The 144,179-nt window shown below is 33.7% G+C and overlaps 3 protein-coding genes and 2 long non-coding RNA genes across 5 annotated transcripts; 2 read left to right on the top strand and 3 right to left on the bottom strand.

Moving 5' to 3' along the window:
* Positions 1–52,335: 52,335 nt before the first annotated feature.
* On the bottom strand, positions 52,336–53,079 carry LOC123654447 (ubiquitin carboxyl-terminal hydrolase-like). The gene has a single exon (XM_045590350.1). It carries the CDS (start codon positions 53,077–53,079, stop codon positions 52,399–52,401), a length of 681 nt encoding a protein of 226 aa, XP_045446306.1. The 3' UTR covers positions 52,336–52,398.
* Positions 53,080–62,247: 9,168 nt separating this feature from the next.
* LOC123654230 (dedicator of cytokinesis protein 3) lies at positions 62,248–133,096 on the bottom strand. The gene is made up of 36 exons (XM_045590146.1): positions 132,915–133,096; positions 131,098–131,181; positions 129,808–130,001; positions 121,624–121,772; positions 97,446–97,560; positions 94,208–94,492; positions 92,510–92,716; positions 92,256–92,355; positions 91,229–91,464; positions 90,540–90,699; positions 89,888–90,011; positions 89,016–89,170; positions 88,215–88,383; positions 87,994–88,128; positions 86,118–86,364; positions 84,509–84,695; positions 80,349–80,596; positions 79,503–79,664; positions 78,704–78,832; positions 77,528–77,669; positions 75,956–76,184; positions 74,807–74,963; positions 74,090–74,203; positions 73,867–73,995; positions 73,122–73,316; positions 72,717–72,858; positions 71,018–71,178; positions 70,114–70,221; positions 69,456–69,769; positions 68,130–68,219; positions 67,528–67,627; positions 65,477–65,667; positions 64,694–64,788; positions 63,621–63,738; positions 62,717–62,734; positions 62,248–62,573 (listed from the first exon to the last, which is right to left on the bottom strand). The coding sequence occupies exons 1-36, from the start codon at positions 132,949–132,951 to the stop codon at positions 62,405–62,407; spliced, it is 5,595 nt and encodes a 1,864-aa protein (XP_045446102.1). The 5' UTR covers positions 132,952–133,096; the 3' UTR covers positions 62,248–62,404.
* LOC123654231 (innexin inx3) lies at positions 109,785–120,439 on the top strand. The gene is made up of 8 exons (XM_045590147.1): positions 109,785–109,947; positions 116,686–116,882; positions 117,123–117,245; positions 117,712–117,807; positions 117,893–118,003; positions 118,079–118,215; positions 118,473–118,620; positions 118,724–120,439. The coding sequence occupies exons 1-8, from the start codon at positions 109,785–109,787 to the stop codon at positions 118,907–118,909; spliced, it is 1,161 nt and encodes a 386-aa protein (XP_045446103.1). The 3' UTR covers positions 118,910–120,439.
* Positions 125,985–127,149, top strand: LOC123654233. Its single transcript, XR_006743214.1, has 3 exons — positions 125,985–126,065; positions 126,748–126,877; positions 126,994–127,149. It is a non-coding gene; the product is annotated as an uncharacterized LOC123654233 (long non-coding RNA).
* Positions 133,097–135,085: 1,989 nt separating the features above from the next.
* Positions 135,086–136,455, bottom strand: LOC123654596. Its single transcript, XR_006743254.1, has 2 exons — positions 136,092–136,455; positions 135,086–135,325 (listed from the first exon to the last, which is right to left on the bottom strand). It is a non-coding gene; the product is annotated as an uncharacterized LOC123654596 (long non-coding RNA).
* Positions 136,456–144,179: the final 7,724 nt, after the last annotated feature.

Here is a 144,179-nt window from a genome sequence, read left to right as displayed (position 1 = left end):
TCGCGTAGCAAGCAACATTGCTACCACAAAAGCCAGCCGTCAAAACGTCAAGATGGCGAAAAATATAGGCCCCTAAATGGGGTAAAACCACACTAAAGTTAGAAAATGCAAATGGATCACTAAATTTTGTCACTGTGAAACTAAATTTAAGTGCCCCATTTCGTTTTTTTTTTTTTTTTTAAATACATTCTTATTTATGTTGTCCGTGTTTGAATTCGATCGACATTACCTAGACGGGTTACAGCAGTAATGTGCAGCTTTTACGTGTTTACGAGCGTCGCATGGCGTTTAATACGAATAAAAAAAAAATTCACATTCCATAGGGAAATCTTTATCGTTTTACATTAATTATTAACAATTTTACAAGTCGTAATTAAAATTTTAATTGATCTATGCGTCAAGTGCGTTTTTCAAGTCTCATTGATAAAATACCTAAACAGGAATAAAGATCGATCTAATATTGTATTAATTACGCAGTCTTTAATATACCCACAACATATTATGTGTTTTCAAAGTTTCTTTTAGTGGGTACTGAATCATATTTAAATATATTTAGAATAGAATTGATATCATAAAAATGTTGATTAATATTGTCTGTTTTATTACAAACATATACTTTAGTTTTTAAATTATTTATATATATTACCTAAACTTCTTATTTGAAATACATATATACATATATATGTATGTGAGTGTATTTGTGTATTATATATTACATACTAAAGTATTTATTTATTTATATATAAGTATTTTATGTTTATGTAAGTCTATCATTTCGTAGTTAATATCTATGTATGTTTGATACGTATTTTTATTATTAAATATGTACTCAATTTGTTTGATGTTATTTATTACTGATTTTTTTCTTGCTTTCTTAATATGTACACACTTCTAACCGCTGCTTCTGTATCGTGATATATGCCCGAAGGTTATCTGGAAGAAGTCGCTTTTTAGTTATAAGGTCGTCTTTGTACACCATGTACTGTATTAGTTTTTTATATGTATCTGTATTTCGGAGTATATTTAGAAAGAAAAAAAACAAATAAATCAAATATTATCAAAAATTATAGCGATATGTCGAATAACTGTGAAAAGAGCTATTTCAATTGTTTACGGTCATTGTAGTGTAAACAAGTGATAGCGCGACAAGTAAAAATTTTAATGAAAACCGATAGCGTTTTCGAAATACAAAGAAATAAAAAAAATTACCTTCCGTTACGTTACTAACTTTTTTCTGTAGATTTTACGTTATCGCGCTTCAGCGTAATGTCACTATATAATTAATTTTATATGTATCTTTTATAAGGTAGCAAAATATGATAGCTAAAAATGTTTAAGTTAAATTATAACGCATTCATTTATTACTGCAGTAAAGCAATTTTTAAAATTGAGCAACTTTTATTTATTTTATGATATTACATAATAAAATAAAGACTCAAACCAAATTTATTCTAGGGCCTATATATAAAAGCTTACAAAAAATTATATCCGAACCTTTTTACTGGCATTCGACAGTATAAAGAGCTTTATTAATTTCCCACTTTTCCGCGTCTATAATAATTTCACGAGCAATGGTTTGCCGAGAACGCGGAGTCCGCATCGCTGGTTACCGTTATCAGGACAACAATGACTTTCTGACTGGCTGACCATCTTCAAACGTAATTCGCATTTTTCACGGCGGCGACGGGGAGGCACCCCCACAGCTCCGCCGGCTTTATTTTTCTATGTAAATTGAAATTGAAAATATTTTATTCGCTAAAAAATGTTTTATTTTGTTGAACGTTTGAAATAATAAATTATATTGTTTTAAAATGTGTTTGTAAATTTGTGTTTGTATGTATACGTGATGTTATTCTGTTATTTTACTATTTGCAGCTGTAGCTTCCACTTAAAAATTAAATTGTAATTGGTTCGCTTTCACAGACTTCAAAACAGGAGGAGAATCTCAATTCGACTGTATTTTTTTATGTGTTACCTCATAAGTTTCTGTTGGGTGGACCGATTTTGATAATTCTTTTTTAATCGAAAGGTGGTCTCGAGTCTATAAAAGGGGACAAATTACAAGCGTGTCATGTGTTTAAAGACTCGAGACTTCGAAATCTGACGAGTACTGACAGAGAGCCTTGTACTTTGTTATAAATAAATAAATAAATATCTTATAACATTCACACAGTCGTCTGTTCCTATGGTAAGCAACTTAATGCTTGTGTTATAGGTGCGGCTGATATAGCTAAATATTTTTTTATAAATATACATGGAAATAATATAAATATTACACTCAGACTCAGGCGGGAATCGAACCCACAGCCCGCGGAGCAGAAAGCAGAAAAGCAGGGACACTACAAACTGCGCCAACGGGCAAACACAGTTATTATGGTTTTTTATTGAGGTTGATAATTTATCAACACTTGATTTCTATCTTGTATAAGATAGAAATTAAGTGTTACGGTGAACAAAGAGGTAGCGTTGGTATTTCCCGCCTTTGGTCCAGTCTGACGTAGTAAGAGAAGTATCCCTTACTAGGTCAGAGTGTCTTTTTTTTCATTTAAAAATTAACATCCAAGGGCTCAAAATACCCATGTCTTTTGTTAAACATGCGTTATAATACCACGGTCGATTTTTCATTAGAACTACAAATCGATAGTCCTGTGACTGCCTAGTAAAACTAGGACGTGGTCCGACGCTGACGGTTTTTTTTTTCGTCAGACTGTGTCACATTCAGTAACCGCACGTGTACTAAAATATACTTACAAAACGTATATATATCATTACCACATTTTAAGTAACATATCTCCAATACCTAAACACTGTTTCATGAATATATCTTTCGGTTCTAATTTATCATGCAATTTAACCTACTTATAATGATTAGTTTTCAGCTTTAGCGCTCACTGTTATTACTTTGATTTAGATGGGAGTGCGACTACAGTCGTCCCGTGTTGGCGTCTGTAACGTCTCTGAAATATCAGGAATCTTAAATTAAATAATCACGGTAAGTTCCGTCTAAATTATAATAGTAATGCTACCATTGACTTGCGTGCGTTACTAAATTGCAAAGTTTAGGATGCACATCATCGTAAAGCGGACACGAGTCCACCAACTGAGACCTCACAACAATAAAATGCACAGTATACAAGAAATATCACATAAAACTTTGTTCTACATAAATTGTTCTTCCTGAGTTGCTTCAAAATTAAATAGTATATGTTTTTGTGAGTCGAAAATGATACAAAATGAACGTTTTTACGAGTCTGTAAATTAATATTTGAGATATTTACAAAAAAATATAGTAAAAAGGGAATATATAATATAATGCATTTCGAAACAATTTTTTTGAAATAAAGTCAACTAAATTAATAGGATAACTAAAATATTTTATAATACTATTCATAGGTTTAATGTAAGCGTTTGTCGTGTACTGGTCGTTGGTAGGCTGTTCCACGTGCCCTGTCGGTCGTTAATTGACTTTTGGCTCCAAGTGTTTCGGCCAGTCATCGTTCTAGTTTTATATTTTGGCGCTTATAGCCAACCTAACAGCCCTCTATATTTTTTACATGGCAGATCAATTTATGATTTCGAATTGGTTTGATGAATCTGAATAAAATTCCATTGCTGTTGTTTAATTGCCTTGTTGGCTCTTTGAAAAATAGTTTAATCGATACAATAGGCGAGGGTTTTGTTGTTAACTCTGTTAATCGAGAGCTGTTACGTTTCATGTCGAATTAGTTGTCTGTGGATGTTTATGTTACGTCATTTATAACTTTCGTTATTTGATTTTAATGACGAACTTAGTATTATTGTTTGTAGTGTTTGTTATACTCGTAAGTAGATATCTAAAGCTATCTAATTTTTAGTTACTTTTTAATGGAACTGCTTATTACGATTGAATGAGACGCGACTCTTAAGTTTTCACATTTTTTGTTAACTTTATCGTAGGTTTCTTTGTAGGACTCTCTTTCGATCTACGTAGAACTGATAATGGTAGACAGCTTGAAATCGTTAATTGTGCTACAAACGGATAACATTTACCTACTTATTTTCTTCGTCAGTAGTCGTTACACTAAAAACAAATCTTTATAAGTTTTGTATAAAATCGAGCTAAGTGTATTTTTTCTGTAAATCCTTTAAACTTATAATTAAAGATATTTCAGATCTTAAGGGCGACGCTCAGACATCGTAAAAATTGGTATAACGCTAGACGCATGGAATTTTGGTACAAGGTAATTTATTCTTATAAAACATAATTGTGTATATATCTAATTGTACATACACTATAGTTGTATACCCCATCTTGTACCAATTTTGTTGTATAATTAGTACAAATATAATGTTAAGCAATAATTTTCATACGGTCGTAAAGAAGTAATTAGACATGCGTTACGGGCATGCGTGCACGCATTCTACCGCGCCGTGAAAAAAATTATAATTTCTATGCAAATAACGAAAATTACGAATTTTCGCTTTCGATTTTGCGATGGGATCTGTTGATTGTCGTATATTTGTAATTAAAAATATGAATTTATGTTAATATGTTCGTTAAAAAGCTAGCGTTGCATCCCGGTGCGTAGGCCAGCTATCGGAGTGGGGCGATTGAAGATGCGATTTCGATAAGTTCGCTACAGTTTGCGGCGAGAAACTTACAAGGTTCAGCGTGAATGCGGGCCGGTCACGCGATCACGTCGCTGGCACCGTGATGAACGGAGCCTTACTTCACAAACTAAAGCAGTTAAAATTAATTTACCTTTAAAGCAGTGCAACGTATAACTTTAGCTCTTTTAATGTTCATAATTTATTATTTGTGGTCAATTCTGTTATCAGATCAATGCACACGATAATACATACAAATGTCTTTATTATAGATGTAATAAATAGTTGTGTTTAATATTTTAGCTTGAATAGTAATGTAGAGCATTTCTTACCTAAAATATCTAAAAAAAATTTCGTAACGTCCTAATTTTTATCAATTGTTATTGGGACATTGATACTAAGCAGATTTTTGAATACCTTACATCAATAAATTTACATTTTTAGACTGTAACTTTTGTTTAAAAACTGCGAAAATAAAAAGTTAGAAAGAAACAATTGTTATTCATGTTCCGTTTAAATAATATCTACTTATTTTTTTTTTCATACGAAAGTGTTTCAAATAGTATCGCGTCCTTAATTTGTAAATCTATGTCAATGTGCAAATGATTACAAATAGATATCGGCTGATAAATAACATAATTATCTATAAAACCTAAACTAGTCAGCCGACTGTTGACCATTTAAACTTTTACAATAAAAATTTACAACGGTAAGGCACTATTTAATAGTAATATATAAGCACCTGTCAATTCCTGTTGACTGTATAATTACAGGATACCGCCTAGAAAACACACTTAATTCCAATTAAAAATAACACTTTTATTGCAAAAAACTTGAAGATTATAAAAATTTATGTAATACGCTGCACTTGAAGTATAAAAGAGAAAAAAAAAAATATTTATTAAAATTTATGGAATAATCTAAAATGCGGCGTAGTTAAATTCAATAAGCTATTAACTTATTAAGGAATCGGTAGTATACGGCTTCTGCAATGAATTTTTTGCTAGACACGGGCATTGAGTAAGCTGTCAAAGGGTTCCTTATCTATTAACTTTACGTTTATTTTACACTGATACTTATAATTTTCTATTTGTATTTTACATAATTAGAACGCCGGTGTTGTGTAAATGGAAAGTAATTAGTGCAGTAAAGTGGTGTGGAATGTGAAGGAATGCGAAATTTCATCATGCTTAAGATATTTTACTTGAATTAAAATTTCATTTCTAAAATTGTTTTAAATTTAAAAGTGTTGAAATTTAGTACTTATCTAGTATATTTATCTTATATATTTGATCTTGTCTGTATTTTTTTAGATTTGGTAGTTTCATAACAGGTACTAATTTGGTAACTTTTTTTATTATGTAATAGGCTTACTCTTGACCCCAGTCTAGCTCTAGAGCAGAGACAAAGTCGAAGATGGAGCGTCACTTTCTCGCAACGAAGACACTGCTGCCCGTCTTCGGCCTGTGTATTTCAATACCAGCAGTTGGACGGTTATCCCTCCACCGGTCGGCTTTTTAATTTCCAAGGTGGTAGCGGAACTGTGTTATCCCTTAGTCGCCTCTTACGACACCCACGGGAAGAGAGGGGGTGGCTATATTCTTTAGTACCGTAGCCACACAGTAAATAAACATGTTCGGGTTGTATGAACTCGGAAATACAGACGCCGGCAGGAATAATAAATGGTACAATTAATTTGGTAATACGAACCTAGGTAACTCATAGATAGTTTCTATTTTATTTTTTGAGAAAATTGCTTAACACACAAGTTGTGACTCACTTAAGCTTTTCGTAGTTAGCCAGACAGAGCTATTCCAGAGTTCGGGCCAAAACTTGGGCCAAGGTTTCCAGCAACCCTCATTGAGCCTCCGTCGGCTCTCTAAAGTAGATCATTTGTACAAATTTGGAATAAGAGTGGCTAATACAATATAATTTGAAAGACTCCAAACAATTAGATACTTATCTACTTTAGATTTTGTTTTTCGTTGTAAACAATAAAGAAATATCATTAATAATTTTCAGCTAATTTTTTTTACTAAAGTAAAATAATACCTTGTAATGTCAAATATTTTGACAATTTAATACCTACAGCTTGAATCATTACCCCATAATAATTATCCATTTAACGGTTAAAATATTTAAGTAGTGAGAAATAGGTCAGACACGTTTGCAGCTTGTGTATTTTTTTATACAACTAGGTTGGAAAACAAATGTTCAACCATCCTGATGGAAAGCGGTTACCGTAGCTCTGTAACGCCTGCAAAACCAGAAGCATCGCAAGTGCACTGCATATCCTATCCCTATCCTACAATGCCCCCAGGAGCTCTGGTCACCTTACTCACCACAAGAACACAACACTGCTTGAAATGAGTATTATTAGCTGTGATTTTCTGTACAGGCGAGGTACTTCCCCAGTCGGGCTTATCCAGATTTTGAGCATGTATTTCCTCCTGTGCCCTACCTCAGTTAAATTCTATAAGCCGTTAAAATGTAATAAAATTTATTAAAATTTGATGCGAAGTAATCTTTTTTGTTATTAATCATTTCTTGTGACGTGTCAATATCTAGTTAAGGATTTAAAGAGTTACTTAAAGATATTAAACCCACATTTTGTAACCTTAAAAATACATGAAACTTTATTCGAATTTAATTAAGGTACAATATTAAATGACCACATATAATGTAACAGTAACTGAACGTCGTCTGTTATTATTAAGTTTGCAGTGCTAGAGCAAGCAGGTGTCGTGAGCCCTTTGTCGAAAGGACGCCATCAAATTAATTGCTACAAAATTATTCACATCGCTTACTTTTTTGAGTAACTGATAATTCTCAAAACTTAATCAACTATCACATGAATAAACACGTAAGTCTGACCTATTTCTCTACAAAATTATTAATCCAATTACAATTTATAAAAAAGGGACAGCTGGAATGTAATCCGTTGTATAATATCGTGATAAATTACATGTACTAAGACACTTACATTGTACTTAAATGAATTGTAAATTTAACGACTGCCAAAGCTTTTATTGTAGGTAATACTTTGAGTCTAAAAAAACTTGAGATTGTCGATAACACTCACTTCTGTACGTATTAAGTAATTAATTGTAACGAGTAGGTACATACCATTCTTCAGTGCTATCTGATCTATTTAACAAATGCTATGTAATGTATATGATATAATGTAAGTTATCCGAGCTAAATACTTAAGGATAGTTTGAAAAAAATAATGATAGCTTTACTAAAACGAGCTTCATAAGTCTTTATCATTTTTTAACAGTGTTGTAAAGAATCACATATCAGACTCTCGATATTTATATTATATTTACGTGTATTACATATTATATTATTGTATAATATTATCAGCAAGATCGTTGATATAATAAATTTATAAATGAGCTATTCTCAAGTGTTAATAAGCTGATACAGAATTTTATTCACTACATTTATTACTTAATAACTCTACTTTTAGTCAAAACAGAACTCTCTCTCTTTTCCTCTCTCTCTCTCCTAACTTTAAAATTCCTTATTCTTATTTATAATAGTTAATTTGAATGCGTAAGACAATCGGTTTCCGACCACATGGTAAGTTAACCAGCAGGTTGTCGACAGCTCGCATTCGAATCGTCTCCGACCGCAAGAGTGCTTGTTTGCGTGATCAACACTTCTGCGGTTTTGCGTTTTAACTAAAATAACGATAATTCGATTAGAGTTTAAATTATTTTTTATTAAAGTACACTTTGTAAATTGCTTCGTTATCCTGTCATAGGTACTTATTTTGTTAATGCAAAACTTTATAAGAATTAACAGATGTTTGAAACTCCTTCAAGCAAAAACTCCTGAATTGATTTAAATGTAATTTGGTACGTACATAAACAATAAATAAATATCTTATAACATACACAAACGGTCGTCTGTTCCTATGGTAAGCAACTTAATGCTTGTGTTATAGGTAACAGCCGGCAGATAAAGCTGAATACCTACTTTTGTTTTTGATAAATATACATAGAAATATTACATATATAAATATATAAATAAAAATATTATACCAAGACTCAGGCAGGAACTGAATCTGCAACCGAAAGGCCACTACAAACTGCACCAACGAGCTAGTCAAGATAGATAGCTGGAGATCCAGAACAACATACAGGCTAGTTTTTATTCCGAAGCTTTAACGGAATCGAATTAACGTGGGTAAAACCATATGATAATATTGAAATATATCAAGGTAGTAAGTAAGATCAAAAGTCCGCACTGATCTCTCCTGTAAAAACTCTTCTATTTTTTCCTTCGTGATTATTATCATTATTGGATTGTTATGCAAAAGTAATAGTACAATTTTTGACAAGGACCATACTTTCCCTCTAATCACCTTTTTAAGGAATGTTGTATTAAATATTGAAGAGACGAAATGAGAAATGTAATATACTATACCTCCTAGGGTGCAGAAGTCTTGGATCAAAATTTGCCATTCTACTACTTTTTTCTTGATAAGCAAAAATTAGAATTTCTTCCAAGGTGGCTTAGAATATTTTTTTTACTATCGAGTACGAGAAGTAATTAGTACCAGGTGCATTCAGTTTTACACCCGTATTTATCTTGTTCCACTTATTCTCTCTAATTCTTATTGTTATTAAAAAATTATACTAACTCATAACAGCTTATATAACTATATAAAAGCATTGTTGCAAATCGGTATATAACAATATTTTAGCCATGACATGACTAAGTTAGTTCTCAAGCGTATAATATTGTAGCTAAGCTACGAATACTATAAATTATAAGACAGGAGTACCATTGCAACTGCTATGTAACTTGACATATCTTGAAGTTAAGATTTATCGATTTGATAACTATTTGTAGACATGTTTAATAAAATTTGTTTTAATATTTAGTTTTTTGATTACAACGGAATCAAATATACGAAGAAAAAAGTAGGTAGGGTCAATTAAAAGTTTCTTTTTGTTTATTTACACTATTATTAAGCCAGCCCTGCGGTCACTAACCCGCCTGTCCCGCGTGGTGACTATGGGCAAAACACATGAGTTCACGCCATTTTTGGCGCGAACTTTTGGAGGCCTATGTCCAGCAGTGGACTGCGATAGGCTGAACTGATGATGATGACGATGATGATGAACTGATGAAGATATTATCATATCATTTCTATCGTTATAATGTTCACATAACTTGTGTAGAACGTATATAGCTAATAATATTTTTAATATTGCAGAAATAGAACCGTAGTTTTTATACCGTATGTGGTCTAACTACACTAAATTCATTCGCTAACATTCCTCGTCGTTCATAAATAAAATTCTGCAAGAGTAACTATTTTGATAAAGCCGCAAATTTAAATTTATGCCCACGGTATGCATTTTAAGCGTGTAAGGTTGGTTCGAAACAAAAAGCGTGGTAGACGCGCTAATCTCACGTGATCTCGATTTCATGTTTAATTTTCAAACATCTGGTGATGAAATGTGTTTGTGTATTTTTATATCCTGTTTTGGTCCGAGTTTTATTAATACAAAAAAATAATAATAATAATAAACGAAAAAACATAAGAAATCCCTCTGTGTAGTCTTGTAGGCTTTTGTGGTTTGTCATTTAAATTACAATTTAATCTGTTCGTGTTATTTCTGGATTGACAATTTTTTGTTAATGCAATACTCACATTTACTTTTAGTTTCCTATGTTCAGAACTGTTTAGCTCCTACCATCATTGACGTCATCTCTATGTCATTCGAAAGTTAATACATTTTTGTCATAAAATAATACGAGTAAAATAGAAAAAAATAGAAACAAAATGTTAAGGGGTTTTATTTTCTGTTTTAAGATAGGTGCGTCGACAAGTCTGTCATAGACTTGAAACTTTATGAGAAATAAATACGAGGTAATACCTCTACAAAAACTTTGAACATTATTTACTCGTGTATATTCCAAAATGTATATTTATTTATACAAGTAATTTAGTATACAAAAATGCATCGTACCCTATCAATTACAGGAGACAAAATTATGATTTATTGCTAGTACTCCGCCTTTAATATTCTCATTAAACATTCAGCTCCTACTGGGGACAGGTGAGCCAGTAGTAGTTTTAATGCATACCATTCATTATCACAGCGATCCCGATCTCTGTTCTGATGACGAAACGTGCGACAAATATGATGCATGGGACGATGGGCGATAGTCTGGCCTCTGTACAGAAAAGTAAATGAAATACTATCAAGAACACACCGTCACACGATTATAAGTCTTGTTAACTATGGAATAAAGAAAAATATTTGGAAAACTTGTTGAGTCAAAAGCAAAACCTAAATTTGCCGTTGTTTATCGCAATTATTAGTGCAGGAAAATCAATGAGACCTCATTTGGTGGATTAACTCCCTACTCACTTGAAATGAGTGATCGGAACTCGCTCATTGAGATATATCTGGTGAATATTTTACTTAAATAATGGGAATGGACGTATTGTGTACGAAACGGTGTGAAATCAATCGGTAAATGGGTGTATTTTCGTTAGATTGCTGTTTTATCTCGCAGATCATCGCAATGGCTTCTAAAACTATTTCGCGTTTCAGTACAGATTACATTTGATTGGATTAGAATTTTCATTTATATAGTTTTGACGTCAATAGGTTAGTTTTTAATAGATAGATATTTTTTATTAAATTTCAATATACATATGTATAGTAAAATTTTATAACATTTTTTTATATACTAAGTGTAGTGTGTAGTGTAGTGTGATAATGTATAAATCGCATTAATCAGTCAAATACTTGCTATTTTAATTAAGTATTTTCTAGTTTAGAGCTGTTCAATATAATTTACTCGTTTTCTCTTCATTCATCATTGCCTTTAGCCCGTCTATTGCAAACGATTTAGACAGTGTCAAACAGACACTGTGTCGCCTAGGACACTCTTCAGGAAAACGCAGAGTTGCCTAAGCTGTGCGCCATCGACTAGTCCCACAGGAACGACGAGTCGATACGTGTGGAGCCGGTTCGGCTGCAGGAATATTTCGCATTTTAAAGCTATGCCACGAATGCTTGACGGAGACCCCATTCCGAGTTTCAAATGAAGTTTTCCTTCTCCAGGACCCTGATGATTTTGAGCCAGGTTTATCTCTCGGTCGCCTTTTACGACCCCCATGGGAAGAAAGGGGGTGGTGCTATTCTACCCGGTTTTCTCTATCTCAATACATATAATGAAATAAATTGTTACTGGCTGTTGTTTGTGAAAACATTTAGGAAAATTTTATATTTATATATTTTATATTTCAATAATATATTTGTTTCAAATTAATTCTTCTTATCTATGTAAATTCACTCTGCAATCATATTAATATATAATTACATCTGGAAATTATACCTGGTATAAAACCATCTGCGACTTGATTTATAAATTTTTAAAAAAACGTAATGCAATTGTTTTATTACAAATATTTTTAAATATGTACTATCACTCCAGCCTATCGCAGTCTACTGCTAGACATAGGCCTTCACAAGTTCGTGCCAAACATAGCGTGAACTTATGTGTGTTGCCCATATTCACCATGATGGGTTGGCGGGTTGGTGATCGCAGGGCTGGCTTTGTCGCACCAAAGACGCCGCTGCCCGTCTTCGGCCTATGTATTTCAAAGTCAGTAGTTGGGTGTTTATCCCGCCATCGGTCGGATTTTTAAGTTCCATGGTAGTAGTGGAACTGTGTTTTATCCCTTAGTCGCCTCTTACGACACCCACGGCAAGAGAAGGGGTGGTTATATTCTTTACTGCCGTAACCACACAGCTAACGCACCGTCTGCGACACGGTTTAAAAATAAATAAATAAAAAAACGTATCTACCCAATGAAATTTTTTCATTACAAATATTTTTAAATACGTGCTATTATAATGTTTAATATGAATACAGTTATTAAATTCTCTATTTCACAAACAATTGAGTTTATAAAAAATATAAAAAACCTAACAGGCAAAGTCTCCGTCTCGAAGGACTGAAAGGTGTCTATCTGTATGCGGATAGTGAGGATTGATGATTTTATTCAGTTATCTCAACCTTATAAAATACTCCATCCATAAGCATTGCTTTTAAGAAGTGTTCTTGTGTAGTGAAATGTAATCAGTCAGCATTTTTTATGCTAGTGTTGCAAGCGAACATGGTCTATGGTAGGTATACGCTTACCAGGTGGACCGTGTGATTATTAAATACCTTATTTGTATCAAAATTAAGATTTAAGATGTAATCTAAAATCTGATTAAAGTTTTATCTCTACAGCGGATATGTCTTATTTCTTAATTCCATAAATTTTAATCGAAATTCAAAGCATACGAACTAGTTGTTAAAATCTAATATAGGTATATAAAATAAATAAGTTAGGCACCTCGTACAGGTTTTTCAACATTAATATATATGTTTTTCAAATCAAGTTCCAATACTGACGATCACAACGAGTTTATCTCGTTTTTTACTATATACGCCGTACGTCGTACGCTACAAACAAGTATATAGGAAACGAGATCACACATTCGTTACGTATTTAAAATGGTAGGCAAACAGTGATGAGTTATTCTAATGGGTCATTGGCATTGTGGAGATGCTCTGATAAGGCGTGTCACACGCGCGGCATAAACGAGCGATTGTGGCCCGCACACGGCGCTTGCGCGCTTTGCATAACAAAGGGCGCAATTTGGAGGAAAAATGGGCGCAATCTGAACATCTTGGTGGCTCTCGGTCGCGCTCGGGTGTTATCGGATGTTCTTGTGTTTACTTATCAGCTGCTTCCAGTCGAGCCTTACTGACTTCTGATTGTTTCCGTGAACGTGAACTAATGCTAATAATAGTTTGACTGATTTCGTGTACATACACAATACATTATCTTTTACTACTTGACTCGTTGAACTCGTACCGCCAAATTTTTTATGTAAATAAATCGATGTTCCTTTTAATTTTCTTCGATAAAAGTCTTGTCCTGACAATAACGAACACCACAAAAGGATTATTCAACTTGGTGCTGACGTTCGAAAATTATGCACGTGTATATATTGCAACGATTCGTTTTTACATTTAAAGATATAGATTCAACGATAAGATACTTTATATAGCGTTGTTTGCAATTATTTCATTTTCATAATACCAATACCTTTAACTATATAAACCAACTTTAACAACTAAATATTAGATTTGAACTTTAGTTTTAAAATAAATAAAACTGGTTAAACAATTTAATTCGATACGACTTCTGAGTAATTCAAAAATTTATATTTTACGTCAACATAAATAGTAAACTAGATGGTATGATATCAGTAACTGATATTATTTGAAATAAATCATTTGGTCATAATTACGTTGTTATTTTAACAGCTATTATGCTATCCATAAAAGAGTAATAATAATATTCTAAGGAACTACATTTAATTGCTTAAAATGTTTCTTTTTATAGGTAGAGTAATTGTAAAAATACTAGCAAACCTGACGGACGCTGCCCTATCTATCTTACGAACTATCGAACTCGTGAAGTCTAAATTTCTGCGAAATATTCAGAGTTTTAATTCCGTAAGAACTTTGTACAAAGTATTAATAAATAAAAACGAAATAAATGACAATGGCAGGTATACATGATCAAGGAACATATGCCTGGATGTACATCTTTATGTACCTTTATAGATAAATAGAAGAATCTGTGACTCATGTAGTGAGTAGCGTAAGTCATCGGTATGTTATCAAAAGATACATTACCCATATCTATTATGAATTTAGTATAAAGTTTGACAATCTAGTAATCTAATTCAGCGCATGCCCAAGTGTACAGATAGACAAGCGGATAGAATCTTAATATTTATTATTCTCGACCGCCGCACGACTTGCATTTCACCTAATGAATATTTTAAGAGATTTATGTCGAAATGTAAAATGGCGGATAAATTGCATTCATTGTATTAAACAACGAAACATGCATTCAACATTTGTTTTATAGTAACGGTTAAACGCCTACTATCCTCACTAAGATATACGATATTTTAGTCTGGAATGTTCAATTCACAGGTAGGTAGGTACTAGATAGCTATGTATTTCTCGTAAAAAAGTTACTGTTTATGTACCTAGGTGAAGGGTTATAGTCAGGTTTACTATGGTTACATTTTCTTGCAAAGGCTATAAAGAACGACGAGTTACATTGAACGAGAAGTTACGTTGTTACTCATAAGAATGGTATCACAAGCATAACCAACCAGTATCTAACGAAAAATGTCTAAACTTACACAGAAATAGACCACAACTCTTTATAAAACCTAAAATAGTATTTTATATTTTTTCATTGAATTTAGACCAGGCTTTAGTAGATACTATTTATAAGATACAGTTCTAAAGTATTTCAAAAACTGACTCGGTATTGTGAAACAAAGATTCTTCATTGATCAAAAATCTTTTTCTTGTGTAACCTAAAATGTTATATATTTCTTTTTTAAGATGATGGCTTTATACTTAATCGATGTTATGATTTTTTTCACTGTTATATATTACCTACATGTAAGTATATTGCTTTTATTTGTATAGCTTATAATTATTTGAAACAAATCATTTGGTACAATATCATGACATTATTTAAAACAAATTATTTATACATATATTTTAAACATTAATCAGTCAGTCCGTCTGTCAGTTCAGCTGGTCGTAGTTCACTGTATCGTAGACCCTCTCCCAAGACTCTTCGCAGCAGACATCCCTGTTTTCCGCAAACCTCATACAGCCGGTAAACCTACGTAAGCCTACGTAAGATTGCTGGTGGACCGGTCCAGATTGTTGGTCCAACAGGTCGGAGGACGTCCCACACTGCGTTTGCCAAGACGCGGTTTCCGCTCCAGGACACGTCTGCTCCAACGGCCATCGGTCCTACGACACAGGTGACCAGCCCACTGCCACTTTAACTTGCTAGTTCTGGGGGCTATATCGATTACTTTCGTTCTCTCGCGGATAATCTCATTTCTAATCTTATGTTTGAGAGAGACCCTAACCATAGCCCATTACATTGCACTTTGAGTGACTTTAAATTTGTGGACTAGTCCCTTCGTCAGTGGCCACGTCTCGGCACCGTATGTTAAAAAGTAAAAACATTTATCATTCTTATTAAAATATAAATTTGCGTCATTTGTAATAAATTATTCATATATTTCCAAAGTAAGTTTATAATTATTTATATTTAATTGATTTTAAACGTAACTTTTTTTCTGTTTTTAAACCTAATCATGTATACGTAGGTATACTTAATATTTATCACAATAGGTGTAATAAAAATGTAATCTTTCATAAATTTCTATTACTTAATTGTTATTTCATTTAGTTGTGAATTGATTATTAGGATGAATGCTTAAGAGATAAGTACCTACATTAAGAACGATAGAAAAACGTGTTAATTACTTATTTCTTAACATAATAGATACCTTTTGCCAATTAAAACGCCAGAAGAAATGTATGAATTATCTATTGTTGTGTCGGAAATATAGGTAAGTATTGAAAGCGACAACGTGTTTAAATAAGTATGTAATGTTAATTAACAATGGCTAGGCTTCCTGCGAGCGCTGCGAGTTGCGACACGGTGCGTACTCGCTCGCAACAATCGCGAGTTTTTAGTGAACTCATGCGACACTCATGCGACCTGCAACAATGCACGGAGGAGTTGCTAATATCGCTGGGAATTAACCGGGAGTGGATTGTCGCGTACACAATAAACAATACAAAACGGAGCCGAGCAAAAACGAACTATAGAAACGTCGTCCAACAAGAATAATAGGAAAATTGCTTTTGTTTAAAAAAAATCTATTTGTTCGCGTCTCGAGATGAACGCGCCTATAGTGCGTCTGCGTCGAGCCAATGGCGCGCGAGCCGCTTCCCGCCCCCGGCGCGGCGGCCAATGGCGGCGCGCCCGCAGACGCGAGAGCAGTTTCCTTTTTTAAAAGTTTCGCCCTCGACTTCCATCCGATTTCCCGCCTCGACTTCTTAAGTTATGGACGATGAAAAAATCCATTGATTTATTTATTAAGACACCAGTTTTTACGAGGCTTAAATTATGATGTCGGCTGAAGCGGCCCGGCGCCGAACGCTCACGGTTTTTACAGGCCGGCGTCGGGCGTCCGAACGGTGGCTATATTAAAATTTCAATTGAATTTATATTGGGAGAGACGTGTCCGCAATGAGCAAGCGACGCGGTCAGATGTATCTAAGCGATTTGCCACTGTCTTCGGCACGTTCCCACGTTAACGAGCATTCATCGGCAGTCGGCGCACACGCCGCTGCCAGCCGGTGCGGTCAATGATTTGCGTTCTTCGACTGCGCGAGCCATACCATTGACGCCTTCATTCTGTCGACCAAATGCCAAATAATTTGATATAAAAAGAGTAATATGAGAATAGGTACCCATAGGTACATCTTTGTTCTATTCAAACGTTTAATTCATATCTAAATACAATTATAAAAAAAGCTTTAAAGTTTACAAAAAATATTTACCCAGCTATAATACCTTCTAGGTACATTAACCACAATACAACCTGTCTACTTGTCCAAAAGAACTATAACAATTTACAAGAAAAATGTATTTATTATTATAACTGTATAATGCATATAAAACACATTAGGTATCCCAAAATCTTCTACTACCAATTTACCTACCAATATATTATACCTTAGTATGATAATAAAAAAAAGCTTAAAATTATCTCCTAAGTACTAACTAGTATGTACTTTATTTTATTCCTTCGACAGCAATACATTTTTTGTATTTCTGGTCTTGCATTGGCACCTATATAAAATCAGGTAACTCCTATCAATTGCTAGTATTTCCATGAAAAACTGGTAAAAAAAAATCAACGCGTATTACTTTATAGGTACTATCATTTTAAGGAACAATTTGAGAGGCTATCTAAGAAAGATTGATATAAAACCTATCCGATATTAAATAGTGTAAAGCACACATTAGTAATGCTACTTCAAAGTAAGTTCAATTATTTATTAAGGCAGTCATTACTCATTAACTTGTCAAATTATTTTTATAACACACTGAAATATAGGAAATTTTCATAACACAAGCTGTATAACCATTTAATAATAAAATATTAAGTAATCTAAGGTAGGTCTGAGAATCGAACAACATCTATTTTTCATCCCCCTAAATATTAAGGGTAGTCCACCCCTATTTTTTTTTATTTATAGATAAATTATTTATTTTTTATTTTATTATGATTTGGCGTTGAAAAGTACACACAACCCTAAATTTTCACCCTTCTACCACTAACCCCTATTTTTAAATAGCGTTTAGCGGCAAGACAACGTTTGCCGAGTCAGCTACTTATTAATAACAATATGTATTCGCCATTTTTCTCGCCACGGTTCGCTTAAACCGAAAGTAAAAATCATCATATCAAAAGTTTCGCTCTAGTGGTATATCGTTCCATAGCTTAATTGGCTAGAGCGTCGACACGGTATGTCGAAGACGCGGGTTCGAATCCCGCTGGAGCGGTCAATTTTTGATATGATATTCAAAAATGTTTAGAATTCCTAATTGTGGGTAACACAAAAATAAAAATCGTACATATTAAAAATAGCATGGTGTCGTCTCCTGTCAAAGATTTTCATTGTAATATGAAACTTTGAATAGTTACGAGTCTCTGTAAAGAACTCACTATAGACGGCGCCACGGTTCGCTTAAACCGAAAGTAAAAATCATCATATCAAAAGTTTCGCTCTAGTGGTATATCGTTCCATAGCTTAATTGGCTAGAGCGTCGACACGGTATGTCGAAGACGCGGGTTCGAATCCCGCTGGAGCGGTCAATTTTTGATATGATATTCAAAAATGTTTAGAATTCCTAATTGTGGGTAACACAAAAATAAAAATCGTACATATTAACAATATGTATGCTATTATTATTTCAATTTAATTTCTAAATATTAAGGCTGAACTTATGCTACGACCAAAATAGACAAAATGAATGTATGTAGTTTAATTGAAAGATATAACATTGTTTCTGTTCGATAAGAAGATCTAACACTGTTTCTGTTCTATGCGCAAGCTATGAAGCCAAAGTTTGTAATTTATTTTCTACGTAAGCTTACGCACAAAATAAATATCAGGCTACAGGGAGTAAGGACCTTTAACAGATGTTGTAAAAATATGTAGGGTCTATTTACGTTGTGTAGCATTTCATAATACGCTCAGACCTAGTATACCATATGCTTAAAATTAAATGTTTTATGTATATACCTAGGTAGTGCAATACATATGAGCGTAGTATTGAAGGCTATTTATTAAGATGAACGTAACATATTTATTGATAGAGATTTAATATTTAATTACTAGATAGACTTACGTTGAAATAAGTTTCTATAAATTTATGTAGCTAGTACTTTTACCGATGAAGTTTACCAGAATTGCTTATTGAAATATAATTAAAAAAAATTGAGCATTAAAAAAAACTAAGATACCATCCATTCTTCTATACAAATATGTTTGTTTAATCAGAAGACATTGAATAAAAAATCTAAATTATGGTTAAATCATCATAAGAAACACGGCAGTAAAATAAAATATAGTAACGAAGAATAAATGAATTATACTTTTAATAGCACAAACAAATCTGATTTTTTATTTCAAAGGTAAATAGAAAAAAAAATTAGTGATACAATTTTTTTAAAGATTACTACAATATATGTACAATATTGTGCAATATTCAAAAGTAGTGTAAACGTTATTTTGTGATCGAGCGAATTTTATATACCTACATAATCTGGATTATTTTTACTGACCCGAAAAATTCTGCGTTAGTAAATTGTATTTTATGCATAAAATGTAAACTAATGAGTAAATCTAAACTGTATCTCAATGGCAAATCATAAATATTTTTTTGTTTTAATTAATTAAAGTTATATCATGCGAATGTTCTTACATAAGTTAATTATGTACCAGGCTGTGAACAAACTTTCAATTAATAAATTTACATATTTTTTTTGAAGAATAGAAATAAAGATAAGATTTATCTAAGTATATTCCCAATGCGATAAAAATCATACAAATAAAAAATTGTATAGATTTGATTATTTATTATCTACCTTTTTATCATCCGTGATTCATATACCTAAAGTTTAGAAAAAAATTAACTAAGTGTGACTCAAAATCATATGCTAAGAACTTCGTGGCTTAATTTTAACATTGTAGCATGCTCTGACGATTTCACGTAGTACGTACGTACGTACGTAGTAGATATTTTAATAATGTTAAAAAAAAACATTTAAAAAGGAGGTTTTTATTTGGTTATTTTTTAAACTTTACCTTAAGATAATAAGAAGCAAATTAATAACATATATCGATAAATGTAATATAATCGCGATAATCGCTAAATCTCGATAGAATGAAATTTGTCTTTTTTTAATTTCTTCATTTTCAGTTATAGTTATTTAAGAAGAACTGTTAAAATGATGGAATCAAAATTTGATTACACAAATTCTATAATTTTATCCTTTAACTTTTAGCGTTACTACCATTAAGCCTATATTCATTAAATCGAAAGTACAAAAAGTAAAGTAATTACAAGAGCACGGCCCTTGTTATACAGGTTACGAGGTCCAGTAGAGGATTAGGAGTTGAATTAATTGAAACAGAGGATTTATACACTCGGTACAATTACGATGTGTAATCATCGTAAGGAAAGTTTTTCACAAAATTTAACTAAGTACAATAAATTATTGAGTTGTACAATGAGACAAAAAATTTAACTTTAAACAAACGTTACCATAAATGTATATTTTATGTTATGAAGTTTGGGACACTGGTTAACATAAAATCTAATATAACTACAACTACTTCGAACAGAATAGTAAAAAGTTACGTATTAAGAAATAACGTAAGTTAGTTGCCACTTTATACGCCTTTGCTACGTGGTATCTGCCAAAGCAACTACGACTTTAATTTCATATTTGGCCATTGCTTCAAACTGTGTTGGGAGCATGCGCTGAAAAACTTTCAGCTTTTATAAAATGATGGTCTGCCCCTCACCATAACAAAATTTTGTAATTTTGTTCTATTTTGAAAATAAAACTAATTGTCGAACAGACGTATCAATATAAAGAATATTAGTTTTCTTATATTTAATGAAATATTAACGGAATGAGAGTTAAAATATTTTTTCAGTGTTTTAATTTTTCGGCATATTTTAGTGCTAAAAAATATAATCTCATAAGAAAAGAATATTAAGCTGACTTATCAATCTACTTAGAAGAAAACATAAACGGCGAAAAGCCTCACTTCTTTTTGCTCTTTAAAACCAAGGTTGAATTAGATAGATAGATAGATACTCTTTATTGTACACAACAACGATCAACACAATAACATATTACAAAAAAAAAAAAAAAACAGTGTACAAAGGCGGTCTTATCGCTAGAGTAGCGATATCTTCCAGACAACCTTTGGGCATATAGGACACAGCGTAGTGAAAAAGCAGTAGGGAAGTGCACACAGAGAAGTGAATTATTGCGGTTAATAGATGACATTTATTAAAATTTATCTACACCAAAATAGTATCGTATCTTTCTTTAATAAATAGAGTATTATTTTATGTCAGGTGTTCGACTCCTAGCTGCGTTCCTTCAAATGGAAGGTTCTGCAGGTGTAACAGACCACGTTCCGCATTCAGAAGAAAAATTTGCCCATTTTTTAATTTGACTTTGTTTAAATAAATGAGCTACTTTGATAGACTCGTTCCGCATGATACCTTTCGCGCCTTTCCTGAGCGCGTAAGCACAGTTAAACATTCTACGAGAAAAATAATTTGTTTCCATGCGCAGTTCCTTGGTTGTCTACGACAGTTAATATATTATTAATATTTCAGTTTATTGACATTTTAGAACTAAAGTAACTGTCGGACGGTTATGCAGAAGTACGTTGCCAGAGTAATTCATATATTAAGAGAAAGTAAAATTTAAAAAAGGCCTAGGATTTTTTTCACGTGGAAATCTATAGGTACCTCACCATAGGTAGGTCACCTAGAGAACAGCCCATTTGAATAAACGCAGTTAAACCCCGTCTGACACCCTATAAATGCATATTGATAGAAACTTTAGGTGCATCTTACTAAGTGTACATTAAAAAAACAAAGATAGTAGTAGACTATAACATTTTTATCGTAATAATCTTACAAATTGAACTAAATGGTTTGTATTACATAGTATTTTAATACATAAAAAAATAATTAAAAACAAAATTGAAAAGGATTTTAACGCAACCCAATTTTGAATCAATCAATGAAAATGTATCTATCATAAATTAATCTTAGTCTAAAACACATATCATTTGCCTAATTAGATTGGGCGTTAAATCGCCAAACAACCATTTATAATCTGTGCCTTTAAAAATAATGCCGTATAAAAAACTCGTCAAAGATATTGTCAGGAGATACGGGCGAGTCTGTTCGCGGGCTTCGTTTAAAAAAAAAAACTTGAAAATAAAAAACACTCGAGGCGATCCGTGACTCCTATTTTTTTGTTTTATTATTTTTAATTCATATTATCGTACGGCTATCCCCTTTAATTTTGTTTTTAAGTATGGCCCTCGGTATGCTGGCAGCTACGTTTATGGATATTCGGAATTCCGTGGCGTATCGTCCAAGGCAATTTGGTTTTATGTAAATGTGGAGTCCGGTGCAGGTGTGTTATAACGATTGTGACAGATGTAAGTATTCTCTAACAATAAAACTTTACAAATACACATGAAATAATCCACTACAACTGCACTCCAATAACCTGTAAGCTTAAAACTGGTGGGCGTACGGCTGTTTTCCAATAAAGAATGAGAGTAGACGCTTAATGACGTTGCTCCACTGAGGTATGGATCTGAAATTGTTGTTAAAGTACAGTACACTGCTGAAACACGTATAAAGTAAAATATTATTTCATCTATACTTATATAAGTAGGCGTGACTGGCTAACAGCTATTTTAAAATTATTTTAAGATTCATATACCTACCAAAAAATTAGAAATCAGATAAAATTGACTCTGATAATATCGAATAGGTACCATTTGATATAGGCTTATATAATCCATCCATCCATAGATAGGTGCAACAAACTTTTTCTGACAAATATCGAGGAAAACCAGACAAAGTTAGAAATGAAGTAAAATTTCAGGTTCCACTCCATCAATATTTCATCCTTAGTTTTAAAAGGTTTTTACTGTAGCAGGGTTATTTTTACTTCAACATGTTTTAGTGATTATAGTACAAAAAAAAAACAAATTAGAAATTATTACACAGACAAATCAACCTGTAAATAGTCACAAAAATCCTTGACCATCTATTATACTAAGAAATAAATCATGTTCTTTGCTTCTTGCATATTCTATGCTATTATTAGATTTGACAGCTATTTGTGTAGTTATGAACTGGTGTAGGTTAATACGTAATGGAATGCCAACAGTTTTCTTGACTACTTTTACTGCTCCGATGTTATAGCTTATGTTTCGCAATGTCATGTCCTTTCTTCACGTCCATTATCTTGATCCTTATCCATAATTATAACACCTCTGTCTTTTCTCCTATAGCTAATTTATTGTTAATTATGAAAATAAACGACGGCTTGATGAGCGTGATGGATAAGCTCTGACCCTTCTCCTGGGTCTGACATGGAGAAAGAGGCCTATGACCAGCAGTGGGATATTATAGGCTGAAGCGTTGGTTGACTTAACTTACTGGAGCAAATAATTTGGTATTAAATGGGTGCTTAATAAAATTTAGAAATCCCTCTGATTGATAGCTGTAATCTGTAAATTAGTATCCATAGTGGCAGTTCGATAATATAAGCTTTAAATTGATCACTTTACCAAAGTATCTTGGTTTACGTATTGACTAATAAACTTGTATATCCTCAAAAAAGGAAACAATAAAAATTTAAAACATTATTACCACACATACGAGTACGCCACAAACGTTGAAAAAATCTAAAAAAGTATCTTTAAAATAAACCAGTCGAGGAAACCAGGAGATTTTTTTTCAACGTACTGTCTTTTAATGCAATAAACCTTAAAGTGTAATTAAGAAACGATCGTTAATGTTCACGTTTTAATTTACACAAGTAATAACGACGTGTTTCTTACAAATAAATCTCTAAGCTTAATTAGGGAATACGACGGCTAAAACGCTCCCGTAAAAATAGACTTGAGATGTTCAGACATAGTATTTGAGGAAGATTTATTAATTTACTTATTATGGGCTCATCTCAAAGAACTGGTCTGTCTCGTTTTTCCTACTAAATAATTATTTAAGATTTCAATTCGTGATCTATTAATTAACGTTAAAGATGGACCGGTGAGTAAAAATTTGTTTTAAAATATTGCACGTAACGGAAAACTAATCGAATCGTGTTGTCTAATTATGACGTAAATTTTGAAGAATTTTTCAAAACTATTGATGTCGCTTAATCATGTATGCTACAACATAAGTTAATACTTCAGATTAATAAAAAATCAATTTTTGTTATTTAACAAAAAGTATAGTTATAGATACCTATAGACAGAGTGCTCAAATATATTAAACATGTTATTTTAAGTTATATAATGTATATAAATTTAAATATCAGTACAAAGGTATAAATTTAGGAGACTTTTAATTATGAATATGACCTTTAAGCCAATCTATTAATGTTACTACTAATTTTAAACGATATGTATCTATATATTTGATTGCTGAATAAAAAGAAGGATCTCTTTAGCCTATCGCAGTCCACTGCTGGACATAGGCTTCCCCAAATTCGCGCCAAAAATGGTGTGAACTCATGTGTCTTGCCCATAGTCACCACTCTGGACGTCGGAAGACATTGCTGCACGTCTTCTGCCTGTGTATTTGAAAGCCAGCAGTTAGACGCCTATCCTGCCATCGGTCGGCTTTTTAAGTTCCAAGGTCGTAGTGGAACTGCGACTTAGTCGCCTCTTACGACACCCACGGGAGGAGACGGGGTGGTTATATTATTTACTGCTGTATTACTGATTGTTATTGATATTGTTATCGTCAGACTGCAAATGAATTTAAAAAATATGCAAATTTAATTAATTGGTATCGTCAATGAATGACCTTATTGACATACTATACTGGCTTAGTCTTTACAGCCGTAATCACACATTGCACTTTGAATCTAAAATATCTGCTTGTTTTAATGTTCTAACCTTATTCACCATCGTCGTAATACTTAAAATAATATATAATTTTGTGAAAAGGCCCGTAAGAAACAAAATATTATTTAGGAAGACACAAATATCCACATAAGTGTCTAAGTGTAAATGTAGTAAAACGGGAAAACTGTTCGGGAAGACTCTATATTAAATCGATTTTCAGGTAAGACAAATAGATATTTTGAAATACGAGTGAGATTCGATGCATCGTGAAGGCACTATCCTGGATCTCGAATTATCGACTCCGCCTACGTCGATGCAAGGGCGGCGCGGAGACTTTTTGTAATGCCTTATTGCACTTTGAGTTATGAAGTGGGAACATTTACTGGCAAGTTTGCACATTCATGTACTTTATATTCTCTATTATGTAAAGTTTATTATAATATGGAAATGACTTTTCTTACAAACTTTTTTTTTATTCGATAGTAAAATGTAACTAATATACGAAAAAAAAAAAAAAAAAATTAATGAACACATTTTCAAAATTATTTTGTTTAATTAGTTATTTTTTTTAATTGGGGATAAATATATTTGACGTAGCTGAGGGATATTATTGCGTTTAACTGATTCAGTTTCCTTAATTGATTTCCTAAGATGACACGGTGTTAGTGTATATACGCTAGTACAATAATTAAATGTTTTCGATTTTAAAGTGTTGACTATAAATTTTAATTTATATTGATTGCGATATCAGTTTACTGTAGAGCGAAACTTTAAAGTCAGAGAAGAAAAAACTATATAAGAAACAATGCCATATAAAGATACCATTAGTGCAATGTTAACAAGATCTCTTATGTAAAGTAACAATATTTTGCATTTAATAAGGCTACGTAGAGCGCGTGGCCGTCGGCGAGATGGACGAAACGATACAGACTTTTCGATCGGGACTCGTTGAGTATGAAATTATTGGGAAACTCACTTCGTGCACGATGCATCTGCCGGCTAATGTTGCTTGCAAACGATCCGAGAAAGCTGGGTAGGTTTTAAGAGATTAATCTCCGAGATAGCGACTAACTTAGCGAGCTCGACGCATATTACGTTCGCGAGTAACTTTTGCCATCTCGAATAGTTCCACATTGAAATTCTAAAATTAAAATTTAACTGGCTCATCCTATTTTAAAATGCTCATCAAGCGTCCGAGTGTATGTAAATATACATCGATAGAATAGTGTGTAGTGTACATGTATTATTGTTGAAATAAACTGTCAAAAAACTATAACTTAAATTAGCTTCATTACCATTCTAAATAACTTGATACACATGTGACTCAGCATTTTTTAAATTATATTGTACTCTTAGGACCGATGAATGTATTTATTTTAGTAATAAATCTCTAACTATTATAACACAGTAAAAGGTAAACTAGCTTAAAAAGCTGCTTACATTTAAGTACAGGCCTCCGTTTGCGTCCCTGGATGCTCACAAATATTTGACGATAGAGGTCACCGACCTGTCCGAAATCAAATAACACAAGTACATAAATTAATAAGATTAAAGCACTGCGTTTCTACCACGCACTAAGTGTCGGGGCCCGCGGCCGGGGCGGGTCCAGCCACCTGTACGATTTGAATATTCCAAATCGATATTTTATGTGATCGCCTCTGTAATTAAGTCGGAATTAATCATCAATTCTTTAGCATCGAATATTCACGCCTAGGCGTTACCATCGACACTGCTATCACAGCTTTCGTTTTATTGACATACGCGTTTGTGTATCCAAGAATTTATTGCTATATAACAATGATATACAAAATGCTTAGCTTCTCTAAAGAAATATTTCTAGGTCTTATAGGTTCTCACAAAGATGAATACTCTTACTTTGAAAAGTTATATAATATCGCGAATAAATACGAAAAGTTATAATAAATAGGTAGCGATAACTTATAATGGTAGAAACCACTCCATATTCGGTGATTCCTTAAACATAAAAGACGTTTACGATACACTCGTATCGCTCATAAATAAATAAATAAGGCCGAATTTAATAACAAGCCCGCACCTAAGTAATGGCTGCCAGAAGGCAGTGTTACATATATTACGAGCTCCATCCATTTTTACGTATATTTTTAGCGTTATATTAAAACTCTTAAACACTATAATTTCGCCGCTGAGGTTGTCGACTTTGTTTTAGAGGCAAGTCGAATGTCTTGATAAAAAAGAAGCGATCGCGTACGGCGTATTTCTGACGTTCATATTGTATTAAGTACCTGTATAATACGACAAAAATGAAATTTCGTAAACAACAGTTATTTTATAATTATATACAAAAATATCTGTTACAATTTATCTCTGTATGACCAAAGGAATTGGAAAGATTAATGTTGAACGCAATTTTATGGCTATCGAATGTTTTTGTATCGCTCATTAACTTTAATCTTAATATTGAATACTTAATAGTATGTTTACAAGATAGTATTTAAAACTTCTTAATCGGTCGACGTATTAAAATTACGTTTTATTGAAACTTTGATGTCTGAAAATTGCAAACAATTTAAAAACGATAAAATTTAACTTGAAAAGTTATTAATTCTTTTTAGAAGTTATTAAAAAAATAAAATACAATGAATATGACAACAATGAAGCTATACCCATAAATTGAGGATAAATATCGTCGAACAGGTAATTATAATCGACTGCTTCACAAGATTTTTAACTGCCAAATTAATTTCATATTTATTAAGATTCGTCGTCTGAAAAACTTGAGAATTCGTTTAATCGGCTACATTTGGTAAGAGTGCAGTTTAAAGTGGCAAAATCAGCACCGACGGTGACAGAACTTACACCTTTAAAAAATGTTTAATAGCATTCCAATAAACCAAACTGTGTTTATTTATTTTCTTGTCCGGCCCTTTGTTACAGATATTTGACAGCACGTCGAACATCCGTTCGCCACCCGAGGTGGTGGTTTTTACCGACGATTGAGCTGAAGAATGCCAATGAGAAAATATAAGTAATGTGAGTCACTCGGCGACGAGATGGAATAAATCAATCGCGTAAAAAGATCGAACGGGCCCTGAATATGTTATTCGCGGTATGGAAAAAAAGGTAATGCGAAGGTTCTCTAGGATGCCATCACGATCCGGCGGTGGTGAGGAGCTCAAAGGGATTGCGCGGGTGCTTGACTCGCGTTGAAGACTTTATCCGCGGAGGGCATGTCTTTGGTGTCCCGCGATCTAGATGAGCGGCGCCGGCGACCGGCGGCACGATGTTATCGTTAAACGTTGTCCGCGCGACAATTGCTAACAACGGCGCCGGGCAGCACCGCGAATTATTCAAACACATCCGAGCTATACCTTTACGTTTCTGCAATCGTTGACATACCAACTTCCCGTATTTATTTGCAAGTGCGAACAATAAATACGTGATTGTCATTATAAAGTGCCTATAGATAACGCGTATGGGACTCAACGTTTCAGTTTAAAAGTACCTATAAAAACCTTTTATCTTTATGGGAATGCCAGAGTAGTGCCATCATGTCGTTTTAATAAATAATTATTTTATCTTGTTCAGAGTTTAATTTAAAACATAGACTTATCTGTTCGGTGTAAATTTTACTGTATTATGTTTTATATATAAAGTAACAGAAATCTCGGTACAGATAACTAACCAAATAACTTTTAGCGGTGTCTCAAGCGGTGCTGTGGCGTCGGAGCGGTCACGTATTTCAAGTAACGTAGCTGAAGAAAGCGCGACGCGAGGAAGCCAGCACGAAACGAAACGAGCTAACGGCTAGATAAGGTTTAACCTGATCTTCAATGCACGTCTGCCGCGATGTCACTGACGTGACGTTCGTTATGAAGCTGTTCTGCGAATGTGGAGGAATTGTGAGAGCTTACACACTTAAGTTGAAAACTTTCGTCTAAGACAGTGTGTACGTCCACAGACCATATCTTAGAAGAATATACATGTGTGATTCAACAAAATTTATTTCTGTTAAAATTATAGTCGTATCTTATAGGACACTAGCTATGCCCGCGACTTCGTCCGCGTGGAATTTAACAATAATATTATTATTTCAGTTCGCAGAATTATAAAATAAATAAATTTCTAAATTCAAAGTAGCTTAAGTTACTCCTTATTACATCGGCTATCTGCCAGTGAAAGTCCCGGCAAAATCAGTCCAGCAGTTTCAGAGATCAGCCGGAACAAACAGACAGATAGACAGACGGACAAAAATTGTAAAAAATGTTATTTCGGTATATGTGTACCGTGTATACATCCATAATCATTTAGTAAAAAGTGGTTCTTTTAATATTACAAACAGACATTTTAATTTTATTTATTTGTATAGACTAAGATTTGTAGAACGTACGTGAATACGGTAACTATTGTTGGTCAGGACAGCATCAGTAACATTAGCATGCGTGAAGTATCTATTATGGTAATTACAAGAATTTACCTAATGTAGATACGAAATATATAAAAAATTTAAAAAATATATTTGTAAAATCCAAAAGTGTACGCCTCCACGCCCTCTAGTAGCTTCTTCGGGAACAAATGATCGAACGTACTCAGATTATAAGTTCAATTGCTTGATTTGCTTCTCGCAGATAATCACAGATGGTTCTGATTCATTAACAAAATAATAAAAGTGTATTTTAAAGTGTAATTGGTATTTTATAGCATATTAAAGTTTAAATGTAAGCGCCTTCCGTATTTTTCATTTTGTGACAGTAAAGCACAGCCTTCTCTCGGAGGAGTGCAATATCACAAAAAAGTAACTAAAGGAGAAAAAACTATAAAAGTAGAAAAATAACTAAAGAGTCTATAGTATTCATGCTATTTATGTTACGATCAAATTAGATATAAACTGACCTAAAAGAGCCAGATAGAGATAACTAAATAAAGCGAAAATACTTCAGTCCGTATATAAATTGAGAATCTGAAATGTCAGTAGGAAGCTAGAAGGTATCTTAGATAAGGTCGACATGATCCCTGAGTCCCGTTCGCGGAAGGCGGGGAGCGGGGCGGGATGCCGTCACGTGCGCGCGCATCTGATACCGAGCCTCGAATACTGCGCGGACGCAACCGTACCGACACGCAAACAAGCCAAGGGCTACTATGTATCTAGAAATGTACATATATATAACAAACAATAGCGTAATACTAGCGATCTAACTCATTTATAATAACAGTCATCGAATTTTGTAGCGGAAAAAATTTGTTTAAGTTAACAAAAATATCTGTTATCTTTTACCAGATTTCCCGCTATATGACACGGTCTCATGACCATTGGTTGACTGGAAGAGATCTATCTCTTCTAGAGATAAATCCACCTTTGCAAGTTGAAATTTTCTGTACATTATTTTTTTAGTGCAATAAAGTATATAATCATTATCAATGCGATTTTATATTTAAGAGTGATTATTATTTTTAATTCCTTTTTTTATACTGTATAGGAGCAGTCGGCAAATATATCAATGCTAAGTAACATTCATACATTCATTAAAGTAATATTCATACATTCATACACAATTAAGGATGCGACTATGATAAAAATATTATTAAGTGTTGGAAATTGCCTAAAACATGGAAACATAGCAATATTTTCCTTTAAAAATCGAGCGTTAGACAGATTCAAACAGAGGCGTTGAAAATTCAGTGGTGATATTATATAGGTATGTTTAAACTCTGAAAAAACGTTAGGATAAGGTCAATTTATTTTATCTTAACAACTCATCGTCATTTTTTTATCTCAGAAAATTTATGTTTAAAAATATCGAACATTATGTTTGAATATCTATCGAGTGTTTGGCTTGAAATGGAAAAACCTGGCGTCTGTGTCATCTAGCTAAACTCTTGACTTGTCTAGCTGTGGAGGTAACTTCAATAAGTAGATTTAGATATGAGTTCTTAATAAATAAAAATATTACTTATACCACAAGGGTTGCAAAGAAACGTACGGTCAACCTGATGGTAAGCGGTTACCGTAACCTATGGACGCCTCTTTACCGACATCTCATCTGCTTAAACTTCCTTACTCAACGTATGATCATGGGTAAACAATTCTTGAGAGCAGTATTATTTGGCTGTGATTTTTGAATTTGACTTCCTACCGTGCCTCAGGGAGTACGTTAACCTGTCGTTGCCGGTTGTTATTATAGACACTGCTGACAGCAGTCGTTACTCATAGCATGGTGGATTAAGTTTCGATCCCTCTCCTACACGGAGAAAGAGGCCTATTCCTAGTAGTGGAATGTTACAGACTAAAAACACAGAGAAACCTTAAAAAACCGGCCAATTGCAAGTCGGACTCGCGCACCGAGGGTTCCGAGGGTACAAACATTATTAAAAATTTATGCTTTTCGCAATTTTTCCTTTATCTGATATAAAACGTTGCTTCGTACCAAATTTCAAAATTTTGAGTTCACGGGAAGTACCCTGTAGGTTTTGATTCCCTCGTGAGTGTCAAAAATTTGCATCATAGATGGCTGCATCTTTTAATTGCGTTGGTTTAGAAGTTTGTTTTTTTCACAGCTCCAAGTGACAGGAGATTTGAGTATTTGATATGAATTTCAGCTTGACACCTCCATGCGTTTCTGAGCAAGAGATTTTTGACAGACAGACAACGAAGTAATCCTATAAGGGTTCCATTTTTTCCATTTGAGGTACGGAACCCTCAAAATTAAAAATACACCCAGAAACATCAAGTGGAATTCATTTCCTCTTAAAGTTACGCCAGTTATAGTATTAAAATTTCATACATTTTTGTCTATACGAATCTTTGTATATTGTGCTTAGTAATACAAAAACTATAGTCAGCATTGTAAAAGAAATTTTAAACGAATACGTTTTTACTGGGCATCAAAATAAGAAATAAATGGCACATTACAAAAACGTTAGGTCCTTTAGGTCGTAACATTTGTAAAAATAAAGATAGAAATATTTTAGTAGTGCATACTCTATATTCTTCACAACGATATTTTTGTAAAGTTACAACAGATAAAACTTTTAAACAGTACCGCCAAACCGCAGTGGGGTGGCGTGGTGGATTAAGCTCCAATCCTTCTCCTACATGGAGAAAGAGGCGTGTGCCCAGCTGAACCCGAGTAGAAATTTTTTCGTCTTCCTTAGAAAGACGGACCAGGCATGCCTGATCAGGACTAGATAAGGCATGTAACGCAGTTGGTTGGTCTGAACCTGATCAGGATGAGATGAGATTTCCTGATCGGGTCCAGATCAGAAAATCTCATCTCATCCTGATCAGCCGGTTCGGTCCGGTCCTATTGAAAAACACGAACGTATATTCTTCAAAAAAATTGTTTAACAAAAAAAAGCGAATTGATATTATAAATATGTTACTTAACATAATTATTATGATATTTATTTTCGTTTATTTTTTCCAATGTATTATTTATTTATGTTTTTACTTTAAATATTTTTTTTATTTTTATTTTTATGTTATTAATTAATTATTAATATTAATTAAATTTTATTTATTAACTTCTAATTAACTATTTCCTATTACTTACGACTGCGACTGTGTAGAAATGGACTCCCTGCTAGACTGTCCTGATAACTGTATATATTCTAGTGCGCTTAAAAAATTAATAGCGCGATTCTGGCTCAGTTCGCGTAATTTATTTCAGGCTATCCTGATCTGGACCGGACCGGGTCCTGATCCAGTATGACTTGCCATACTTGATTATATTTTATATCAGGCTATACTGATCTGGACCGGACCGGGTCCTGATCCAGTATGCCTTACCATACTTGATTATATTTTATATCAGGCTATCCTGATCTGGACCGGACCGGGTCCTGATCCAGTATGCCTTACCATACTTGATTATATTTTATATCAGGCTATCCTGATTTGGACCGGACCGGGTCCTGATCCAGTATGACTTACCATACTTAATTATATTTCACATCAGGCTATCCTGATCTGGACCGGACCTGGTCTTGATAGAGCTTGCCGGATCAGGCGTGCCTCATTCTATCCTGATCCGGTCCGGACCTATTTTCTAGTTGGGAATGGGAATGCGAATGCGATACATGTAGGTACATATTTTATATTGATTCATTCATATATTCGTCTAATTAATCGCATTTAATAGTTCCACTATAAACATTTTTGAATATCATATCAAAAATTGACCGCTCCAGCGGGATTCGAACCCGCGTCTCCGACTGACCGTGTCGGCGCTCTAGCCAATTAAGCTATGGAACGATGTACCCGCTAGAGCGAAATTTTTGATATGATGATTTTTATTTTCGGTTTAAGCGAACCGTGGCGCCGTCTATAGTGAGTTCTTTACAGAGACCCGTAACTATTCAAAGTTTCATATTACAATGAAAATCTTTGACAGGAGACGACACCATGCTATTTTTAATATGTACGATTTTATTTTTGTGTTACCCACACATTAGGAATTCTAAACATTTTTGAATATCATATCAAAAATTGACCGCTAGTTCCACTATAGTTAAGAATTTTGATTTACTTGACTTTTGAATAGACGAAAGATATATATTTGCTTTTATTTTTAGTATTTTCTTTTTAAATTTTGATCCGTATTTATTTCAAGAACGTTTACTATGTTCATACCGAATAAGACGTACAAAATTTTTTATCAGCCAATGTTAACGAACCTTAAAAGAATATAGAAATGAAACGGCATCTAGAAATGAACCCAATTATAGATGCTGAAATATAAAAAGTTAGCCCATAACAAATTTCTATCAAAATATCATTATGAAAATTTAGTGGCATCAAAAAGCGCCGGGGCGACGCTCGGGACGACCGCCGGCGCGCTGCGTAGCGAACATTCCCGCCTTTTTGCCAGCCGATGTATTTATTGCCAACACTTATGCAGGGAAGGTCCGAGATACCCTTAAGATACCAGATTTGACAACGATGCACCGCACTTTGATACCCAAAAGCTATTGTATCTCGTCGTATCGTCGTTTTTGCTTAATGTCATAAATTCGTTAATATTCGTGTTCCAGAATTTCACATCGGAACTTGGCTTATAAATTTTGTATTACTTTTAGTTTATTAGTGTTATTTGAAATAAATAAGCATGTAAAAGTTTCATAGGATTCTTTTTAGTTTTTATATTAAGATTTAATAAGAATTCCGTTGTCTAGATTAAATTTAACTTATATCCAGATAATTGTCAAATATTTATTGCAATTTTAACTAAAATAGTTGTTTAATATTTTAATATTTAAATGGCGATAATATTAGAAACTATTATTATTATTATATAAGAAACTCCTACAGTTTTATATATACAATGTGAGGCACATCTATCCATATCAATAATTACCTACACTGAATTCAATAATTTATTCCGCAGTTTACAAAGGAGTACTCAAGGGAGACATTAGTATAGAAAACATCAAATCTTAGGTCTTATGATCCGCCGGCGGCTTCAGAAGGAATATGAATAAATTTTATAAATATTTATCGGCACGCATTATGCCACCGCTTCTCCAACCGGCGTCTAGAGGCAAAACGAACAAGACACAAATACAAGATTCTGGACCGACATAATTGTTTTTGCAGATGCCCGGGAATCTTATCGACCGAGGCGCACACCGCTAGTGCCAGTTTTGAGAGGGAACGGTTTATGCATCCACGACTCCTGTGTTCTATTTTTTAGACGGAATTCTCTCAATAAAGGATGTTTTATGCACAGATGACGAGGTTAGCGTGGTAGGTGAGAGATCTCTTTACCGACGGTGCAGTCGCTGCTCTTCTAGAGAGTGAAACGATCACTAATAAAATGCGTCAGCTGGTTTTTGTTCGTATTCGTATATAACGAATGAATGTGCCGAAATGGTGTCTGCACGTCTCATCCCTCGGTCACACGGCAACTTCACGTAGTACCGTCACAATCTGAGCACGCCATTTGTAAACTCGACGTAATTAATCTATATTTGAACATTTTCAAAAAAGCAGTTAAACTTAACTAAATCCAGTTTGTAGTCATGAAATATACAAACGTCTCTACTTGTGTAATGTAAGAGTACGTTTTTATACAACGCCTACATGATCTTATACACATTACTGTGATACATTATTGTAATTTTACATTCTTTGACTCCATTGAATTCATAATAAGTAGTGTGTAGTGGAATAGTGACAGGTATTCTTTTTAGAACAATTAATTGTAATTTTATGAAAACTGTTTAAATTAACCAAAGTTTTTAGCCTTATGCAGTTTTAAACATGCGAGTTATGTAGAAGGTAAATATTTGCGCAAAGACCTTCATATTTCCATAAACGCAATAATTCCAATACCTGCTGGATACTCCGAACATGATCCTTGCGGTAACAATTTCTGCGATCCCGCGAATCGTAACCGAATGCAAACATAAGGCATTGTCAGTCGCATCGCAATAAATCAAGCATTTGCTCTATCCGTCGCTTCAGTCGTACCGGCGTCCTGCTGTTTTACCGCACAAATTTACGAGCGCCTCCGTACATTTCCCTGGCCCGTACCCCGCGAGATGCTGATCAATCCCTCCGCATTATTTCAACAAAATATTGTTATTTATTTTAGTTTATGAACTGGTGATGTACTAACCTATACCTTATCCATTACAACTCAAATCATACCATTATTATGTATGAAAAAATGCGATCATTATACCCTATTAAATAAAAATGGTTGATTTAATGTATGTGTAATGCGGTTACAAATATGGAGTGGCTTGTAGGAGATATATTAAATCAAAAGCCTGACAATTAAAATACCAGATCTAATGAATTCGAAGACAAGGGTTATTCAAAAAATAGTCGAAGGCCTTTAAGGTATTTCTGGAGTCCACACTTTTTTATGATTTTGTTTTTATAACAATGTGTTTTGGGGCTATAAGGTAGTTCTATAACTACATATTCTATAAATGGTATTTTTTTTATTGAAGTAACATTTTCCGTCTTGTGAGACGCATGAAAAAAATCTTTATTTTAACCACAAATTACCACGCAATAAAACATTGACGATAGAGGTGGTAACCTTAGACATTCGATTTGATAATATTCCACATCTCCGATTTCATTTTATGTTCTGACGAAAGCCTGATATATATCCGATGTAAGAATATGTGAGAATGTTCACAATACGTATCCAAAACCGAAGGATTCACGACGCGAACACGAATAAATATTTCTTTTATTCCAATTTGTCAGCTAAGCCACTCACAGCGGCGACTTATCTTCGTATTCAACGGTAAGCTCCCGCCAAAACAATACAGCAGTATCGTTAAAAAACGTGCTCGAATACAGCATTTATCATCGTTGATTAAATACCATTGTTTTGTATCGGACGGAGTCGGGAACTCCAGGCTCTTCGTCCTTTTTCGTCTCCCAACGTCTCGCATTATGGCTGCCCGGAGACAATAAGTCTGTTAAATTGGCCTCCTCTATATAATGCCTGTTTGTGTATTTATATCTCTGGCAGACGCGTGTACGCTTGCTCGCCCTCGTCTTGTAAATTCTTTTGTCGAAGGAAATTTGTTTTCGATCGAATAGGGATTATGATCTCTTTTATAAATTCTTGAATTTAAAATTAGAGTATTCAATTATATTTAACGATTGACAATAAGTTTGTAAAACGATAATCAACCTATACCGAGACATTTAAGAGTATGGTAAAAAAACTCGTGTAAATAACTTTGGGTTTCTTATTAAATAAAAAATAAAAACAATGTTTAACAGAAATACTTTGACAAACATACTAAGAAGTTTATTTTTTTTTTATTTTTTAAAATTATTATTTTGCTATGGGAAATTTAAAAAACCGAAAAACAGCAACTTTTTTTGCTTTTTTGCGATTTTTTTAATGTTGCGTCACGAAATTTTGTCCGCAAACCTAACATTCGGATTTAGCACCCCAAAATACGTATAGAATGAAAGAAATCAGGACTACCCCAAAACTTTCCCACTAGCGGCCCTTTAGAGTACAAATTGACTGTATTAATTATTTATTCACAAAAATATTTTTAGTTTATATAGCCTGACTTCTAAGCGTTGTTTTTTAAGTTTTTGTAGTATTTTAATTTTAGTACCTACCTACCCTTAGGTACTTTAATTTATTATTATTTGTTTATTTATTTTATAATATCCGAAGCATTTCGAATTATGATTATATTTATACTTATATAGTTAATTTCTTATTTTAAGTGTTATTTTTTTTGTATACTTTATTTTTTTATTTAATTTAATGACTTTAAATACGCCAAACTAAAAAAGCGTGAACCGAGCGAGACAAGCAAGCGTACCTACTTTTGCAGCAGTACAGAGCCATCTGAACATTAGTATAAGATGAACAACTTAAAACATATTTTTAGTTATTGATAAACGCTATCTGTTTATCCTATATTTAAATAAAACTTATGTACGTAAAGCTAAGCACTGGCAAATTTAACCGCAGTTTTAAGCCCAACAATGTTAAACATTTTATAATTCATAATTGAATACTAAAAAGTATGTAGTAGAGAGTTATTAATCAATAAAAGAGCTAGTTAAGAGACGTACTTAATTAACTGAATTGATGGCTGTTTTTAACCACACACATTTACACACATACATACAAAGCTACAGTGTACCTACCTACCTATCGAAATAAGCCGTAGTACCACGTACCGGAATAATATATCTAGATTCAAAAATGAACGGGCAGCCTTCTTAAAACTGTGCTTTATTTCAAGAATACACTTGAAGGTAAATACGTGACAACTTCGTGTCTGTCGGCGAACATCAATCGACGCGAGTGCCATACCTCGCGGCGATGGCATCTCTCAAAATACTTTATAACTACATAAACATAATATGTATACACTTATATTGTATGAAAGAAAAAATTAGGTAAGTCAAATTAAATTGAAGACTATTTTTAGCACTGGTTTTATTTTTAACTGAGGTAGGGCACACATAGAAATTTCCTACTAAAAATATGGAGCAGCCCGACAGGGGTAGTACCTCGACCTTACAGAAGATCATAGCTAAGTAATACTGTTTTCAAGTAGTGTTGTGACCAGAGCTCCTGGGAAGTATTGGGGGCAGGGTCGACAATGCTTCTGGTGATGCATACGTCTGTCTATAAGCTACGAGAATCACTTACCATCAGATGAGCCGTATGCTTGTTTGTCGACCTAATTGTATATACCTATTTAAAACAAAAATAACAGTGTCATGAAACTGTTAAAATAAAAATTAAAATGTAATAATCTCCATTAATTCAAATTAATATTATACAACGATAAAATTATTGATTTCTTTTTATTTTTGGCTAGTGATTGCTTGGGAATCGTAAGCGATTTTAAAATTAGACTACTATAATCACTATACTCGTATAATATATCAAATAAAAAAAAAATAATGATTGATTCATTAATTCAGCTTGTAACATTCCACTGTTGAACATAGTCTGACGCTTGTACTATACGAAAAACCGTGAAGTAGATAGAAGATAATTATATTTCCCTACTATGAGTAGCGATCGTTAAAATGTGTCTATGATAACCACCGAAATCGCTAAAGGTGCTAAACGTGTTCTACAAGGCACAGTAAAGGGAAAACCAGAACGATAGACATACAGATTGAAAACAAATACTTGTACAAATACAAATATCTACGCTGAGCGGGAATCAAACCCGTAATCGCTGGTATTTGAGACAAATACACACAGGTGCGTTCACATGACAACCGTTGTGGTGTAGAGGTACACCAGAAACGCCCATTCAATAAAACAAAGAGCCATGTAAATACGACGAATTTCGTTAATGTTAAAATATTTACATACTAGCTGTGCACCGCAGTTTCACACGCGTTAATTCGAGGAAAAAAGCCTTCCTTGGGTGACACAAAAATAATTTTTCAATTCGAAACAGCAGTTCCTGAGATTAGCAGGTTTAAGCAAACAAACTTGTCAGCTTGATAATATTTGTATAAATTTGACAAAATTATAATTAGTATAGGGTCATTGCGCCTGTTCGCGTCCACTTAGTGCAGTTGGCAAGTTTGAAGAAGAAAATAAAAATGTTCCCGCACTAATTTCTATGAAAAATTTATTTACTGTGTTCATTATATAGTCTATTTAAAGATTAATTTTCAGTTTTGTTCGAAACGTCTTGTTATTATTTTATTTAAATACAAACTTCAGAATTAGGCGATTTACCCAGTTTGCGTCCATAAAATCCAATTTGCGTCCACCCGCTGGACCACTTCGCGTCCACCAGCTTAGAAAAGGAATAAAGAGGTGATATTTTTATGATAATGTAAAGAGAGGTTGGATTTTAATAATTTATTTATTAAAGAATTATAGTTATTTAAAAATCAACATATTAACATTAATAAATTTTCTAAAAATTGATAGAACTTAAAATTAAAAAACAAATTAGGTACCCATGTATTTAGTAAGTAAATAGTAATTCCACCTATAAAATTCAACAATTATCTGTTCTGTGAATTTTAAAGGAATGTAATCAATCTAACGGATCAGCCTGCAATTACAATCACAGCAGCCTTTCGCAGTCGACTACTGGACATAGGCCTCGACGAGTTCACTCCTGTGTTTTGCCCATAGTCACAACGCTGGGCAGACGGGTTGGTGACCGCAGGGCTGGCATTGTCGTACTGAAGATGCTGCTGCCCGTCTTCGGCCTGTGTATTTCAAAGCCAGCAGTTGGATGGTTATCCCACCATCGGTCGGCTTTATGAGTTCCAAGGTGGTAGTGGAACTATGTTATCCCTTAGTCGCCTCTTACGACACCCACGGGAAGTGAGGGGGTGGCTATAATTCTTTGATGCCGTAACCCTGGGTTATTGACAACACCGCGGAATAATTTTAAAATATAAGTTGCCAGAGCCAGCTCTCTCCTAGTCTCCAACTTGTTGTATCCAACCATGCCCAATACAAACAATGTTGGATACATCAAGGGATACAAGGGATACACGCCATTAAGCTTAAGGTAAAGAAACCTGGTAAATTTATTTTGAATACGTTCCAGCATGAGACTGTATTTGACTTCATGTGGAGACCATACTACCGCATTATACTCAAGTTGACTTCTTATTAGGGCATCATACAGTAAAGAGATTGCTTATTTTGCTATATGTACCGTGTATAAATCAATATGCATTTAGTAAAAAGCTGTTACTTTAATATTACAAACAGACACTCCAATTTTATTTATTTGTCTAGATAAGTTTTGCACCCTCTTGGTCTGCACCCACTGATTTTGTCCAATATCGGAATAGCATATTTTTTGCATAGGTGCTTGTCTTACCGATTTCCTCTTCTCTTGAATGTCATGCAAAACTTCCCTTATATCTTCCTCTGTGTATGTTCTTTTTTTCTTCTTCTTATCTGCAAAGAACTCATCTTAAACAGAAAAAAAAAATAAGAAAGAAATTACTTATTTCATTCAAAGTAGAATAGGTATTAAACTTGTAGTTATTAGTTTTATGTATTAAACTTATAGAATTAATTTAAGAAATGGACGCGATTTAGTTTTATTATTAATCCCTTTAGGTATAGTTTGCGTCCATTGCGGACGCAAAGTGGAAGTTTTATAAATTCGGTGTAGTAGTTCGCGTCCACCTTATTTTAACTGTTAACTATAAAAAAATAAGCAAAATCATAATTATTATAATTCCTTTTATCATAACCAACGCCTAGAAACAGCTATGTATTCAAAACAGACATAAAATAATAAAAGACTTACCTTCAAACGAACCGCTGCCCACTATTTTCTTCTCATTATTCCGTGCCTTCGCGCTGTCTTGTTGAACAGCCCTCACTAACTATTTTTTTTACCCAGGATTGCTTGGACGCACAGAACTTTTGTCTATGCGTGCGTGCCTCTTATACATTGAGGTATTGCCGGTAATTACTTTTCGACTTATTGGTGTCTTAGTATACTTAATTTCGAGACTTTTGAAAGTGAGATCCGTAAAATGGACGCGAATTGGGCGGTGGACGCGAACAGGCGCAATGACCCTAGTCTATGTACGTAATTAGTTTTGTGGATACATTGTCTGTTTTGTCAAAAGTTTATATTCTATATTACTCATAATGGTACTACTCCAAAATCAATTACGGGATAATAAAGCTTCATTCAGTTATTATACTGATAATGTTTCGACAGAGAGAACAAAACCTTCATAAACAAAAGATTCTGATTAATAAAGCATCGAAATCGTACAAGAAAATATGACATTATTTACGACTAAATGCGTCATCGGTGAACGTCATAACGTGTTCCCAATTAGGAGTTCATCGCGGTGCTCGTCACAATTATAATAAATTAATTACAAAATATGAAACCAGCGCCCGTCGCCGACATGATGCTATTTGCAGTTCACCTGCAAAAAGGAATGCCTCGAACGGCAATAAAAATGTAGTTCAAATAAAAACACATAAGCCTTAGAAAAACTGGAACCGTTCATGCGTTGTATGAACATGGTTAATTAATTTATTAATTAGCATCAATTAATCGTAATACGGCGGCGCAAAGGACCCTTCTATGCACTTCAATAACTTTTCCAATGAAACGTTTTTTGACGATGATAAAAGTCGGACGCTTAGAAATTATTAAACGCTAATACTTTGCATTCGCGGGCATATTCGTTTGAGAGAAATTTATTACACACGACCGATTCTCGATAAAAAACTGAGGATCAATACTGTAAATAACTAGCGCGCATTTGTTTAAATTTTCTTATGAATGTTTCTGGAAACGATCATTGAGGAATGCGTGGATGTTATGGAGACGAGCTTACGGCTTTCTTATGTAAATTCGAATATTTGCTGATGATGCCGGGATGCGAGCGCAATGGACATTGATAAATAAACAGCTGTCAGTAGGTTGTCCGAGAGGCGGCGAAATTCGAAAATGGTTCGTATTCATTAATAACCGGAATGGATAGTGTGTCGCGAGCGAGATTATTGCGATATGCTACCTGTGTTCGTGATTAGCCCGCGAGCGCTCGACCGGGCTCAGACCGGTCGCCCGCTTACGAAAAAATAATAGAATACCTATTCTATTTTTGTATTACAAAATACATGTACTATAAGAAGTTTTTAACTTTTTCTGTACATATAGCACTAAATGTGTTACTATTACTGAGCTTCATTGTTGGCTTCTAACACGTAATATATATATATATATATATATATATATATACATATATTTATATGAACTTATTGAAGGATTATTATAAATTGTAATATTGTATATATCTATAGAAAATAATTGTATAGGTTTTTCTTAATGATAATTTCTATTCTAAAGTTCTCGTCCTGCGGTAATAGGGCAAGTAGCGGGACGCTTCGCAAGGTCATATTTTTATTATTTATATATTTTTGCCGACGGTTGCACGATTATCATAAACTTTTGCTGAACGTACTATTTAGTTTTACTGTGGTATTTTATGTTAAGCGTTGTAAATATTGGCGGTTTCTTGCCTGTGAATATTTGCGCGGCGATTAGGACTTCAGCGGCGTTTTGTCGACTCATTTATGGGTCGTATACTTGCTTTACTGGGGTCGTTCTAGATAACGGTATTGACGGCTTTTAGATTAGGCTGGCAACGATCAACATAACGCGTCCGAACTTTCATAAAATTAGCACAACACTGCTTTATTGTTAGCGTTTCCTTTTGTTTATTCAATAGGTACGTTTTTTTCTAACGATGACACTCCTAGGAAAGAATAATCGTTTTAATTTGGATAAAAAATATCCTTCTTACTTACATAAGATAAACGTTAAATTTCTGTGTTACAAAAACTACCGCATGGAAAAAAGATACCATTTCTATTATTCGTAATGTTTTTTACATAGCCACCCAAATTTAATGTCTAATCTTACAAATAAAATCCTACAACGTAGAAAGCAAAAAGTAATTCACTTAGCTAAAAAAACAAAAATAAAAAGTGTTACTAGTTAAAGACTAACATCACAATGACATAAATATTTTAATCAAAATTAATTAGTTCACGGATAGAACAAAAATTTGAAATGCGATTCATTATTAAGCTTCACCTTAATGATAATCAGCTCGATTTACAATGAATAACGAGTACTTACTCAACGTGGGCTACCGTACCGTACGATATTCGGTAGCTTATCACTATCTCACCCATTATTTATCTCCTATCTTCGAACCGAAACTCTCATGTATCCTGTCGATGCTTAAACATACAGGCTAGTTTTATTTTTTTTTTAATCGAAAAAAGGTTATCTATATCTTTAAGTTTTATCTGTGGTCGTAACTAGAGTTTAGAATTTGGAGATTCTATAAAAACACCGATCGTTTTAGATGCCAAGAATGTTTCAACGGAATTATGAGTGTTCTGATAGAATATGATTAATTTTCAAGATAAGTAAGTTCATTTAGTGTATAACGATGTATTTTATAAGCGATTATTATTTTATTGAGTATTTCCTGAGCGTCGTCTTTGAAGATGTTAATGCTACCGTGAGCAAGGTTGGTTTTAATTAGTTAAATTGATTTTTAACTCAAACGCATGTAATTATTTAATATACGATAAAAAAATTTGAACATGTTTGTTTGTATATACGACAAATTTGAAAAATAATGATTTGGTTTTGATTTCGTTTTAACAGTTAGCAGTGCCTCAAGAAATGTTTTTATACCTATATAATTCTGTATTTTATTATTATACATACTCTAGAATAAATACACATTAATTAAATAAAATCAAATAACAGTTGAAAACAAATTATAACCTTATAGATATGAGTTCATTGGTTCTATGCTAGAAACGGAGAGAACTACTATCAGTACCTCACTTCATTAACTAAGGATACATATTATAAACGAAACTCATTATGATTATATTTTCAAACTGGCTTGTGTTAGTAATTATAAATATTTATAATAGAAATTAATGGGCAAGCGACAGCAGAGCAGCGGGGGGTATAGCTGGCTACCGACGCTGGTTTCCGACCCCCTGACATGATCGTAAACATCGTAAACTCGCCGGTCTTACTGCATACGATATAATGGTTATATTGCTATAAATACACGGGAATGTTTTATCCGTTTTTGTCATATTCATCGATAAAAAATGTAAGTATTTCTATCTTAATCTCTTCGAACGATAAACAGTAAATTATAATTCACTCGTTTCTAGGAAAGCGACGATTGTTTTCATTTGAATATAATGTTTCATTTAGTGCAAGTATGCTATAAGCTACTATTGCTATTTAAGTGGTCGTTTTATGTGTGACTATTTTTTTGATAAATTACCATTTTATTTTCCACATTAATAATTATTTTTTAAAAGACGTTACAACGTACGAGTCCCACTTAGTATTCCGGGCCGAGCATCCATTATAAATATTGCACTATTATAAAAAGACTAGCCCGTGTAAGCACATAGCCACCTACGTGAACGGTTTTCTTGGAAGTAACCATAAGCCTTCCGAAGTAACGAGCTTCACGGGACACCATCAGTCACTGCTTTTCACTTATAATGATGTTAAAAATGTTACCTAACAGCCATTCTTGTCCACCCATTGTACTTCTCAATATCCAAACAATATAAAAAAGTGGTTCTTAAAAAATGACTTCCAATTTATTTGAAGTATAAAGAGTCTCATTTCCCATGACATCGGTCTGGGCGTTCGTTCGTCCGAGCGCCATCCTTCTTTATATCTTTTGTGTTTTTTTCTTTGAACGGCTTTGACATTTGGAAGTCGGGTCACTTATTAAATTATAGCCTTTGTATTTAAATGAACAATTGTAATTATGTTGGACTACTTGGGTTGGCGATCTCGATGCCGGGAGGTGTTCTTGTATCAACCCACTTGCATAAAAAATGGGAGTGAAATATCATTTATTACTTAAGATGAATCGTCTTTGAAACTTTCAAATGAATGATAATTTATTAAACATGATTCGTATAATTTAAAATAATCTTAAGCTTTATAACGATGTAAAAAATCTTTAAAAGTGTCATAATAATAATAACATTCTTTATATAAGTAACCAGTGACTCATTTTGGTTAGTAAACAATATATCTTTCATACTATGTTAGTTGTATTATTACAATATTTATATTTATTAGTATAGACTTAAAAAAACAGTTATAGAAAAAAACGATAATGTTTTAAATTTATTTTTAATAATTAAATAATATCTCTTCTCTTCTATAAGAAAATAATTTCATAAAATAATATTTACGAAATTCGTAACCACTTTTAAAAATACTTTATTCTAAATTAATGATTCTTTAACAACGGCCTATAATCCAAACGAATTTAATACCAATAGAATTCGTACTCATTATAATATTATTGATAAATCACATATCGGTAGCATCGACGTAAAGAACGGGAACGGTAAGCCACGCTTACACGGGATTATGATCTTTAACTTGAGCACCGGAGACGCTAAGAGCGTATGTAGAGTACGCTGTGCTCAATCAGCATCGTACATCAAGCTTCGATACGAATCAATCGATCTTCGCCGCCGAATCGGATCGTGTCGGCGGCCGATAATGTACCGTAATGAGCGGTATGATGGACGACACGACTATCGCAACTCTTGCTTTTATTTATTAGATAGTTATTCATTGTACTTTTGTGCTTTAATATCAATTAAACACTGATGACGATACACTTAAGGTGGGTTTGATTACAGCTTTAATACCTCAAGACGTAAAATTTTGACGACGATGAGACTCCATCTTTATTTCTTTTTCTTTTTTCATAATGAAAAAAAAATATGTTAAAGTCGGAAAAAGTAACCCCAATAATCGCTATTTAGACATTTATAACAAAGATCAGCTTTGATTTCATGCAAAATCATTGGCTACCTACAAAAAGGTTGAATAATTAATCAGTAGCTGCGAGATTGTATCGGCATCATCCAAGCCATTCAATATTTTGAGTGTACCATTAAATATTCAATTCCCATGACAGTTCGCCGTCAGTATCGAACAATGTAAGGGGACACGCGGGTAACTGATGTCCGACATTAATCCTAATGTACCGATCTACTGGCTAAACGTCGTTTAATCTAAACAAAAATATTTCAATGCATCCAATAAAACTATGAAACGGAGAAAAAAAGGTGGAATGGTACACGGCGCTCGTAAGGTATTCGATGAGTATGACTTCTGGGAAGCAATGCCGGCCAATGTCATATCACGACAGGTAGTGTTGGGCGACAGGTGAGATATATCGATGGACTTTAATATTATAAATCATTTATTACGTCGGATATCGACATATAAAAAAGAAACGTTTTATGTACAAGTCATTTGATACTTTTTTAAATCTGCGTTTTTTATAATTTATACGAATATGAACTGTCAAGTTTCTTTTTAGCAAAAACTGTTCATGTTAATAGTGTTATATATACCTAAATGTTTCATATTTAAATGTAAGAAATACGAGTCGTTCAACCATCGATACAATTATATGTAAACAAAAAATCGTAATGAACATCCGAATGCACGTCACTAGTCTTGCAGGCGCAGGCGCACGACAGATGATCAGTCATGGCCCAGATGTTGCGATAAGCCAGCGGTAGCCGCTCATTAATCTACCCACTCCCCACCAAACACCACTTCAATAATTAACTGAACATACATACATACTCGGTTTCTACGAATCTGGACCGGTGGGTACTGTCCACCCGAATTTCTATGAAGTAACAGATACTAGTTGTCATACAATCCGATCGGACGAAAGTTTTATCCGAGCGAGTACAAAGCCAGCATTTTATAATGCCTTATGTTAACAAATTACTATATTATATAATAAAACGTTCCGCTATTGATACTAACCAAATATTTTATTACAAATTATCGCACAAACTTGGCATTCGAAAACAGGTTTCAGCGTTGCTGCGACACAATATTCGCATCAAAGATATTCCGCTAAAATAAGCGGCCTACATTACTGTGTTTTACTGCCAAAAACTGAATTTAAGAAGCAATCGTATCACATGCTTATTGTGAATTTATCTTAATTGATGAGATATGAATCGATAGGAATGTTTATGATCGTCTCGGAGCTAATGTGAGTAATAAACTTGATTCTTAAGAAATCGAGTGAGGTTTACCTAATTGAGGGAGTTAGCTCACCGCGGGCGGCCGCTGCCGTATTCAACCCTTAATAGCTGTTTGATTTTTATTTCAATATCGCAGTTTGTGGTCGTTTATTTTTATCTTATTATTGTTTGTTTGTATGAGAACTGTAACGACTATTACGGTGACAACAGCGACTCAACATATGGGATACTAAGCTTGAAAGAGTTTTCATAACACTTCCATTCATGCGTTTCTGGAATGTTATTAAACCAAAAGTTAAAAAATTGTTACATTGATTAAAATGTTTATGTAGCTAAAATTTAAAAACATTTTAAATCCATGATTATGAATTATTTTCATAATTATTTTCAGATAAATGTTAGTTCTAGTCTTAGTCTATATATATATTAAAATTCACAAATTTCGTCAATAAAATAATAAATATATTTTATAGATTTTATTCAGTTAGATATTAGAATGTATTGTTAAATTGCTTTTTCTATCGAAACTAACATTAAGCATTGCAAAATAAGTATTAAATTAGTACATACGAACTGTTTAAAAACATTTGAAAATTAAGCAAAGAACATGAAAAAAATTCAAAATTAGATCAAAAATGTCAAAGAAAAAACAGATATCTCACGTTTTTGTGATTAAGTAGCTTGGTATGTCCATCTGGCTGGTTTTACGACTTCCTACGACAAGAATTATTTCCTTCAGACAACATCAATTCCTGAGTCAGGTCACGAGTGGACCAGCCTCCGTGGCCCACCTAATTTAATTTAGACAATTTACCGTTTCAGAGCTGCTCGTGTCTTATGTTAGATGTTCTTGGAACTCGTAAAAGCTTCGCGGTGGACGGGTCGCTGTTTATATCATTCTACTTTCTACATAAAGACGCCTACTCATTAAAACTTAAATAAATATGTATTAGATCTTATGTGTTATTTTGTTTTCTCAGTCTTCGTCTCTTAGAAGTCTCGTTAGTATTTTGATTTGTAATTCTTATACCTATTAATATTACCAATTGGTACTGCTGTAGAACTCATTTATTTATCAACCAATGATTGTCTATTCTACCTCCGCTTATGAATATGCATAAAATGTATTAAAGTGCTTGTATTATTAGCTGCGAACACAAGACGCAAATTAACAGATCGTAAAAATTAACTTATATTTAATTATCTGATTATAATATAGTTATCTTATTTCATGATTTCTTATTATAGGTTAATAACATATAATAATTAATGCTAATTATTCACAATCTTTTTTTTCTGTTTGCACAAATGTTGAGATACCCACATCTACACATTAAATGGAAATTAAGTCTAAAAGTATATTTAAGTTATCTTATGTGTTTGAATATAAGAACCAAACATTGAACTTTGAGACGATTAGTGACTAACTTGAACTAGCAGGAAATAAAATTATTGATAAAAAGTCTAGGTTCTAGGTACCTACCTATAAGAAATTCGTAAAATTTAAAGACTGATATTTAAAATTGATCAATTTAAAGTAAGAAAAATAAGTGACAACATTTAAGACTTAATTCAAATATCAACTTACTGCAATAATTACATATCTTCAAAATATTACTTTGTTGTTTGTAGATGTTTATAATAGCTCGTATCCAAAGTGGACAGACCGCCTAACAACAGTACAGGCGGCAACCAAAACATGGATTATGTATTATTCATAACGTAATGTACGTCAACTGTTTGCAAATGTTAGCTTCGTCTTACAATTACAATAAATCTTAAATATGACGAATTTATTGCTATCGACTCTTTATCGAGGGACATTAATCAATGCATTTAGCAAAATACGTGAGAGGTTATTGATATTGGACACTGAACGCGTTTTGGTTTAGTTTGTACCTACCACATTTCAAGCGACTGTCACATTATTTTTTAATGGCTAAATATGTAAAATTTCTTTACCTACTGATAAAGATTGCAAACCATAACGTTTATCCAGGTGTTGGGTAATAGACACTTCATTAACTACTGCTTTGTTGGTTGGCTGCGTATCGATCCTCGCACACAACAATTTTTTTTTTAAGAACGATACAGATCTTTTCAGACTTTTGATGTAATTTGCACATCCTAGCGAAGGATATTTTATAGACATTTATTTATTAGTGACATAAAATTAGGAATCCAAATTGCACTGTGACTAGTCAATAATGTACATAAAACCTAAGTTTTAAAAATTTGCATATATTAATGTTTCTACCATAGTCCGACATTTGATGAATCAATTTATGATCTGCAAGTCGAACTGTACGGACTTCAACTAAAAATCGATTGGGTTTGTGTCCCTATAATGATATAAACAGATCTTTAAAAGAATCAAAAATCGTTTGAGTCGTATGCTCGCATCAGGTCTGCGAAACTCTCAACTTAGATAGAGTTAGATTGATCGTGAATTTAATTGGATCAACGATCTCTTGAGATCGAAACAATTTGACATGTTCCTTAACTACATAATCTTTTGTATTATTAAGCATTCGTTCATTTTTTATCAAAAGGTGTCCTTAAAATAGAGCCGTAAAAAATCTTATAAAAAATATACACCAATTCTGTACATCCCTCACAAAATTAATTGTTAAAACAAACAGGCTGATTAAAAGTAAGCATTAAGTAACAAAGCACTTTACTTGAAGTCTCAAGAAAACTACGTAGTTCCCTCGCAAAGATATCAATCAACGGAGTCTATTCTACGTCTGTGGTTAAACGCATTTCCATCTCATTAAATAAGTACATTCTAATTGGATCCGCTCTCTTTTTAATTAGTTACACGGAGTAAATACTGTTTCCCACACGTTTACATTCGTTTTAAGATACAGAGTCGCCCTAATAAAATTTTATATATAAAATCACCATTCAAATGATTCGATTTACTGATATCACTCTGAAATGTCTCAATCGATTCAACAAGTTTTATGTATTTTTTATTCGTTTGATCAAGTAAAATAATATTGAATACTTGTTATATGTAAGAAGCATGTTTGTGAGTGTATGGGAAATATTAAAAATAAATAAAAACGTCATAAATCTCGATAATTAATTACTATTTCTTAGACACAAGTGGAAAATGTTAAACGTGAGTGCAAGCAATACAGTGTTGAATAGACAGCTTATTAATATCGTCCGGCGGTCAAAAGTTAATCGGGTTTAAGTCGCTCGCATCGCCCACGAAGATCCATCACAATCGTCATTATTCACACACAAATTATGTAATTTCAATAAATGGAACTTATTGAATAGTGATGAGCGTCGGTAGGCTGCGGTGGGACCCCCGTCGCGATCCTCACAACCGACCGACCACACGATTTCAAATCCCTAAGCTTATTCGATCTACATCAACCATTACTGAATCTCTTCTATAATTGTATATTCTAGCAAACGCAACGTGCATTGTATAATAAATTTCGTTCAGCAAATAGTTTGTTGTCGATGGTAAGGGGCAATCTTCCAATAAGCACTTAGATTCTCATTGTCTAAAATAAATGTATTTTATTTGAATATATCGAGCGCTCGGCTAGAGGTCGCATTGGGTGTTAATGAATCTCATCGTAATGGAACGCTATACCTACATAATTATATAACTTGAACATAATGCATATAACATTCAATAATTTCATGATCAGGTATATACCAATGATTATATGCCAATAGACTTGGTTATCATCAATTTTCACCGTTAAAGATTTCTCTATTAAATACAATAGGTAGGTAAATATTATAATATAAATACATAATAGCAATAAAGTAAGCACTTAGTAGATGTTATTATAATGATTTGATTTTAATACAATTTTCATACGTATTGCTTATCGCACATAATGTTAATTTTGTAGGTTTTGTTAATTTCATAGCTTATTGAAGTAAAACATTTTTACGCACGCCCGACTTGGGGAGCAAACTGGTGAATTCGTGACGAGAGCGTTTCGAAAAGTGTGATCGGATGAGGCAAACGGATGTTGAGAGGGAGATATAAGTTAATGAAGATAGAAAGAGAGAGTTACGTTTCGCAAGTTTTATTTCAGTAGTGTGGTCTAGTACACTCGTTTTTGTACGTAAAAGAACATTTATTTAATAGTTTTGTACTTGACTGATTTTATAAATTAAACAAGCTACAGACATATTAGAAGATTAATGCTAATCAAGCGTTTGATGACGATGATTATGCATAAGAAAGTAAAACCTTGAAAAGGAATAGGCGTCTATGAACTGCAACTATGAAGTGAATGTAAGCATGTATTGAATGGACACAGTGTGAACCTTTGTAGATAATTTATCATTACCTTAAAGAAAGGCATAATAATAGAGCGTTAAGCGGACTCGCCACACGTTCGTAATTGATTTATAGGCAAATATTAAATCTGTTCTCACCAGGCCCCGCTGTGAGTAATGACCGTGGCCAATGCTGTTTGAGTGTTCGAGGTTTTGTTACCACTCGTTGACTGTGATTGACAGAGCATTACATACGTGCAATATAATGAATCGAAAAAGTACCCAAGTTTAAAAGCAATTTAATTTAAAAGGAATTTACTAACATGCAACCCCCGTATCGATCATCTGTGTAAAGTGAATATAAAACGTCAACAAAACGTCCAAATGAAACAGCATCACACTTATCAAAACAATACAAAATGCGGGATGTTATCGATAATGATCACGGCCACGACAAGTCTCTAAGTTCATTTTTTGTGGGTTGACATCGCGCTAATAATACTCATGAGAAAAATGCGCGCTGGAGCCCCGTCATCCTTTTGTTTTTAATTTCTACCTCAGTGGCACCGATTTAATTGGGCTCAACTCGAGCGAGCGCACCTTCGTATTTTACCTCGGCTCGCTTCATTTGAATATTTAAAGCATTTCGGGTTCCCGTAGCATTATTTTGTTTATTTACACAAATACAATATTATATATTTACTTCAGGGCCGGTGTCATTTATTAGATGACGTGACTTACCGATGTCGCGTCCTTCCCAGTATTGCCATAGTTAACGCGGTGAATCCACTCGCGTTCCATTTAAAACTCTGAGGCTGTTTGTCTGAATTTACTTTTTGTCCAGTCGCGTCGCAGACGCGTGTGGCAAGTTGCGCTCTTCGTTGTTTTCTCGCCAGCCCTTATCTTGGACAAGATTGCTCGTTTATAAATGAAGTTATATCGTTGAATTGAACACAGGGCTACGGAGGCGAGGCGAATTTTTAATTAGTTTCCGAAGATAGAGAATTTTAAGGAGGAATGCGGGAGCCGTGTAACAAGTGTGCAGATTTTTTTAATTGAGACGTCGACGCAATCATTCGTCGGTGAATTCGATTTGCAAATTGTGAAAAGATTAAAGGGAAAGCAATTGCTATATTCTAATTTAAGAATCTTTAATATCATATTAAATATTTTTAACGAAATAATATTTTAGAAAGTTCTTTTATAACGCTGTAATATATTAAAGACAAACCCATGAAACCAAGACAAAGCCACGAGATAACATCAAAAATAAAATATGCATACGTTTTTTTAATATTTTTATTTTATTATAAAAGCTAATTATTTAAATTATGGTATTAAAAAATCATTATTGAGAAGGAACAAGAGCGACGACGTTAAAACCGATGTGGTCTGGTTCACGTTCAATAAATTGACGGCAGACTTTAGCAGCATCTTCTAGAAAGTTAACCTCAGTCGTTGGCCCGTGGTTTATTGGTAAAGCCTTACGACCATCCAGCTCATACAGATAACCATCTTTGTGAATAAATGTTATAAAATGGTTATTTACTGTTTCATTGTCCTCAATGTCTACTCCTTTTTCAATAACTTCTTTGTAAGCTTCTAAAATATTAGTAGAGTTTTCCAGCAGTGCGCCTTTAGCTGCTGCATCTAATCCTTTAGAGTCTTTCAAATAATTCTTAAGAAGTCCATCTTTTAGATCTATTTGATGCGTATTATTTGCAACACTATGTACCAAAGCAACAGTGCCGCAAATGTTACTTAGTACTTGTTTTAAGTGAAATACGTCTTTTGGAGCTTGTTCTCCCTTGCTTAAAAGTTCGTTCTCTTGTTGTGTACGGTGGTGTTCATATCTTTCAGATAAAGGAAAAAGAAGAATCACAGCAAGAACTGGTCGGGGCACCCAGTTCAACGCATCTCCTTCGAGACCAATAACATCAACCATTTGCCATTTCTCAGGTACTCCCAATTTATGCAGGTACTTGTTCATTATCTCTGGGTTAGATTCCATTGGTAAAGCAACAGCCATTATTATCTTTACTCAATATTAAAACGATAAGGTAAATAGCACTAAATATGAAATCTGAGAATGTTGCGTTAGAATTTTTTTAATTTGTCAAAAGAAAATGTCATTATTCTTTTTCATAATAAAAAGTCACGAAAAAAGAATTTCTTCAAAATAACGACGTTTCTATTATTTCTGTTATATTTTAGCTTGTAAGTATTGTAAATTAATAGTAGGTAATTTTACTATTACCTGAATAATATTTAAATTTCTCTTTTTATATATAAAAAATGATTGTTTAAATAATATTGACAAATTTTTGATATAAAATTATTGTTACATTAACCAAATTAAAATTTTAGTAAAAATATTGTTAATATTTGTATAATTATGAGGATTTTATTTAATCGATTTCAAATAATTGTGTTTGCTGGCAAACGAAAAAAAACCGACTTCAATTACATCGACAAGTAATACAACGTAGGTAGACGAAAAAATAGTCAAGCAAATACGCATTATCACAGATTACTCCAAAAGTTGTAATCAGATCAAATGAAATTTAAATGTGACCACACGATAAACATCGGCTTTTGATTAACTTAAAAATCATCACCCAGTAAAAAGTTATACGGATTTTGATCCTGATTTCCTTGTCATGGTACCACACCAGTGATATCTCCTTCTCAACAAAAAAAGAATCATCAAAATCGGTCGAAGTGATCCCCGAACATACATAAAAACATACACGGTCAAATTGAGTAACCGCCTCCTTTTTTGAAGTCGGTTAAAAAGGAAGAGGTTTTTCAATTCGATTATACATATATTTTTGTGTGTTCGCGGATAACTTCGTCGTTAATGAACCGAATTTAATTCTTTTTTTAACCGACTTCCAAAAAAGGAGGAGGTTCTCAATTCGACTGTATTTTTTTTTTTTTTTTTTTTTTTTTATGTATGTTACATCAGAACTTTTGACCGGCTAGACCGATTTCGACAAATTTTGTTTTAATCGAAAGGTGGTGTGTGCCAATTGGTCCCATTTAAATTTATTTGAGATCTAACAACTACTTTTCGAGTTATATCTAATAATGCGTTTTTACTTGACGCTTTTTTCGTCGACCTACGTTGTATTATACCGCATAACTTTCTACTGGATGTACCGATTTTGATAATTCTTTTTTTGTTGGAAAGGGGATATCCCTAGTTTGGTACCGTGATAAGGAAACCAGGATCTGATGATGGGATCCTAGAGAAATCGAGGGAAACTCTTGAAAATCCGTAATAACTTTTTACTGGGTGTACCGATTTTGATAATTTTTAATTTAATCGAAAGCTGATGTTTATCATGTGGTCACATATAAATTTTATCGAGATATGATAACTACTTTTTGAGTAATCTTTGATAACGCGTAGTTGCTTGACTAAGTTTTCGTCGATCTACGTTGTATTACTTGTCGATGTAATTGAAGTCGGTTTTTTTTTCGTTTGCGAGCAAACACAATTATTGTTAGAAAGGAGATATCCTAAGTGGGGTACCATGATAAGGAAACCAGGATCTGATGTTGGCATCTCAGAGGAATCGAGAGGGACCTTCTAAAATAGTAGTGAAGACTAGTGCGTTTGTTAATTTTTTTCATCTACTTACGTTCTATTACTTGTCGATGTAATTGAAGTCGGTTTTTTTTCGTTTGCTAGCAAACACAATTATGATTTTTACAAACTTTAACAAAGGTATATGTAGTACAATTATGTTCATAAAAAGTTGCGAAGAGCTTCTGGTGGCACAACAACACTTGTGGAAATCAACTACTTATAGGTAAGACATCATCAGTGAAGGCTATAACAACAATAAATTATCGATTCATTAATTCACTCGTTTGGATTAATGGCTTCCAAGAGTGCCAAAATAGCTCATATAATTTTGACAATATCATGTATAGTTGAGAAGACACTAAGGACTAAGGAGAAATATTTGGTACGGTCAAGATTGAAAGCTGAAGGTCGAAGAAATAGTATGTAGTTTGTAGTGAAATAAATTATTTATCTTTGAGCTTAACTAAAGTTTCTACAAATTACATGTAGGTGGCGCACTTAGCTACACCAACATGTGTATGTCTAAAATTTACTTAATAATTAATTAACCTTAATGGCTCAACAAGCTAGGTAATTGTTATCATATTGCAAATCATGTTGTAACGTATTATAAATCGGCCGAGACGCTCCCTCTCATTAAAGTGTCAAATTTTGTCAAACATTCTTCTCGTCCATTAAGAGAAGCGGGTAGGCGGAGCTTTTGTTGTAGAAACTTCTTATAAGTTTAGGATACACATGATATCACGACCGAAGACCGTGGTCGTAAGATATTACTAATGTTAGCTATCAATACATATAATAAAAATGTAATGGGTCGATGTCTGTACATGGAAGATATATATGAAAAAATATTATTGGAAAAAATATTATAATTAATTAATTGTTAGAATATCTGTCTGTTTGTCTGTGCATTTGTGCACGCTAATCTCAGAAACGGCATATCCGATTTAGATTTGGTTTTCACTAATATATTGTTGTAAGCTTCACTTAACATTTAGTGTTTGTTTCATGTCAATCGGTTCATAAATAAAAAAGTTATTTTTTTTTGTTAAAGAATCACGTTGAACATGTAAGTCCACGCTTTAGTTCCACGCGGACGAAGTCGCGAGCACAGTTAGTAATATAATAAATTACATTGTTTATTTTTTTAATATTTTTTCTCCATGCTACAAATATTCACTGAATAAAAAGTATTTATTTTAATTTATACTTTCACTTCTTATTTAGTCTTCTGCCCAAAGTTTGCTTGGAAGAGATCGCTGTATTAGCGATAAGGCCGCCTGTTGCAACTGATGCAAATTCTATTTTTATACATATATCATTTATAATGCTGTTAAAACCTTGTATTGGCGTACGAAAGTGTAAATAAATAAAAAAAAATTTTTCTCGTAAATAGTTGACTGTAATTTTTATAGCATTGGAAATATTTGTCTTCGCACCGATCTCGAGATAAGTATGGTTTTAGATTTAAAAGGTGGGTTCAATCAGCTGACTACGTTCAATTACAGTGTAAGAGCGGTTATTATTTCGAAATGCACTCGATAAATACAATAATCGGCTCGCCATGACAACGCGCCGTCGGCAATGCGCGTGCGCAGGTAGGTGAAGTTTAGAAACACTTTTCATTTCTAACACCAACTCGCTATTAATATTAATTCATTGTAGTACTTTTTGAAATAAAGTAACACAATTCAAGATTTCTTGATTTTTTTTTGTGTCAAATAAATAGGAATTGAAAATAATCTGGTTATACTTTTACTTATATATTTTTTCTTTACAGGTATAAGTTTAATTTTAATTTAGTTTTTATTAGTTTAATTTATAATAATAAGGAAGAATGTTCTTGCGTTTCTATTTTCTTAGATTATAGGAAAATTTAATATGACAATAATTTTAGCTTTTATTCATCACTTCAAAGTGGTGACTAACAATAAATTTAACTAGTTTTTGAATAATATAATTTGTTTAATTAAATCCGTGACGTTTCTCCAAATGTGATAAAAATAAGGATATTATACTTTACAAGTTTAAAATATCTATTGTTGTTTATAAAAATAAAAGTATTTCGTTGAAATTGTGATCTAAATGACGGTTGAGTTGTGATCTTAACACTAGAGAGTAAAATAATAAAACAAATAATTTTCATCTAAATATTTATTTCGTCCATTTGCATAAACATTTCGATTTAAACATACGATTACATTTTATAATCAGCAAATACTTTCAGAACATTTAGCATTATTTGTACTTCATGACTTTATTAGCGATCTCAATACGTTCAATAATTGTCAGTGCACATATAAAATAACAGTTTAAAAAACTATTTATTAATTATTATAAAAATACGAGACAGCTTATAAGTTGCAATATACATTGCAATAACGGTACGGTAATGAAAAAAAACCTTACTGTTCTAGTAAGGTTTTTTTGATAGATGAGATGAGGAGGTGATGTTCAAATGGGTCATTGCTTTAAATTTTCAAACTAAATTCTTCAGAATTCATCTACTAATGATTGGAACCAATTAAACTCTTTTCAAACCAAGTTTCTTACGATGTAAATAAATTTATAATAAATATTTTAGGTTTATCCCTGTTTAAAGAAATAGCTTAATACTTACCAAGTTACTCTTAAATATGGGTGGAATAGTTGAAAAAATGACACGAATTATATTAAAGATTGCCCCCTGATTTATATGAATAGAATATAACACATTTACAAGAAGACATACAGAATAACAAAAACCATTAGAAGATTATTAACATTGACTTATTGTGTAAAACAATTTTATGTATCGACTGACAATTATTCACAATCTCAGTAATAGCGAAGTACAAGTTTTGCAATAAAACGACGAAATAAACAATTTTACAAATACATTCGAGATAGAATACGTTACAAAAATAGCCGATGATTTTTGGTAAGATTACAAATTACGGGAATTTTAATTAAATCTTTATCGACTAAAACTACTAAGAAATATTCATGTAACAATTACTGATGATATAATGATAATAAATTCACTAATTAACTATAACTATAATGAATAATATCAGTCAAAATCATAGATGCTTAGGTAACTCAATACTGTCGATATTTAAGACACTATTTAGAACTTAAGAGGCTACTGCTATTGTATTTTATGTGGTAACTAATATTTATTGTATTTTAAGTATTAATTTCCAGTGCGTGCCATGACTATCTTATTGTTATTATTGTAATAGTAAAAACAACTTGTACACACAAGTCCTGTTTTATTTGAGCTGCCCAAAAGATACACTTTTATTTCACCGAATATTCAAATAGATCAACAATTCTACTACTATCTATCTATATTTCAAATATGACGCAATGTTTAGGACTTTAAGTTGTATTAAATTGATGAATCATGTTTAAGGTCACATAATAAATAATAGTTTCAATATAGGAAACAGTTTAGATTGTCCAAACAAACTGAATTCTTCACACGTACATACATACATACAATGTGATATAGTGAAACCCAAGATCTCCCAATAGATAGAATACGTAAATCAATATTAAATTTTCACTGGTTCTAGGCTCTAAGAGCGATTTTCACGTACTATCTTTTTCTTGAAAAATTGTCACCACAGTGCATATAAACATTCTATGGGAACAGCACTACTTTATGGTACTATACGCGGTATTATGCGGTACATTACGGTGCGGCACAGTATAAAACGTATTAAGAATTATTCATCTTTCTAGTTCATAAATAGTGTCTTAAAACAACAAAGTGAATATGTAACTACACGATTAAAATACAAATATAAACAAGTCCTAATGACAACTATAGAAGATTAATACGATTAAACACATTAGTATAATAGTTAATAACGTTAAAAATATTGTTCGTTGGAAACGTGACTTTGTAGTCAAAGACTTAGGAGCTATTATTAAAAAGGTCATGTATAATTTTAAAATATCACTTGTTTATTGGAAAGACTTGTATGAAAGACAGATTCCGGAGTAATTATGTGTTATACGAAGTCGTTATAGTTTAAGATACGAACTAGACGTAATCTTCATCCATCTGCTTAATGGATAAAAATTAAATAATAATATTCTTTAGTATGTTAAAGATAAATTGCGAAAACTTTGGCTGGAAAATTCCTGGCCAGGCTCTATTATATTCGGCTATCGCAATTTAAACCAGACTTTTAGCAAGCAACCCTGTTTTCGTATTCGCAATGAAACTGCGATCATTTCAATGTAAGATTTATTTATTAAACATGTGGTCGAAATTAACTAGAACAATATGTATATATATCAATATACCTGTTTTTACCTACCAACCCAGAAGTTATGCCAGGAAAATAATAGACAACACAACGTTTGCATTTTACTACAGCTAATTCATAATGTCGGTAGGTATTACATTTATTCTTTAAACTCGGTGCATTTTCAAATATATTTTTTTTTTCAATTTTTAAATGTAATAGGTACAGCCTGGCCAGGATTTTTTATGCAACTCTTTCGCAATTATTTTTCCAATGTACTAAAATAAATATAAAATATTAATCATCCATTAAGCAGATGGGTGAAGTTCATCTCATCATCTACTTCGGATCCTACTATTTTATAGTACGAATTTTTATAAATCGTTAAATTGTCAGCGTAATTGTCAGAATTTGTTGAGAAAAACATAGTTAAATTTGGTTTTTTAATGCCATATATTATAATATATAGCATATTCTTGTAAAATATTTTATTTAAATATAAATAACCTTTTATTTAAATTTATCAGATTTATCAGATCATTTAATTTAGTCAGCTTATTGTGATAAAAAAATATTATTATCTGCTTGGTCACTAAGAAATTGCAAATTCTGATATAATTAGGCTGACAAAATATATTTAGGAAGTTTTAGTGAAATTTTCAAATGAAAGTAGATTGTCAAATCAGAAACAACACTGATTAGCGAAAAATACTCCAACGGATTTCCAAGAAGCCAAGTTGCATAAAAATAAAATTATATTATCAAATTTAAAAAAAAAAAGATAACTTAGCACCAAAAAAGAAAGTATTTAAATTGAATTTTGTTAAACATATTGTTTCTTAATGTTTACAAGAATTTCACTCATTATAATGAAACAACTAAAGTATCAAAAAAAACCGCGACAAAATCGGAAAAGTTGTTTAATTATAATTTGTTAAACATTTTCCTTTTTTCTTTATTAATTATTAATTGGCGACACTGACGTGTCTTGTGATATTCGTTATTTGGATCTATAATATAGACGTGTATTTATTTGAAGTCGACAGTTTTGATTTCTAGTTTAAAATAGTGATCAATCTTAAGTTCTTTGACTAATTCTGTGATCAAATTATGACTCCATAAAGAAATGTTGATAATATAAATTACCGTTTTACAATTTATAAAAAGTCGTACAAAATGTATGTATTTAAAAATTATATTTAAAGTCAATTCAAAATCACGTTACAAATAGATTTTTCAAAATTTTAGTTACAATCCGAGAGATCATAGAATTAAAGCCGAATAAAATATAGAATGTACGTAATACTATCATTTAGGAATACAATCTTTAAAAATTTTAAAGATAATAAAAAATCTCATATAAAAATGCACTGTCGATAGTAGAATAACTTCGTAATATCCCATACAGTTTTAAATGTTTGAAAAGCATGGACTTATGATCCGTAAGAGAATTTTAATTTCTAAACTTCTAGTAATAACTTTACAGTATCAAATATTGTTGTAAAGTATTTTTATAGATCAAAAATATTAAATGTTATTTTTATAAAAAAATTAAATAAAAAAGTATTTTTTTTTTAACAATAATGAAAAGCGCTAAGTAGCAGGCGCTATAATTCCATTTTAAAAAAGCAAACATATGTTTGCGAAGTAATAAATAGAAAAAAATATTCAAAAATACAAAATATTTTGCGTAAAAATTAAATAATTTCTGCCCTCTGACTTAATATACAATAATATAAAATATATATAATTTATATTTACTGAGAACAGTTAATAAATTGTATTGAGCAATGAAATAGGAAAGTTATCGAAAAGAATCACTTGCCAAAAAAGCTTGTGTCGTCAAAATATATATAAAAAAATAGTTAATACTTTAAGATTTGAATTGATTAAAATTTAATAGAGAAAAATTAATTAATAATGTATACATCATGATACTTTAAAATACAAAAAGATCTTATCAATAAGGACGTATTACACATTTCATGTCAATTTATTCATAGAAAATTTAAATAGCGGCAATTAAGTATGACAATTTTATGAAATGAAGCGAAGAAAACATTGATAGGTAATTTTAAAAAGCAAAGAAATGAATATTTCATTATTAATTTGACACATAATTATCACCTTCAATGTGTACTTATTGAATTACTACAAAACTAAAATATTAATATATTTGGTTAAAAAATAAAAATACTACGACGCCTAACAAATATCTTCTACAACAATGAAAATGATCTTTAACTATTACGAGTTCACGCGAGCTTGAGGTTCATTATTTGTTAAAAAAACGTCGCTCTTGTAAAAAAAAATCTACAGGCATCTTTAATCGTCATTTCGTCATTTGTGAAATATCTATTACAATTCCACTGTAAGGAATATCCTTTACCATTTATGTTATATTCATTCTTTGTATGTAAAACGTACAAATATTATTTATTTATATTAAATCGTCTAGGAAGAAAGTAATTTAAGTTATTGCATTATATGCGCATTAAAAAAACTTATGATCAGTATATGATTTTTTCTACAAGGCGACAGTTTTCAACGAGTTTCACGCTTACTATGAGAATTATATATTATTTATCACCTGTCATATGGCCCCGATGAAAAACAAAACGATCTAAACTATACTGACGTCCATTTAATAACATTAAGCTTAAGTTAAACTACATTCTAAAAATGATATGCACATCTATGAAAAAAGCTTTGACTTTCGACATCTATAAGAAATCAAATCGAATCAAAACGCCTTGAATAACGTTAGCAGCAATTTATCATATTTGGAACATTGATCTAAGCACGCTGCAGACGCTTTATATTCCATCAATATTTTTGTAACTTTATACAATTCCTTGTACTTATTCTTTCAATTAAACGCACAATACAACATCCTATATTTAACTGACGTCTAGCACGATTGCGAATTACATTTATGTAGTTTTAAAATAAAAAATAAAATATTTAAATGACTACACAGTACACATGCACGTTGTTACTAGATAAAATATCTACCGCTATAAAAATATAAGATACGATTCTCGTACTCCAGATAAGTGACATTATTATAAAATAAATTATATATTTGTCGAATTGAACTAATAATAAAATACACCGATTTTATAAATGAAAAATATCTTCGATTCATGGCACACTGAGATACTTTAAAATCAGTAGAAAAAAAATAGGACAGGAATAAATACGTAGTACTCAAGTAGTTGCGGTGTTAGTTACACGGAAGAAAACGCCCGTTGTGACAATGGATTTAATCGTCATAATGGGCTTGTATGCCTAAACACACATAATTCACATCAACTGCCTAAGATTTTATTAATAAAATGATTATAACCCAAAAAGCTTATTTATCAACTGCTTTTTCTGCTATTTTTTAATTCATTTACTGGTAAAAAATATATTATTTCATAAAAATAAAAGTTCACGTGGTAGTACTAAAAGTCCAATACAAAGTATTGTGTCAGTGTGCCCTTGACCCAATCGTCTCTGAAATACCGTGATTGTTAGCAATGTGACTCGCCATTCTCATGGTGACCGGAATCGAAGCTACTGAGGTGTCCGAGCCCTTTGGGAGGGATGGGGGGAGGCGTCTCACCCTCGTCGACTCGTAAGGGCTCAGACATCATGGAGATTATTTCTTCGTAACGAAGGGATTCCACTATGTCCATATCTGTGGAAAACAATATTTGTTATATCTGGTATAATTCAATTTATACTCGTTTATTTTTCCTTGGGTTTAATTCATAAATTTACTCACTTCTGTCACCAGAGACCTAAAATTTGTATCTGGGCAGACTAAAAGTCAGTGCTATTATACGTGATAATATCCATGTCTATGGCGATAATTATACGTGAGAATAGTACGATGTTGTCACACGTCACATAAACCTAGTCATAGATCACTTCCCCCCAACTCATGATAGACTGGTACATGTGTATTGAAAGTACAGTGCATCGTACATTTTATTCAGGTAAGACACAGAAGGATATACCCTGCTTAAAATCTAGAGCAGCCATGTGGGGAAGGAACTTAACCTTACAGAAGATCACAGCTAAATGAGCTCTCGAATAGTCTCTTTTTTTAAATATAATTAGGTCGGCAAACGAGCGTACGGCTCACCTGAGTGCTTAGTGCGAGTTTTGTTTAATCCGTTTCGCAATAACGAGCGTAAATTTTAACTTCATTTTGTATGGGAAATTCGGGATTTCAACCTAGTTCTCGCGTTTACCGCTAGATGACTCTGTATCGATTGTATTCTATTCTTTATTGTCTAGGCTGCACTGTTTAAATTCCCATACAAAATAATCTTTACGTATAAACACGTTTCTGTCATGTTTCTGTGAATAAAACTCGCACTAGGCACTCAGATAGTAGGCGATTACCGTAGCTTATAGACGTCAGCAACACCAGTAGTATCGCAAGTGCGATGCCGACGCTATCCCTAATTCTCCCCGAGAGCTCTGGCCACCTCACTCTCCACAGGAACACAACAGTATATTCGGTTGTGACGGCACTAGCGGGAGCACAGCGCACGAGCGAGGTACCGGCGAGCTGGTCGAGTAATTCTCCCCAGGATCTCTGGCCACCTCACTCCCCACAGGAACACAACAGTATATTCGGCTGTGACGGCCGGCCGGGTCGCGGCACTGGCCGGGCGCACGGGCGAGGTACCGGCGAGCTGGTCGAGCTGGTCGGGCTGGTCGGGGCGCTCGGGGCGCTCGGGCCGGCCGGGCGCGTTGTCGTAGAGCTGGTCGACGCTGACGCCGGAGTCGCGCTCCTCCGCGCCGCGCGCGCGCCGCGGCACCGCCGGCGCCTCGCCGCCCGCCCGCTTGTCGCCTGCACACATTCACTTCATATACATACACGTACTCCCGCTTGTCGCCTGCGCACGCCTCTTCATACATACACACTCTACCGCTGCCACAGGGACGCGCCACCGTACCTCAAAATCTTACACGTTTATTGACGAGCATTTGAAAACTAGATCATTTACAATTTTATTTCTTTTTATTGGTAAATGATCTAAGATAATGAAATTACATCAAACATTTTTGTATTAATTATTTAAATATACAAAGCCATTCTTTATTTTCTTAACATTTCAATACTAAAATTATACGAAATGTTTAAATGCTTGTCTTGTTTTCTCAAGTGAGTAGCTAGACGAGAGTCTGGTCACGAGACTTTACTTGTCCTCAATAAAAAAGACTTTCCTGTTTATACCTAAATAGTATATTAAATTTAACAAAAATCTCCTATTTTTCTGTTGTCTTTTATTATATTATTATGGAAGATATAGATTATAATAATCATGAACATGCTAAACACAAGTTTCTGTTACTCGATCCCTGCCTTCTTTTGTAAACAAACAAACTATAACCTTTATATCATTGTAAGTAATTTCTCTAGAGTATTGTATTGCGTTTTATAATGTATGTAATTTAAATCAAGAACTGTACTGTGTAAAGGTTGTTGACTGTACACAAATAAATAAAAAACGAGTGTGGATTAGACCACACGGCTGAAATAAAATTTCTTTAGTTCCTACAGTGATATACTAAGCGTAACTCTCTCTCTTTATATCTTCACTAACTTTATTAGTTAACTTTATTAATTTTAATTTTATTTGGGAAACATACAATTTTATATTACATTATTATATTATGACTAATTACAATAACTGAAATCAATAAAGTTTCCACTATTAGCTTAGACAAGCGTGCGTAAATAAGTTTAACTTCAATAACAAAATAAATAAGTTTAACTTCAATAACAAAATAAATGTCCTCACTGGAGACGCGTGGAGGCAGCGGTGGTGCATCGCCGGGTTCGCTCCACGATGCACGGCTGTGACGGCGGGTCTCAACTTCTTCGTCCGCCACATCTCTGCCATACAAGGTTTAAAGGTATTTTGTTCTTTGTCTTTTTTTTGGGCATGCTTGATTTAACATAAGATTTAGTTTCACATATTGTATTCTAATGTTTACGCGAATTTAACTTATTATTATGAAACAACTTTTTCGGATCTTATGGCGGTTTTTACAGCAACTATGTTCACGGGAGGACTCTGTGATAAAATCCGAAAAAGTTGTTTCATTATAATAAGATTTAGGCATTGTGTTTGATAACCGAAGCACTTAAGGTGAGGTGAACTTGATGCAATGCGACAGCTTATAAGATTATGAATATTATGGATATTTTATCTATATTTTATCGTTAATCATTCACGTGGGACATATTATATTATATATTTTTTTTTTTTTAATTTTTATACTAACATCTACGGGCTCAAAATGCCTTTTGTTAAATATGCATGCATTATTATAATATCACAGGCGATAAAAATCAGAGTAATAAAAATAATAATGACAAACATATATCATATACATATTCATTTTATATGATTGTTTATTCCTTTTCAAGTTTTTCACAGATATCATGTTCCCTAAACGGTTACAGTAAATCATTTTATTTAAATTTTATACGTTACTTCTATTTATCTACGTAAGCCAAAAATGCAACAGATTATGAAAATATGTTTTGCAATATTATTTTTAGACATTTATTAGCATACCTATACTTCTCCAAACACGGTCTGGTCGGGCTTCTTGGATCTCCCGACTTGGGCCTAGAAGGTAGCGGCGGTGCAGACTTAATCATGGAATCATCGGTAACGTCCCTGTTGTCTCTATTATCTCTGTTGTCCAACGGGACACTGTTGGACATTATGGCGTTCTGTTGATCCATTGAATCCTCGAGGGAGTACTGAAAAAAATATATCAGCCTTATTAACTATAGGCTAAACTAAAATGGTTGATGTATGAAAATTTTATAAATTACATTTGTTATAACTTTTAGACACAATGAAATTCATAGACACCATAACAATACAGACATTAAAACTATTTATTAAAATAGCACATTTTTAAACAAGTTTTATTACTACAGCAAAAGGTAAAATTAAATTACTTTTCATGATTCATTCATCATTCATTTTAGGTTTAAAGAATACTTATTTTCTCATTGAAAACACACAGTCACTTACATGAGAAAGTATCAACATATTATGTGGGTAAAAATACAAAAATTGTCCAGCAGTTCACAGATACATTATGATTTGTTTTACACTGTACTTACAACGAATTTCTATCAGCAAACATTTTACTTACTAAAATTAGACCATTCCTCAACTTATATGCATTATTATCTATCCATTATCTATCTTGCTTTCAAAATAAGTGGTGCCGGCAAAGTACTCGTACTCAGATGGTACTGTCACAGTCGACGGTCGCACACCGGTCGGCCGGTCGAGGCTACGTCCGCATAGGGACGCAAGTAAAACTTCACTTTATTTAAAATTAATGCAAGACATGTTTTCTAAGTCCATTCTTAAATATATTTAATGATTTACGGTTTTTTAATGCGTCTGGTAATTTATTATATAATTGTGCTCCTTCAAAACCCAAGGTCCTTTGTCCGTATTTAGTTCTAGTTTTTGAAATTAGAAAAGTTTTTTCAGGCCTTCGTTGACTATATTTTGTCATTGTTTAGTGTAAATTTTATTTTTGAATTAATTTTTTTTATTACATTTTTATAAATAAATAATAGCGTATGAAAGTGGTATAATTGATTAATATTCATTATTTTCGTTTCCTTATAATTTTTTTTCAGTATTAGTTCTATAGTTATAATTAAGTAATGTTTTACAATTTTATTTTGTAAGGTTTGTAGTTTATTTAATTTTGTTTTTGATGCTGTTCCCCTTAATTCGATAAGGTATGTGAAATGTGATTTAATGTTTGAGTTATATAGCATGAACTTAACTTTGCGGGGAAAACAACCAATATTATGTCGAATGGAACCGAGAAACGAGGTAAGCTTTGTCTTAATATAGTTTATTTAAGAAATCCACAGTAGATTGTGGTCAATTCTTAAACCGAGATATTTTTCTTCTTTTTTTTTCTATTAAAACTTTACCATCAATAGTTAATTTTTTATAGGTTACAATTTTTTATTTATTTTTTGGCTTAAAAGTACAGTAGGTTTTGTAGGTTGTGTGTGTTTGTCAGTAAGGTTTTGGATAAATTTATTGTAAGTAAGTTGTAACGAAACCAATCAAAAACAGTGTTTAAATCCTCTTGCGCCTGTGTCGCAATCACGTCACCAGAAAAATTAGCTACCCTAGGATTGAACCCTGTGGTTACACCACATGTGATGGGTTGCGGGTCACTTTGAATATCGTTAATCTTTGTCACTTGATACCTATCACTAAGGTAAGACTTTAAAATCGGAAGAGCTGGAATAGTTATTCCGATGTTTTCAAGCTTGTTAAGTAACAATTTATGGCAGACGGTGTCAAAAGCTTTATGTAGATCGATAAAGATTCCTAAAGCAATTTTTTTGCTATCTAAATTAATTTTGTCACTGATTAAATCCAAAGGTGCTGCTAAGGTGTTTGAGCGCGGTCTAAATCCGTATTGAAATTCGGTAAAGAAAGAAATTTACAGAAGAGAAGTATTCGTCTAACCGTATAAAAATAATTTTTTCGAAAATGGTATTATTATTACACATCATTTTATTATTATTGAGAACAATATTATTCCACTTTAAAAATAATTAACTTACTATGGGCTTATTATAAAGGTGTCCATCTTCGTAATAGTTGTCACTTTGCTGAATACTGTGTGACCTCTTGTCTAACGCGGGCACTGGGGGCAGCGGTGTGCTAAAATATTAACACAATTTTAATAAATTTTCTATCATGCATGCAAATGCTCTGGTGTGAGTCTAGTGGTACGAGTAGTCGCCTAAAACACCAACGGTTTGCGGGCTCGATTCCTGCTCGGGATGGATATTTTTATATGTACAAATATTTCTTTACGGTTTGGATGTCTGCTTTGTGGATCTCCCCACCGTACCTCGGAGAGCACGTTAGGCCGTCGATCCAGGTTGTTATCATAAATACTTGATGACGATCATTACTTATATTAGGAACATATCCGCCTACCTGCAGTGGAGCAGCGTGGTGGATTAAGCTCCAATCCTTCTCTTACATGGAGAAGATTTCTAGGCCCAGCAGTGGGCTATTACAGGCTGAATGCAAATACGATGCATCGTACTTCAATGTAAATTTAACAATACAAAATATTCAATAACTATCTGCACTATTTTAATATTTTGTAGGCAATATTATGAGTTTAGAATAGTTTTATGTTGTTTATACTTACTTAACAATACTTTCGGATAATTGACGTCTCGCTCGCGTCAGCCCCGGTCCCAAGTTTTGTCGCAGTTGCGTAAAACGTTCAACTAACCGCCTGTTATACAAATTACTTTAGATTTAGTCATCACAATAATTTTCTAATGACAAAATGACATACGGATTATCGTAATTCATGTTTTACATTTTAAGCTCCTTACTTTAAAATTTCTAACCGTTTTCTAACGTTAAAGGTCTTTAAACAGATAGTAACAAGTGTTTAAAAGTTCATTTTTTTTTTAAATATAAATAAGTAAAGTAGTATTACTGTTATCTTTTCTTTTTAAGGAATAGTTTCACAATTTCACTGTATTTTTTATATGCGTTACTTCATAAATTTCGCTGGTTGTACCGATTTTGGTGATTAATTTTTTTAATCGAAAGCTGAAGTTTGACAAGTTGATTTAAATGGGCCTCATTTAAATTAGAGCGAGATTCTTTTTTAGCTATCTCTAATAAGGTCTAATTAATTATTTTATTGATGATCTACATTGTATTACTGTTGATACTGTTTATGTAATTAGAATTCGGTTTTTTTGTTTTATAAGAAATCATTGATTATTTTACTTGTTTGTTACAAACAACAGTATAGCAATGAAAAAAAAATGAGCTTATTTTATACCACACGACTGAAGTAAAACTTCTGCACAACAGGTATGTACTGTGTCTTAGATATATGAAATGAAACTGGCTATGAGAGAAAGAAAATGTGCACTCGCACCTCTCTCGTTCCATTCGCTTCGCTCGATCACACTTTTCGAGCTCTCTTTCCGAGTTGACTGTGCGTATAGAAGTTTTACTTCAAAAAAATTTCTCTCTTAGCTAACTAAAAATTGTCAAAGTTTGTTAAATTCCGTACCTACTTACACACACATTGCTTTAACGAAGTAAACAAAAAACGATTTCGGAATATCGAAATCGGAACAAGAAGTTTGATAGGTTCGTATGTTAGGTTAGGTAAGAAAGCAGTTATAAGGAGTCCCATGGCGCCCCACTAGGACGACGAGGGCACCGCTGGTTTTTAGTGAGTAGTCCGGCATTGCACTTCCCGCCGGGAATCTCAGACTCCCGTCGCCTTCGGGTGACGGGGGTGAGTAAATGCATTTTCCAGCGTAAAAAAAAGGTAAGAAAGCAGTAGTAGTCCGGCATTGCACTTTCCGTCGGGAGCCTCACACTCCCGTCGCCTTCGGGTGACGGGGTCAGTGCGTAAATGCATTTTCCAGCGTTTAAAAAAAAAAAAAGAAAAAAAAAAAAGAAAAAAATAATAATAATAAGGTAAGGAAGGCGGGCCGACCGGTGCAGCGGGCGCACGTCGGCGGGCGCCAGGCGGCCGTGCAGCGCCAGCGCCGCCTCCAGCACGGCCAGCTGCGCGCCCACGAGGCGCCGCAGCCGCCGCGCCGCGCCCGCCTCGCGCCCCGACGCGCCGCGCGAGAACTCCGCGCCGAGGAACGCCTGCTCGTACTTCGTGATGCCGCCCTGCACGTTCGCGTCGATGGTGCCCTGCAGCCGCATGGAGAACGGGTTGATGTTCCGCGACGGGTCGGCCGTGTATTGCGATATGAGGCTTCGCAGTTCGCGCTCCGTCGCTTCCATTGTTTCGCACGCGAACTGGGGGAGACAGTTTCTTGTGTTTAAACTTTTTACTGTTTTAATTGTCTTTGATTTTCTTTAAAAAAAAAATGTGTTCGTTGCGATTTCGCTAATTCATTTTAATTTACACTGAGTGGCCACATGTAGTGCCTAATATAAAAAACAATAATTTTTTTAACCAAAGTATTTTGCATTTTTGAACGTTAAAACATATTTTAACTATTTCTGTTTAGACATATTTAATAACAATTAGTAAAGTATTAAAGAAAATAAGGAACAACTTTCAAACTAAAAATAAAAAACTTTTTATTAACATGCCTCCATTATATTTTCACTGTAAAAATTTCTCACACAATACTCACTTCAACAGGCGGTATTTCCTCTACAGTCCGAGATATGACTTCAGACCACCTTAGTATTCCAGGAAGAGTGTTTTCTGTCACAAGTGTTGTCCGCTCAATCCAAAGACTCTATAAGAAAATAAATAAAGAAATATCGATTGTTTAAGTTATGTTTTATTAAAATACGTTAAAAATGAAACTAGCGTTTATATATTTATTGTTTATGCATTAGCAGTATATTTAATATGTCAACTGATTACAAATTATTCATTACATAAAAATTAAATATTATAATAACATATACATCTAGGCGAATGACATTCTAAACTTTAATATTTTATTAACTTTCTCTTATTGAAGAAATTGGTTGAAGCTTAATCTTACGTTGCTAATAAGTGATTTGAGTGATAGTAAATATTAACGTATTTATTTTTTCTACAATAAGATTTATTTTGACCAGTCTGTATAACTTTACACAAACAAACAAGACAAATTATTAAAGCAAACGCTTTACAAAATCTCTGGGTTACATATTGTTTAATCCCAGGATAGCCTTGAACTCATCCGCTCGAATTAGTCGAATGTCTACAGGAGACTTATATCGAATACTCCTGGGGAAATTGAGGATAGGCAACGCACTTGTGATGCTTCGTTGCAGACGTCTATTAGCTACGATAATCGCTTACCTTCAGGTGAGATGTACGCTTATTTTTATTTTTTATTTTTATATAACTAGGTAGTTATATAAAATTAAAAAAAATTGTATGTCGATACGCAGGTCCCGTACTCACCTTAAACTCGTTGACCTAAAATTCTAAGGTCAAAAGTAAATTCTCAAAGCCTTTAACAATCTCAGTGGTGGAATTCCGAATTCGAACCATTCACCACCAACTACCATTCCATGCCGATGCGTCCTAGAACTCACCTTGAACTCATTATCCTTATCAATGGGAGGTTTGTGCAGAGGCCGGTCGCACAGGAAGGTGTCGACGTCGTTGCAGGCGTAGAACCGCTTGACGGGCTCCGGCGCGCCGCTCGGCCACTGGCGACGACCGCTCACCGGCTTCACGTTACAGATCTGGATATCTACCGAATATGTATTCATTTTTTATTTACTTATTTAATATTACGAGAATCAACAGCATAAATAACAATACATAGCAATAGTGCTAAACAAAATTTGACTAATGATATGTCTTCATCATGTAATTAACGTGTTTCTTTCTTTCTTCACTGTTCACATATAATTTTCAATATATTAATAAACTAACACAACTAAAAAATTACCTGGTGATAGTTTATATGCTACTATGAATAAAAATTAACGTCAGGTTGCTGTATCTCAGTGAAAAGTTTGTCAGCTGGTACCTTGTAAACTTTTAAAGTTTGAGAGGAAATTATCGAAAATATAATTTTTTTTCATGTTGAAGCAGCCAGATGACGTATTACCCACCATGTTATGATCAGCTGACTTTATTTTTCCTTAAAGATATTTAATAATAAATAATAATAATAAATATCTACACCTTTCCTTCGTTCCTAAAGTAAGCAACTTAAAGCTTGTGTTATAGGTAACAGCCGACTGGTATATAGCTACATACTTTTTATTTCGATAAACATACTAATAAATAATACATATATAAATATATAAATAAATAATTATATTACACCCAGACTTGGGGTGGGAATCGATCCCACAACCCTCGGAGCAGAAAGCAGAGTCACATCAAACTGTGCCAACGGGCTAGTAAAATATATTAATATTTAATATTAAGTGAACTATAATCCGGCAAATTTAAAAGTAGGAGGAAATGACTAAATAATTTTTTTTCTCCATGCGTAGAAGGATGCCACTGCCCGCCTTACCCGCGGAGTCGCAGATGGCGGTCGCGAATATTCATAACAAAAATCCCTAATGCATTTTACGAAGTTTTGCCCGAGAACAAATAATTGACCACCGTACCGAATTTGTAATTGACCGGACCATAATGCCTTTTGATGCACAGTGGTGAAAACAGAAATGACTTGCATCCGAGTAGAAGTCAATCCTGTATAAACTCAATAAGTAAATATAAACTCCGAAACTACTGATCCAATTTTTATCAAATTTTGTAAGCATCTGTAATTTGGTCCAACTTAGAAGATGATATGATGAGGGTAGTTTTATCTCAATTATTGATCTCAATATTGGTTATTACAATTTAAATGTTTATTGTACGACTTTTGAGAGTATTTAACGGTTATTTCTATAAAATCCTTATAGACGGCGGTTTGGCATCTAAGTTTCATAGATATCCGGTAGAATACGCTGTATGTCTATTTCTAGATTATAGAATTTTTACGCGTTTGAATATAGACTTTACCTATGTTTTAATAAATTATAATTACTGAGCCAAAGTAACGCGTGGCTGGGTCAACTAGTATCATAATAAATATTATAAAGCTAAAGAATTTGTTTGAAGGCGCTAATCTCGGGAAATAATGGTTCGAATTGAAAAATTCATTTTGTGTTGGATAGTAAATTTAGCGAGAAAAGAGAAAAATTTTATATAGGCTATATAAAATTTTAGTACGTTTTTTCCCTCAATTAATCCAGGTTGAATTATATAGTAATTTCTACTCACACTGCCCATCGGAAGCTATAACGGAGTCGTCGGGCGGCGTGTTCCTCATCAGTATGTGGGCGGACACGTACTCCGCCTGCAGCCGCTGAGTGAAGGCGCCGATTCGCTCGTAGTCCAGGCCGCGGTACACGAACTGCTTATTCTATTGTAAAATTTACATTAACTCAGCAATCATCATCAATTAATTACATAGCGACAGCAAGAATTATTCATTTATTGCGATCCGATCGCTGCGCATATGATAAGTTTTAAATATCACTGGTAAATATTGTTAGTAACAATATTTTACAATTTACAGAACATCATTAATCTCATAATCTTTATTGCACCTAACAGACCCGCCGATAGCGCTCGTCGAGCGAGCCGAGCAAAAAAAAAAAACTAAGATTTACATCCATTACTTACTCTAACAAACAAAGGACATCCTTTTCCATAAAACCCGACCCTGAAATACTCTGGTTCAGGTCGTAATTGCTCTAGAATGCAGTCGAGGAAAGTCGCGTGGGTACGCAAGCAGTGTGCGAGGCGTGCGTAGTCGCATAAACGAGTTTCATATAGAGTTGCCAACTCGCGCAACAGAGGCAGGCCTTTTTCCCAGCACTGGAAAATATTCAAATAATAATTAGAAAGCCTAGATTACCGTCCATAAACACTTAAAAGTTCCAAAAAAAGTGTAGAAAAACAGATGCAGCGCTGGTGAATTATTTGAGGTACAGATGTAATTGTTTGTTTTAAAATAAAAGAAAAAACAAGATAAGTATAGTGCAATGCACATTATTAAATATAAATTAATAATTATTTGTCAGGTCTGGCTCAAATTTAAATTGAACCATACGATAAGTACCTGATTTCAAATAAAAAATATTATAACAGAATACTACAGAATTTTTAATATCGTATCAAAAATCGACCGTTCCAGCAGGAATCGAACCTGCATTTCCGACTGACTGTGTCGGCGCTTTAGCCAATTAAGCTATGGAACAATGTACCCTTTAAATCGAAATTTTTGATATGAGGATTTTTAGGTTCTAAGCGACCGACCGACTGCTGGAACGGTTGATTTTTGATACGATATTTAAAATTGTTTAGAATTCCCTAATGTGTAAGTAAGACAAAAATAAATAATACTACGAATGTTTATATTTCTTACTTTTCCACGGTCGAAATATTGCAGCACTTGATTATACAAAGCTTCTTTACGTTTCCATTCAGGAGTTTCAGGGTGTTCTGGATCTACGCCGATTTGATCACTATCCCAGTTCAATGTTTCTGCATACAGCTGAAAATATAAATAATTTAAGTATCATATTTTCTAAAACATTTTTGTCTAACTTTAAAAACAAAATGAATATAAGTATGTTCTAATTTCTTACCAACAGCGTACATCCAGCTTCCACCCAATTATCAGAAGCGATGTGTAGATCATGTAGTTTGTACACGTAACGCAAGTACATTTCTTTGCGATCGATTTCATTTTTATAGAAGTTCTGTGAACAATTGATACAAATTAAACATACTGCTATCCTTTTTACTAAATTTTGTCTACAAGAAAACTGCACTAAGCAATTGTATTGTGTAGCTTAGTATTCAATAAATTCTGAACCTTTGCTCTTCCCAAATTAAATGGGTAACATTATTTTACCATAATCTCGAGTCCAACAGCCGACTGCACACCCGAGCCGAGCAAAGCATAATATGACATACGTTTAGTTTAGCCATGTTAGACAAGTCACCCAATGACGAAGAAGAAGAAGAAGAAGAAGGAGAAGGAGAAGGAGAAGGAGAAGGAGAAGGAGAAGGAGAAGGAGAAGGAGAAGGAGAAGGAGCAGGAGAAGGAGCAGGAGAAGGAGAAGAAGAAGTGACCGCTGCGCCAACACGGCGTCATATTTTTGCGATTCATTCAGCAAAGGGCAGGGAGGGAGCGGTGGCAAACGCCACCCGGCTCTTGCAGAGCGCCGTACCGACATGTACAACCCTGTTTACCGCGGAAAATTGAACCGAATGATTATGAAGATTCACTGTACACTGTGCAGCACTGTCACAGTGTAGAGTGCACCGCGGACCGCGCAGTGCGCGCCCCAGAGTACTACCAGCAGGTTGACGGTGGCGGCCATGCGCTTGTCGCGGTGCTCGGCGCCCTGCATGACGGCGCGGTAGTCCAGCAGCCGCTCCAGCAGCCGCGTCACGCAGCCCACGAAGGCGGCGCCCGCCTCGCGCCAGCCCTCCGTCGACACGCGCTCCATCAGTCTGTCCACCCGTCATTACATTACATTCGAAATATTATTCCGATCAATAACTATAAGAAATAACTATTGTGAAATATGTTTCATTTATTTGTTTCGATTTTTCGATTTTTTTTAAATTATTTTTTAGACATTATCATGATCAATTTAATACTTACACAGAACTCAAGTGCTCCCTTTTGTTTGCATGTCACACAAAATAGGTTATTTCAAAAAGTACAATACATAGTATATCTAAAACTATTGCAAATATTTTTACAGACACAAGTCGAAATAGACTAGTATAAATAACAAAATAAAAGTCGTCATTCATTTAGATTGCATCGGCCATTACCAGTCACTAAATGTGCGTAATAGAATAGTAATGGAGAAAAACAGCAACGATTTTTGTGCAGGTTGTGAGAAATTTTTTTAAGCGCACATATGTGTATTCTTGTATAAAAATTAGCAACAGAGCAATGTGGTGAGTAAAGGTTTTAATTATTTTATTAGAAGAGAATTTGTCAAAATTGAGACATTTTACGGATTGTACGGATATCGAACGATCGGCGACAAAATGGGAATCGCTTTCTACGCAGGAGTCTCAAACACAAAATAGTTCTGTCCAGTACAAAAATAAAAATATGTAACATATAAGTATTTAATACTCATTTATTAGTATTGGTGGTAACCATTTCATTATCAAGTAAAGTCATAAAGTCAATAAAATAATAGATTTTTAATAGATGTCCTAAAAAAGTACCAAAGGTATAGCGCCCCTTGTGTAAAGAAAAGGAAACAATTACGAAATGCGCACGAAATGCGACGTCCCCGATCATCGTAAGACAATATACCTCGCCATTGTACCTCAATTCTATCCTCAAGGGACGTCAACATTTGTTTCTGTGCATGAAATTTAGCGCAAAACTGCTACACCTTAGGAACGTATGGACCGCTCGAGTAGTTTAGTTGGATTCGAGTGGAGTCGTGCAGTCGGCACACACACGGCACACGTACACGGTATCGAAGAGCCGGCGGTAGTGCTCGTCCGCCTTGTTGTCGGCCACCAGCGAGTCGAGCTTGTCGACGAGCGCGGCCTCGGTGCGGCGCGCCGAGCCGGTGGCGGCGCGCTCGGCCGCCATGAGCGCCACGAGCGCGCCCAGCGCCGCGCGCCGCAGCGAGCCCACCAGCGTCACCTCCAGCAGCGCGCCCACCGCCGGCCCGATCAGCTGCAGCTGCGCCGCGCCTGCGCAACCGTTACGTATACATTCTACCAGGGGTAATATGTACAATCGAGGAGTGTAATTTAACCCTAACCTATCTAACTTAAGAAGTACGTTTAACGACAGTTTCGTTTAACAAAAAAAAAAAAAAAAAATTACTCTAACCTATCCAACTTAAAAAGTACAACGTTTTACGACAGTTTCGTTATACAAAAAAAAAAAAAAAAAATAACCCTAACCTATCCATACACTCCTCGATTGTACATAATATCCTCTACCAGTTCAACTTCTCTACGCACGCTTCACTTGGGCAGTAAGCTGGTGAATGCGTGACTAGAGGGTTATGAGAAGTGTGATCGGGCGAGGCGAACGGAAGTTGAGAGGGAGATATAAGTTAGTGAAGATAAAAATATTGAGGTTACATTTTGTTAATTTTACTTCAGTCGTGTGGTTAGAAGCACAATCGTTTTTTTTTACTATAGTACACTAATTGTACTCTAATAAAACGATTCTGCTAGTGTTACTACGTAGCACTTTATTGCGTTAAATGTCGTTGATTCAAAGATGTTCTTTTTATTAAACGTTACTCATGCTCCATGCCGTCTAATTCTTTTGTCATGTCCTTTTCATGCTTAAGGTTGTCTGGAAGAGATCGCTCTTTTAGCGATAAGACCGCCTTTTGTACATGTCTATATTTTCTTTTTCGGTGTAAAATTATTTTTCTCTGATAGTGTACAATAAAGAGTATTTGTATTGTATTGTATTGTACTCAAATTTTATATACCTTAATTTTTGTGCTAGTACAATACATAATGTTTACGATAGTATAAATTTGAATAATAATAAAAACATCCCCACCGTGTCTCTCCGAGAGCACGTAAAGCTATCGGTCTCCATTATTATTTAAGACACCTGATAGTAATTGTTACTCATAGTAGGGAATAAATCCGCCAACCCGCAGTAGACTAGCGTGGATTAAACTCTTAACTTTTCTCCTAGACGGGGACAGATATCTGTGCTCAGCAGGTGGATGTTCCAGATTGAATCGATGACTTTAAGATAAAGATGACAATATAGTAGTGCAGACGTAGGTGCGGGTGCGGGTGCAGGTGTAGGTGTAGGTGCGGGTGCAGGTGTAGGTGTAGGTGCGGATGCAGGTGTAGGTGTAGGTGCGGGTGCAGGTGTAGGTGTAGGTGCGGGTGCAGGTGTAGGTGTAGGTGCGGATGCAGGTGTAGGTGTAGGTGCGGATGCAGGTGTAGGTGTAGGTGCGGGTGCAGGTGTAGGTGTAGGTGCGGGTGCAGGTGTAGGTGTAGGTGCGGGTGCAGGTGTAGGTGTAGGTGCGGGTGCAGCGGAGGCGCGTCAGTACCGAGGCGCGACCACACGGCGAGCAGGTGCAGCGCGGCGGCGGCCCGCATGGCGGCGCGCTGCGGGCCGCGCTCCCACTGCTCCGCCTGCAGCGCGCGCGCCGTCACCAGCGACACGCCCAGCTCCAGGTAGCCTGACCACAGCTACCACACACATACACATGTTAGACTACCACTACAAAGAAAATCTGCTGTGTGGTTACGGCAGTAAAGAACCTCTACCCCCCCTCTTCCCGTGGGTGTCGTAAGAGGCGACTAAGGGATAACACACTCACTCGACCTTAGACTCTAAAAAGCCAACCAATGGCGGGATAATCATACAACTGTTGGCTTTGAAATACACAGGCTGAAGACGGGCAGCAGTCTTCGGTGCGACAAAGGCAGCCCTGCGGTCACCAACCCGCCTGCCCAGCGTAGTGACTATGGGCAACACACATAAGTTCACGCCATTTTTGGCGCGAACTTGTAGAGGCCTATGTCCAGCAGAGGACTGCGACAGGCTGAGGTGATGATGATGATGACAAAGAATTTTTTTTTATATAACTAGGACGGCAAACAAACGTACGGTCCGCCTGACGGTAAGCGAGTACTGTAACTTATGGACACTTGCAACAGCAGAGGCAATGCAAGCGTGTTGCCGACCCTATACCCGAACCACTCTAAAAGCGTACCTTATTCACCACAGGATCACAAAATTACTTGAGAGGAGTGTACTTCCCAAGTCGGGATATTTGCTGCGGTCTCCCCTCAGTGTATTGAACATACTGCTGCCATTACTAATACACTAATTAGTCAAAACGTTATAAGATTACTACTACACAGATAAGGAGCGCAGTATTTGAATATATATTTTTGCGAAATTTAACTCAAAATCTATTTTGGATGAAGTTTTTGCGTTTCGACTACACATTTCCTTGAATAGACTAATGGACAAAATGAAAGTATATATCTCAACTACACAAAAAAGGGAATATAAATCTACTTTAAGTTACAATTCTTATTATTATTTAAGATAAAAGGTGGAAAATTATTAGCTCAACAGTCTAACAACGTTTTTATTGAAACGTCCTAATAATGTAACAATTTAATTTATTATCTTTATCTAAGAAGGGTATATTATACTATACATACAAATTAAATTTACCATTTTTTTAAAATGAATAAATGGTAATACCTACCTGAGAATCAAATTGTGGTGGTTCGTCTCCTAAGAATCTTTCCAATAGAGGTTTCGCCAAATCTTGTAAGGCTGACAATAACACTTTGCAGCTTTGCACTCTTAGTACCATCCAGTCCGGTGGGAATACCTAAATAAAATACATTTTTACTAAGACTTGAAATAATATACTAATAAAAAATATATTCGTAAAGCAATTAACAGTCTCAAGGTTCAAATTTTATCAGTAATGGCCTACTTTAGGCAAATTAATTAAAAGATAATAGCATGAACGTTGGACCATTTTTACTCATTTTGAAATTGAAGATCTATAATATATTTATAAAGAGATATAGAAATAATATATATATAGAGATAATATATATATAGAGATATAGAAGATATATATATAAGAGAATCTATTTTATGTATACATTTCAATCTATTCGTCTGTACTTTGTATAGATATGTACATCTAAGCAAATGATTGTAGTATGTTATACATTTTTTCGAACTATACAAACTACATTTCAGCAACTAAAATTATTTAACATTTGGTAAAACAATAGTTATCTGTTTTAATCCATATTTATGCAACTAAATGCTTATCTAAGAAACGTTGTGGTTAATTTTAGCCTTGCCTACTTTTTTATGAGACAAACGATGCGCAAAATGTAAAAAAAAAAATTGTGCATGTCTGCAGATATATGTATAAAATGTCACGCCGCAACTTACAGGTACTGCGTAATAACAAATAATGTCAACTCTGCATAACCGAATTAGAGAAGTATCATAAATGTAGTAATATTTGTTATACGTACGTCATGCTCAATAAGATGCCTGAACACCAGAAAGGCTCGCATGAGGAAATCTTTGAGTGGTTTCCGGTCATGAGGGTGTGGGGCAAGATGGCTCCATAGTCTTTGGTAGTGTGCTGGTTTGAGTAACTCCATCACACCTAACAAGCCTGCTACCATTGGACACTAGAAAGTACAAGATTAATATTAATCATGGTATTCTAGTAAGTATCATACCATTGTAAACATAAAAGTTAAAATATTTCAAAAGTGGATTTTCATTATATGTACATTTTTTAAAGAAATACTCGAATTGCTCGAACTCGGAATTTTGGTGATATTACTTCATACCATTTACATTTCCATATATTGCTAATACAATAACAAATGATGATGCGAAAGGCTGATGTGATGATGATGGTGTGACAATAACAAACCTTTATGGTCAAATATTTTATTTACACTTTCAAGGTACACAGAATAGTTATTGCAAATGAAATGTTCAATATTATTAATAATATTATAAATGGGTAGTTTTGTAGATATCTATCTATATTCACGGATCTATCAATAGTCACGGATACATACCCAATTTAGCTAAAAAGTTCTAGATAATAATGAAGTGATATACTAGTCAGTTAAAGTTTCCACGATACCAGTAACTATGCGATAAATTTCTTCAGAAAATCGAAATAGAAACCTACCAACGCGGGCGTGTTGCAGCTCATCAAGTGCAGCGCGTTCAGACACAAAATATCCACATCCGGTTCCAGTTCATTTTCATCTATCGGATGATCAGGGTCCACTTTCTTCCACAGGTGAGTGACCAGCTCTCCTAGCATTGTTAATATAATGAATATAGAAACCTACCAACACAGACGTGTTGCCTCCAATCAAGTGCAGCACGGTTTCCACGAGCACGTCCAGCGTGTTCAAGCACAGCACGTCCACGTCCGGATCCAGCTCATCTTCATCTATCGGCTGATCAGGATCCTCTTTCTTCCACAACAAGGTCACTAGCTCCTCGAGCATGTCTGCGCATTGGGATAGCTCATCCCTTCGCGCTAAGTGGACTCGAAGGTGATGACACGCGGTTGTTAGGACAATGTTGCGTGCCTCTGTAATCATCAAATTATTGACAAACTTGCATTATTTTATTAGGACAATATAAAACGGTCTTATACACAGTTATATAGATAAGTACATATAGATCGCATCACCTCTCTCCCAAAAAGGCTGGACAGGGTGAGCGGCAATCGGCGGCGCTGAGCAGGTTCACCAGAGACAATAGTCCGAGGCACCCGGAGGCGTCACCGGCCGCTCGTACTAAGGCCGACATGGGACATGTAACACCGCCGAGACTTCGACCTGCCTCCACACCGCTACAACATGCGGAGAACGCCCTAATCGAGTTCCTGGCGATAATAAAGGCAAACCGCGAGGTAAGCCTAGCCACCTGCAAAAAGATCATGCAGGCCTACCAGTACGATCACCAAAGATTGCTGGAGGTGGAACTCGAGGAAGCCGAAGCGGCCATATACAACACTGAAACCCGACAAATACTCAAGGGCAAGATGTCGGGTAGGTATATGGCAGCATATAACAGCACAGCAGGCTTCGTGAGCGCAGTCGAGTCGGAGGGGAATGTCGAGGAGCCACAAACCTTCGAAACACCTGAAGGGGACCCAGTGGTGGTAGTGGCCAGATGCACGAAAGTAATGCTGGGGAACCGGATGCTACGGATGGCGAAAACCATCTCGGGCGACCGGGACGGCTTACCGACCGTGCCCTGGGAACTGCCATCACTGGAGTGGATAAACGGGGTACCGGGATGCGGCAAGACAACTCGCATAGTCGGGGACTTCGATGAGGACACGGAGGTCGTGATTACGACCACAGTCGAGGCGGCCAAAGACTTAAAAGAAAAACTGGCGCACCGCTACGGCAACAAAGCCAAGCAAAAGGTGCGCACTATGGCCTCCGTTCTAGTTAATGGGTTCAACGAGGACTCAAAAATCAACCGCCTAACGGTGGACGAGGCCCTCATGAACCACTTCGGAGCCATAGTAATGGCCGCCCGACTATCGGGAGCTCAGAAGGTAGTCCTTATCGGAGACATAAACCAGCTGCCGTACATCGACAGGGACAACCTGTTCGAAATGCGGTACTGCAGACCAACCCGGATAACAACCATCTCGTGCGAGTTGTCATGCACGCATCGAAATCCCAAAGACGTCGCCCTTGCCATCAGCGAAGTTTATAAAGACGTATACAGCTCAAGCCCAAAGATCCGATCTTTGCGAGTGGAGAGCCTCACGGGCGCGCGTATTCCTGCAAGAAGAGACCGAACCTTATACTTGGTCTTTACGCAAGAGGAGAAAAGGTTGCTGACTGACCAGGGATACGGATCCGGGGAGGGATCGCGCGTCTTAACCATCCACGAGGCGCAGGGCCAGACCTACGAGGACGTCATTGTCCTCCAGACGAAGGCGAGGAGGCTCAGGATCCACGACAGCGTTTCGCACGCTGTAGTCGCGGTGACTAGACACACACACCGACGACCGTGACGACGCAATTGGTCGCATTGTGGCGAGGGCAGCGGAGACCGCGGATAAGAAAATACTCGAGCACAGTCTCAAGATGGCGATTCATCACAGAGATGCCGCCGTCACTGAGAGTGTGCTCGACATGTTGAAAACTATTGGCGGGTGAAGACACTTGTTTGAATGAATAAATAGTGTGTATATAAACATAAGTACTAAGTGCTAAATTAAATAGGATTAATTATATAAATATAAATACTAACTAGCTGTGCCCGCGGCTTCGCCCGCGTTAATATCAGTGTGTCACAAAGTTTTCCCAGCAAACTTCCAGTGAAACTATTATCGGCTAATAATTAAATCGGCTTAGCCGTTCCGTAAACCTTCCTCTTGAAGCCCTCTCTCCATTGGTGAAACCGCATGAAAATCCGTTCAATAGATTTTGAGGGAATCGATCACACACTTTTGGGGACTTTGTTTTATAATACACTAACTGTTACCCGCGACTACGCTCGCATGGTTATGAAGATATGCATTACTATTAAGATGTTTAACGCAATTATTTTTTTATTTCAGTTACTTGAAATGCTTATCACACTGGGTAACTTTTTAAAAGCCACAATTTAGTAAAATTTAATAGTTATATTTATAAAACCTCTCTATACACCACATTTTTAGTTTTATTTTCAGGCTGCACTATAAAAAACCTATCAGACGAACTTATAGCTGTTGTAAATGTTTCATACAAACTATCAACCCCAATCACACCCCCTTAGCGGTGGAATATCGCAAAATGCGTTCTTAGCGGACGTCTACTGACTATAATCTACCTCCCTGCCAAATTTCATTTTTGTCCATCTTGGATGGATGGACCATCCAGCGGTTTTTGAGTTCTCGTGATGAGTGAGTCAGTGACCTTTCTCTTTTATATATATAGATTACGATGTATTATTTGGACACATCCTCACCATCTATAGAGCATACATTTTAAATTTCAAGTCTCTTACTTCAAAAACATAGGACTTTCGTACAAACTTCCAAGCCCCGTTTTACCCCCTTAGGGGTCGAGTTTCATCAGATCCATTCTTAGCGGATGTTTACGCCCTATAAGGAACCTACCAGCCAAACTTCAAGTTTGTGGCTGTTATAGGTTCGGAGATTTCGTGATGAGTGAGTCAACCAACCATCCCCCGTTTTAACCCCAAAAGAGAGTTGATTTCTAAAGATACATTATTTAAACACCTTTTCATCATCTATAAGGCATACATTTTAAATTTCAAGTCTTTTTCTTCAAAAACATTGGACTTTCACACAAAGTTCCAACCCCCGTTTTACCCCCTTAAGGGTCGAATTTCGTAAAATCCGTTCTTAGTGGATGTCTACGCTCTATAAGGAGCCTCCCTGCCAAATTTCAAGTTTGTGGGTATTATACTTTCGGATATTTTGTGATGAGTGAGTCAACCTATCATCTCCCGTTGTAACCCCAAAAGGGAGTTGATTTCTAAAGATACATTATTTGGACACCTTCTCATCATCTATAGAGCACACATTTTTAATTTCAAGTCTCTTACTTCAAAAACATAGGACTTTCATACAAACTTCCAACCCCCGTTTTACCCCCTTAGGGGTTGAGTTTCGTAAAATCCGTTCTTAGCGGATGCCTACGTCCTATAAGGAGTCTACCTGCCAAATTTCAAGTTTGTAGGTGCTATAGTTTCGGAGATATCGTGATGAGTGAGTGACCTTTCGCTTTTATATATATTATATAGATATAGATTATAGATTATAGATTATAGATTACTAAATTAAATAGGATTAATTACATATAACATAACGTGTACAAATTATTTATATTTAACATGTGTAACAAATTAATTAAGATTAATTATATAATATTAATTTAAAAAAAAATTACATATATGGTGATAAATATATAAGAATATATATAAAAAAGACACAAAAAACGAAAAAAAAAAAAAAAAATATCTTACTAACAGTAACCTAGGCTAAGTGTATATTGTAAGTAGGCCAGTAGGCCATAAGTGTATATATAAGGTAACTAGGAAATAAGTGTACATATATGATAACTAGCATATAAGTGTAAATATAAACTTAGATAATAAAAATAACAGTATAAATACAAAAATGTCAAGAAATGTACACAGCTTCTACCCCTGGATAATTCTAAGATAAAAGTGAAGAAAAGGAAAAAGTAATAATAAATAGTAGTAATTATATATATAAGTAAATTAAGTTAGCATAACTTTAAATTTTGGTCGGTGGACTCACGTAGGATTAGAGATACTAAGCTTAGTTTAATTAGTCTCTAAGTTGCATATGTAGGTGCCAAGGTAATCGAGAGTAACAAACAAATAGTTGGAATAACAAGAGCACGGGCATTATAAGCCCGTGGATATATATTGTTATAAAAAAGTACATATAGATAAGTACATATAGACGTATATGTAGACAGTATATATAGCTAAGTACCGGGGTCCTGCCCGAGCGGCCCCTTCAGTATCTCCTGCGCGGCGGCGAGTCGCGCCTTGGCCAACGCTGGCGGCGCGTTGGCTGCGGGCGCGTCCAACATGGCCGCGGTGATGCGAGCCGCCTCCACGGGGCCCAGCGCTGACGCCACTTCTTTAGCCACGCTTGCCCATGACGTCATTAGAGCTATCTAATAAATTGAAAAACGAGTGTGCTTTAGACCACACGACTGAAGTAAAACTTCTATAGCAATAGACCTGCACAAATAGACCTGCACTGAGTCTTAGATATAAAGAAAATATGTGTCTCTCCGTCTTACTTCGTTCGCTTAGCCCGATTACACTTTTCGTAACGCTTTTTATCACGCATTCACCAGCTTACTTCCCAAGTCAAGCGTGCGTAAAGAAGTTTTACTTTTTTTACAAAAATAGCTTTCATTTTATCTTTTACGTCTTTATTCGTTGCGTCGTCCTTGCTGATTTTTTCAGCTGGTTTCATTATAATTACGTGTCAAATTATCTAACATAATATCTTAAGTAGTTATGTAATACTTAAAATGTACTATTTTTCTAATTTAATAATAATCAAACTGTTTAACGTTGCGTTTCATATGTGATTATTCTTTGATAAGTGGTTACTGTAACTTATGGACGCCTCCAACATCAGGAGCATCCAAAGCGCTTTGCTGACTCTACCCCCGTGGTCAACACAGCGCACCCTCAGCAGCTATTGCAGTTAATTTACTCAACACAGAAACACCACTAATTAAGAGTAGCATAAATTGGCTGAGCTTTTCATTTAGGTTGAGGTTACTCAGTCGGCTGCTTCATACTTAGAGCAAGATATTTCTTACTCCACTCACCATCTCATCACCCCATCTCATGCAATCCTTTAAAGTTTTGATTTATTGATTGATTGGCCTGTAACATCGCACTGTTGGGCATACGTCTGTTTTCCATGTAGGGTCAGAACTTAATCCACCACACTACTTCACTGTGGGTTGGTGGATATATTCCATACTATGAGTAATGATTGCTTCCGGGATCGGGGGGTTAACGTTCTCTCCGAGTCATGGTGGGGAGATCTACAAGAACAGACAACCAGACCGGAAATAAATACTTGTATAAACACAAATATTCAAATAAATAAAAAGTCTGGTAGAATAAACAAGTTGAAGTGGCACTGAGCTGGTCATCTCTGTCATAGGGCCGATGACCGTTAGGGCAGAAGTGCAGGACCGATGACCGTTAGGGCAGAAGTGCAGGACCGATGACTGTTAGGGCAGAAGTGTAGTGGACCGCGTGTTGGCAAACGCAGTGTGGGATGTCTTCCGGTCCGATCAGACGATCTACTTAAGATCACCGTTAGGGGATGAGAACTGCGGAGAACCGGGAAGTTTGGCGCGAACTTGGGGAGGTCTTTGTCTAGCAGTGGACTGCGATAGGCTAAAGCGAGTGAGCGAGCGAAATATTATAATGCGCGACTGCCGGTGTGTAGGCATCTGATATAACTTAGTGAACTCTTTTCTCTCTTGTACAACATTCTCGACACGGACATCCCACCGGCCCGAAGCGCCCCCTAGCGAGGCCAGTTCCGAGCAGGCGCGCCTCACCTGCGCGGGCGCGAGGTGGTCGCGGTGCGGGTGCTGCGCCAGCGCCTTGAGCGCGTGCAGCGCGGCGCGCACGTCGCGGCGGAAGCTGTCCTCGTACTGGCCGCCCGTGGCGCGCGCGAACAGGCAGCGCGAGCGCACGGCCAGGCGGAACACGGCGCCCAGCGAGCGCAGGCACTTGCGGATCGGCTCCTGGCCCTCCGCGCCCGCCGCCCACTCGGCGCAGTGCTGCACGGACGACAGCAGCCCCCTGCGGAGCGTTCCACTCACTATAGACGACAGGTTAACACCTACAGGTTAAGACTACGTGTAAGTATTTTGTGTTATCAGTCACTGAGGTAGGGCACAGCAGGAATTTCCTGCTCAAAATATGGAGCAGCCCGACTGAGGTAGTACCTCGACCTTACAGAAGATCACAGCTAAATAATACTGTTTTCAAGCAGTATTGTGTTCCTGTTGGTGAGTAAGGAGACCAGAGCTCCTGGGGGATTGGGGATTGGGTCGGCAACGCGCTTGCGATGCTTCTGGAGTTGCAGGTGTCTATGGCGCTACGGTAATCGCTTACCATCAGGTGAGCCGTACGCTTGTTTGCCGACCTAGTGACATAAAAAAAATTCTTTTTAAATTCTTCTTTTCTTGCCCGTATGTATGAGGTATAATCAAAATAGTATACTTTTTCAAATTGAGAAAATATGCACTCTACACACGCTTTATATCAGCCAACACACAAAGTTGAATTTTTTAAATCCAAATTATGTTACAAATTTCGAGCCACCAAAATCAGCCTTAATATTGGTCAATAAAAGTAATATATGTATTACAAATTACGATATTAAAAAATATATTATTTTAAAGGTTTTAGCAATATCAAATATTTTCTTTATTTTATTTTATTTGGAACACCAACAGCACATAAGACATTATATGAGTACAAATTGTACATTTCGAATAAGCTATTTACAGGTATTCGCATATGGTTATTTAAATGATGAGACCATCAAATAATGATAGTAAATCTACAAAACAAAACAAAAATCCCTGAAGATGAGGAATGATTCAGTATTTAAGAATTTGTTGCACCCCCGACGCGGGGGCCAAAGAACTTCAAAGCAAACAATCTCCTCACATTCTGAGGCTTAGTACGGAACAATTCTAATTCGTCATTATTTATTGACAGTTTGTTAAAAAACTCACTCGCTCGAATAATGAATGAATTGCGGCGGTAATTAGTATTAACTTTAGGAATTGCTAGCGGATGGGTACCTGGAGGAACCCAGATGCTAACTTTTTCCAGCAAAGCAGGGCAATCAATGATGCCATTGACAATTTTTAAGAGATACGTAATATCAAATAGTTGCCGTCTCTTTCCCAAGGGTAAGAAGTGGTATCTATTGTATCTCGTCTCATAACCACGATCCGATTGCTCACACTTGTATTGTAGGTACCTCAAGAACCTTTTCTGTACTGACTCAACACGGGAAATATCCACGTTATATTGTGGACTCCAGACCATAGAGGCATACTCAAGGATACTGCGCACGTAAGCACAACAAAGTACTTGAATCGTTTTAATAGATTTAAATTCATGTGTAGACCTTGTCATAATGAAACCGAGAGCCTTGGAGGCCCTTTTTACTGCGTAATCAATGTGTTTATCAAATAAGAGTTATGAATCTTGAATAAGCCCCAAGTCCTTCATAGATGTAACTTTGTTAAGCGACTTATTGTTGATTTTATACAGATAATTTATAGTGTAGTATATATAATTTTTTTTTCTTTATAATAAAAAAGATAATACGTAATAGTTGACAATTTTCTGAATAAATAATGTTATTCTATAAAGATAAGTACTACTTATAATAATATTCTATTTACATACTTGTATACAAGCGCAGCCGAAAAATGTTCGTCTATGTAAACATCCAAAACTGGCCGGAAATGTTGGAATCGAGGTTCATCTAACAAGCTGCAGATCGACACTAGGACGAGAAAAACTGTACCTGAATGTGGTGTGCTGAAAAAAAAGTAATTAAATTTAATGACTACTCTAAAATAGCATTTACCTTATAATTAATATGAACTAAAAAAACTTGTATTTACCTATTACCATCTTCAGTAGAGAAAAGAGCAAACAGAGCGTCTAAAACGTCTCTAAGGAACTTAATGAGTTCTTCGCAACTCAAACCGTCTCCTAATCGTAAGACTCGTAGTAGTGTTTCCTGTACTTTTTCCGGTCTGGCTCGCCATTGTAGTAGAGCTAGTAAATCCTCTGTGGATGAAAATTGTCGTATGAATAACGATCTATAAAATTAGAGCTTAGATGTCTATTTGTAACGACACAGTCATGACAAACATTTGTATTGGCCATACAGGTGTTTGCCGTGGTCTGGGTGTTTGTGCAGTCCTTGTGGGTCTCCCCACCGTGCCTCGGAGAGCACGTTAAGCCGTCGGTACCGGTTGTTATCACGTACACCTGATAGTTCGTTACTCGTTATAATATTATAATCGTTACTCATAATAGGGAATATATCCGCCAACCCGCATTGGAGCAGCGTGGTGAAGTAAGCTCTGATCCTTCTCCTACATGGGGAAAGAGGCCTATGCCCAGTAGTGATATATTACAGGCTGAAGCGTTGTAACGACACAACAACACTTTTTTACAAAAAGACTATTATTCATAATATAAATCCCTAATGCATTTTACGAAGTTTCAATCGAGAAGTAATAATTGACCAAATTTGTACCTGGCTCCTGGACTTTGTTTCGAGTCTTAATTTGCAATAGTTTTTACTTGCATAGAGCCTTTACGGCCAACCTTTTACTTGCATAGAGCCGGTGTTATAAGGAGTAATTTCAATTCACATTTTTATACATTAAATAGCAAATAATGGTATATCTTACCGTTTTGTGTCAACTTAGTGGAACAAAGTAATGTGTTAATAATGCAATTTTCTTTTGTACTCCGTTGGAATGTGCCAAGTACACCATTTGTAGCTGGAGTACGAGTTGTATCGTTGGCGCAGGAAGGTAATGAGAGATAACTAGCTGTAAGTAACCTGTCAAAAGAAAGTTTATTAGATTTGTAGAGAATCAACACTTCTTATAGACATCTTTTAATACAGAAGTTGGAAATTTTTTAAGTAGGATATTACCGCAGTAGAAACAATTTTCTTTAAAGAGGAAAGCTAAATATAAACTGGCTTGTATCTGTACTATATTTTTAATAACAAATCATTTTCGACCGAAAACCATTCCATAAAACTGAGGTAGGGCACAGCAGGAATTTCCTGCTCAAAATATGGAGCAGCCCGACTGGGGTAGTAACCTTGACCTTACAGAAGGTAATCTCTTACCATCAGGTGAGCCGTACGCTTGTTTGCCGACCTAGTGATATAAAAAAAAATGTCTAAATAGACCAAAAGCAGGTATTACATATAATATCTGATTGTCACAAGCAAATAAGTAACAAAATTTCTTTAACATTTCGGCCTCTTAACTTCATATTTTAAGCTCTATCTTACTCTTCTGGGTTGAGCGACATTAGCTTATTTATTATTACATAAGATTGAAATATTCAATTCAATTGATTTCACAAGGACTGATAAAACTGGTGAAAGACTGTGGTAATGACCGAGAATTATTTAACCTACTTCCGGAATCGAAATGTTTGTAGCAATCAGACCGCAGCGAATGTAAATTTAGAACACTAGAAATTGAAACCACTTTCTCTTTTCAAGTATATCATGAAGCGTTTGTTAAAAAATATCACTTACTTGGAAGGGTCGTCGCACTTGTATACGTAAAGATCGTGCGCTCCGTCTCGTAAGGTGGCGCCGCTCGCCTCCATTAAACGAGCGAATGAGAACCCGAACAGCTTGCGTTCGTTTTTATCACGCGCTGTAATAATGTTACAGGTGGATATTAGGGGAGTAATAACTTTAAAATAGGATACTGTATCTTCTATACTTTAACAATCTGTAAAAATGTCTCATTGCTAGACACGAGAAAATATTCTAATATAACCTGCACGTCTCGAAAATTCTGAAATATATTTCCACTATAAAAAAAAAATTGACTTGCTTAGCGGATTAAATTCCACTTCTTGGGAATATATTATATCAATTGCGGATTAAGTTCCACTTCTTAGGAATAATATGTTATATCAATTTTCGAGGCTTGTTAAGGCCTGCATAGGTAGCATATATCCCGCTCAAAATCCGGAGCAGCCTTACTTACAGAAGATCCCCAACACGTAAGGTGTACTTCCCCAAACGGGCTGCTCCGGATTCCGATCCTAAGGTGACCTTACAGAAGACCACAGCTACTGCTCTTGTATAGCGTTGTGTTCCTGTCGTGAGGAAAGCGGCCAGAGCTTCCGGGGAGGGTCGGAGGATGAGCTAGATGGCGGTGGCGCGCGGCACTCACTGGAGCAGTGGCGGAACTCGATGCGCACGTGCGCGTGCGTGAAGGTGTCGAGCGGCACGGTGAGGCGCAGCTGCTCGGCCCAGGCGGGCGCGTTGTTGTGGTACAGCACCAGCGACTCGTACGACGTCGCGCCCGCGCCGCTCGCGCCCCACACGCACTCCTGGGGACGGCCACGGTTCGTACACTCGATTCGTGTCTTTTACGACAATCAATTGCTAATTTATTTATTTATTTATTTAACAATTAATGTACACTAGGAAAGCAAAAGGAAATAGCTCTTATAAACAATGCTGGTACAAAGGCACTACTTATCCCATGATGGAATCTCTTCCAGTAGTCCTGCTACAGGAAACTTATAAAACAGTCGCAAAATTAGCGTGTACAATCTAAACATATAGATAATAAAAATATAATATAAATACATAATTATACAATATATAAATAAATACATAATAATTTATACACACATACATTTATTTGGTAATTATTGTACAGTCAACGATGACCATTAATAGCTTTGGTATTCTACTTGGCTAGTACAATTGGTTTGCTATGATAATCACGACATCTTAAGCAGCAGATTGATTGTTTATGTAATTACGTCCTATTCTCAAAGTTTAAACAGTACCATTAAAACAAAATAAGATTTTTAAACCTAATAACAGAAAAAAAAAACTGCCACTACTCACATTTATAACTTGTCCAGTAACATCGTATACACTAACAGTAGCCAGGACATTCTTTGCCGTACTTTTACCACCACGTTCGAACTCAGCTCTCTCCAATGTTAGGTACAAGTCATTGCGCACATCACCCGGCATTATCACGTCAGGGAATCCCCGTTTAGCTGTCACTGTTGCCCCAGATGTAACTGCTTCTGATATGCTGCCAGTGTTAGTTATTAGCCTTAGAGCTACTACTATACCTAAAAAAAAAACAAATTTATAACAATACAAGAAATTTTAATATTCTGAACATTATATACAATGGACTAGCAGTAATCCTGTTTAATCCGCCGCCCCCTGGTAATCCGACAAGCCTATCCTGTTGACTGTGGATTGTACATAAAAAGTCATTACTTGTACGCGCCACCATTATTGTGTTCGACATGTATTTTTTTTTTTTTTGAGTTGAATTGACTGTAGACACGTAAGGGTCAAGGAGCATTAATTATTTTTTATTCTTTTTTACTATTATTATTTTGTAATATTTAAATAGGTTCTCTGAACTTTGAACGTTTTTTGTTGACTTAAAAAATACGGGACTATAGAGAGTTTTGACAGTTCTCTATAATCTGACTTTGCCCTGCCAAACATTAGTCGGATTATCACGGGTTCAATGTAATTTCGTAGAGAATTAATTCTTTCTTTTTTCTTTCTTTTTTATAAAAAGGAGGGGGCAACCGAGGATATATAGGATCTCTTGATGTTAAGTGGTTACGGTGACCTATAGATTATCTGCAACGTCGCGAGTTGCGGAAATAAATTATAGCTTTTAGAAAAAAATTAGAGAAAAGTTCTAAATTTTGCTAGAGCAGCTTCAGCTTGGAATCTGCTAAAAATGCAAACTAAGCGCGTAGGACCTAAACTGCGTTAGGTAAAGTTAAGAGGTTGGAATTGATACTGGGAATACTTGCTGCTAAACAGTAAAATCAGTACTAAACATAGGGATGGATCTAATCTTCGTAAAAAAGAAGTGCCAATGTAAAAGTCTTACCATAATTAGGTTGACCAGGTAAAATATTGCACTTATTTGTCTGCTTTCGTATAAGCATGTCATGTAACTGGTGGAAATCCTTCTCTTCACATTGATACACCTAGAAGAAAATACATTAGTAGCTTAAAGAAAAGCATACAAAAATATATTCAAAACCAGAATCTCGTCTCATCCATTTATCTATCTTCTGTCCCGTGACAATTATACTACTTTGTTAATAACACATTTACCTAAGTCTAGTATTATATATTTACCTTGAACGTGTACTCTTTTTCAAGTGTCTGGGGTTCTGGCTGCCTTAGGAATTCTGACAGTGGTAACACTCCAGCTCCAAGGGGCCTTCTAGCAACAGGGCCTCTTCTCTCTCCTGTCCCATTACCCCCCGCTCCAGACCATCGTCCAACACGTATCACCCAAGCAACAAGCCATAGTTCGCGTGATAAGTCTGTACTGGACAGATCCTGAAATATACAATTATAAAGTAATATTTAAAAAATATTGTTGCGTTTCTTACAGTGCATGCTGGATATGAATATAGCTCTAAGTACTAATCACATAAAGTGATTACAAAAATAAAGATTTGGTTATATGACCTAGTAGTTGTAATGTTGATTGCATTCATACCAAGCATATATTTTGTACAAGAGTTTATCAACAAACAGTAATGATATACGATGAGGTCAATATTAAATATTCTGGTTAATAGGTTATATTTACTTGAATAGAAATAGATAAATTAAAGATATATTATTTTCGTCATTTTTAACGATTTATAACCGTATTCTAAACATTATTGTGTATAATTTGTGCATTGATGCACGGTCGTTCGAAACTATAGATGGTACAAAAATGTGGTTTAAAAGACAATTGACACTTTTTGTGACGTAGAATTTCACTAAGATGCTATTATTCAAATACAAAAGATGCATAGATGACACAAAAAATCTATACCTGATTCTCTTTTTTTCTGACATGGAATTAAGCACAAGAACTTTTAACGAATACTCAAATTCCTAAAAACTATCAAAATAAAAATTAAGTTTTGATTCTCATGAGTAAATTGACGAACTAAGAAATAACTTCAAGTCATTACATAGTTATTTGATATTAAAGAATCTTCTAACTTGCCTATTTATTTAGAAGCAAAATTATTACTATGGTTATTTTATGCCAAAACAATAATCATCAAGATAATTATATTGTAAAATATTCGTCCTCAGAAGCAATCCGTTAGGAAAGTAAGATTCCTTATTATTATGTTGCAAGGCATTATAGCTATTCGCTGTAAATTACACGATGTTTAAATACAACCTTTAATTTAATAGAATATAAAACAGTGCCAGGTTTTTGTATTCATTATTATATAAAATGTATTGTTTATATTTGTTGGGAAATCTCATAGACAAGAATAAGGATATAAATTTATTATTAAACTAATTCCAATTAAAAATACTCAGTCTTAGTGGCCTACATAAGTTTCCTTCAATTATTACTCAAATTACTTATCTGATATTATTATTATAAACCTCATAATTATCATGAAATTCTCTAATCTATATACAAAAACTTTGTATAACCTTTTTTACGGAAATTGCGCAGACGGAGGAGTATGAAATTTCGATAGAGAAGAAATATTTTTTAAATTATGCATAGAAGAAACATGAAATTAATAAAAAAAAACATTAAACACACTACCATGTATTTGACACACACGCACACACATATACGTACATATACTCATTTGTTTATTGCTAACGACGTCAAATTGAGAGTACATTATAGATTAATATTGTTTGTCTTTACTGAAAGTCAAACATAACCATAATAAATTCATTAAAACCTTAATAATGTTCAAACTTATAATTTCAATTAATTATGGTCGAATTTCGGCCACTAGGCGACCACTAGTATTACAATTAAATACTTACACTAAATTGTTACAAAATACTTACCGCAAAAAGCGTACTATTCGCGTGGAGCCTATCAACATAATTGGAAAACCCATCTCTGGCGATACGGACCCTAAACCTTTCGGACAAGGGCTGTGCTCTCCTTGCATCATGGAGCCATAACAATAATTCTGCTTCATCGCCACCAGCAGTATGACCAAAGTCTCGCATACTACACATCAGATAGTGGGATTGAACTGGAGTTGAGCATACATTTGAGTTGTTGGTAAGTGTCCCAGAATTAAAGCTGCTCCCTGACCCACCGGCGCGACGTAACGTACCACGCCACTGTAAATACGTAAAATCAGTTACTTATTTAAAGTTTAGGTAGATTAGTTTTTGTAATAGAAATAGCTTATTATTCGGTGCAGGATTACATAGATGGTAAAGATGTGTGAGCTTGTGTTGCTGGATTTTATTATTTTATTTTTTTTTTTATGTCACTAGGTCGGCAAACAAGCGTACGACTCACCTGATGGTAAGCGATTACCGTAGCTTATAGACGCCTGCAACACCAGAGGCATCGCAAGCGCGTTGCCGACCCAATCCCCAACCCCCCAGGAGCTCTGGTCACCTTACTCACCAACAGGAACACAATACTGGTTGAAAACAGTATTATTTTGCTGTGATCTTCTGTAAGGTCGAGGTACTACCCCAGTCGGGCTGCTCCAGATTTTGAGCAGGAAATTCCTGCTGTGCCCTACCTCAGTTAAATGTTCAGTTTTATGCAAGATGTTACTAATTTTGTACTAAAACACAGTTTATATATTATTTTAAAAGAAGAAACAGTGGAGTTTTTGTGATTCTTCTCTGCAGATTTAAAGTTGTGAAATGACGATTCGATTTTGCTTTTGAAGCCTATTAGAAAACAGTTATTTTGATTTTAAATGTGTAAATTTATATTTAAAAAAATCCAAGAAGCTTCGTCTTAATGTAGTTTTATTATTCTGAATTTTAGTAAGTTAGAAAGTATTTTTTTTTTTCGTTTAATTTCCTCACAGACTTCAAGTCTGTGCATTTCATATATATTTCCAAAATTTTCTTTAAAATATTTACAATACCTAAATAAGAAGTTTGTTTAGTTGAATATCAAGAAATATGATCGATTTTGTCTCATGCATGTAGACAGAGATCCATAAAAGGTGTTATGCTGCATACACGCGAGATTTGCCACATCGATGAAAAAGGATATTGTCAATTACTCACACAAAGACGGTTTAGATATGAAATGAGACTGTGATTCAATTACAATGAAAAGTGTCTGACTTTTTTAATAGATATTGATTTTTAACTAAATAATTTATATATTTTTCTAAAGTATAAGGACAGTAAAATAACATTAGTAAGTTTGTAACTATAATATTCACTATAATATCTGTTTATTGTTTCATCTTCTTTCAATATCATTATCAGTCATTACTAGAATATATTGCCTTTGTATTTAATGAAGTTATTTATTTATGTTCACATTTCTTAATTGTCAAAATACAATTTGGGTTTCATCACACTATTGGCTACACTAAATGACTATGCGAAATTCATTTTTATATTTTTCCTAAAATTAAAATAACAAAATATTTTTAATTTATGTAGTTATATAACAATGTATAAACATCTGCTAGGTATAGCGAATTACCTAGACGGTGGTATCAACTCAAAACTACTTAAAAACAACTCCCTACAATACCCACTATAAATTTACCCGTACTCAAATAGTACAATAACAGCCATTATAACAAAAAGTGGTCCATAACCTTTTTCCTAAAACTAGTCAATTAAAGTATTTTATCGAAATCATATTAAGCTTCTTCAAAGAAGAAAACAATGTACCTATGTAATGCCCATAACATTTAAATATTCTTATGGCAACAAATTATACACATAATTTTGCAGAACAATTTGTTTTACTAATTTGTCATGTGTTTATACATTGATTAAGTGTAGTTTAATTGACTTTACTATTTTTTATTAACTAAACTTTAAATGCTCGTAGCTCGCTGACCGCTTTGTTTTACACGGGCAGATTGAGGCAAACATGTTTGACATGTCGTCATCTTAAAAAAAACTCGTATAGAAAATCTAGTCATCATTTCAGCCTATCACAGTCAACTGCTAGACATAGACCTCCACAAGTTCACGCCAAAAATGGCGTAAACTCATGAGAAAATCTAGTAGCAGTTTTAATCTATCAAAGCAATCCTAGATCGCTAAATTTTGTTTAAATTATATTTAAAATAAGTATTAAGGATATAGGATAAAAAAGCATGAAAGTTGGAGGAATATGGGAGTCCCACGCGAAGAGCTCATAGCACATATTCTTGTATTATTTAAGAACAAATAGGTATCTTTTTAACCGACTTCAAAAAGGAGGAATGCAAAACTTTAAGAATGAATATTGTAAAAAAAATCCTACTAGGTATATCTATATTATGTAGATAGATGTAGAATATCAATTAACAAGCGTTTTTGTAATTTTTTGAAGTGCTAAATTAAAATAAAATGATAATAATTAATAGTAAATTTTTAACATTATTTTAATTTAAAATACAGCTATAATAAAAAACGCGTAGTGTTTTAAAATCGACGTCTTAGTTAGTTAGTTCTTCTTCTTAGTTAAATCTTTAACAACTTATATTACATCATATGTTTTGGCTAACTATGAAATATAACTAGAAGATGTAATTGAAATCTAGTCAGTAATGTTTTCCGTGATGCAGGCACAGCGGCGAACCCCTATCATTTTATTCATGTACATAGGTGTAGAAGGTGAAGGAAAGTTACAAGTTTTTAAGTCTAGCACTTATATAAAACTTGTTCAAAGAAATATCACAGCCAGCTCTCAAATTTATCTAAAAAATATTAGATATTTTAGATCGAGTTTCCTTATAAATACTCTTGTAACAGGTCAACATACTCGTACTGCATCGTATATAATGTTCACGAATGCTTATAGCCATTAAGTCATTTTCTCAGAAAAAGTTTACACATATACCGTTACATTGTGACGTAATGTCGTGTGGTTTTTGATACTGCCTTTCTGACGAAAAAAGCAACTTTTCGAAAAAACATTCTTCTCAACAATCTTAAAACCAAATGATAAACTATTTTTTCTAGAATTCGTGAGGCTATTTACTAATTTGTTAACGTAACAGTATACGGTAATTGATTACTAGAATATATTTTCTGTTAATTCATATAATTTTACAAGTAAAACATTCAAATGAACATATCAAGTTCTTACTGCTGCAGCACGCTCAGCGCTCTCCGCATGTACTCTGTATAACTCCACTAAACTTATATCCTCCGGGTCAACGGCTTCAGCGCCACGACGCGGCACAAGTTCGAGTCCAAGTTTTCTGCAACAAGTAAATAAAACCGTTAATGAAATTAAATCGCACTTAATCAAATAACGTAACCGCGAGAGAATCAAATGTCAGAACTCATCCGTTAATTATATGCATTAGTTAAGTATAGTGATGTAACAGACCGTAATTATGTAATCGATTGATAGGCCTCATTGACTGAAACATGTTATTACGCACGTAGTCGACACGTAAGAAAAATTCCCATTTCGAACTTGCAATCGTTTGAAAACCACAAATTCAGCAAAATACATTACGACGCGAAATAATATATTTTCATTATCCTGTGTCAAGAACTTGAATGGGAACACTGTCTGGTTCTGTACTGAAGAATGGTATCGAAAATTACGTGTATTTCACTTAACAATAATTGATAATTACTTAAAATTTGTCTAGAATTGTTTTATAATGATAAAAGTATCAATAGCGTGGCAGAAGTATAAATGGTATGGCGTTAAAATTATGACATGAAAATAAATAAAAAATAATTTACAGTTATTTAGGCTTGTAAAATATTAAGTTTTCTATAATTCTTCGGTTGTATGGAACCCTTTCTATATGAGCTCGCCTCTCACTTAGCCGATCGCTTCAAAGCTTCTTGCAAAACATAATTCCGAGTAAAAAACGGACCTGTATTGAATATGTTATTGTGAATCACCAAAGTGGTTCTAAGAACTTAATACCTATTTTAAATATTGTCTTTCAATAAGCATAGGACAAGCAATATTAATTTTACAAATATATTTTTTAAATCTAATAAAAGATAAGTTCAACTATAAATTAAGATTTCATCATCCTCAATCATCAACAATTATGTTTATCTCATCAAAAATATTTCAGTCTATTGATATTATTGAAAAAGGCGACTTTTATTGACTAATATAATAAGTTAATCACTTCAATAAGAATTCAAGTCACACAGTAACATGCCAGGACATTAAATATGATGCAACTTTAAACAGGAATTTATAATGTAAGCGAGATCGTTTCGAGTCGTTAAGCAAATTTGAATGTACAACAGTATTTTTTACGTTCGTCGAAACAAAAACTTGTAAAAGTTATGTAAAGTAAGCTTTATAACGCGAAACTTGAATGCTCGGTTGAAGTTTCGCAACGTTCAAAGTTCTTTTGCGGGTAAAGTTTTAATAAACCAATTATTTTGTAATTATTGCAGCAACAGTTTTGTTCTATTTTCTAATTAAGGCTAATGTTGTATCTACAAAATCATTAACTTAAAAATAATTACAAATTCAGGAAATTATAATATACAATGTATGAAGATATGTGTCATGTATGCTATCAATGTCATCTACTTTTTGAGTATAGGTCACATATATAAAAGCAGAAGTATAAACATATTTTGCAGACAAAACCCAATTAGGTAAAATAACGTAAATTTGCAACTGATTCATCATATTCAATTATTTTGTCACGTAAACAAAACGCACAAATGGTATGACATGGCAATTCTTTGCCATAATATTAGTAACATTTAATGTATCTTAATAAATACATACTAATTTTTGTTTAATCGTGACGATAGTAATGTATTCTCATATCGAGCAGATGTACAAGAAATCTTTCGTTTGACGTAGTGCATAAAGGTCGCCAAACCAGTTATTCGAATGTTACTGATTGACGTCGACATGAGGCTTCTCCTGAATACAGGATCTATTTTACATTGTTCTAATGTATAAGTAAAATAATTTATTATAATTGTGTTTGCAGGCAAACGAAAAAAAACTATTTGGTTTAATATTTCTATTTGTAATACGAATCTTTATAAGGAAAAATAGTCTTCAATTATTAATCACAAAATGGTCTAATTGTACTTCTTTATTACAATATAATGACTTCAATGAATTGTTGCAACTAGTTAATTTGTAATAACGTAAGGCCCATTATATAACAATAAATTGAATAGTCGTGATTGATTTAAGTGAAAGTAATAAGCGCCACGTGACACCAAACACAAGTGAGGCAATAATAGTACCAAACGAACATGTAGTAGGTTCTGTCCGATATCAGAGCAGGACTGATTCATGATTGCTGTACCAGTATTTGTAACTCTTTTTAAAATTGGTCGAGTCATATTGTACTTTAAAACTTATCACTTACCAACATTATTACAGTTCTGTCTATACTTAGCAGAAAAATCTTTAAGGAAAACTTAGAAACCAAGAACATAATATTTGCATGAGGATCATCATAATATACGTACACATGATGTGACTATACCCTTTCTCGAAACAAACTATCCAACACAAAAATAATTTTCCATTCAAATCCATAGAACTCCTGAGATAAGCGCGTTCAAACAAACAAAAAAACTTAAGATTTATAATATAAGTATAGATACTAACTAAATTTACTAAAACAATAATTAAGTTAATTTAACTTTAGTCACATTCGCTTAGGGCTTTTAGAGATATTTTAATAAGCCTTTTACTTCTAGGTGACGATTGATGTTAAATTCTTAATGACGTTCTTACTTATTAGTATGTACTTTTAATTCAAATTTACTTTAAATTACGAATTTGTTCAATGGTTCTGATTATAATATTAAAAAAAAATCTCTGATTCTGAACACATACACTACAATTACTTATAATTACCCAATAAAAACCTTTATACAAATCGAGATAATATCAAACATCGTTTCCCATGCTTTACTACATTTTATAATCTATTTGACATCAGTCTTCAACGTTAAGTGAATAATAAATAGAGGTTCCGTACATATCCGCAATCTTTGCATCACATCGCTCTCATACGTATTTCGTACAGACAGACGTCTAGATAGCTCGCATGACAGTCTCAGAACTGGTAAATCAAGTTTTGGTAGCGTTTTTAGCTCATTGAACTTTTAAAGAGTTTAAACGTTGGCTAATATTTTCCTATCTATAATATACGTACTTATATTGATTACCTATGTGCATGTCGGTCGTCTAGTGTCAAAAATCTTTCTTTATTGGATTATATTATATCATGTTTTGTAGTTTTGTCTTGAAGTATAGAAATAGTAGTAAAAACTAAAACTACTTTTGTTATAAAGATTCTTACAATTTCTACAAGAAGAGGTTCACTGGTATCAAAACAAAAAAAAAGAAAAACAATATAGTAAAAAAAACTTATGTCTAAAACTGTATATTAAAAAACGAAGAAAACAAAACCATACAGAAAACGTTTTAACAAGTGAAGATTTTATAAAAAGGAGAGAATGGAACAAATAAGACTGAAATCCATAAAATTTATAGTATTGGGTGATGGTCACAACCATTATAAATTTCTGCTGGTCCTAATGTCATATAGGTAACTTGTGCAATAGAAAACTTTAGAATAGTGGATTTATTTAAAGTCAACTCGAGAGAAATTGTGGGTTTTATTTGTATGTTATTTTTCAATTGTTTATGACATTATACTTTTAATGAAACGCAGAATTACTCTCTTGGTTTTCATATGTTAAAATCTTGAGTCATGTAAGCCACGTAATTTACTTGAAAAAAAAAAAAAGGAGCGACCGGAGCACAGGTAGAACGGTCCAAATGCCTATCCAATGACAGAGCAGCTGACCACGACTCCAGACGAGACCTCTTTAGATTATTATTAATTGCGATGACCCGTATTGGTGCGAGGCAAGTATGAATTTTACATTCATACAATTTAATGAATTCTACGTTAATGATTAATAATGATAAATTGTTTTTATACAAACATTACATCTACTTTAATTAAGAATAATTGCTTGCCGTCAAGCTATTCGATGCGAAAATGCTCAATCACTGCGTTAAAATATGGGTGTATCAATTTGCCATTCAGTATCACACGATTGTGTACAATTTTTTTAAATCCTATTTCGTTAAAACTGCTATCATAAATTTATAATAAAAAAGAACTGTTAATTTTTTTTACACATTAATTAATATTAATATTCGCAAAAATAAATTCGTACTTGAATTTGTTACATTCGTATGTTTTAACAAAGAATTATTTTAAGAACAATGTAAACAAAGAAGAGTAGAACTAATACTCCAATTTTACATAATAATAAGAGTTACCAATATATTTAATTAAAAGCCGCGAGCAATTTTTACCCGTTACAATCAATAATCATGTTCATAACCGCTTTAAATTGGCGTACAAAACTTTGAAGCATCCGCCACGGAGAAAACGCAAGAAGTCGCGATGGGACAGAACTCGTTCCCCGGTGGATTCTCGACACTGACTACTGTGCATTTACTCAAATTTGGCGGGAGAGGGACAGAAAATCTGAATATTGGATCGAACGGAAGAGGGAAAGAGATAGGCAGTCGTGCGCACACGCTGCCGGTCGGTAGTGATACACGCGCTAGTCGACGCTCGAGCCGATTGAGTCGAGTGCGCTTTCCAGTTCGCGTTCACAACCCATGTGCAGCTGGTGTGCGGTGTGGCGGCCGTTATTGCCACAAGTTTTACACCAATAGATTGACTTTACTAACTTAGGTATCCCGAATAATATGACGTAAAACTGACGTGACTACGTGCAATCGTCCGCGCGTTTGTGTTTGTTGTGCTGTGAGAAAAAGATACGTGCGCGTTTTACAAAATCTCGGCGGGTAAAATAACAGTTACTTTTGAAAAGGTAAGCTATGTTACAAAAGCTCGGAGTGTATTGAGACACGCTTAGCTCCTATCGACAACGGAGGAATGCAGTTTGACGGCATACATATGAGCTTGTGCAGGAACAAAAGCCTCTCGCACAGCCCTCGGGGATTTATTTGCTCTGCTTTCTTTAGAGGGCGGTCGTTAAACATGACAGATGAAGATGACGTAGTGAGTGGGTTTTGAATTAAACCCATTGAGAGATGTTAAATTTCCCACAGGTAGCGACTAAGCACTCATTTACCTGAACAAGGGGTAGGGACCCTGTACCCTTTAGTGCGAATTTTATGAATACAACAAATCCCGTAGTTATTATTATTAGTATTTGGTTGTTTAACCATATTTAGGGCCACTTGCAGCAAAATTACAAAAATCTCGATTTTATTAAAACTAGATTTTACCCTAAACTCGATTTAACTTAAGTCTCATCGAAGTTGCGTTGCTCATAATAAAATTATGTCCAGTTTAACTAAATCGAGATTTTGCGTATCTTTCAGTCGCCGTTCGTTCTTTACGTTCCGTTTTAGATACAATAATGTACACCAAAGCAATATCGCGTACACAGAAACGTATATTTATCAGTGTCAATCACAGAGTACATTGTAATAGTAGGTGTCAATTTGTTATAATATAATTTTTATAACAATTTGTTATAATACAACTAAAAGCCATTTAAGCAAAGAAGTGAACTGAACAATTTGTTAATTTGTTATATTCATAGGTTATGTTTCCGCGCATATTTTAAGTCAAGCAGTTTTGTTTCGTGTTGTGTTTTTGTTATAGTTGATTTTGTGTTTTTCGAGTTTTCTGATTTTCCGTTTGCAACATTAGAATGAAAAAATCCAGGGCGCCTAATTTTACTAACGATGAAATAATGCATCTTTTGATACTTGTTGAAAAATATCCTGTCATAGAAAATAAAAAAACACTCAAAGACTCTTCGAAAGAAAAACGGCGTTTCCAAATACTGCAGGATTTCTTCATCATCATCTGATAACAAATCGTACTCATGGTCCAAAGGAAAATCCATTTTCATAAGACAACAGAAAGAAACAAACAAATAAACAATAACGTCGCGTAGGTATTCGCAAATGATGGTTAACAAAATCGAGATTTAATTACGCTAAACCGACTCTGGTGCCGATTTAACTTTGACGTTTATTTGAATCGAGATTTAAGCTAAATCGATGACGTGCAAGACATTCAATCTGATTTAAGGCAAAATCGAGTTTTAAATCTAGATTTAACACACGCTGCAAGCCGCCCTTAAAGTAACACAATCACATATATTTACATTCTAATAGTCGTATAAATCAAAATATATAAATTAACAGTCAGGCGATTACTTCTGAATTAATTAATCATTAACGTTAATATGATAACAAAAATGTTCTTACTCCACATAACTATTTGATTGATTAGGTATTTGACTTATTTAATTCTTATTATAATTCATTAATTACCTTAACAGATGAGCTGAAATGATAAAGCTACGAGTTTATTTAGGTGAGATGTAAAAACCCTGAAATAATTAACTTCTTAATACTAATCACTTAGCTATTGCTGCGTATTTTTTTAAGTGTCTAAAAATATTTTGAGTTACGATCCTCTTTTTAAATAGTACAAATATATCAATAATATAGGTAAGTGGCTAAATTATTATCACAAAAAGTATGTCTAACTAAACCTTATGAAATCCTTAAGAAATAGGAATATATTATTTTCATAGCAATAGGAATATCTTATATAGAAGCATATTATATTTTCTGTAACAGTAATATTGTTTGTACATGTATATGTTATTTTTTATTCAGGTTATACATCTATTTAAAATTCAATTCAAGTAAAAAAGCTTTGAATTCCCGAAACGTATTTAAATAACATTACAATGCACTCGACGCGACTAGACAATAATGCCGTGATTTTGAGAAGACGATTCCTATGGTAAAATTTTATACTATTAGGGTTGATTCAGCTGCTTGAATGTTGTAAAAATCAAAATAGCCATTACGGAAAGAATAAATAGTATTTTTAGTCATCGATACCATGAATTCAGTTTGATTTTTCCGTTACTCATTTTACCTTTATTTGCTAACTTAAATCTAGTATAAGAAACGAATGATAAGAACGTTAAGCTTATCTGTATCTGTATCGTAAACTAAATTTTAAGTTTTATATTTGAATGCATATAATTTAAAAAGAAAGTAAATTTAAGGGGATCGTCAAGTAGAACAGTTAGAAATTTCGATGTCGAATTAAACACGAAATGTAATAGATACAGTGCTGTTCATCGCACAGGCAACGAGCATATCTTTAACAGGTCACAAACAGTGGATTCTTGTCACGGAGTATGCTCGCCACCTGCATAGTGATCCCGAACACGCGATAACCTCTATCCCGCATTATCTTTAAGTATTTGAATATGATCTTTACTAAACGAGATAATATTCAACATTAAATACAAAATATTAAAGATAATAGATTTTTTTATTTATCGTAAATCATGATCATGATCATGAACATTGAAATAAATAAAAACTACATGCAGCAAATTGTATATTACATAATTATATTCTTGATTAATTATGTCACAGCTAAACAAGCAAAGTTACAATGACGAAACGGTTTCATGATTATAAACTAAAACATGCAAAACAACATGTTGTGAACATGTGTTTTATACAAATCAACGGCCTAAAAAATTGGAATCTAGTGACTGGGAAGTGGGAACATAACGAAAATAAGCATCTAATAAATACATCGTGATTGGTGACTTTGGCTGATCTATCATTTGATGATTAACACGTAAATTAATAGCGAAGTTAGTGATTTACATTTTCGCTAGAAAGTTTAAAATTGTATAACGTCTCATACCTCGTACCATTTCTATATTTTTGGCAAGTCTCTTTGTTTTGTATAAGGAGTCGTGGACGCATAACAATCCACATTATTAAGACGTAACATTGTGTATTCCGCACATGCAATAACAATTAGTCGAACAAGTTTCTTTATACGCGAGTTGTGTGTCATATTCGCGATTGATTAACTTTACAACTTTGACCTTTCTGATAACGGAGTATCTGTAATATCGTTATGAGCCGTCAGTATAATAACATTTATAGTTGTATAAGGAGGCCATATATCTGTGACAAATACTTCTTTATTTAAAATAAGCAATTTCTTGTAGGTTTGCCCATTAATTGGTACATTCAAGAAGGGGTTTTAAACATTTTTAATTTCTATTACAATAAAATAATTGAAGGCATTCTTTATTACATAAATAAATTCAATAAAGGATCGATTACTTTTTTATAACTTTACTTAGTTATCTCTTTTGTAATTAATACATGTTATGCATGCATGTTATGTAGCTAATTATAATAACGTCTAAATAAACGTCTAAATATATATATATATATATATATATATATATATATATATATATATATATATATATATATAATCTTACTATTGTAATAAAACTCTGTCTATTATAAATTTCATCGTCACATAAGGCTGCGTGTCTATCGAATGGAGCTAAAATGCAATAAGGAAGAAATAACGAACAAATAAGAAGATCCACATCAAATTTTGTTAAAAGGAAAAAACTGATCTCTTTTCTTAATTACTTTAATGAAATTACTTGGTTTTTTCTAACCTCTGTACCGCTAATATCCTCTCGTCTCTGCTTCAATCGAAACCACCCTTAAGAGCCATTTCACAATTTTACGCTCTGCAAGTTTAGGTAAATTTGGTCGCATCGCGCGAGTCGTACGAGCCGCGCGATCTTTGTGCTAGTACGTATAGTGTGACAACCAAAAGACCATCGTGATCATTTTCTGATCTATAATAAAAATTATAACTATGGTATAAAATGTTTTTTACATAATTAATTTGTTAAAAATTTCAAGTATGTTATATAACAACAGTCAATATTTTAAAATAAAATTAAAAAAATCAATTTTATGAAACAATTTTTTTAAATTGATTTAGTTTTTTCAGTTTACGAATGAATCTAATATTTACGATATGAATAAAAAAGCATTTAATGACATCGACACCGACAAACATATTAATTAACAAATAACAAGACAAACAGATTGAAGTGCCTATTTGTATTGATAGTGTGAGAAAAGAAAATTAAATTATACATTTGTTTACAGAAATTATCATTATATTATTTTACAGTCATTTTCGTAATATGTTTATTTTATTTATATTTTATTATGAAAGTATCAAATGCGTTTTATCCGCTATAACAACAGGCGCTTGGCGCGTGTGAGCGAAAGAGACGGCTGCGCAGAATTTGGCGTGGACCTTACCTCTAAGAGCGCTAGCGCTCGACTGATTTACCGGGCATGATGCGTGGCAATATATACTATCTTTTTATTATTTAATATAAAATGTATTAAAAATAATTACATCTTTTAATTATTTTTTTTGTATTCCTTAATGATGTAAGTTTACTTTGATGAAGATAGTTCGTTAAAATTTCTTAGTTTTCTAAGAGAAATATCGCTTTTAAAATTGTACTTATTTGAAAAATATTCGTAACTTTAAATTTTTTTTATCGTTTAATAGAGATACAAATGGAATAAAAATCTATGATAGTGGACAACAAAATTATATTCCACATATTATGATATTTTTTTAAAATGGTTTCAACGTAGAGGTTATTGAAAAGTAGGACTTCAAAGTATACATTGGGACCGTTTACCCAGGGAGGAGGCTGATGAAAAGGTTAATAATTTTATACACATAATATAAATCAAAATTCTGATCTGACTATGGACTACAATAAAGGTTGCTCTATTATATTTCAAGAATATAAATTACATTATTGCATCCAACACTGAGATTAACGACGTCAAAATATTACAATTTCGCGGATTGTTACCGATTTTTGTGAAATGGCTCTTAAGTATTGTAATTTATCAACTCTCAAACGATACATGAAATCTAAACCTTTAGTGCAACCGCACTGTAGGTTTGGAGCGCATTTCCGTATGGTTGATATTATGTCGGGAACTAGCGAAGGGCGGCGGATCCGATGACCGATATTATCTAAGCTTATCTTGCGCATGAATATTTCCATTGAAAAATAACTAAAACTTTAAACTTTTCAACGACGAATACGCTATTTACGACTATAAAACTACATTTTTTTTCTTTCTTACTTAGTCAACCGAAACTTGGTCGATCAAAATAAACTAAAATATGTTATTGCAGTCTGTTTAAAGATTACATACATTGTAACAGCAAGTATAAAATCAGATATTATTTCTTGTATCGAATAACATCCATCAGAAAAGCGAGTAGGCTGATTTTTTAATCACGCATCTCCCCATAATTTCTACGAGGTAAACAATGTAGAACGATGCAATAGTCAATGTTCAAGTTAATTATATCGGATGAAACGTCATCGTCCGGCGAACACGCGTAGCGAGATCACGTAGATTACACCAATGACAATCACCATTCACCTACATTTTAATGTCTTTCACGTTGTTACGAATATATATTCACTGAATTTTTAACGTAATCGCTTGATCGATAAAAAATATGGGAAATCGTAAGATTGATTAATTGTTGAAAGCATAAACAATAAAAAATATTTGTATGGGGATTCTTTCCCACGCGAGGATCACTGCCTTTGACGCCCGCGTCTGCCTTAATTATTATTAAAGAGTCTGCTTATTAAACAACGTTAAAGCCAAGGCGTTGACGTAGCGTAACATTTAAGAAATACAAGCGGCTATCAAAAAATACGAGGCGTTTGTCGATACTACCGAAGCTACTGTGCATATGTATCAAAAATACGAACAAGATGTAGACCGCACGGTATAGCACGTCGCTCGTCCATGATAGTTTTCCTGAACTTACACTCGCGATGGAACTCTTTTGTTTACATTTTGTATATGTAAAACGATGCTTTCTAAATTATTGTCTCGTTCCGCCCAGATTTAAACACGTTACATATTCAGCGACCTTTAGATCACAGCGAATGCGTGCCCACAGCTTTTAACTATAATTAAAAAAAAGAATAAGATTTATTGATGATCTCAAATTAAATGTTCATTGAACTCTTATAACAAGAAATACAAGTTAAGCAAAACTTCGTTTTTGCTAAATAAGGTTCTAATCGTCTTTTATATGGAACTTATTCAAACACGACCAATCGTAATAGTATGTAATGCCATAAATCAAGGAGTATATTATGTAAGTAATAATATACTCCTCGATAAAAAGAATCAGTGTAATGTATCGATACCTCAATTTCCTAAGCTAATCTTTTTATTACTTTACTAGATAGATAACGAGGAAGCTCTTATGGTTATTTACTATGAGTTATCAATTTCAAAAATCGACAATGATGTGACCATATTAAGTATATTGATTTTCTTCTTGCTCACAAAAATAAGTCAATCGTAAAGATCGACGTGCAAAACAGATTAAGGCAGGCGCTACCCGGACTGGTAAACTGGTTTCCGCATAAAATTCACTTCTACGCGATGCATTACTCTGAACCGAGGGCGGTAAGGCAATGGGAGAAGAGAGGGGAGGTTGAGAACGCAGGAGGCGAGCAGCGGTCGACGACCCGCCTCAGGCCCTGCGCTTGCGCACCATTCGACTTACCGCAACTAGGGCCATATCAATCCAAACTAAACTCGATTATGATAGAATATTAATATACTCGTATTACTGACGGAATGGAAGTGAAATTACAGCTCCGAATCCTACTACAGATTATATAAAGATAGATTACTATATACAGCATTGTATAATACAACGGAGGGACGCCTACATTCTTAAGGCAATTGAAGAGGACGCTGACAAAAGTTATTAATTTTTGTTCCCCTTACGTTTTAAATAATGTATCTTAAGACAGACGACACCGCGTAGGAACGAGATCAAGAAGTCGTCAAGGTTGGATCCATTTGTGATGAATTGCCACTTATGATAGTTGGCGACCATTTGTGGTGTATTCTTACCATTCATTCAAGCCAATTTCATATCGAAGACTACATGGAACCACAAATTTAGCAAATTTAATTTTAGAGAAAAATAAGATAAAAGAATTAAAAAAAATCATACACATTTATGTAGTACGCGTATAGTAAGCGTGGGTAGACAAGAATTTTAAAAAACGCCAGGTCAATGATTGAGAGAAACGTTTGAATGGTTGATATACGAATATGCCACTCATAATTATCACTTAACGGGATTCAGAATTTACGATAAATATTTTAACACAATGTGGATTCTTCCAAACTTTCATTTTAATAAAATTGTGACACGTAAAGATAATTTTGTAGTGATCAGTATTCTTTCTTCGTTTATTTGAATTATTAATAGAACTTTAAAATGAGGACAATAAAATGACTGTTCAGTGTTTAAGTAAATCTTGTACGGACAACAGACGCTATTGGTTATAAATTTATTTATAGCAACTTCTTTTAGTAACTATTGTACTTATTTATATCCTTTCCTTACACATTGACGAAGGGATTTACTTTGGATTTATAAAACAATTCAGTTATATTTTTGTTGTTACAGACAGAGAAGACTGAACAAAGATGGCTGTATTCGGATTGGCTTCCGCGGTAGCCGGCTTCGTGAAAGTCCGTTACCTCATTGACAAAGCCGTCATCGACAACATGGTTTTCAGGATGCACTACAGGATAACTTCTGCTATTTTATTTCTATCTTGCATCCTTGTAACTGCTAACAATTTAATTGGTAAGTTTTTAATCATTATTATTTATTCGCATTTTAAATTTCTTGCCTTGTAGAATTTAAATATTTTAGCATAACTTGACACCAACAATACACCATAAATAATAAATCAGCACGCATTTTATAACGTATTCTTAGATTTGAAATTCTTTGAAAGTCAATTTTTTTTAAAGCAAAGAGAAAGTATAAGTTAATTAGGAGTAGTATTAAGTTACTAATTTTCCATTAAAACGTACTAATGTGTTAATACACAAAACTTGCCCGCAATCTATGAACTAATAACCTAGAGATAGGAAAAACTAACAGTTTGTCTGGTCTATCATCTCGCATGTGAGGTAAAGTGAGTCATTTGGAGTTCATTGTTGTTATACCAGACATCTGTAGGTATTATAACAGTTACCCAAATTGAGACGTCACGAGTAAATTGATTGTACACACAAATACTAGAAGGCGTGTACTAAGGTTAAAAGGTGGAAATCATTGAAGCGAAACGAGTCACTGAACTATTGCATGTATAAAAAATGTTGAATATTGATTACAAATATCAACTACAAAAAAATTTTAAAACTACTATTTTACTAACATTCTTAGAAGTTTCATTATGTTGAGAATTGAGATTATTAATTTATTTTTCTATAAGAAAACAAAAATAATTTTTAAATCACAATGTTTTATAATTTATTTAACATTTTTATGCAAAATTATTAGAGATGAAACGGATATCCGGTAACTATCCGGTATCCGGATAGTAATTCAGTATTCTGCCGGATACCGGATAGTAATTCAGTATCCGGCCGGATACCGGATAGTAATTCAGTAGCATTATCATTGGCCTTAGTCCGTCTATTGCAAACGATTTAGACAGTGTCAGACAGACACTGTGTCGCCTAGGACACTCTTCAGGAAAACGCAGAGTTGTCTAAGCTCTGCGCCACCCTTTCGACCTCAATGGCTAGGCCCACAGAAACGACGAGTCCATACGTGTGGAGCCAGTTCGGCTGCAGGAGTCTTTCGCATTTTAAAGCTATGCCACGAATGCTTGTCGGAGACCCGATTCCGGGTTTCAAATGAAGTTTTCCTTCTCCAGGACCCTGATGATTTTGAGCCAGGTTTATCCCTCGGTCACCTTTTACGACCCCCACGGGAAAAAAGGCAAGTGTGTGTGCGATACACCAAACAGCTAAGTTCCGCCGGATATCCGGCGGCCGGATATTCGGCTATTCGGCCACATGGTTGACCGAATATCCGGTATCCGGCCAAAATGCTATCCGTTTCATCACTGAAAATTATAATTTGATCAGACCAAAAAATGTTACATAAAACATTAATTAAAATAAATGTAGATTCGTAACTGCCAGTTGAAATTGTGTTATCAATTTGCCAATAAAATATAGAAATCCGTTATATTTATTAAAGAAAATAAATAAAGCAAATAAAGGAAGCCATTTTATATATTACTAGCTGTGCCCGCGACTTCGTCCGCGTGGATTTAACAAAATAGTTATTGTTCAGTTCGCAGTTATAAAAAAAAAAAAAAAAAAAAAAAAAACGTAAAATAAAAGAAGCCTAAGTTACTCCTTATTTACATCAGTTATCTGCCAGTGAAAGTCCCGTCAAAATCGGTCTCGCCTTTTCAGAGATTAGCCGGAACAAACAAACAGACAGACAGACCAAAATTATAAAAAGTGTTATTTTGGTATATATAACTTCTATATACATACATATGAATTTAGTAAAAAACGGTTATTTTAATATTACAAATAGACACTCCAATTTTATTTATTTGTATAGATTATGATATTAACGTAAAGGGAACTTTTTCACACTGTTACGTTATAATCATATTCGAAGAAGTAATCAGTAAAATTAATCTTACAAAACAAGTTTATTTTTAAGGAGAGAAACAACTTTATTTTTTAAATTTAATGAGATATATATTCAATTTAATGAGTTCGCGCCATTTTTGGCGCGAACTTGTGGAGGCCTATGTTCAGCAGTGGACTGCGATAGGTTGAAGTAATGATGATGGATGAGACGTATAAAGTAACAACAAAGAAATAGTATCGACATTGCATTTGGTTATAATAAGATTATCACGCGGTTTTTTTATAATTCTGCTCATATATACATATAAACAGTTTCTTAATTATATTGTTATGCTACAAATGAGTAATATTCTAAGTTCTAATTTAAGAAGTTGACACATGCGCTTTTGCTTACAGATTTTATATTTTTGTTGTTGATTTCATTAACGTTTTTCATTAACACTCTTTACCTTTAAAGTTTATCAATAAATAGTTATAATCACTTTTCCTTATTTACTTGTAGTTCGTCAGAAATGAGAAATATTTTAGCTACGCTAAACTGAATTCCGTTTACGATCTAGGCATAAAAACTTTGCAATTGTTACTTTAACTGTTAAAACATTTAGATGAAATTAATTCTAGAATTTTTAGGGTTAAATTTATTTCTCAGCTTGCTATTTATTATAAAAATATGTAACAAATTGAGCGCTAACGCAAAAAAAATAGTAGTAAGTTCTTTATCTTTTATAAAGTTCTTGTGTCACAATGTTAGTTACCATACTTATAGGATCCACTTTGTTTTTAATTTTTGTTTTGCCTTTTTGATGACCTACTCTGTTTTGTTTTAATATCTCCTCTACCGCAAGGTTGTCTGGAAGAAATCGCTTACCTAGAGATAAGACCGGCTTTGTGAATAAAATTATTTTGTAAGTTTTATTTTTAAATATTTCTTCTCCTCTGAAACGGCTTGACCGATTTTTATGAAATTTTGTGTGCATATCGAGTAGGTCTGAGAATCAGCCAACATCTATTTTGTTATGGGGGGGGGGGGTTAAGTGGTTAATAATATATATGGCAAAACTACGTTTGCGGGGTCAACTAGTTATCTTATACAATTCTATATTTAATAATATATTCGAAGAAAAATTTACGTATTTATATTAAATATTAATGAGAATGATGAAAAATATGTTTTTTAAGAAACTTTCATTATTTTGGTTGAGTCACTTCAAGGTTCGTTCAAGATAAAATAGACAATTTTCCGTCCTCTATAACATTTTAATATGAATCATCCTTAAGAAAGTATACTAACTGTAGAATCTTTTTACGCTTTTTTATTTAAAATAAATATTCCTACCAAGTTTTATATTTAATATTCTTACCCACATATGTGACATGAAATAATCACGTACAAGTCTGTCAAAAGTTTATTATTAACAGTATGCAGTTTACAATCAGTGCAACGTTGTAATGTTTAATATTATGGCACTACATCTGCAAGCCAGGTGTCGGTAATCAAAATCGCACACGTTGGCGATAAAGCCTATTCTAAACCGTTGCCAAGAGAACTATAAACAACTGTTGCTAAGATAATAATGCAACTAGCTTATGTATATACAGACTGAATATGTTTGAAATTAATCAATTTGAAACACTTCGTTAAATATTTTTGCGTATTTTACCTTAAACTTAAATAGGTAGTTTTTGCAAAACACGCACCTACATATAATGTACCTATTTACTCAGATACACTAACGACTAAATATTTCTTAATTGTATCTCTTGCAGAGATCAAAGTTTTAGTAAACATAAAATAGAATGGACAAAGGTATACGTAATCCTTAACAGTCGATGTTAGGTTTTTATTTTATTTAGCCTACAGGCTTAGTCTTGTAAATATTTATTTCGACTGCGTTTTTCAATAAGAAATTAAATCTTCTATATATATATATATATATATATATATATATATAAATCTCGTGTCACGATGTTATTATTCACAGATATGTAACTTTGTCCAACTTAAAATAAGTATAGGTTATGTTATATTTCGATTAATGACCGCAATATTTTTATTGCAAAATTAAAAAAAATATGGCGGTACGAAGTTCGCCAGGTCAGCTATATATTATATGAACATCTACATGTACATTCCGTATAATATTTTTTTTTAAATTGTATTTTGTATGTACTTTCTTCTATAGTTACCAATTATTTGTATAATTAAGGAATGGTCTCAAAGCACATTTCATTTTATATTCGAAACCATGAAAGATTTTTTTAATGTTTTGCCCATACAAGTATGGTAATGTTTAAATGAAACAGCTGCCTAGTCTTTTAAAGGCCTCATGTTTACCGTGACCTAGAATGAATATAAAAATATTTCGCTAGATATATTACAACAATCCTTACAAGATTAGTAATTGTTTTTAAGCACTTATTGCTTCAAAATAATGTTGTTAAACAAAGCGATTCGTGAGGTTTTACAAAGAGACAAATTTTGTCGAATGCTGAAATAGGCGTTTTATTCACTCTTATCAAGTTCAAACAGGCAAGATCTGATGCTAAATGTCAAATCATGAGTTCAATTTTTTTTTCACCTTTTACAGTATTTGCCACTTCATTTACCTCTTTAAGATTCCAAGATGGAAATTTGCTTCTTAGAACACAAAATGAAACCAATAATCGAAACCGAATTTTACCGGTATACGGAAATTTTTGTTAAGCGACTAAAGAATTTAAAATTCTAAAAGCAGGCTGGTACTAGAATGGGATACATTTTAGAAAACAGATTAAACAATGTGCACAGAACGATTGAGACCACTAGTTGAATACATTTAAAATTTTGTAATTGTGTAATGTGTGTTTGTGTTAATGTGTTGTGTTGTTTGTTTTGTAGTTGTGTTTGTAAGTGTTATTATCCTTACTTCAGTACATTTACAAGCTGTATCGAGTATAGTTCAATCTAGTAGTCTTAGTAACATGCAATAAATTAACCTTATCGCAATACTCGCATTAGTTGGTACCTGTATTTGTAGCAGTCACCGTCGAAGATGACCTAATTTCACACACTGCCTTCACGTGTTCAATGTGCACTTTATTTATGTCATTTGCATCTTTATTGCTTAATATTTGCCTTTGTTATCAGAAGGATATTGTAGCTTGCATATTGTTAGGACACTGCATAATGCATGAATAGATCAATGTTTAGTTAATTTTGATGTGTTTTATTTATGTGTACTAATAAATTATGCATATCACGGTAGTCATCATCGTCATTCCAGCCTATTGCAGTCCACTGCTGGACATAGGCCTCCACAAGTTCGCGCCAAAATGCGTGAACTCATGTGTGTTGCCCATAGTCACCACGCAGGGCAGGCGGGTTGGTGACCGCAGGGCTGGCTTTGTCGCACCTAAGACACAGCTGCCCGTCTTCGGCCTGTGTGTTTCAAATCACGATAGTAGTATCACGATAGTAGCATCGAAAGATGTCTATTAAATTTATAACTTGAATACTTATAATAAAAATATTGTAACCACACATAGAATAAAAAATCTTTAAAAAGAGCATCCGTGACCGACTGTTAATTGCGTCAAATTGTTAAACGCTCAGTCAGCGTTTTATTTAAATCTCAACAGGCTTTCTCTGCTTCCATTTGCCGAACAATAATTCTAAGATAACTCGGTGATAAACGTTCTAACAATGCTAAGTACTCGTTATAGGGCAATTAGCAAACATGCGACTGCTTCAATTGGTACTAATCTTCCAACCATTTATTGAGTTCACGCTAATATTATTTACATCTCAATGAATCTCACTTGAATAAACACAAATCGGATATTTTCAGATTTGTTTCTCCAAATATTGTGTAGATTTATGATAGCCGAACAATAATGTTATATTTGTAAGATAACTCGGTGATAAACGTTCTAACAATGCTAAGTACTCGTTATAGGGCATTTAGCAAACATGCGATTGCTTCAATTGGTACTAATCTTCCAACCATTTATTGAGTCACGCTAATATTATTTACATCTTAATGAATCTCACTTGAATAAACACAAATCATATATTTTCAGATTTGTTTCTCCGAGTATTTTGTAGATTTATGACTCTAATATTCTCTTATTGGTCCTTGCCCTTTAGATAATCTAATTAGTTTACAAATTAAAGTATAATGATCAATACCTACGAGATACGATATCAGTGGTTGGGTTACAGTTATTACTCATTGTTATGCTATAAACAGGCATTTAGATTTATTCACTGACAAATCACATGTAGTTCAATGTCGTTTAACAAATAACAATAAATGGACAATAAACAGGACATACGTGCCTACGTCTTTATGCCATTAGAATGTTATAACCCACAAAAATATGTTAAATTCAATAATATTACGTCGTGTTTGACAACATAAATAATAACAATCTTCAGAATTGCATTTAAATTATTAATTATATACCTATATTATTTAACTTAGTGGCGTTTCTGAGAATTTATAAACGGTATTTCATTGTTATTTTCGAGGAAAAGCATTACTGCAAATTTATGCAAATATACAGCGAAATAAATTTCATTTACAGTTATTAATGTTTAACATAAATTATTAATAAAAGTACAAAAATATAATATTGTTAGTTATTTAAATTATAGATAGTGTAACCCTCAACACGGGCAAGGTGATCAAGTCACGACCGACAATTACGGCAGGTGGGGGCAGCTGTGCTATTAAACCCAACATTAGTGTCATCCGCAATACGCGATACAATGTCGAGGACGCGTGAGAAATCGGTAATACTTCCTCCAATAAGAGATATAGATAGACACAATACAATGCATTTCGAAATGTTAGGGCAATTCCACAGTAAAGTACAAAGTATACATTGACATCAAATTTAGAAGAGGATTAATTCATTTTCTATTGTATTTCAGGTGACCCGATTTCTTGCATCAGCGACGGAGCTGTTCCAGGCCATGTCTTGAACACCTATTGCTGGATTACTTACACGTTCACCCTGCCATATAGCGGTTCTAAAGGAGTCGCTCACCCCGGTCTTGGTAACGACTTTGACGAAGAGAAACGAATTCATTCATACTATCAATGGGTTCCATTTATGCTCTTCTTCCAGGTATGAAAAAAAAAATACTAAAACAATTTATTCACCTGATTTCCTTACGAAAAAATTACTAACTTAATGAAGGCGTTTGTTTATAGCGGATGTGATAAAAACATCTTTAACTACCTGATTATAAAAACTACGACATTTTTAAGCCAGTTGTACGTTTTAAACAAAGAGGGTCACGTAATAGCATTACGGCGTATGATATGTTTGAACAGATGTACGTAATATCTTTTAATACATTTTCAGGGTATTCTTTTCTACATTCCTCACTGGATCTGGAAGAACTGGGAAGAAGGCAAAGTACGAATGATTTCCGAGGGGATGCGAGGAACTATGGCCACTATTGCTGACGATAAAACTAAGAGCCAGGTAAACAGAACTACAATAAATTACAATTGGTCTTAATCTTATTGTCCAAGACTTAAAGCATGTCTTTGAATAGTACATCTATTTATGGCCACTAAAACAGTGTCAGGAGTTATCGGTATTGTTTCGTCTACACTTCCTATATTACTTATGCATACAGACAGGTAAACAAGAACATCTTTAAGTACGCACGAATTCCGTGTTACTGTTGAATTTCATGAGTATAGTAAGCGATTCCATCAATTGGTACAATTAAGATAAGACCTACTAATAAAACTCGATGTCGCTACTGATTGACCTCAGTTCTTAGTTGCATAATGTAATTGGAGAATTTATTAACAATTTATGTTTATGATATATAAGGTAGCAGAAACGATGATGGCATCAATATTTAATGGGCTAAAGTATTTTAATGTATGTTTATATATGTACACTCATAATAAAAGACAATATAAAATTTTTGTTTCAGAATCGCTTGGTCCAATACCTACTTGACACTCTCCATATGCACAACACCTACTCTTTCGGTTACTTCTTCTGCGAATTCCTAAATTTTGTCAATGTTGTGAGTATGACACGATAATTTAATGAACTTTTGTCAATTGCTAATTGAATAAGAACCCAATATATACAAAAAATTATGTGTGTAGGTTGGAAACATATTTTTCTTGGATACTTTCCTCGGCGGCGCATTTTTATCCTATGGAACTGATGTGGTTAAATTCTCTAATATGAATCAGGAACAACGCACTGACCCAATGGTAATAAACATAGCATTTATCATCTTAATCTACTTTAACATAGAAAAAAAAAATTAACCTATGTATTTTTTTCAGATCGAAGTATTTCCTAGAGTCACAAAGTGTACTTTCCACAAATACGGAGCTTCTGGAACAATCCAGAAACACGACGCACTTTGTGTTCTCGCTCTAAATATTCTCAACGAGAAGATATTCATTTTCCTTTGGTTCTGGTGAGCAATCATTTATAAATCAATCTGTTTTTTTTTTTCAATTAATTGCTTGACCTTAGCATGCATTTAAATATAAAAGCCTTTGAGACGTTTATATCACCTAATGGTAATTATAAATAACCTTGATTCGGTGAACGAACCGACTTTGGACTAAATTATTGTTCCATTGTTGCTTTAAAGTTTTATTTACATAGTTTTTTCTAGTATAACAAAACCTTATATTTTCTAATAATAATGTGTTATTTTTATATTTTCAGGTTTATTATTCTTTCCGTTGTTTCTGGTTTGGCTCTAGTTTACTCAACAGCTGTCATTCTTTTGCCAAGTACCCGCGAGACTATTCTTAAAAGACGATTCCGATTCGGATCTCCCAATGGCGTTGAAGCTCTCGTTAGGAAGACTCAGGTCAGCTACAAACTATTTAGAATAATTAAGAAGCAAAAAATCTATGCATTTTCTTTTAGTTGTTAAAAGTAATGAACCTAAGTAATGATGTATTATATTTTAGGTTGGGGACTTTCTTCTGCTGCATTTGCTGGGACAGAATATTTCGCTTCGTGTATTCGGTGAGGTGTTAGATGAACTAGCCCGTCGACTTCATCTCGGCTCTAACCCGCCATCGGCACCTTCTACGCTAGAAATGGCACCGATATATCCCGATATCGACAAGTTCTCTAAGGAGAGCGAGACGTAGAGTAGTGAAAATTTAATATGTAGTAATATACCCACACGATTATATCAAAAATAATGAAAGAAACTACTCTAACGCGTTGTTTGAGAATTGTCTGCTTGTTGATCTTCTAGCCTTGTTATAACTTCCACGCTGAGTTCTCAAATTTGTTTTAGAGCTATATAGATACAAAATGGGGTATATTGAATAAAAATCGTGTATAAAGCGGTTAATATTTCAGCAGTAAGTGTACATTGACTATACAACTTACTAAAGTTCATGACATTCCTGTTTTATAATAGGCGATACTAGTTTTTACAAGCCGTATTTGCCTTAGCGAAGCGTTAGCTTTCAAACTCAGGGTCTCAATAAATATTAAGACATTTTTGAAATTTTTTAATTAGTTAAATGTTTGTATTCGAAGAAAATTTGATGCATGTATGAACTTTTTGATATATGTTAAATTGAATGAATTTATTGTTGTTTTTATATCAAAACGCTAAAGACTGCGTAGACTAATTGGTTTGAAAAAGATGAATTCTAAAATAATTACGTTTAATTAATTAAGTATGTGTATATTGTATACGAATATTCAGTGTATACACTATGTCAAACATTTTTAATAAAATAGGTATAATGAATGATACTTGTGATAAGGTTAAAAATGACGTTATATCATTTATGAAAAGAATGGCATACATATCAGAAGCTCAACATTTCTGTCATATTAAAAAAAAAAATCTTTTTATTTTACAATATGACAGTTGAATACATCTAATTTTGATGTATTAAGGTATTATAAATCATTTGATATAACCTCCTACTAGTAGAAAGACAAATAATAAAAAAGGCAATAGAGAAGTACAAACAGTTTCTTTTGTAAACATATGTAACAGTTTGACTTGCCTTTTAATAGTATACATAAACGTATAGGTTAAGAAATTTGGTGCAAAAGTCAAGGTGTTTAATCTGTAGAAGATATACTCGTTACACTCAAATATTAGTGCCATTTAACATATACTTTTCGAAAATTCCTCGCCAGATATGCATTTTCGTAATAAATGTCTCGTAACTACAGATTTTCATCATTCCATAAGAATTGTATTCCTTTTAATACATTTAGTTTAGATTTAAATGGCTATTACAGTCATCTAAGCCATATTCATTAAATAAGATCGTATAATACTGGACTTCACGAATCTCGTTATAAAAATAGCATAATAAGCTCTGTTGTATTGCTATTACAATGTTTTAACTGTGTATTGTAATTAAACTAGATATAATTCATTTATTCCGTACTCTTGGTACATACATGTTATTATAGTACATTTTACTTTTATCTAGCTTTTTTTTTCTTAGGATCATCGATTAATATTAAGGTTAAAACATTTAATTCGACCCACTGAAATGTAAATTAGTTTTTAATCAACATATATAAGATTTTCAAAGGATCCTATTTAGCATTCCGATATCATGAAATTGTAAGAACTTGCCAGACTATTGTAATTGCATTTTTGGTTTTAGCCTTTTAATTAAACAAATCAATAAATGCGATTTATTCTTTATTTTAATAACCCTTAAAACAACAATGTCTCTCCATCGCTTTAAACCTTAATACAATTGACTTTACAAAGATTCATATTTGGAAATATTAATAAAAATTTAGAATATTTTATTTGCTTACTTAAAAAAAATATCATAATCCAAATTAATCAAATATTTCTTAATTATTGTAAGTATTTTTACTTCAATATCAAATAAATATTACACAAAAAGCCATTTCAATATTCAACTAAAATGAGAACTGGCATTGAAGTATGCACTGCTCGGATTACTGTAATGCATACTCATTCTCTACGCCTCTAGTAACTTTACAAATCAAGGAAAAAATATCTTTATTAAAATTACAGATAACTATTTTTCAAACCAGCTTTAATATTTAAATTATTAAATTGGTACAACTACCATGACCACCATAATATATAGACATATATAAGTAATACATAAATAAATGCACTTAATATTATTTTATTTTGTACTGTTAGTAATTATACTAAACAAAGGCCATGCGATAAGTAAAGTATGCATAAAATACCATAGTCATTATTAATAGATTAGCTTTGCACTTTATACCAGCACAAGTTGATCAAATAATATAGATGACGACACAGTGATCTTCGAATTCTTAGACGTTTTTTCTAGGAAAAAATTCTTGTATCAATAAAATATTGATATTTGAAAAATCTGTATAGATATCTCATTAACACAAATATTTTTGTTATTTTTTTTTTTTTGTTTTGTTAAAGTTTTTTGTTCAATTTCAAATCAACTCACGTAAAAATACTTTTTTGTAATATTGTAAAGTGATAATTATTATACTTATTCAGTGCGAATTATTCGTACGGGTATAGCTAGTTTTAATTACATTACAAATTTAGAATTTCTCAACTTACAATTTACCCTATTGAACATAGCGAATTTATATGTGCATCTATATATTTCTTAGACATGTTGTGTGTATTTCCTTGATTATTGTATTATATTTTTTTAAATAAATTCTAGTTGCAGAGTCTTTAAACGTTTACCTATTCAATATATAATTTTATTTCATGTTTTAAAAACTAAGTTCTAGTAAAATAAAGCCATTAAACCTAAAAATAAATAAAAAAACTAACCATTATAAATTCCATCATAATAGTGTACCCATGCATGTAATAATAAATAAAATTTTCACTGACCTGTTACCCCAGTCTAGTTTTGCGACCAGTTTCAGTCGCAAGGCCCTAGTCTGATCTTGGGTCAAAGTCCCAGCGAGTAAGGCCCTGCGACCGCTAAGAAGTTCACGCATCACCTTCGCTACTGCACTGAATCTGTACGTTTCTCGTTCCTATGGATTTTAGAAAAATTACAGTTTTTTTTTTAATATGTGTTATGTTATTGTTTTTGATCGTTATGATCACGATTCAGCCTGTTACACTCTTTCTCCACGTAGCAGAAGGATAGGAGCTTAAGTCATCACGCTGCTCCACAGCCGGTTGGCGGATATATTCGATACAATAAATAGTGATGACTATCAGGTGTTTATAACATCTGGGACCGACAACTTAACGTCACAAAGTGGGAAAACCTACAAGGACAGACAACTAAACTGGAAAAATATATTCGTATAAACAAAAATATCCACTCCGAGCGGGAATAGAACCCGCGACTCCGGTGGTTTCATGCCTACACGACACACGCACCGTTACACCAGAGTGATCGTTACACCAGAGCGGTCGTCACACCAGAGATATGTATATACTTCATAACATTAGTACCTCTTTTATTTATTTATTTAATAAAAAGGTTTACCTACAGTGTTTGTACTAATACATTCATAAAAGTAAAAAAAACTAACACTAAACACAAAAACTAATTAAAGGTAAACACAGCATGCAAGTACTTATACAAAAAAAAAAAAAAAAAAAAATTAAACAATTTTCCGAATATCAGTCAGTACCTATCTGTCACTGTATGCTTTCACTACAATCTACTAGTCACTATTGGTGAAACTTGGTCAAATAAAACAAGCTCTTCACGTGATTAAAATTCGTGCTGAATATGTCAATACTAGTGCTATAGTGGTTGACTATCCTACAGAGTCTAGGGATAGCGGAGTTGGCTTCTAGGACTGTACGCCGAAGTGGAAGGTAGAGGGGTGTTATAGGTTTTTGTGGTCACCTACGAGGGACTCTAAAATTAATTTTTTGTAACAGTGGCGGACAATCTATTTTATTATTAACTAGCTTCTGGATGAAATTAAAATCTATGTATTCAAATCTTTCGGTAATAGACGGTATTTTAAAATACTTTAACCGCTCGTTGTAAGGCTTTAACATTTGTCACTCTCTGCGAGCAGGTAAGGTGCCACATAAACTTTTTCTGAATCCGTTCAATTCGAGGCATATGTACAGCATAATATGGACGCCATACTACGCTAGCATACTCCAACAGGCTTCGGACAATACTAAAATAGAAAGTTATCCTTGTTTTGGGTTTCCCTAAGGCTCTTCCATTTCTAATAATGAAGCCCAAGATCCTCGATGCTCTCTTTACAGTATCATTAATATGTGGGACAAAATACATCTTTTTGTCGAAAATAACACCTAAATCTCTAACCGAATCATTTTCCTTCAATTCAACACCACCAATATGATACTGGGTTCGTATGGGCTGATGAATAATGTTGAAATTTCTATCACTTCATTCAGCCTATCGTAGTCCACTGTTGGACATATGCCTCCACAACTTCGCGCCAAAAATGGCAAGAACTCATGTGTATTGTCCATAGCCACCACACTGTCTCCCGTCTTCGGCCTATGATTTCAAACTAGCACTTGGATGGTTATCCCGCCATCGGTCGGCTTTATAACTGGAACTGTGTTATCCCTTAGTCGCCTCTTTATTCACGGGAAGACAGGGGGGTGGCTATATTCTTTAGTGCCATAGCCACACAACTAATCATATGATCTTCTGTAAAGTCGAGGTACTTCCCCAGTCAGGCTCATCCAGGTTCTAAGCATTAAAAAAAATTTCTACGGAATTGAAAATCACGCAACTAAGATAGCAAGGCATCAGGCTATTACATTAAAAAGATCTAGCTTATTAGGTATACACATCCATAATACGAGTGGTAAGAAAGAATATCGCAACGAATACTGCCAAATTCAAAGCACTATATATTAAATCTAATTAAGGTTCAAGAACTAAACGTAGGTAAGTTAAAACATTCAAGCTATCAACTATGGGTTAAAGGAATACGAGTTTTTTTTTCACTAGTCTCTTGCATTTCCTGCTTAAAGTATCATGTTTTACTATTAAGTACAGTATGCCGCAGTGTAAAGGTTTCTCTAAAACGGTTAGGCAACTTAATTAACATTTAAAGTTATTTCATTAGGGTTTCTGTAATGATTATCCCTTTTCAAGCCATCTATATAGCCATGTATAATATAACAGAAGGAACAAATCAATATTGTTTACTTATAAGAATATAATTGTGTTTGCTCGCAAACGAAAAAAAACCGACTTCAATTACATCGACGAGTAATACAACGTAGATCGACGAAAAAATAGTCAAGTACTACGCGTTATCAAAGATTACTCAAAAAGTAGTTATCAGATCTCGATAAAATTTATATGTGACCACATGATAAACATCAGCTTTCGATTAAATCAAAAATTATCAAAATCGGTATACCCAGTAAAAAGTTATTGCGGATTTTCGAGAGTTTCCCTCGATTTCTCTGGGATCCCATCATCAGATCCTGGTTTCCTTATTATGGTACAAAACTAGGGATATCCTCTTTCCAACAAAAAAAGAATTATCAAAATCGGTACATCTAGTAGAAAGTTATACGGTATAATACAACGTAGGTCGACGAAAAAAGCGTCAAGTAAAAACGCATTATTAGATATAACTCGAAAAGTAGTTATTAGATCTCAAATAAATTTAAATGGGACCAATTGGCACACACCACCTCTCGATTAAGACAAAATTTGTCGAAATCGGTCCACCCGGTCAAAAGTTCTGATGTAACATACATAAAAAAAAAAAAAAAAATACAGTCGAATTGAGAACCTCCTCCTTTTTTGGAAGTCGGTTAAAAACTGTAATAAATCCAATTCTTAACCATTGAAAATATAAAAAAAAACATTGACGGCATAAAACATTACTTCGAAAAATCTTCCACTGTACGCTTCATCCTTTAATATCCTTCTGCTGGGCATAGGCCTCTTTCCGCATATAGGAGAAGGATCAGAGTTTAATCCACCACGCTGTTCCAATGGGGGTTGGCGGATGTAATATTCCCTACTGTGAATAACGATCGCTATCTGTACATAACAACAACCGGGACCAACGGCTTAACGTGCTCTCCGAGGCACAGTAACACCTAACATATTTTGAGTATATACTACGAGCTCTTTTATAAAATAAAAGACAAAATATAGCGAATGAAGTTGCAAGTACAGCTAGTTATAAATATGGCTAAAACGATTATTTTTCATTTAAATTTATATAATATTAGTAAAAAATAGAACTGAAAAAAATTAACATGATCTTTTTTTGTAATATTATGAAAAGGTGCTTACAATGTAATCCTTACTTTTTACTGCAGTGTCGTTACATTATTTTTTATTAGACATCTTTAGACTTGGTTTATTAATCAACACGAAGCAGAACTATATTTCCTTAAGGGGCTACCCGGCCGAATTTACTGTTTTTACATTCCTTATAGTATGCTTGAACGTTGAATAAACAATAAAGTTCTAAAGACAATATTTTAGCTTGATAATTGATCTGTAATTGTGTCTACTGATATATTGAAAAATTTACCTTATCACGAGAAAATGAATTTTTCGTGAACGCTTTTCTCGGTCTAAAATCCGTATAAACTCGCTAATTATGCAACGCATAGACATGAAACTTTAACCAGTAGTGAATAATGCATTACTCTTCAATACTGTCTGCCAATTTTTCAATTAAATAGATAATTTTTGAGAAATCTGTAATATTGAATTTCGTAAGTAAACCGGGCAAGCGGGTGTCTGCGCGGGCGACGAGGAGCATTCGCCTCTCGGCCGTTGTATGAGGAGCTTGTGTCGTTTGATGCGACGCGCGCGCATTTATTGTTTATTATTTTAGTTTTATTGACCCCACAATTTTGACATTTGTGTGATAGGACACTGTAGACACTTTAGTTTTACAAGTGAACGAAAGGACGCATTTACTTATTTGCTTGTGCAAATACTGTTTATTTAGTTTTATAAGCGAGCGAAAGGACGAAATAACTACCTATTTGTTTACTTGTGTAAATTGAATATGCCGAAAGTATCAAAAGTGAAATGATATCAGCAACAAAGGCTCACGGAAATAAAAATCGCAGTGTAAGTACTTAATTACGTACTGATTTTTTATCGTAATTTTATATTGTATTGTAAGTTTATTACAATACAATAGAACGTATTAATAAAATTAATATAATATCAATTAAATTTACTAAAATTTACAATATAAATAATCATCTTATTTTATTTACAGAGCTCAAAGAAAAAGACACGTACTACAACAACTCGATGGAAATATAGAAAACCAAGATTTAACTTCAGAAAATTGTCAACTTCGAACTTGCGATGTCACACAGTAAGTAAAATATGCTAAGAGTCACACCGCATTATTAGACACTTCCTGACTGGGCTTTGCGGACTTGGTGCGGTTATAAAAAAAGTAAATCGGTATGTGAACCCGACTGCTTAAATCGCTGTGAGTGATTTAAAATCAAGTCCAGTATTCAGTATAGGAATCTAGATTGAGTACTGGACTTGTTTATCTTTCTTTTCAGTTTTTATGCAGTCGGTTTTTATTTATTTCTTTTAATTTCCTTTTTTTACTTAGAATTAGTTTAAATGAAAAATGAGTACCTAGCCAGGAAGTGACATTTTAATCGTAGGCATCGATTAAGTAATAGTAATATAGTATACATAATAGTTTTGTGTGTTATATGTATGTGTGTATGTAATTAAGTATGTATGTATGTATGTATGTTATATTGTGTATTCTTTTTGTCTTTATTCATACTATCTAATGAAATGACAGACCTACTTATAATCGACGAATAAAGTATTTGTATATGTATATTATTTATGAATGTATGTTTAAGTGTGTCAAACATACCTATATAGTACCAAAAAAAATGCAGCAATAAGTGTACTAGTATTTGTTTGCGTGGATGTGTGTGTAGATATGTGTCTTTGTGTTATCTTAATTCAATGTGTACAAAATGTAAAATATGTTATTATCTTAGTAAATGTATATTTTTTTCTAGGACTACCTTCAAAAAAGTGCCACAAGGTCTAGATTTAACTACGCCTATGGCACATAAGAATAAGTTTGCAGAGTCAACTAATGGGTTTAATTCAACCTATTGTCAGGGATTAGAAAGTGAAGAAAAAGAGGTATTTCCATTTTAGTTATCACTGTATTATTTTACCTTTCACATTTTCTTTCTGGTAAACAAATAAAATATGTGTTCAACTTTTTGTTCTCGATTCAGTTATTTTTTTAATTTCAGTATACTGTTACTACGGAACCGGAAGAAATTATATCCGATAAACACGTCGGAAGGAAGATTGTGGCCATATCTCAATTCAAAAATTACTCAACTTTTGTAAACATGGCCATCTAGCGTATTCATCGAATGATATAATACTAACAGGAGAAAATCAAAATAGTCTAATATCATTATTTACTTTTCATTGTAAAATGTATAACGTAACTCTTACAATCGAAAATGATATCTGTGAAGACAATTATTTAAATTTGAATGCATGTGCAGTAGCTGGTACCATCGCAATAGGATGTGGCCGGTCACAACTTGAAGAAGTGTTGTCAGCTATAAATTTGCCTAGTTTCACTGAAAATACATACGACCACAATCACAAGGTTATTGGCAAACATCGTCATCTCATTGAGGTGAAATGTCCCATTACAGCGCATAGAATCGGCATAGACGAAGCTATTAGGAAGAAAAAAATAACCGTCTGGAAAATAAATAAGAATGGTCAATACCACATTAACAAAAATTGGTATTACCAAATTCAAGGTCAATTACATGTAACACAAAGCAAAAAATGTATATATGCGGTATGGGGCAGTGAAAATGAATCGCTTAGTATCGAAATTATTAATAAAGACGATAATTTTTGGCAGAAGGAAATAAAACAAAAGTTGACAAAATTCTATATTGACTGCATACTTCAAAAACTGATTGATCCGAACACATTATTTAAGAAATATACTCAAATAAAAGCAAAAATGTAACCGATTCATATTTAAAAATAAAAATCACAATTTTAAATCAATGAGTGTATGTTTAATCATGTGTACTCAATATAATAATTGTGTTTGCAGGCAAACGAAAAAAAACCGACTTCAGTTATATCGACAAGTAATAAAACGCAGGTAGACAAAAAATTAGTCAAGTAAATACGCATTATCAAAGATTACTCCAAAAGTTGTAATCAGATCTCGATGAAATTTAAATGTGACCACATGATAAACATCGGCTTTCGACTAAATCAAAAATTGTCAAAATCGGTACATTAAAAAGTTATGCGGATTTTCGAGTTTTCCTCGATTTCTCTGGGATCCCATCATCAGATCCTAGTTTACTTATCATGGTACCACACCTAAGATATCTCCTTTCCAACAAAAAAAAGAATTATCAAAATCGGTCGATAAACGACGAAGTTATCCCCGAACATACATAAAAAAATATATACGGTCCTCCTCCTTTTTTGAAGTCGGTTAAAAAGAGTAGGATTTTTTTTAATTTATTCGGCCTGCTGACTAGTGGTCTCTTTACAATCGACTATTTGGCTAGTCGGCCAAAGCTATAATCAGCACATCTATACTAATTAAATTACTTACCAACAAATAGATATCCAGGTATTTCTTTTTAGTCCATCCCTAATTGCAAATTAACTCTGTAGCGTATTTAAAGAATTTGCAAAGTTAGTATTCATATATATTTAGAAGTGAATTATAAATAAAATATATTTAGGTATTTTAATCTGTTTGCGTTATCAACTCTCGGCCTATAAAATCGATTGATAACTGCGCGTTGTAATAATACGCAACAAATCCGCTAGATGTCTTATTTTACCTCACGCGCTTAAATACGTAAAAGTTGTCAGGTGAAGAGCGGGAAGGGGGCGGTCAAGCGAGTTGAAACGCCCGAGGTCATTCAGATAGGGTACGCCCTTAAGTAATTTCTTTATTATAGTTCGGTCTAGTAATATAAATACGTATTGTACACTTGATTAATTTATTAAATTATTTTACTTTAAAAAAAATACTTGATAATTCTTGATTTGAATTGTTAAAAGTTTTTTGTATCATTCAAAAAGTGATGTTTGTCATTTAAACTGATAATTATTTTACGACCAAGACAGCAAACACAATAAAAACTACTCAATGCTTTACTTCCTCATCCGCGAGAGAAAAACAATACTTCACTACAAGTTAAAAGATGACGTACAAATATACTATATAATACAAATGACGTACGTAAAATAGGAAAAGAATTATTTCAACGCCCATTAGTAGCATAGCAAAAGTATGATTCAGATTGTAACAAACAAGGAGATTAGTCAAGAAGTAAATTTTTCTTTGTAAACAATGTACAATACAAGGTGCAAGAAATGGATATGCTTGTTTTAAATTTATAGCATATATATATTACCGACATAGATATAAGTCTAAGTCGGCAAACAAGCATACGGCTCACATGGTGGTAAGCGATTACCGTTGCTTATAGACGAGACGCCTGCAACACCAGAAGCATCGCAAGCACGTTGCCGAACCTATCCCCAAACTCCCCCAGGAGCTCTGGTCACCTTACTCACAAACAGGAACACAATACTGCTTGAAAACAATATTATTTAGCTATGGTTTTCTGTGAGGTCGAGGTAATACCTGTCGGGTTGCTCCATATTTTGAGCAGGAAATTTCCTGCTATGCCTACCTCAGTTGATGGGTTCGATTCCCGCTCGTGATCGATATTTGTATTTGTACGAATATACCTTTCCGGTTTGGATGTCTGTCCTTGTGGGTCTGCACTGTGCCTCGGAGAGCTTGTTAAGCCGTCGGTCCCGGTTATTATCATAAATACTTGATAGCGATCGTTACTCATTGTACTCAACTTATCTGCTAAATCGCAGAAGAGCAGCGTGCTGGATTAAGCTCCGATCTTTCTCCTACATGAAGATGCCCAACAATGGGATATTACAAGCTGAATACACAGTATACAACTTTATTGCACACATTACAAAAATACAACATTTAACAACATTTAAAAACATAAAAAGTCTAGTTGTATACTTACCACATATAACTTCTTCCAAAGTCGAGCCCATTCTCTCAAAACACAAGCAATTTCTCGGACAAGTGGATCATCTTTGAGTTCAGCGATTGCCGAAGCACCAGTTCCTTTTACGGTACATGGTCGAATAGAAACAACACAAGCGGGAAATATACCCCAGGCTGATCTGTTTTTAGTACTAAAGCCTCGAAACCAAGCTGTAAACACAATAAATACAATATATTCTAATACTGAAAAGTGGTAGGGTTTAGACCCTAAACAAACATGATAAATCATAGTAAAATGCAATTTATACTAATAATTGCGACCCACCCCCGCTTGGCACGGGTGCAATGCTGCTACTATCAACAACAAAGATATGTTAGACACCTCTAAAATTATCAGTATGCTACCATATTATGCATGTATTATACATGTAAACCTTTCTCTTGAATCACTGCTCAGCCATTTCAGAGATTAGCCAGAACAAACAGACACAGGTAAAAATTGTAAAAAAAATGACATTTATCATATATGTACATCCATATGCATGTAGTAAAAAGCGGTAATTTTAATATTACCAACAGACACTATAATTTTATTTATATGTATAGATATTCATTCATCTATCACAATTACTATTTTGTGTTTTATATTCTTATGTTTTGTATTATTATATTAATGATATGAAATTGATGATAGTAATTTTATTTTATGAAGTTAATAAATATGCCTGTAATCTTTGTTGAAATCTGCTAGCTTGTGTATAGAAAGTAGAAACCATTTTTAGGCACTTTATAGAACTTATAGCTAAATACAGAAATAATTTCAGCTTATTAATTATTAATATTTTTAGATTAATTAATCATTTAAATATACATTCTTTTCCACAAACAACACGAACAAATACATTTTGTTAACTTAGCTTAATTTTATTAATCTTAATTAATTTCAACACTATAGTTATATATTTTTTTATATGACGTAAGAAAACAAATTGTTGAACTAGCTATAGTTACAATTATGTTGTTAATTTGATTTCTTCATAATTATATTACACATTAAACAATTTTATAAATTTTAAGTTACAGATGTCACTACAATGCAATAGCATAAATATCTGACCTCATGTATTTTTAAAACTTTCTACAATATTCATAGAAATAATTGTAACTCATACACATTATAGCCTTTTCAAGGCTAATATTTGTGTATGTCAAGCGTTATCTTTATCATGCCTTTGTTTGCAAATGACTTAAGAATAAACAATATTTAAACGAGCTATTTTTATTTTTAGCATTTTAATAACATTACCTCCATGCTCTTCCAATATTTGTACTGTTTCACCGATCTCAAGTGGTAATCCTGATCGAACATCTCCTTTCCAATTGTAAACAGCTAAAACAAACAACATAGCAATGTTGAAAAGTAAACAAGTTATATTTATAGAATATATGACTTAATTACAATATATTTAGAGTATAATATGATCAGATACTGTGATTCCGAGTACAGTTAGCATACAACAGAATATTTGTTCAGACAGTAATAATGTGTCCAATAATTCTCAAGACACAAGATCTACAAGTAATGAAAACCTCTAATTTGAACAAACTTTCATTCAAATTTTCCACTAAATTTTATTTCTATTGTTTAATATAATAATAATTATTATTATCACTATCGTTTAATATAATAATAATAATTATTATCACTATCATAATATTAAGCTTCTTACAAATTCTTAAAGATTAACTGTAATTGTTACATTTTTATAAAAATGTTAATGAAACAAAATTTATACATCCGAAAGATAATTTTCATTACCAAAAAAGTAAATATTTAAAAGAATATATATCGTAAAACATTATTGTTATAAAATAAACAATCTCCTTTCTATTAGTAATAAAACTTTTTATCTAGTAAATGTCATGCGCGCTGGATCTAAACGTTAAATGTTATCTAATAGGTTAGAAAGGAATGAAGAAATTCGGTACATTTTTAAAGTTTTACTTTAAAAATGGGAAAAAGCAACTTAAGCCACGAAAATTTTTTTGTTACATTTATGATCCTTATACAGTATCAGTAAGAGTAGCACAAAATTGGTTTAAGCAGCCAGAATTGATTAACAGCAAAGGTGTAGTTTTATATCACAACAACACCTGGCCAAATTTTATCTGTAGGCACTCAACAAAAATTGAGAGAGTTTGACAGAAAGTCTTAATGCATACACCATATAGCACCAATTTTGCACCCTTATAAATTTCCATGTTTCAGTCTTTTCAAAATTCTTTAGGTAGTGTTAAGTTAACATCAAGAGAGGATTATCAAAACTACATGTGGCAGTTTTTTTATGAGAAGTCACTACCTATGAGATAGCGGCAAGTTATCGAATACAATGGTACATATATATTAAAATTAGTGTAAATAAATTTTGTAAAATCTTACCTTGAATTTCTGTATAAAAAACAAAGAATCTTTTTCCCCTAGCTACTATTTTAATAAGTTATAATTAAACTCTAGAAGGCCTTTAAGTTATAAATAATTAGAAAATGAAATAAAATACATAAATGTGTTTCGTACAATAGCAGAGAAGGCAAAAATACCAACAATCCCTTTTTTATAAATGAAAAAAGGTAGAATGTTATTTTAATAAAATAAAAAAAATATCGCTATAATTTACAGATACTAATAAATCAAGTATGATAAAATTATATCAAAATTCTAATAATTTTCATTTAAGAATTTATACACTGCATCCGTTTTGTTTTTGTTTTTTTTTCTTGTTTATGACATTAACAAGAAAAAATCTTGTTTTAATTTTTAAACAACAGCATTTTTATAAAATCAACAAGAGCGAATTAAGTGTTATTATACATAATGCAAAAAAATAATAATTTGTTTTGTTTCCTTATATACAAAGAAATACTAATTATATAGTCATGTTTGACTTAGTTACAGTTAGAAATAAAACAAAAATTATATTAAGTACTTCATATACAAAAGTACATATATTTTCGGTAATATTGCAGCTTCGGAAATAATTTATTAAAAATTCATAACATGTATTTACATTTCCTGTTAAATCGTGCAGGATGTATTGATGATTGAATTAAAACGTCAAAACTTACCGACAGCCAGTTTTGGAGATTTCGAAGGAATCCACATTTTGAAATATTCCTGTACCGAATAAAACCAATCGGTTTTTTAATTATCACTAAATCATCGTATTGTCTTTAATAAAAATAAAACACAATTTTTATAATGAATCTGCGACCAGATAGCTATTATTTTTTAGGCTGCATGATTTATATTGACTTGGAATCGTAGTTTTTAAGCTTTCATCATTTATCTTTCACTGTGTTGCTAGCTGATTATTAAAATCAATTCGATAATAAGGTGTAAAGAAAAAAAAAAACTCAGTAGGAATTAAATAATTTTAAAGAAATTTCCGATGTTGCTTTAAGTAATTGGACCGCCTATTGTACTTCATAATACTTTACTATGCTTTTGTTCGATGTAATATTTTTGTTTTCTTGTACAATAAAATATTTTATTATCATTATTATGTTTTTAACATTATTCCTTGAAATTATGGCGTTGATGAGGTAAATGAGTATTCATCTAAGCGGTTCTTCTTTCCTAGACGCTAGACGTTACAGTCCAGCCGCTTAGAGAATGCGTTTCGGACACTTGTCAATTCGTCATGACTAGTGATGTACAATAAATAACATTAATAATATTAATAACGTTATTTATTGCATTTATTAAACACATTTATTCAATTAAATTTATATTTTGTTATTTTTTATAAGAATTTCAATATATTCAATAAATATTCACAATGTAAATAATTCTTTAATTAATCAATTAATTGAATTGAATCGTAATTTCTAAATGTAGTGAAGGGAAAAAATAAAAATGCTTTATTTATTTGGGAAATGTAAAAGGAAAAGGAATCGCTGACACCGCGCGTCTCAAAGAGTCGCCGCTGCAATGTATGCGGTCAATCAAGATACCCGATCAGCATTCTCACATTTTACCTTTTTAGATTTTTAAAAAATAATAAATTAATTATTAGAGACTAGCATCGAGCACTACTGGTTCTTGGGATAAATTTCATTATAATTTCACTATATTAATAAAAAATTATAAAAGTAATTGGTTTTTTTTGGATCCATCGGCTGTGCTAAACGTAATTGGCGCAGTCGGTAGTTGGCGCACTCGCGGGTTGGTTCGCGAGCATTATAATTTTCTCATATCAATATTCGCGTTCACGAGTCGCCCGGTGGCTATCAAGTCAAGTCACGCTACGGCTATCCAGAATCTACGGAGCTGCCAAGTCGAGTGGATATTTTATATTTTATTATTTTGGGTTGCCATTTTTTACCAGAAATATATAGTAGTAAGTAACTTTATTTTCAATGTTTTTTTTTTAAATTCATCTGACTGAATATTATGACACTAATTTTCTTAAGTTTTTTTTGGGGCGTGCCTTTATTATATAATTAACTTTATTAAGTACTAAGTACACTATATATTATAAAATTATAACGTTTTATTTTATATTATACCGACAGATTAGATTAAGATTACAATAATATTCGATTACAATTGCCTCGTTATTTTGTTACATCACTACAAAAACAAACAGTAGACATAACCTTGAAACAGCGTCGTTTGACGTGGTTTGACTTTTAAAAGCTATTGTTTTTATATTTGTTATTTAAGTAATTGTAATAATTTTAGCCTAAAATTAATACATTTACAGTAAGTTGGCATAATTATTCGAATTTTAATATTATCACTCGTTAATAAGGTAAATAAAAGATATTTAAAAAATTTGCCGTAAATTGTACGCCAGTTTAAAGTTGCATCGTCTAGTCGAACATGATCTGTCAGAAATGCATTCTTTGAGCGGCCAGACTGGGCCAGACTATAGATGAAACAAAGATAGTTCAGTTATATAGTTGTCGCTATAGACAGGTGATTTATGGCAGTTTTGTGCATAGTATTAATTTATGGTGCTGTAAGTAGTACAAAATAGAGTATGATAATAAAATACGGGGCAGTAAGTATCGTTTTGGCATTTATTTATAGACCGCGAGCTTATGAACACACATGCAAACAAGTCATTGTTTCAACGCAAAGGTTTAGTAAGTAGGTGAAGCAACAGTTTTTTAACTTTTGAAACAAAAAAAATATGTTTAAAGATTTTATACCTTCCAGTCAAAGCATGCGAGTTCGGCAAAAATCATAAGGTGATTATCAAAAGAATTCACCTCAGCAGAATGAAAAACAATTTGAGAAAACTCCACCATCTGATATACTTTTATTACAGCCAACATCAAAATATGTAAAACAGTAGCCATCATCTGCTACTGCCACGAGTACAATGCTATTAGATTTTTTATGGTTGTAGTAATAACTTCCTGCTTGTGGTGGAGCTTTAATGGTCATCTATAACACCTTAGCAACTAGGGAAACACCAAGAATTTTTGAAACCTTGCTCAATCTTTTTCTATTTGGTGTCACTAGGTACCTGAAACAAATAAATTGATAATGTTAAATGTGTATTTATTTTAGAGTAGCTGGATTCTCATCATGAAGTTCTTGATGAAAAGAGTCCTTCAACATCACAATACACCATTATGCTGAGAAAAATGACCCTAATCTATCACTTGAACCTCAATAATAAAGAAACTGCTAATTAAATGTTTGTTTTGTTTTAGGTTAAGGTGTAACAATGAAAGTCTGATTATTTTGCCTGTTTTCAAAATTAAATTGAGACTGTTATCTCAACTACACCAATCAATCAATCTCCTACGGATGTTTTCCACTCTACGTGACATTGGCGGAATCAACCGTGCTTCTCTGGCACAACTGAAAGCCATTATACCAATCAATCAATAAATTTCAGATATTAATGAATCTCAAACTGTACTAGCAACAAAAAATGACACATTGGCTTTGGCAGTGGCAGCTCTGTTTGAATGATTTAAGATTTTTGAAATAGACAAACTTACTTTAATAAAAATATTTATTATTTTTATTCGATACTACCTTTATGTAATCTTTCAGTGCATTGTAAATAGCATTGGACACTTCGGATATAAACAAAGAAGTACCTAGTCGATCTTGGTAGCCTGAACTTGGTGTTGTAAGCAGCGTAAACTAATTTCATTTGCCAACAAGTATAACATAGGGTATATTTTAATTTTTGCTAGCAAATCAAGTCTCATAAGCGTGTCGGATTTTTGTATGGCAGATGCGACGAAGCTAAGTAGTATAATGAAAGAAGAGTCAACCTGAGCATAGTAATATTCCGTGGTATCTTCAGAAGCCAATTCCTGGAGAAGTTGGTAGCGTGCGCCATGAATGGGTCTACTACTTATCCACTTTCGTTCCTATAGTTTGACCTTGCAAGTTCCGATTCGAAAAGTTCTTTAGTTTCAAACACTACCGCGTTCATTTTTTTAAAAGTATTTCTTGCAATAGCAAGCGCGCTTGTTTTTGTTCATCCATACTTGCTGCTCGACGCCCAAAACTTGAATTACTAATCGCAGGAGCTAAACAGTATTGAACACAACTGGCACTAAGGACTGGCACTCGCACCGCAATTGCTAAACACCTGTACTAATCGAAGTGTAAGCTAGCCTTAAGTCATTTGTGACAAACAAGTTACAAGTAGCATCTGTGGACTGTGACAGCACGGTGTGACAGTCTTACTGACGTATGACACATTTCTAAGTTAAAAGCACAAGGACAACTGCACAACACTGCGTTAATGTGTTTAGTTGTTTACTACTTGGCCATCTGAACGCTTTGTGTTTTACGAAATCAATTATTTACATGTATTAGAAACTTAAAAAACAAAAATAAATATGTCAGATGATTTCATACCCTTAAACCAAAGTACTCCAGTTCGAAACAGATGGCAAAATGGGAATCAACAGCAAATGGGTTATCAAAATAATTGGCAACATAAGAATCACCAACGAAGAGGACATAATCGAAATCGCTGGTCAAATAATTCTCAACACACTAATAGTTTTGGGGTCAGTAATAGTCGATTTTTTACATTTAGTGATACTTTTATGCCATCTGAGTACTGTAAACTTATAATTAACGAGTAATGTCAATTTCCTATGCTTATTCTACTGGACTTGACGCCTCCCTAGTGGAGTAAGCATGGGTCAGCTAGAAGTTTTATATTTTTTATTCGCCCAGCTGCTGTAATTCACTTTATTGTTCATTTTCCCATATTTCTAAAAACATGCAGTGTCCTACTAAAAAATCACAAAATAAACTTTATACTGTATTTACTTACATCAAACATAAAAAGATTTTTTGACATGATTCATTTTATTTTTCTCCATGTATTTTCTGTCCTTTAAGTATAAATAAAAGCAAGGATTATATTTTCACTACAGTGCTATTTAAGGCTAAAAATCATCTTCACGTCATTGATGATAAAGTAACTGTTTTTCGTAAGGATTAATATGCTATGCTAAATAGTAACAACATGGGTTAATTAATACCCATAAGTATCTTCCACAATCATTTCCTAAAGTTTATTCAAATTTTGGCAAAAAATGGTGATTTAGCTACTAGATATAGATAGATATCGTTGTTGTTGCAGACTATCTTTTTTATCTGGTAATTATCATTCTTCTACTATATTGTATTGACATATCACTTGACATAATGTCAACGTGAGCTGCAGTAGTACTTTTTCTTTTGACTTGTCTTATTAATCAAATTTTTTAGAAAAAATAATTCAATATCAAGTCAGTAGTTCCAAAGATTATCCCTTTCAAACGTAACAACAATTTAAAAACTAATACTTTATTATGCTAGTTTAAGATTACTCTTTTTTACTACTAACCATAATATATATAAGACTAACTGTGCCTGCGACTTTGTCCGCATGGAATTTAACAAAATAAGTGGTTGTTCAGTTCACAGAGTTATAAAATAAATAAATTTCTATGATAAAAGCAGCTTAAGTAACTCCTTATTACATCAGCTATCTGCCAGTGAAAGTCCTATCAAAATCGGTCCAGCCTTTTCAGAGATTTGCTAGAACAAACAAACAGACAGATGGACAAAAAATTAAAAAATATATATTTTGGTATATGTATCCTGTCCATATGCATTTAGTAAAAAGCGGTCATTTTAATATTACAAACAGAGACTCCAATTTAATTTAATTGTATAGGTGTATAACCATATGGTATATTATTAATAAGCAAACCTAATAATCTGATTATTATAATTATTTAAAATTCACACAAATAAAATATTTGCTTTTTATTTTTCAGAGCGACGTTAACACTAGCTATGACAGAGAAAACAAACCTAGCATTGAATCCTATTTGCATCCTTCAATGTTAGAAGATCCTTGGGAGAAGCTAAGGCAAAAGATGCAGTCAAAACAAAAATAAGAACATTTTAATTATTTTGTTGTAAGGACTATACATTTAAACGTAATTGTGTAAATATTGTGTTATATTTGTTGACAATATCTTGTATAAGTATACTTACTTAATAAACAATGTAATTTTTACAGAAATAAAATAAGTTTTTCATTATTAAGATATCAGTTTGTGTTAAGTTGGTTTTTCTGAGTAAGTAATTATGTAAAATATTTGTTGTAATTAACTTAAATTAGTACTTTCGAGGTGACTTCGTACAAAAATATTATACTTCTAAACGTAATGCAACAATATGCATTACTTCTAGTAAGAAACGCGAAAAGAAGAGAAAAGCGTAAAAATTTGGAGCAATCGGCACTATCGATATTTTATAACAGTCCTCCAAGTGCCCCGGCTGTTACCAGAAGTTTTGGTCTTAGTCGTCAGGTGCTAGTTGCCGGAACTGTTCGTCGAACTTCCATCAATCGTTGAGAGCGATTTCCACTTACTTCATCGTCGATTGGACGGCGATGGAAGCACCTGCGACGACTATTAACGTCCCGGGTGAAGAGTGCACCTGGGCCTGTAAAAAGCAAGGACATCCGTCTTCTCGAGCGCCTCGTGTAGACCTAGCGTCCGGTTCCTAGCCACCACATGTGCCACACCGGCTATGGAAAGGCGATCCGCCTCTTAGTTGACACCGCCACGGACTGTCACCAGAGTGTCGTCCGTGTAGCACGCGAGCGCAATTCCCGGTAACATGGCCCCACGCAACATTCAACAGACCAAGGACTGAGCTTTGTGGAGCTCAAACATTGACCGCCATGTCCATCCGCCTCCGCAGGTCGGGAAGTCGATTGCCTTTCCCGAGAAGTAGTCTGCGATGATGGTTTGCAAATAGGTACAGTTGAATGCCGTGGTATCGCAGTACGGCCTTCTCCGTCTCCCAAGGTAGTGTTGAACGCGTTGGAGAAGTCTAGTGAAATCGCCCACAACACTACCCTGGGAAACCGCCTCATCGGTGAGGTTCTCGTGAGGCGCAGTGGTGCTAACGGTCGACCCATGCGGCCCATCACGAGGTCCACTTTACTTTTCGATTTGAGTTTCGCGATAACTGCACTAAACTCTCCTTCGGTTACAAGTAAAACCTCGCTACACCCATGTGTGGCGGACTCGACTCGACTCTGAGGGAAGAAATACCCGACGACACTCTCCAAGAGTTAGTTTAGAACAAAATTATGGACGTTTGATCATGGAAGTTAGCAAACAACATACGACAAGTACTTAGATAATGGCTGTAGCAATTTTTAGTAAATACTTTCAGAATCTTGCTATTGACGGCGACTCTTAATATACTCAGTGTCCAGTTATAATTAAGCAAATCCTTTCGAGGCATTTAAACAGATTACCAACCTGGTACTGGGTGAAATCGCTGAGTTTCTCGATGTTTTTATTGACGAAAGCCAGTCGTTTCTTTGAACGAATACCCTATTGCAACTTCAGCTTTAAGAAACGTCTACTTTAGTCTTCCTTCGTATCTATTTATTTCTGACTCGAATGCGTTGATACAAGTCGAGTATTTATAGATATCTAGGTCATAGTAACAGCACAAACACAGACACACACACACACACACACACACGCACGCACGTCCGCACGCACACGCAAACGCACACACACACACATACACACACAGTTTGGAAAGTCATCTGACAATTGAGGAAAATATTATGTAGTTATCGTTACCATAACCAATCGAGCTACATAAAGCGTATCTATACACTACAGTACACACAGTTTTGACTTTCCTACCATTTTATTATATGTATAGATAATCGTAAGTGTTTTTGGTGCTGTATAGCGTTTACGCAGTCGACGTCGCGGGCAGCAGCTAGTATGCAATATATTTTACTTAAAACCAAATCTACAGTTGAATCTGCTAGATTGAAGCACGTAGGTACATAGTTGTCTTCCAGGAATACGTATTTAATATATTCTTGATAATTACTATGTGAGAGAAAAGGGAATATTAGAGTTCATTTTAATTTAGCTTTAGCTAAAGACGTACTTGAGTAACATTTTGTTTACGCATAACAGCTTACTACTCTTCCACTCTACACTTACAAATTCTACATATTTTATTGATACGGCTTACACATAAGTAGGTACCTTTTTAACCGACTTCCAAAAAAGGAGGAGGTTCTCAATTCGACTTTTTTTTATGTATGTTACATCAGAACTTTTGACCGTGTGGACCAATTTCGACAAATTTTCCTTTGATCGAAAGATGGTGTGTGTCAATTGGTCCCATTTAAATTTATTTGAGATCTAACAACTACTTTTCTAGTTATATCTAATAATGCGTTTTTACTTGACGCTTTTTTCGTCGACCTACGTTGTATTATACCGCATAACTTTCTACTGGATGTACCGATTTTGATAATTCTTTTTTTGTTGGAAAGGAGATATCCCTAGTTTAGTACCATGATAAGGAAACCAGGATCTGATGATGGGATCCCAGAGAAATCGAGGAAAACTCTTGAAAATCCGCAATAACTTTTTACTGGGTGTACCGATTTTGATAATTCTTTTTTTGTTGGAAAGGAGATATCCCTAGTTTAGTACCATAATAAGGAAACCAAGATCTGATGATGGGACCCTAGAGAAATCGAGGGAAACTCTTGAAAATCGGCAATAACTTTTTACTGGGTGTACCGATTTTAATAATTTTTAATTTAATCGAAAGCTGATGTTTGTCATGTGGTCACATATAAATTTTATTGAGATCTCATAACTACTTTTTGAGTAATCTTTGATAACGCGTAGTTACTTGACAATTGTTTCATCGATCTACGTTGTATTACTCGTCGATGTAATTGAAGTCGGTTTTTTTTCGTTTGCAAGCAAACACAATTATTTAAAGTAAAAAGGTTTGAAAAACAATTTCATATATTATTTCAAATTAGCCATTTTGTTAGCATTCACGCTCAGCTGGTCAAATTTCATACTATACAGTTGGATCGTTTCATACTAATATCCGTACTGAAAGCCTAAGGATTCCTTTGAACACGATAAATACTTGGATAGTTTCCAGTGACCGAATTTGTGAGAACTAAAATGTAGGACAGTTTAATGTGTAAGACTTATCTAAGTTAAAAGATGTCTTTTATTTTTTCTTGTAATATGCTCTATATACATATAAATGAATGTTTGTCTGTATGTCTTTTATATCTATATACAGTAACTATGTATTTGATCTTGTCATGATCTGAGGCAAAGTATTGTGCATGAGCCAACAAAGGTTTCTGAGTTGGTACGACCAAAAAAAAAAAAGAAAATATAAAAAAGCGTAGATAGCGCGAAGAGTCGCTAGTCTAAACATAAAAGTGTGTTATTGTATTTTTTTGTATAAATAAATATGATAATAACTTTTCCTATTATTTTAATATTTTACTAGTCTATATATTAATAATGATCTCTGAATTGTATATATTAACTAGCTGTGCCCGCGACTTCGTCCACGTAGAGTTTAACAAAAAAGTTATTAATCAGTTATTATCTCGAGTAGTATAGCTCGAGTCTCGATGCGATGATATTAACAATTGCTTTACAATATATTTATAACAATATAATGTATTTTCATAAGAATATCGATTGTTTTGATATAAACAGAACATTTGCAGTATAAAGATGCGAAGGAATAATAAAATTATAACCTCACGTTTTCGACTGCGCAAAGTAAAGGTCTCCTTTTGAGGTTACTACTATAACAAAAAATAAGATAAAAACATGTAATAAAATTCCACAAACGATATCGAAATTCTCTGACAATAAATTTAAAGTTTGTGCGCTTTCAGCCTGTAATATCCCGCTGCTGGGATTTCCCCTTGTAGGAGAAGGATCAGAGCTTAATCCACCACGCTCCTTCAGTGCAGGTTGGTGGATATATTCCTTACTATGAGTAACGATCGCTATCAGGCATATAACAACCGGGACCGACGGCTTAACGTGCTCTATGAGGCACGTTGAGGAGACCCACAAATACCCAGTACACGGGAAATATCTGTATGGCCTATACAAATCTTTTTCATGTGCGGGGATTGAACCCGAAACAGTCACAAACCATTGTTGCGACCGTTGCGCCAACGCGTCGTCGTCGTTAAGGTTTGTATTAAAAATAAATTAATAGCTAAAGCTTATTATTCGGTGCAGGATTACATAAATGATAAAGATGTGTAGTCTTAGTAACGCTGTATTTCATGCAAGATATTACCAAATTTGTATAAAAATACATTTCACAATTAATGTTTTTGTTTTAAGAGTAACTGCGGAGTTACTAGCCGATTTTTCTCTGCTTCAGGTACTGTTAAAAATAATGACTACAATGATAAATATATTTTTTAATTTTTATTTTTAACCGACTTCACAAAAGGAGGTATATATGTCTCCATGACAAATACATTATGTATATAATTTTGTACGTATAAAAAATTGTTAAATTATATATATATATATATATATATATCTATAATATAAAAATGAGTCGCTGAATGTGTTGCTAAGCGCAAAACTCGAGAGCGGTTGGACCGATTTCGCTAATTCTTTTTTTAAAATATTCCTTGAAGTACGAGGATGGTTCTTACGGAGAAAAAAATTCTAAAAAAAAAAATTTAAATTTCCTGAAAAAGTCTAAAAAGAACACTTTTCTATACTCCCATACAAAAGATTTGTGATAATACTTAAAAGTCAATTTGAACTTTAATACCATACGATAAAGTTTGTGTTAGTATATATATATATATATATATATATGGAGGTGGTTACTCAATTCGACCGTAATTTTTTTTAAATGTATGTTCGGGAATGTCGTCTATGAACCGATTCTCTTTTTGTTGGAAAGGACATATCTCTGGTGTGGTACCGTGATGTGTGGTACCGTGATAAGGAAACCAGGATCTGATGATCGGATCCTAGAGAAATCGAGGGAATCTCGAAAATCCGCATAACTTTTTACTGGGTGTACCGATTTTGATTATTTCGAATTGAAAGCCAATGTTTATCATGTGGTCACATTTAAATTCCATCGAGATCTGATAACAACTTTTGGAGTAATCTTTGATAATGCGTATTTACTTGACTATTTTTTCGTCTACCTACATTGTATTACTTGTCAATGTAATTGAATTCGGATTTTTTTCGTTTGCCAGCAAACGCAATTATTATTATTAATGTCGCTTGCAAAAGCTCTTTATAATTCATAATAATTATTATCATTTCTTAGTTTTAGTGCGATTTTTGTGTTTCCAGATCCCCGAAGAATTAAACCCAAAAATTTACACTAAAATGTGGGTCACATTGAATTGAAACAATTTTATAATTATATTATTTCGTTTAATGGTAATATTTTCGTACCGTAACTAAGCGTATTATTGCTGCATCAAAACTAAAATTAAAACAATTGACTAAATTGGTCTAATCAGTTCTAGTGGGGAGCACCACGCTATATGGCAATTAAGAACTACCTTTACAGGCGCTGAATTTTTATGAAAATGCAAAATTGAATGCTATACGTACTATGTGTATGTATTTTTGTCTTAAAGCAACAATCCTTTTTTTAAGTTAAGATAAATGAATGTCAGTGTTAGTAAACTTTCAGTCAAACTGTTTAAAAATGGGGTCAAGTTTTTCACATAATATTTCGTTAAGTTAATTAGGGTAATTGGTAACGTCAACTTCACATGCATTATGAATTTCCCCTTTAATTGGCGCAATTGCCCGATGTGTCAATTTTGACACGTGCAAGTACGTCCAAAAGGGTCGTTGAATTTTCATTAAATTATCAAAGCGGGAAAGTGAAAAGGGGGTTCCAGGACTTTGCGATCCACCCTATGTGGTTTAGTCGGCTCTTTGTATGGTTGCCGGAAGTTATACTTTCCTGGCTTTGGCTTGTTATCATTCCAAACAATGTACAAACTTCTG

This window comes from Melitaea cinxia, chromosome 6 (assembly GCF_905220565.1).
Source record: "Melitaea cinxia chromosome 6, ilMelCinx1.1, whole genome shotgun sequence".
NCBI classification, from domain to species: Eukaryota; Metazoa; Arthropoda; class Insecta; order Lepidoptera; family Nymphalidae; genus Melitaea; species Melitaea cinxia.
This window is presented reverse-complemented; position numbering and strand designations above follow the sequence as displayed.

What these genes read in the sequence shown, in the direction of transcription:
- LOC123654230 (XM_045590146.1), bottom strand. Translation starts at nt 132,951, where the DNA reads ATGTGGATTCCTTCGAAATCTCCAAAACTGGCTGTCG. An exon ending in ACCTGGTCAACCTAATTATG is followed by an intron (nt 91,465 to 92,255) that starts GTAAGACTTTTA and finishes TTTTTTTTTTAG; the next exon opens with GTATAGTAGTAGCTCTAAGG. An exon ending in CACTAAGTTGACACAAAACG is followed by an intron (nt 88,384 to 89,015) that starts GTAAGATATACC and finishes TTTCATCCACAG; the next exon opens with AGGATTTACTAGCTCTACTA.
- LOC123654231 (XM_045590147.1), top strand. Translation starts at nt 109,785, where the DNA reads ATGGCTGTATTCGGATTGGCTTCCGCGGTAGCCGGCTTCGTGAAAGTC. An exon ending in ACGATAAAACTAAGAGCCAG is followed by an intron (nt 117,246 to 117,711) that starts GTAAACAGAACT and finishes TTTTTGTTTCAG; the next exon opens with AATCGCTTGGTCCAATACCT. An exon ending in TCCTAAATTTTGTCAATGTT is followed by an intron (nt 117,808 to 117,892) that starts GTGAGTATGACA and finishes TTATGTGTGTAG; the next exon opens with GTTGGAAACATATTTTTCTT.
- LOC123654447 (XM_045590350.1), bottom strand. Translation starts at nt 53,079, where the DNA reads ATGGCTGTTGCTTTACCAATGGAATCTAACCCAGAGATAATGAACAAG.